The 118,370-nt window shown below is 50.6% G+C and overlaps 6 protein-coding genes and 1 pseudogene across 9 annotated transcripts; 2 read left to right on the top strand and 5 right to left on the bottom strand.

Annotated features, from left to right (window-relative positions):
* Nucleotides 1-4,219: 4,219 nt before the first annotated feature.
* On the top strand, nt 4,220-6,006 carry LOC101273149 (interferon alpha-inducible protein 27-like protein 2). The gene is made up of 4 exons (XM_004262364.4): nt 4,220-4,362; nt 4,498-4,527; nt 5,101-5,262; nt 5,786-6,006. The coding sequence occupies exons 1-4, from the start codon at nt 4,356-4,358 to the stop codon at nt 5,986-5,988; spliced, it is 402 nt and encodes a 133-aa protein (XP_004262412.3). The 5' UTR covers nt 4,220-4,355; the 3' UTR covers nt 5,989-6,006.
* A 9,437-nt stretch (nt 6,007-15,443) lies between these two features.
* On the bottom strand, nt 15,444-20,839 carry LOC105747811 (uncharacterized; the record flags this gene model as incomplete). Its single annotated transcript, XM_049705864.1, has 5 exons — nt 15,444-16,867; nt 17,666-17,695; nt 18,110-18,197; nt 19,390-19,574; nt 20,479-20,839. Coding segments are annotated over 5 exons (1,242 nt in total), but the record flags the coding sequence as incomplete, so codon positions are not given.
* Nucleotides 20,840-22,434: 1,595 nt separating this feature from the next.
* LOC101272891 (interferon alpha-inducible protein 27-like protein 2) lies at nt 22,435-37,734 on the bottom strand. 3 transcript variants are annotated; one of them, XM_049706998.1, is made up of 6 exons: nt 34,600-37,734; nt 34,053-34,202; nt 31,305-31,518; nt 24,428-24,457; nt 23,243-23,404; nt 22,435-22,692 (listed from the first exon to the last, which is right to left on the bottom strand). In XM_049706998.1, exons 1-6 carry the CDS (start codon nt 34,636-34,638, stop codon nt 22,484-22,486), a joined length of 804 nt encoding a protein of 267 aa, XP_049562955.1. In that variant the 5' UTR covers nt 34,639-37,734; the 3' UTR covers nt 22,435-22,483. The 3 variants fall into 3 exon arrangements, with proteins under 3 accessions (XP_049562955.1, XP_049562956.1, XP_049562957.1); XM_049706999.1 differs by lacking the exon at nt 31,305-31,518; XM_049707000.1 differs by lacking the exons at nt 24,428-24,457; nt 31,305-31,518.
* Nucleotides 37,735-39,667: 1,933 nt separating this feature from the next.
* DDX24 (DEAD-box helicase 24) lies at nt 39,668-59,335 on the top strand. Of its 2 annotated transcripts, none has more exons than XM_033419321.2 (10): nt 39,668-39,792; nt 40,397-40,494; nt 41,100-41,807; nt 48,998-49,504; nt 50,583-50,736; nt 50,997-51,512; nt 53,520-53,595; nt 55,573-55,761; nt 57,144-57,273; nt 58,775-59,335. In XM_033419321.2, the coding sequence occupies exons 3-10, from the start codon at nt 41,105-41,107 to the stop codon at nt 59,047-59,049; spliced, it is 2,550 nt and encodes an 849-aa protein (XP_033275212.1). In that variant the 5' UTR covers nt 39,668-39,792; nt 40,397-40,494; nt 41,100-41,104; the 3' UTR covers nt 59,050-59,335. The 2 variants fall into 2 exon arrangements, with proteins under 2 accessions (XP_033275212.1, XP_004262411.1); XM_004262363.4 differs by having other exon boundaries at nt 48,965-49,504.
* A 1,719-nt stretch (nt 59,336-61,054) lies between these two features.
* OTUB2 (OTU deubiquitinase, ubiquitin aldehyde binding 2) lies at nt 61,055-83,557 on the bottom strand. The gene is made up of 6 exons (XM_033419319.2): nt 83,204-83,557; nt 70,838-70,933; nt 69,354-69,472; nt 65,941-66,025; nt 65,165-65,359; nt 61,055-64,316 (listed from the first exon to the last, which is right to left on the bottom strand). Exons 1-6 carry the CDS (start codon nt 83,204-83,206, stop codon nt 64,110-64,112), a joined length of 705 nt encoding a protein of 234 aa, XP_033275210.1. The 5' UTR covers nt 83,207-83,557; the 3' UTR covers nt 61,055-64,109.
* On the bottom strand, nt 70,944-75,913 carry LOC101289995 (regulatory factor X-associated protein-like; annotated as a pseudogene).
* Nucleotides 83,558-98,853: 15,296 nt separating the features above from the next.
* On the bottom strand, nt 98,854-108,296 carry CCDC197 (coiled-coil domain containing 197). The gene is given in 9 exon segments (XM_033419317.2): nt 98,854-99,148; nt 102,303-102,419; nt 102,705-102,770; nt 103,496-103,606; nt 105,210-105,248; nt 105,250-105,392; nt 106,797-106,850; nt 106,853-106,872; nt 108,168-108,296. Coding segments are annotated over 9 exon segments (936 nt in total). The 5' UTR covers nt 108,275-108,296; the 3' UTR covers nt 98,854-98,869.
* Between the last annotated feature and the right edge of the window lie 10,074 nt (nt 108,297-118,370).

The following is a 118,370-nucleotide window of genomic DNA, read 5'->3' as shown; positions in this document are numbered from 1 at the left end:
TGGAAAGGAATGGGGGAAAGTAGCTTTGTGGCGGAGACACCTGACAAACACTACCTCAGCCTGGTGATCAAACTCAACATTGTCAGTGGAAATACTCAAGAAGCAGTCTATAATAGGAACAGAAAAGAGTTCTATTCAAGCCAAACGAAGGACTATAGTGCGGGAAATACAGATTCAAGAAGCACTTGAGTTGTGTTCTGCCGGACTACAAAATGGGGGAGGCCTATCTAGGCAAAAAGCACGACGTGACGTAAGCTGTTTGTCGAGAATTAGGATTGGGATGGACCTAGAGTCTGTCATACAGAGTGAAGTAAGTCCGAAAGAGAAAGACAAATACCGTATGCTAACACATATATATGGAATCTAAAAAAAAAAAATGGTCATGAAGAACCTAGGGGCCAGACAGGAATAAAGACACAGACCTACTAGAGAATGGACTTGAGGATATGGGGAGGAGGAAGGGTAAGTTGGGACAAAGTGAGAGAGTGACATGGACATATATACACTACCAAACATAAAATAGATAGCTAGTGGGAAGCAGCCGCATAGCACAGGGAGATCAGCTCAGTGCTTTGTGACCACCTAGAGGGGTGGGATAGGGAGGGTGGGAGGGAGGGGGACACAGGAGGGAGGAGATATGAGAACATATGTATATATATGGCTGATTCACTTTGTTATAAAGCAGAAACTAACACACCATTGTAAAGCAATTATACTCCAATAAAGATGTTAAAAAAAGAAAGAATTATGATTGGAACTGGCAAGAAGTAAGGGTGTTTCTTAAGCAAGAATTGGTTGGGGTCCAACCAATTGCATAGTTACCAGGAGAGACCTTGAGACCACAAGGTGGCAGCTGTTAGCTGTTAGCAGATACTGTTTTGAGAATGACTAGTGGTGTCCTTGAGTTGGATACACTTCAGAAAATTCAAGTTCTCAGTGATGCAGGAATGTGTCTGGAACCACATCCACAATGGCCAGCCGGATCCATGTTGGATGCCTGAACCACAGTTCAACATCTTGTCAGAACAAAGACCGAACATGAAACATGACAGGGGTGCATTCCTTCAAGGTTTCAAAAGAGACAGTCTAGCACGCGCACATGACCTTGGTGTCTAGTTGGGGGAATCTCATCTTCAAAGGAGTACTAGCATTGATGTCACGGGGAGGGGGTAGGCATCCATCCATATCTTCAAGGTGGACATTCTAAACAATCGGGTATAACTGCATTCTTTTTGTTGTTGTGGTTAAGGCAGATATACAATGGATATTTGACAGGCCGTCCTAGTTATCATCATAAAGTTCAAGCCAAATCACATATAAGCCAAAATGACTTCCCCATACCTCAATATGTGAAAATGTCTCCCATCGACATCAACAGTTATAAGTCAAGTTGATAGCATGTACCTTCGATATACTGTGATGAGAATCGCAATTTACCTCTGTGACCTTCCTCCCCAAAACTCATAACTCAACTAATCATGAGAGGGAAAATTCAGACAAATCCCAGTGAGGTAACATTCTCCAAGATACCTGACCAGTACTCCTCAAAATTATTAAGGTCATCAAAACAAAGGAAAGCATGAGAAATTGTTACAGTCAAGAAGAACCTAAGTAGACATGAAGACTAAATGTCATGTGTTATCCTTGATAGGATCCTGGAACAGAAGGACATTAGGTTAAAAATAAGGAAATCTGAATAAAGTATGACTTTGATAATAACATGCCAACATTGGTTCATTAATTGTAGCAAATGTACCCTATAATATAAGATGTTAATAATAGGGGAACTTGGGTGCAGGGTATATTTGAACTCTCTGTACTATCTTTGCAATTTTTCCTTAAATCTAAAATCTTCTTTAAAAATAAAGTTTATTTAAAAATATGTAGTCCTTGTACAAAGACAACTACAAAAGCTTACACAAGGATATGGAAAAAGAATAAGTAGAAAGACTTATCATATACCTCGATAAAAAATCGCTTTTGCAAAAATGTTTCTCCCGGAATATTTATTCAAAAATTTAGCTCAATTTCAATCAAAATAGCAAAAAAAAGTTTTTTGAAATTAAAAAAATTTCATCTGAAGAACTAATAGGAAGGAAGAGCCAGAAGATTTTTTTAAACCTAAATGAAAATGAGCACAGATATTAAATCAAATATTAAATTTATAAACATTAAAACAGTGTGATCTTGTTGCCAGAAAAGATAGCTCATTGGAACAGAATAGAATATTCCAAAACAGGTATACTGGCATATATACAAGTATATGAATATTGAATATAAGGTTGGAATTTCAAATCAAAGAGGAAATAGAAGATGATTTAATAAATAGTGTTGGAATTTAATAAATGGTGTTTATATCTGAGCTGGTTGTCTAAGACATACATAGATATGTAAAGTACCCTATATGTACCCAACTAGATTCCATATGGATTAAATAATTAATTTTAAAAAGTGAAAAAAAAAACCCAAAATACAGGTGATGATGTATCTGATAGCTAGCAGAAATAGCCTTTTTAGGCACACAAAGGAAAAAATAATAAAGTAAAATGTTGGCACATTTGCATAAATATTAAAAACTTTTCTGTGTTAAAAAAAGTCCCCCTACCCCCTCAAAAAAAAAAGTGATGAACTGGAAACAAAACTTTGCAACGTCTATGAGAAAGGATTAAAATAGTTAAATATAAATAAATTCCTATATATCTGTAAGGAAAAAAAGTAACACTTCAACGGAAGAAAGGTCCAAGAATACTAGAAGATAATTCACAAAATAAGACCGCATAAGCCTAAGTAACTTAAAAAGGGTTTAGCCTGATTAGAAGTAAAAAAGAAATGTAAATTAAAGTGTCATCATCTTTCACCTTTCATCAGCAAATGTCTTTTTTATTTTAATGACAAAGCTAACTGTTGGTTAGGAGTAGAGAAAAATAGATACTCTCTCATACTTTTGGGGGGAGTGTAAACTGATGCAATATTTTTGGAGGACAACCTAACAATGAAGTGTCAAGTGGCATAAGACATGTACAGTTTCTGACCCAGCAATTCTTCCTCTAGGACTATATTATCAGAAAATACTTGTGAACCGTGATGTAAGCACTTCAAGCCAGGATAACTTATAGAGGAAAAATAAGAATTTAAACCCTTAAAAAGGGGGTCCTCCCTGGTGGTCCAGTGGTTAAGACCTGGCACTTCCAATGCAGGGGGCACCAGCTGGATCCCTGGTAGGGGAACTAAGATCCCACATGCTGCGCTGCGAAGCCAAAACAAAAAGGCTGGGGGTGGGGGGAGGCGCGGACTGATACATTGAACTATAGTTTATCCCCAGGACAGAATGTTTGATGACAAGCAAAAATCGTGTTGAAATTATACAAAAAGGCAAATGTTTAGGGACGGAAAACTGATCATAGGCCGCTACGGCCGGAACTCAGGGAGGGGTTGATGAGGAAGGAGCATGAGAGAATTGGGGGATGGGGGAGATGGGTGATGAAAACGTTGTGTATCTGAGCCGGTGTTTCACGACTGTGAAAGTTTGTCCAAACGCATAGAAAAGTACACTCAAAAGTTGAGCTTTGGGACTTCCGTGGCGGTCCAATGGTTAAGACTCCACCCTTCCATTGCAGGGCGTATGGGCTCCATCCCTGGTCCAGCGAAAGCAGGGCGGCCAAAAAACAGTTGAGTTTTTCTCTGTGTAAATTATACCTCAATAAATTTTACTTAAAAAAATTCTGTTGAAGGATGTTAAACAGCCTGGGGAAACAAAAACGGCCGATTAAATAAAATGAGTAATTTACAAAGTAGTGTGCAAGCGTGATTGGAACTTGGAGGTGAGGTTACACATTCAGAGAGTGACGGAGATGGGGCGGTCCTAGCGAAATAGCCTGGAAATGCACCAAAATCTACGACTGTCTCCCTCCGGAAGTGAAATTAAATTTTCTTCTTACGTTCTGTTTTTTGTTTTGTTTTGTTTTGTGGCGAACAACTCTTCTGTCATCAGGGGGCAAAATGTTACAACTTGGAACCCCGGTCCGCTTGCAACGGCTTCCAGGTGCTTTAGGGCTCTTTTCCTTTCGGTGGAGCCACCAAACAAGAGAGAACCACCCGGGGGGAGCCAGCAGAGGCGGCGCCGGGAGGAGAAGGACTAGGGGATGAAGGCGGGAGGCGGGTAAGACCGGCGAGTAGCGGTGGGAAGCGGGATGGGGGGCGGGCGAGCAGGCGCGCAGAACGTGCGTTCTTACGTTTTGCTGGGGTCGAGATGCTGCGAGACGCCGGCCGCGTCCCTAGTGGTTCTCCAGGAAATAACAGCATCTCGTGCAGCTTAGTCATTTCCTGAGCTCAGCTGCTGCGAGGAGGGCGTCGCCATGATAAGTAAGTTTCTCTTCCCCATCAGGCTGGTGGCCTGGGCAGGGGGCGGGCCTCCCAGACCCCAACCCACGGAGCGCCAGAGGACTCGCTTCTTTCCCTCACTCCCTCAATCAACTCTCTCTCTCTCTCTCTCTCAAGAACGGGCAGCTGCTGCTGCGATAGGAGGAGGTGACTTTCCTGGATCCCCACGTCGCCAGGCCTTCAGCTGGCCTGGGTCCCAGCGTGGGAGGGAGGCCTTAGAGAGGTGGCGCTGCCGGGCGTGTGAGAGCTGGTCCGTCAGCCCCACTCCGCTCCGGGAGCCACGCGGGTGAATCTTAGGGGCCGAGAGCCGTACTCGCTCGGAAAAGGTCACCGCGATCCCCGACGTAGCTGCAACTCTAGTCCTTATATGTAATGAGCATGTAGAGAAGATTTCATTTGAAACGGGGTTTGCTGCTAAAAACAGCAGTGGTTTATTGGTTTATTTCACCTCTACATTTACACAGACACAAACCTGAAGCCCAGGGTGGGGTAGTGACTTCCCCGTAGTCACCCAGCAAGTTAGAGACCCAACCAGGGGCCTACTCTAACCTACTGTCCCAAGCTGGCTCCACAGCCCCATCTTCTTTACCTTGGGACCCCTCTCCAAGCGGCTGCCTCCCGTCTGCTCCCAGCAGACAGTCCCCAGAAACTGTCAAGGAATTCCTAAGGGAGTCCACTCCCCTGAGCCCACGCCCCGACCCAGCTCCTCTCCCCCTACAGCCCTGGCCGTGGGGGCTGTGCCCGTGGTGCTGGGCGCCGTGGGCTTCACTGGGGCAGGAATCGCAGCCTCCTCCTTAGCGGCCAAGATGATGTCAGCGGCCGCCATGGCCAATGGGGGTGGAGTTGCCGCCGGCAGCCTGGTGGCCACTCTCCAGTCCGTGGGTAAGTGTCCGGGCGGGAGGAAGCGGGGAGGGTGTGACACAGCAGCACAGGATTCAGCCCAGCGGCTAAGCCGGAGGGAGGGCCTGTCTGCTTCCTCCAGTTTCGTGGGCATCAATGTCCCTGGTCCTTTGCCTCTGCCGCAGTGTCCTCCCTGAGTCCTGGGTGAGGTTTGGGGTCAGGAGGGAAGCGGAGCGGTGAGGGTGTTCTGGAAAAGAGAAGGAGGGAAGGAGCCCAGGATATGTGATAGCTGGGCTCTGGGTCTAGCCCTACCCGAATCTGACACCTGGGTGGCCTAAGCAGGTCCCCTCCCCTCTCTAGGCCTCAGTGGGGCCTGTAGCTCTTGGGGTCTGTGGCTGACTCTCCCTCTGTCTCTCACTTCCCATGAATTCACCCCCTCCCTCTGTCCAAAGCAGAGCCCTGGGGCATTCAGGACCCAGGGGAGGCATCCAGGTGGGATCTCTGGGCCTCAGGCCTCCTGAGGGGCCCCAGCACCCTTCCTGTGCTCACCCTCTGTCTCCCACAGGGGCAGCTGGACTCTCCACATCATCCAACATCCTCCTGGGCTCCGTCGGATCAGCTTTTGGGGCTTTGCTTGGAGGTGCAAAAGCGGCACCTTCTTCCTCTCCTCCAGGTGGACCCAGAGCTGAAGGGGACCAGCCAGGAGAAAACGTACCCCAAGTCGAACCTCCAAAACTCCCACTGGGTTCCGAGAAGCATGAGAAATAAAGATCATCTGCAGATGCACCTGCCTGTCTTTGTTCCTTGCAGCCCTGGGGGGTTGTGAGTTGTGAATTGGAAGTTTGGAGTTCTCCCCATCCTCCCAACCTGCCTTGTGGTAGAGGGGCAGAGGGGGGTGGCAGGCTGATCGAACACAGACTCACTTGGCAAGAGGCTCTGGTTGGTCCCCATCCTACAGGGGATGGGCTGTATAACCCAGGGCCATTTGTGCACCATCGGTGGGTCTCAGTTTACCCCTCACTCAATGATGGGGTCGACAAAGCTTCCTAGGGAGGCAGAGGTGAGGGGTAGCCAGGATGCATATCGAGCCACTGACCCCAGAGCCCTCGGCCCTTGCTCATTAATGGGCACCAGACATCCAGAGGTGAGCAGGACCCTATACAAAGTGCTGTGGGGAGGCTGACATGCAGACCACCAGGGCAAGGACAGGACAGTGTGCCAGTGTTACAGTGGGGCTCTGGGCACCTCGAGAGGAGGAGATGGAATCAGGAATGGTCACTACGCTGTGTCTGGAAAATCGAAAGGCAACTGGCATTCACCAGTTCCTTTGCGGCCGACAGGCGTTCCTGGTGTCCCCTAAGACTCCATTCACCTTCAGAGTGAGGTCTCACTTCCTTCCAGAGTGGCCTCATTTTCTGGAGTCTTTCTAAAGGATGAGATATCAGTTCTAGCACTTCTGCTTACACCCCCAATAGATAGTCTTGAGGAGGCGTCCAGCGTGCAGGCGCTGCATTCTGTGGGCCACTCGCCGACCTATCAAGAAGGAAGAGCTGCTTAGGATACAGGAAGCTGGAGAGAGCATTACTCCCACCCGACAATAAGAAAAAACCGGAAAACCTACAAAAGCGTAACTTTCCTTGAACCCCTAAGAGAGCTGAAGAGGCAGGGCCACCAGATGGCCTGAATTCTCAGGGAAGTCAGGTGCCTCCAAGGAGAGCACTGAGCCACCTGGGGCAGAGCACAGGAGGGAGGTGCAGCCAGAGCAGGCAGTGCAAGTTCAGCTAAAAACCTTAACTGATCGCTCAAGGGCAAGGATGGGCTACCATGAGCGCAGGGAACTCTGGGAGCTACAGTCACAAGGATGGATGCTTCAGGCCAACCTTAAGGTTTTTCTCCAAGGACCCTCTGGGTGCTCCCGAGGAAGACTGGAGTCAGGAGAAACTTCCTTCACTGAGGCAAGACTGGCGGAGGGGAGCTGCAGCCCTACCCCCTAGGGAACAGAAGCCTCATGCTGCTGGGGGAAGGGCAGTAAACTCTGCAGCCTGCAGAGCACAGGTGAAGGTCAGTGTAGATGGGAAAGAAAAAGGGAAAAAAACCTCTACCTCTGAATTTGGGGTGTTAAACTTTCCGGGGCTCACACAGTAAGGATCAGTCCACTACTAGGGAAGCAGGGGGAGGGGAACGCTTCTGAGAAAATCCCGCCCCCAGGCCCAGGCCTACAGCGCCTGCGCAGACTGAGGCTGGGTGGGACCACAGAGAACCCTTTTGCCCTTGCCGCCAGGCTAGCTAGTGACAAGCAACAGATGTTTACACTGCGGGTGGAGCAGGCGTGCAGAGACCCTCTCCAAGATGCACAGACCAAACGGAAGCCTTTAGCCAAGGGTTGAGCAGACACTGAGAAAAATCAGCCTCCACCGCAACCAGGGAACCCTAATTGGAAGCTGGTGGATCACAGACAGCAGCCATAGCAACAGCAAAGTCCAAACCCAGATGAACTCCTGATAAGATCGACCTCCCATGTGCAGGTCCTGGATAAATACTGTTCACCTCTGTCTCTACTGAACTTGGGCAACAGACACTGTCGGAGCCTAGCCCGTGTCCCCCGGGCATGTGTCTCCCAGTGTCCGCCTGCTGTTCCCACTGCCAGGCCCCACCCCTGAGGCCTACAAGGCTGGCTGGAGGTGTCAGGTGTTGGTCCCCCCCAGAATAGCCCTCAGCCAGTGATGGATTTTAGTTGGGGGATAAACCACCCCAGAGGTCTGCAGCAGGAGTCAGCCTCAGTTGCCCCCAGTGCAAACTTACTAATGGGCCATTTCTCAGCTGCCTGTCTTTCCCTGTCACCCCCCATTTCCCTGTTGGTGCTCTCTGGGGTCACCTCCCAAATTAACTACTTGCACTCAAATCCTTGTCTTGGGGTCTCAGCCTAAGACAGCTTCCTGCCTTCTGCTCAGGCCCCACTCAGGAGCCCAGGGGTCTGACCCCAGACAGCCACAGTGCTCTCAGATTACTCCTGAAACCCGCCTATTTTCAGGCTTCACCCATCTCCTTCCATCAGGATGAGGCACACACAGGAGGCTCCACAGTCTGTCTCATGGTCACCCACCAGGTCAGGACCCCAGATGGGCCCAGATCTGTTGGAATCCCAGCAGAGAACACAGCTCAGCTTTGGGGCTGGTCCCCAGCTGGCCTACCCTGCACAAAGCCACAAGCCAAGGGCCTTGAGGGAGATCACTCAAACCAGTGGACAATCCCTAAGTCTCTGCAATTTGTCAGGGAAAGCCTGGCACAATTTCAGTTTGAAAAATGTTCCTTCTTAGTTTCCTTTTCTGCTGGAAAATCCCTGTTACCAAAGACACTGATGCCAAAAAATATTGACTCTCTGTGCAGGACGTTGAAAAGAAATACGGAGACACAGTTTTGGAGGAATGAGGAAAATGGCTTTAATCGTTGCCTGGCAAAGGGGGTAACATAACAGGCTAGCACCTCAAGAACTGTGCCCCGTTCCCTGGGGAATAGGGAAAGGTTATATAGCCCGGGGTTCGTGGTCTTGGGTAGGTGATAAGGCTCAAAGTAATGAAGGTCTTGCATTCCTTTTCTTCTGCAAATTCATGGCCAAAGCTGGTGTCAGCTCAGCAACCGGGTCTGGTGTCCCTGAAGTTATCGGCCCCGACCTTCTTTCTTTCTTTTTTCTTTAAATAAATTTATTTATTTATTTTTGGCTGTGCTGGGTCTTTGTTGCTGCATGTGGGCTTTCTTTAGTTGTGGCGAGCGGGGGCTACTCTTTGTTGCGGTGTGCTGGCTTCTCATTGCTGTGGCTTCTCTTGTTGCAGAGCACGGGCTCTAGGCACGCGGGCTTCAGTAGTTGTGGCACGTGGGCTCAGTCGTTGTGGCTCACTGGCTCTAGTGCGCAGGCTCAGTAGCCGCGGTGCACGGCCTTAGTTGCTCTGCAGCATGTGGGATCTTCCCGGACCAGGGCTCTAACCCATGTCCCCTGCATTGGCAGGGGAATTCTTAACCACTGCGCCACCAGGGAAGCCCCATGACCTTCTTTCTGATATGAAGAGTGCTTTGAGGGAGTGTAGGGGGAGAAGAAATGCCACGTGCAAAGCGTAATTCGTATGGAGTCAGAGAGTAATCAGCCTTGTGAAGGACACGTGTAGCTACAAGTGTGTGTTAGTAGTAACAGCTAAAGAATAACCAAGATTGCTTAACTCTTTCAGGCCTGTTTATGCTGTTTCCCAAGCCTGTTCACTGTTTCCTTATTTTCCTTGGCAGAAAAGCCTCTTTTCTATTTCTGCTGCAACAACATTCGAGAGAGTCTGTCCATGGCTGGCTGGACAAGAGTTGTAATTGTTGAACTACTCTATCCCCCACGCCAAATCTCATCAATTTGAAATTGATTCATTATGAAAATTATTTTATCTTCCTGAACACAGGCCGACTGCCTTGAGAAGGCAGCTGGGACAGAGCGGGTGGGCAGCAAGCCAGGTAAAGACTCCAAACCTCCTGGAAATAACCCGCAAAGTAAATGCGAGTTATGGAAAGATGCCCGTCTTCAATAGCAGCAGGAGTTAGGGGCTTTGGATCATCTCTTATAGGTGCTTTCAACAATGTCTATGAAAACAGGGGCAGCAGTGTTGCCTGTCTTGAAATAGTGTGTGGATTTTATGTGGTGAGTCACGGGCAGTGTCTTAACCAGAGTAAATATATTTTTAATGTTATTTACTTTGATCCTCTTGTCCCAGGGCGTTCAGAATTGCTCTGTGGGTATTTAGGTTGCCCCAAAGGTGTCCCGGAAGTTGCTGTGGGGACTCAGGAGGACAGACGGTGGGGCTCCTGGGAAACAGAAGCCCTTTCTTCCCTCCCCCGGCCCAGGTGCCATGGATGTCCTGACACCTTGGTCTGCATCCCTTCTGGGCCCGCTGCACTCCCCCCACCTCTGTTTTCCAGCCTCAGACCAGCCATGCGGCCCCCTTGGTCCCTCGAGTCTTTCAGGGGGTGGGTAAGCCAGTGGTGAAGCTGCACTTCTGTCAGAGGGTGAGTGCCCCAGGGCCGAGGGTGAAAGGTGGGAGAGGGCCAGAGACGCGGGGGGTTAGTCTGCTTCCCATTTATGTCTGAGGTCTTCACAGATGTCCTATGACAGGCTCTGCCGCAGGAGCGGCTCTTGTCAACTTCGGGACCGTGTGTGGTCTGGATGAAACTTTCATTGGGCCTCCCCTTGCCAGGTGTCAGAACATGAGCATTTCTTTTCTTGGGCTGGTAAGATTCCCAAGAAGAATCTTCCTCCTTCTGTTTTGGATGTTATAACCTGGCTGCAGCGTTCTGGTGCCTATCAGTGAAGAAGACTGAGGGTCTCAGCGCTTGTGTGGAGACTGTCATTCTTACTGTGCAGCTCCTGGTGCCTCCTGGCCCAGAGACCCAACCTCACCAAAAGTAAACCTCCAGGCGTCTGCTGGAGGGGGCTACCTGGGGGTCTGCCTGCTTCCTAAATAGACATCCAGCCAGCCCTCTTGCTGCCAGTCCACCTTAATGCCAACCTCCAGTAGCCACTCCAATGGCCGAGGTTCTGGTTGTCCTAAGGGCAAGGTTGCCTCTTTCTCCCCTTCCCCCCACTGACACCTTAAGATTCAGCTTTCTCGGGACTGCTAAGTGGAACCCCGTGTCCAGGTGATTTCTGGCTTCTAAATTGTGTTACTCTCATCTTCTCTTCCTGTCTCTTTGTTGTTGTGGATTTAAGCCTTTCTTTAGTCCTTTACTGTTATTTTAGTGGGATTTTGAGAAGGAACAGGTAAAAGCAACTCTCTTTGTTGGATTGATTCTTCTGCTGCTTGCAATCAAAAGATCCCCCCATGTTCATGAAAATCTACGTTTGCTTGTTGTAAAAGACGCCCTCTTGGCTTAAACAAGAGAAGTTTCTTCCTCTGTTACTTGGTTGTGTAAGTGTCTCAGCTGGAGGGGTGGTTCTGCTCAGGGAGGCCCAGGCTCCTGCAGTCTTGTTGCTCTGCTTCCTTAAGGTGCTGCTGTCATCTGCAGGGTGGAAGATGGTCACTCCCCCACCTGCAGCAGAGCCCATGGGAAAGGGCCAAGGGGCAAGGCGGACTCACCCACTCCCCTTACGTGCATACCCAGAGAGTTGCATACTTCAGTTCCACTCACATCCCACTGGCCAGAACCCAGTCTGGTGAGCACACCTTCCCACAAGAGGACTCGGAATGCAATCCTTGGCTGGGAATCATGCACCTGGCCAAAAATCAGGGCTCTCTTCATATGCACCAGAAGGAAAGGGTAGGCATCGGGTGACTGCTAGCAGCCTCTGCCACCCTGATGAAGACAGGAATCTATCCTAGGTTCCCCACAATGAGAATTTGCCTCTGCCTCCCCGTGTCCTACTGAAACTGCACAACTCAGATGGGACTCAAATCCAGCTGAAACTGAGATTGGGACTTGAACCCACGGGCTGGGACTCTAACCCACACGATCTTAATTAAGATCACACACCTGGTCTCAGGACTTAATGAAGCTGGGGTCCTTTATGTTTCAGCACAGAAGGAATTCAGCAAGAGGCAAAGTGATAGGCAAGAAGTGGATTTATTTAGAGAGAGACACATTCCATAGACAGAATGCGGTCTGTCTCAAAAGGCAAGAGCAGCCCTGGGAGAAGCACACTCCACAGACAGAGTGTGGGCCATCTCAGAAGGCGAGAGGCCCGGAAATACGGGGTGGTTAGTCTTTATGGGCTGGGTAATGTCATAGGCTGATGAGTGGGGGGATCGCTCCAACTGTATTCCAACTGTTTTGAGGATTATTCCACCTATTTTGGCCACTGCCCAGTATTTGCCCTTTAATGGCCTCAGAACTGTCATGGTGCCTGTATGTGTGTCACTTAGCATGCTGATGTATCACAGTGAGCCTATAATGAGGCTCCAGGTCTACTGGAAGTCGAATCTTCCACCCTTTTGGACCTAGTAGGTGTGGGGGAAGTTAACAGGCTTGTTCAGGCTTCAGAGGCCATAATAGGCCTTTGACTAAAAGAAGACCCTGAAAGGAACTACATGCCGAACTGCTGGACTACGTGCAGGTCAACAGAACAGCACTAACAAGTCTTCAGAACCAACAGATAAGGAAGGGAGTAAGTCACGAAGCTCCCTCGGCCTAGGGAATCTGGCCAGTTCCCAAGGATCAGTGAACATTCTGAGACTTACGACTAGAGAGCAAAACATTTCTGATAACAGCCAGAGCTGCATATTTGCACATAAGCTGGTGATTATCAGCTTGCGGCTTGGCATTAAAAGCAGGACTCCTGGGCGTCCCTGGTGGTGCAGTGGTTAAGAATCCACCTGCCAATGCAGGGGACACGGGTTCGAGCCCCGGTCCGGGAAGATCCCACGTGCCGCGGAGCAACTAAGCCCATGTGCCACAACTACTGAGCCTGAGCTCTAGAGCCCGCGAGCCACAACTACTGAGCCTGCATGCCACAATTACTGAAGCCTGCGTGCCTAGAGCCCATGCTCTGCAATAAGAGAAGCCACCACAATGGGAATCCCATGCACCGCAACGAAGTATAGCCCCTGCTCATTGCAACTAGAGAAAGCCTGTGCACAGCAACAAAGACCCAATGCAGCCAAAAATAAATAAATAAATTTATTAAAAAAAGAAAAAAAAAAGTACAGGATTCCTTTGAGCAGTACTCTGAAGCCTCACCCATGGGGTGGCTGCGCTGCTCGGGACCTTCCAGCTGGGACTCCAGATCGCTGTTCCAGGGACTTCCCAGTGTTGCTTGGAGCTGGATGTAGGCGTTTCCCCACTTTGGTGATGTCTATACATTTATTTCTTGCTATGTTGCTTGTCCTTATGCTGTAACTTACTACTTCCAATCGGGACTCCGGATCGTTATTCAAGGGACTTCCCAGCCTTGCTTGGATCTAGATGTAGCTGTTTTCCCAAGTTGGTGATTGTAAATTCATTTATTTCTTACTATTTTGCTTATCTTCGTGCTACGATTTATAACTAGCCTCATAGACTTTCTTATCTCTTACTTAATTAAGTGTAGAGTGGTTATTTTGCCAACAATCCTCCGAACCTGAAACCTGAGAGTAAGTCTCTCAGCAAAACAGTAGGTTCTAACCAGTTTGTGTTGTATCCTCCATGGCTGTGTCATTCTTTTAAACATTGTGCCCTGCCCCCTTCCCTCCTGTTTCACTGCCCTGCAGCACACTGGGCCCCCGTGTGCAGGAACATGGTGATCAGTGGATGTGCCTGGCTTCTGACACTGGGGACTCCTGAGAGCAGGCAGGGACCCCTGGATCCACAGGGGCAGGGTGGGAGCCAGCTGAAGCCAGAAGTTTCAGGAATCCTGGGGTGGCCAGAGTATGTTCAGCCAGCTCCTGAGTGAACAACCTCAGCTGGGTAGAGAGAGAGGGGGAATCAAAGCTGTATTAGTTTCGAGTCCTGTGTAATAAATTACCACACAATCAGCAGCTTAAAATAACACACTTTTATCATCTGATAGTTGTCAGTCAGAAGTTCAGATGGTCTTGACCTTCCAGGAAGGTGGTCTCCATCCTTCCAGATCCAAATCAGAGCAAGTGCCCTTCTCGTGGGAGACTCAGACTTGTAGCTAAGGCGGGGCTTTTGCCCTTAGCGCCAGGAGGACCCTCGGAGGCTCTAATGAAGGACTTGAAGTTAGAGCATTATTTTGGGAATGTGTGCATTTTGGGGGGAAACATTCACAGCTTTTCTTAGATTCTCCAAGACATCAAAAAAATGGGGGAAAGAAAAAGAATCAAGTGTTGAATTAATTACTCCCCTAAGGAGTTTACTCCTATGGTTGGGTACAACGATGCTTCACTGACCTCACTGGGAGCCACTTGAGCACACGGATGAGTTAACGTTTAAAAGGTCCATAAAACCAGACTCACAAGTTTGGTTCTTGTTGGAAACTGAGATCCTGCCAGGCTGCTCATGGCATCTAGGACAGGGTGTGCAGGGGTGTAGTGTTAGGGGAACCACGGACCAAAACTGCCCACCCTGGCCAGGCAAGATAGTAGCCACTTGCATGAGTTATCCTACAACAGGAGGTCCTGGCAAAGACACAGAACTAACAAGATATCACTAACCAGAAGAATTCAAGAAAGGTCAAAAGGAGAGAGGATTCGCCCGTCCATGTGTCCTGCCAACCTCCCAGAATCCTTCTCACTGGAATCCATCTTGGCTGAGCAATGCCCACGCCACCAGGAAGGACCCTGAGTCAGAATGATTGGCCAGAGACAATCCAGAAGCTAACCCCATTACCGTAAAACCTGAGACTGCGAGCCACGTGGCAGAGTAGTTCTCCTGGGTTCCCTTACCCTGTTGCTCTCCACCAGGGCGCCCCTTCCCAATCAAGTCTCTTGCTTTGTCAGCACGTGTGTCTCCTCGGACAATTCATTTCCAAGTGTTAGACAAGAGCCCACTCTCGGGACCTGGAAGGGGTCCCCCTTCATGCAAAATAGGATCTGTGGTAGGGTCACGGTCATGTTGAAAACCCTTCAGTGTTTCTCCAAAACCCTCAGATAGAATCCAAACTCTCCTTCCCCAATATACTTGCTATGGTCTGAATGTCTGTGTCCCCCCAGAATTCAGAAGTTGAAATATTAACCCCCAAGGTGATGGTATAAGGAGGAGGAAACACTGGGAGGTGCTTAGATCATGAGGGTGGAGCCCTCATGAATGGGATTAGTGTCCTTCTAATAGAGGCCACAAAGAGCTCTCTTTCCCCTTCCATCATGTGAGGACACAGTGAAAAGACAGCCACCTAGGAACCTAAATGTGCTGCAGCCTTGATCTCGTGACTTCTCAGCCTCCAATACTGTGAGGAATAAATTTCTGTTGTTTATAAGTCACCCATTTTATGGTATTTTTGTTATAGCAGCCTGAACGGACTAAGACACTGCTGTGACGTGCCTTCCCTCTGGGCACCCCCAAGGCCCTGGTCTGGTCTCTGGTGTCATCAGAGGGCAACATCAATGGCTGTCTGCCTGTTGGTCCACCCACGCAGCAGACCAAGAGTGCTACCTAGGAAAGGCCAAGTTTCCTAGCGCACAGCCCAGTGCCTGACCCACAGCTCACGCTCAAAGAGTTTGTGGAAAGGAGGAGTGAATCAACATGTAAGCGAATTTTCTGATGTTCTGGGATAGATCCCATCCTGGTGATGAGAAGTTTCTACAAGACCTTGTACTGGGGGGAGAAGGATATTTAGGGACCATGGTCCTGAAGCAGAAAGATCAGAGCCCTTGACAAACTAGATTTTCTTTCTAGCTGTTGGGGGAGAAAGGCCAGGGCGCTGGACTTTGACTTTGGGAGGAACCAGTGACGTCCTGGGGCCGTTGCTTTCTGAGCCTCAGCCAGGCCACTTAGGAAATAGCCATTGCATATGCAGAGGGTAGGAGTGGGGTGCGTGCAAATGAGGCTCCACACAGGATGCTCCCTCCCCTTCCATTCCTGACTCTGCACAGGAACTGAGCCAAAACACCCACCCTGGCTGGGACCTTTGAGGTCTTTCAGACCAACTCCCCATATAGAGAGGGCCGAATACAGGCCCAGAGCGGAGGTGACCCACTCAGGGTCACACACAGAGTCTGAAGCTGGGCAAGGACAGGTTCCAGGCTTCACCGTTTGACTCAGTCCATCTCTGGGCACCCCGACACCATGTCGCTCTAAGAGAAGTGAGCCTTCCCCCACCGCGACTTCAGGCAAACAAGAGGAAGGGATGCGGAGGGGTTGCAACAACTCATTTTTATTTCTTATTTTCCTCTGGGGGTGCAGCGTTTGGTCCCTTCCTTCATCAGGCTGGCGAGCAGGGCACTACCTGGTCCTCTTCTCTGCAAAGGGAGTGACAGGGAGCTGTCACAAGCCCACCACGAGGGACACAAGGGCAAACCCAGTGGATCCCAGGAGGACTTTGGGTGACAGAGAGAATCCACCTGATCCTGGGGGAGAAGCAGAGGGTGAGTAGAATGGGATGGGCAGGCTGGGGCAGCTTGTGGGGCAGAACCATAGGGTCCGAGACTCCAGGGCCTGTCAGGAGGACCTCAGGCCCAGAGATCCCACCCAGAACCCTTCTCTGTTTCCCCAACCCCCAAGGATCTCTGTTTGGGCAAGGCTGCTGCAAGCAGGTACCCAAAGGCATGAACTCCGGTGGTGAAACCGAGTGCTGGGAGCTGCCTCTCTCTCTGGGGAAGAAGGCCGAGCCCCAGGTGGGACAGAGACGCCCCAGCTAACTCAGAAAGTCTGCTTTGGGCAGAGTCAGCCTGAGCCGAGCACACCCTAGGCCAGAGCACCTTCCCCCAGCAACGCACCTGCTTCAGAGACCCAGAGAGAGTGACCACGGAGGGTGAGACAAAGGCACAGGCAGACTGGGGCTCACCAGGGCTAAGGTCAGGGCTGGATGCTCTGAGGCTCTTGTCCTCCCTCACCTTCCACAGCAAGCCCCATCGGGGACACTCACCCACGGACTGGAGAGTGGCCGCCGGGCTGCCGGCGGCAACTCCGCCCCCATCGGCCATGGCGGCCGCTGACATCATCTTGGCCGCTAAGGAGGAGGCTGTGCTTCCTGCCCCGGTGAAGCCCATGGCGCCCAGCACCACGGGCACAGCCCCCACGGCCACGGCTGTAGGGGGCGAGGAGATGGGTTGAGGGGGAGATGGACACGCTCCCACAGCACACACGCAGAGCACATCAAGCTTGGGGGACTTCAGGGAGCCCGGAGAAGGGGTAAAGCCTGAGCTTGGGAGAGATTCCAGGCCCGGCCCGCAGTCAGGAGGCGAGGGCAGCACAGCTGGTGGGGAAAGCGGAGGGGAGGGCCGCGGGGTCACCGGGGTCAGGCCTCTGATCCGCAGCAGGACCTTCCTCGGGAAAGGCTTGTTTCTGCCTTAGTAAAATCCTGGAACTAAGTTGGGGGCGGGGCGGAGGTTTGCAAGCTTCTTGTCTTCGCTGAGGACATCTTTAATACAAGCAAATCTTACCCAGGGCCCAGCATAAAGCAAGGAGCACGTTCTGAGCCCGGCTTGGATCCCAACTCTGGGTCTCCACGGCATCACCGCAGAGCAACTGGAAGCCAGAGTCGCTGAGCCAGTGGCTTCTCCTTAACACACCTCCTGGGTCCAGACTGTGCGCGTGTCTCATCCTACGTAACCCTCACAATAACCCTGAATGGGCAGCCTTGGCCTGATTTTCACGAGGAAAGCTGAACCCAGAGGAGTTCAAAGCCACGGGGCAGAGGCTCGGCAAGGAGGTTGGGCCCCTGCTGGGGCTGCCTCTGCGCCACACGGAAGCTCGCCATTTCCTCACTGTAGCGCCTCCTCCGCTACAACGCACAGGAAGCCTGGGGCAGGTGCAAGGCCAGCGGCTCCCCAAGTCCCAGGGCCTGGGGATGGACGAGGCGCAGGTTTCCGCGGCAGAGACTTACCTCCTCCCGCCACAGCTGCAGCAGCCTTGGCTGGAAACCGAAAGAACATTCTGTGAGTGGATCCACACTGGCTGCCCCTCCACTCCCTGAGCCCACAGCCCACCTATGGGGGGCCTTCCCCAGGCTGGGAGACACAGGAAGGAAGGACCCCTGCCTGCTTCTTCCTGAGAAGGTGAGCCACAGCCCTGAGCGTGGCAAGGGCTGCTGGGTAGGCGGATGACCTGTCCTGAGTGGACCTGCATGCGTTGGCCTAGAGTAATCTGGAGACGGGGTTTGAGGGCCTTGTTCCAGAAAAATCCAACCATCAGACAGGGGTTTTGTTGCGTGTTTTTTAATGTCTGCGGACTGGTTGCTTGGGGGTTGTTTGTGGGAAGCACAGAAGTTCTTTTTTCTCTCTGCCTTCCTAGCCAGGTTTGGTCAAAAAAAAAAAGCAAAAAACCTTACAGATTTGGGAAGGAAGGTGTGCCGCTGCAGCCCCCTTCACAGTGAATGCGGGACTCTTGGCAAAGTAATTTAGGGCGTGGTGGTTTGACTGGGGCAGGAAGAGGCGAAGTGAGTGTCACGCCCTCTGAGCCGGGATGTTAGTTCATCTGAAATAGGGTTGGTGTTTTCGGAGAGTGTGTTTGGGGGGCGCGTTATGTAACCTTCTCCTTTCATCCAGGGAAACCTCTTCGACAGCAGTAAATCCTTGTGGAGAGGTGTGTTCATTTTGCAGGACCCGGCTGAAATCAGGGCAAGCACTGCTGAAGGCCTGAAGGCTGCTTGAGAACACTGCTGGGACGCATTGAATGTTCCTGATTCTCCAAGGCCCCAGCTGTTGCCCCTTCCTCTGGAAAGCTGACCCTGACCCTCCCAATCAGAACCATCCTTGATCCCCTGTGGCTGGAGCCGCTCACAACACTGGACCATAGTTGCCTGGCTCCCCAATGCTGAGAGTCCCTGGAACTCCCTGGCAGAGGTCTTGGTCTGCAGCAGCCAGTGGGGACCAGTAGTTCTAAAACTAGCAGGGTGTGCAGGTGTGAGCTCAGCCAGCTCCCCAAGAAGAGAGCTTTGGGGTGGCAGGGAAGGAATTAAAGAGATTAAGGGGTATGAAAGCTAAACCCTAAGTGACCAGTGGGCCACCTGGTTGGGGTATAGAACCAGAGACTCAAGAATCAGGAGCCCAGTTAAAGGGTATTTGAGGCTCAGCATTATTGTTTGGGAGGAGAGACGATGCCAGGCTGGCCAGCAGCTTGGCGCACCTGGGCCCCAACACACAGATGGCCCAGGGGAAAGGGTGCTGTCTGATGGCCTGCCTGCAGGGTCCCCCAGTGGACATCTCCGGGTGGAGGAGCATGGCCCTTCTGGGCTGTTCAGAACCTGCCCTGCCCTGAGCCTTCCTCCCAGGCCCCGACGCCTGCATTTCTGTTCTACTTCCTGTCCCAGGCTCCGGAACAGCTACCCACCCCACCTCACCTCCCAGCCCAGGGCCCGTGGACAACGCTCCCTTCATTTGTAAATAAGGGGCAATATCATCTTTCTCTGGGGTTCTTATGAGAATTAAATGAATTGATAAATGTCAACTGCTAAGCTTAGTGACTAGGATATCACAGGGTTTGATCAAATTCAGCTGTTCTGATTCTTTTCATCTTATGAATCGTTTCTCGTAAGCTGAGGAGTCCCCATATTTCTGACCATGAGGAAGACTGCCAGTTGTGGCCCAGGTCTTAACTTTCTTGTCATACTCCCATGTGCTGGGTAGGCGTCCAAGGAGGGGTATCTATCACCCAGGGCCAGTTATCTCCTAGTGGGAAAGCGGTCAGGGCCGCAGCAGGGCATCCTAGCAGGTAGGAGCCATTCAGCGTCCCCAGCAAGGATCCCAGGGTAGATGTGGCCCCAGCCAGGGCAGCGTTGGATGACAGGGTGAGTCCTAAGAACAGAGGGTGATGCACAGGAGTCAGAGGTCAGAGATTGGGCAGTGGTTGGAGGCTGTGTCACCGCCCACAGCCCCCAGCCAATTCCATCCTGTACAGTTTCTGTTGGCAGAGGTGGGAGGACCCCGGGGGTCCACCCTAGGGGCAGAAAGTTGAACGGTGGCGGATGCACACTGGAGCACTTTGCAGCGATTGAAAGCAAGGATTAGAAGCTCACCTATCGACCCTGAGGGATCTCAAAAACATAGCTGTCAAGTGTGGAATAAAAGAAATAAAATGAGATATACAGTACACTCTTCTGTATGTAAATTAAAACACATCCAAACAAAAAGCGACACCCATTTTACAGAAATATATACGAAAAACAGATACACGTTCAACATGTTAGAAAGGCTGACGTTCTAATATGAGAGGGGGGAATTGCAGGTAAAAGGGAAGATAAACAGAGAGAATAAATAAATAAAGCCAGAAAGGGGGCTTTCAAGAACTAATTGAAGAAAATGGGCCTGAATTGAAGAATTTTGTTCAAATCAACGCTCTGGATCTGAGATCCATCAGGACAAACTTACGAAAGGCTGGTTGGACGCTTAGGTAAAAACCTAAAGGAGGAGAATTCTGGTGGTGAATCCTGGGGAAGTGAGAGCCAGAGAGTGGGCCTCAGCCGCAGGGTCCCCCCTCTCTAAGAAGGAGAGGGCAGGGGGCCCAGATCCCCTGTGCCCAGGGACCTGCCTCCCTCTGACCCCTCTCAGAGAGAAAGCCAGGGCGGACACCCAAGGGGAAGGACAGGGGAGGGAGAGAGACTGAAGGTGATGCTGTTGTCCCCTCCCATGGGTCCTTGGGCAGGACCCTGTGCCCTCCCTAGCCCCCAAGCCAGCTCCCACCAGTCCCTGCCAGGGACACTTAGCCAAGGAAGTCCTGCCAAGACACCTCCAGAGGCTGCCCCGCCCACTTTGACCAGGCTCCCTGCAGACAGTATCTCGGAAGCCAGGTTAGAGGCTAAGAGGACAGCACTGGTAAATTCTATGGCATAGAAATTGACCGGCACCCAAACTGCTGAAACAGTGGAGCTTTGATGGGGAGATGAGGACACCAGAACTGGGGTCACACCCACTGCCCTTAAAAATCTCAAGGGGCTCCAAGGGGTAGAGAGGCTGCTCTGAGCTTGTGGAAGATGCAGGCCTGGGAAGGGTCCAAGATATGGTACTGGGGTTACATAAGGACCTGTGTGAGGGGAAGGTGGGGAGGCGGCTGGAGGGAGATTTTACTTCCCGAGGTGGGCTGCTTCCCTCCTCCTGAAACATAGATTTCTAGAACTCCCTTAGATCTCCATGGAGTAATTTAAAATGTGCCAGAATTAGGAAATCAGAACGAATTACGTTTTTAAGGCCTATACCACGGTCAGGTTGTTCTGGGTTCCTGTTCTCATGCACTCTCCTCACTAACTCAGCGAGAAGGATGAGATTATTATCCCCATTTTACGATGAGGAAATACTGGCACAGAGAGGGTAAGAGATTCATCCGAGATCACAAAGCTTGGCTTGGCAAAGCGGGACTCGACCCAGGTCCAGCTGCGTCCAAAGCGTGGGCTTGAATGGCTCTGATTCGGTTCCTCCTAATGCTTGTCTCTTCCCCCTACCCAGGCTCACGGCTTGAGGGTCACCCGGGCACGGACTAGGCTCATAGCTTCCAGAGTCCCAGAGCCCAGTTGGGGGCTTAAGTCACTTCCCTCCCAAGACCCAGCTTCTCTGCCTGCAGCCACCCAGATGAGAAACATGAGACAGTTCTTCCAGTGGATGCAGACGGGTCTCCCCTCCACTCGCCGAGCCCCCCGCCCCCCGAAGGTAGGGGCGGCAGGAAGGAGCCGCCCCTGCCCACCCCTGCCTGTCTTACCCACAGGAGCAGACTTTCTGAAGATGTGGAACTGACCTGTGGGTCTTGAGCTTGTCTGTGTTCTGGGAGCCCTTGAGGCTAGCTGGGAGCTGTATGAGTGAACTGGGGCAGCATCTGAGGGAGAGAGCCTGGTGGAGGAGGGGCCGTGAAGGAAGACGGGGGTGAAGGCCAGAGTGGGGACCTGGGCCGGGGTCCTGGAGCCAACAGGACGAGATCTGAGACTCAAGTCTAAAGTGGAAGCAGGGCTGCCAGAAACTGGGTATGGGTTATCTGCATGGACAGACAGGCAGGTGGCAGAGGCCAGGTCAACACACATAGAGTGCCTGCCACCTGACCCAGGGCCAGGCAGCCAGTGGGCCTTAGGAGACAGCTGAGTGTTCTGCACTGACGAGCCTCTTGGGAGCCCCACCAGGGGAGGGAGGCCTGTCTGTCCTTGCAGGTTCTGGCCAGTCTCCCTTGGAGCCCAAGGACCCTGAGCTCTACACCAACCGGGACAGAGCTCTCTGGAGAAATGCAAATTCTCTACCTACCTGAAGAGCTCCAAAGGCCACCAGGCCAGGCAGACAAGTGTTGCTGAGTTCCTAGACTCATGATACAGTCAGACCCAGAGTCTTGGGTGGGGAGGGGAGGGGTCAATAATCCCTGAGGATAAAGTGTTTCAAAACTGAGGGTCAATGGCTCAAACTGACCCCAGGGCCAAGCCATCCTATATTGCTGCCTCTGGCTGACATCTTTGAAGACATGTGATCCACGATCCCATCCAAAGAGCAGCAAACTGAGGCTCAAAGGGGAGACATGACCTTCCCAGGATCACAGCTGGGTGGCAGGACTGCAACAGACCTGGCTTCCTGTCGCAGACATCAGTGCCCATTCTTACAGACTTCCTGCTGCCCCCAACCCTGAAGCCATGGCTCTGCAGATGCACTGCGCCCTGCCTGGTAGACAAGAATGCAGTGCAGACACTCGTGAAGGTCACAGCATCTCTTCTTTATTTCCTATGCTTCTTTGAAGGATTTTAGGAGGCAGAGGACTTGTCATGTGGGGGACTGACCTCCTGAGGCCCTGGAGGGTCATCTCCAGCCCGGGAGCCCCTCTCTGCTTCAGTACTGGATCCTGGTGGAGGAGAGGAAGGGGCTTTCTTTTTTCTACCCCACAGCCAGGCCCCAAGAGCTGACCCAGCCGAGCCCAGGATGATGTTGGATGACATGGAAAGTCCGGCTGCCCCTGGGAGAGAGGAGGGGGTTAGAGCACAAGGGGACAGGCAGCCCCGGCAGCTCCCAGCAAGACTGGGGAGGACAGAGAACCCAGGACCCACAGGAGGCCCAAGACCCAGACATCCCAGTCCTGTTCCCTCCTCTACTTCCTGAAACCCCAGGAGGTCTGCTTTGGGGAGGGGCTGCTGCCCATGGCTGCCCGAAGAGGAGACACGCACTCTGGTGGCGACTCCACCAGCGACAGGACAGACCCTCTGAGAAATGGCACAGGGTCTCTGCCTCTCCCTCCCCAGCACAAGGCTGGGCCCAGCGAGGGGAGGGCCCTACGCAGGTTTGCAGGGCTGATGGGGAACGCGCACCTGCTGCGCTGCACGCCCCCAGTGCCCCCAAACCCACCCCCAACCAGAAGAGGGGACAGTGAGGGAGAGTCAAAGGACCAGGGACACTGATGCCCACGAAGCTGGAGGAAGCAGACAGGCCCTCCCTCCGGCTTAGCCGCTGGGCTGAATCCTGTGCTGCTGTGTCACACCCTCCCCGCTTCCTCCCGCCCGGACACTTACCCACGGACTGGAGAGTGGCCACCAGGCTGCCGGCGGCAACTCCGCCCCCATTGGCCATGGCGGCCGCTGACATCATCTTGGCCGCTAAGGAGGAGGCTGCGATTCCTGCCCCGGTGAAGCCCATGGCGCCCAGCACCACGGGCACAGCCCCCACGGCCACGGCTGTAGGGGGAGAGGAGCTTTAGGGTTGGCCACAGGGGACAGACTCCCCAGTTCTCCCTGATACCTTCCTGAGGGGGATGAGGTGAGGGGTGCACGTCGCTCTCGTGAGAGCCACGGGGCCTGAGGCAAAGGAAGGCTGTAGAAGTGGACACGAGTGCACGGGGCCCTGCCGAGAAGCTGGAACCCAGGCCTGTGCATTTCTCTGTTTTGCTGTGGTGCTGGAAGGCTCACCTGTCCTCCCTGTGCCTCAACCGCCCTTGTGTGAAATAAGATGAAAGGAGCAGTGGTCTTCAAGCGCCCCCTTTTGGCAGGGAAAATAGCGTCTTTCCCCCTATCACAGGGCCCACAGAATAAGGACAGAGCTGCTCTTCTGAAGAGGTGCTGGGGTGGCGGCTTCTGCCCTCTGCCCTGCAGCTGCCTGTGGGCGTCCCCCCAGGGGTCCCCTACATCTCCAGAGAGTGCAGTCATAGAACTTTCTGCAACCAGGAAACGTTCCGTATCTGCACTGTCCAACACGCTGGCCGCCTGTAGCCAATGAGCACCTGAGACTGTGGCTGGTGTGACAGAAATGTTTTCATTTTCTCGAATTCTGGCCACCGTGTTAGAGGATGCTGGCCAGGGGCACAGCTGGAAGCCTCTGGGCTCACAGGATAAGCTAGAGGGTTTGTAAAGCAGTCCGAGGAATCCCTACAGCTCAGCTGACACATCCCCTACAACCCTCCGGAGGTACCACTGGCCCTGCTCTCTGGGGAGGAATCATGGGTTGAGACAGATTTAACAACCTGCCTGGATCACACAGTTTGCACTTGGGAGAAGCTGAGATCGGACCTGGGTGCTTTGAATGGCTTTGCTTCGGTTCCTTCTTGGCAAGGTTCTTGTCACCTCGAGTGTTCCAACTCTGTCCCCTGCCCACTGCACCCTTACCCACCTATGTCCTGGGGCTCAAGGCAATCTTGGGCTTGGTCAAGGCCAGGTGGCCCCAGGGTCAGATGAGGGCTTGAGTTTCTTCCCAAAGAGACTCACCTCCTGTAATCACGGCTACAGAGGCCATACCTGGAGACAAAAAGCACCCCCATGAGTGCATGGCACTGGCCTCCCCCTGCACCCCCGCTGCTGCCACAGTGGGAGGGGGTTCCCTGGAGTTGGGATCAGAGAAGAGAGCAGCCCCTGCCTGGCCTCTTGCTGCTTTTCCTGAGAAGTCTGATTTTCTGGGAATGCAGAGGGGGATGGACGAGAGTCTGGAGCTCTGTTATGCTCCAGATGGCGAGGGGCACCTGCCTTGAAAAAGTTTCATGCTGCTCTGTGACGTCAATACATTTGGTATCATTTTCTCAAAACAAAACAAAATCAAGAAAAGCATGCTATTTTCATTTGCGATGGAATAAATTTGACTTTTCTGGTCTTTCCCTCTTCCAGACACCCTATACCCTTCTCAGGCTACAGTTGGAGTGAAAGCCCCCCGTCCTCCAGGACTCAGCCTACTTGTCACTTTCTGTAGGAAGCATCTCTAATTCCCCCACCAGAAGGGACCCTGCTTCGGTTCCTTCTTGGCAAGGTTCTTGTCACCTTGAGTGACAAGAACCTTAAATAAGGTAAATAATTACCTTAAATGTAAATGGATTAAATGCTCCAACCAAAAGACACAGGCTCGCTGAATGGATACAAAAATAAGACCCACATATATCCTGTCTACAAGAGACCCACTTCAGACCTAGGGACACATACAGACTGAAAGTGAGGGGATGGAAAAAAATATTCCATGCAAATGAAAATGACTGCTTCCTGACAGTCATTGCCAGGAAGACACTGGAACTCACCAAAAAAGGTGCCCCACATCCAAAGACAAAGGAGAAGGTGCCCCACATCCAAAGACAAAGGAGAAGGTGCAACGAGACGGTAGGAGAGGCGCAATCACAATAAACTCAAATCCCATAACTGCTGGGTGGGTGACTCACAAACTGGAGAACAATTGTACCATAGAAGTCCGCCCTCTGGAGTGAAGGTTCTGAACCCCACGTCAGGCTTCCCAACCTGGGGGTCTGGCAACGGGAGGAGGAATTCCTAGAGAATCACTCTGAAGGCTGGCGGGATTTCATTGCAGGACTTTGACAGGACTGGGGGAAACAGAGACTTCGCTCTTTTTTCCTTTTTTATAAATTTATCTAGTTAGTTATTTTTGGCTGCGTTGGGTCTTCGTTGCTGCAGGCAGGCTTTCTCTAGTTGTGGCGAGCGGGGGCTACTCTTCGTTGCAGTGCGCAGGCTTCTCATTGCGGTGGCTTCTTTTGTTGTAGAGCGTGGGCTCTAGGCGCGGGCTTCAGTAGTTGTGGCACGCAGGCTCAGTAGTTGTGGCTCACAGGCTCCAGAGTGCAGGCTCAGTAGTTGTGGCACACGGGCTTGGGTGCTCCGCGGCATGTGGGATCTTCCCGGACCAGGGATGGAACCTGTTTCCCCTGCATTGGCAGGCGGATTCTTAACTGCTGCGCCACCAGGGAAGTCCCAGAGACTTCACTTTTGCAGGGCACACACAAAGTAGTGTGCATATCGGGACCCAGGGGACGGAGCAGTGACCCCAGGGGAGACTGAACCAGACCTACCTGCTACTGTTGGAGAGTCTCCTGCAGAGGCAAGCGGTGGCTTTGGCTCACTAAGGGACAAGGACACTGGCAGCAGAAGTTCTGGGAAGTACTCCTTGGCGTGAGCCCTCCCAGAGTCTACCATTAGGCCCACCAAAGAGCCTGGGCAGGCTCCAGTTTTGGGTCACCTCAGGCCAAACAACTAACAGGGAGGGAACCCAGCCCCACCCATCAGCAGACAAGCAGAATAAAGTTTTACTGAGCCCTGCCCACCAGAGCAACACCCAGCTCTACCCACCACCAGTCCCTCCCATCAGGAGCCACAATCACAGAAGCTAGACAAAATGAAAAGGCAGAAGACTTTGTACCAGATGAAGGAACAAGATAAAACCCCAGAAAAACAACTAAATGAAGTGCTTTCCAGAAAAAGAATTCAGAATAATGATAGTGAAGATATCCAGGACCTTGGAAAAAGAATGGAGGCAAAGATCAAGCAGATGCAAGAAATGTTTATCAAAGACTTAGAAGAATTAAAGAACAAACAAACAGAGATGAACAATACAGTAACTGAAATGAAAACTACACTAGAAGGAATCAATAGCAGAATAACTGAGGCAGAAGAACAGATAAGTGACCTGGAAGACAGAATGGTGGGATTCACTGCCGCGGAACAGAATAAAGAAAAAAGAATGAAAAGAAATGAAGACAGCCTAAGAGACCTCTGGGACAACATTAAACGTGACAACATTCGCATTATAGGGGTCCCAGAAGGAGAAGAGAGAGAGAAAGGACCCAAGAAAATATTCAAAGAGATTATAGTTGAAAACCTCCCTAAAATGGGAAAGGAAATAGCCATGCAAGTTCAGGAAGCACAGAGAGTCCAATACAGGATAAACCCAAGGAGAAACACGCCAAGACACATAGTAATCAAATTGGCAAAAATTAAAGACAAAGAAAAATTATTGAAAGCAGCAAGGGAAGAACAACAAATAACATACAAGGGAACTCCCATAAGGTTAGCAGCTGATTTCTCAGCAGAAACTCTACAAGCCAGAAGGGAGTGGCATGATATACTTAAAGTGATGAAAGGGAAGAACCTACAACCAAGATTACTCTACCTGGCAAAAATCTCATTCAGATTCGACGGAGAAATCAAAAGCTTTACAGACAAGCAAAAGCTAAGAGAATTCAGCACCACCAAACCAGCTATACAACAAATGCTAAAGGAACTTCTCTAAGTGGGAAACACAAGAGGAGGAAAAGACCTACAAAAACAAACCCAAAACAACTAAGAAAATGGTAATAGGAACATACATAGCGATAATTACCTTAAATGTAAATGGATTAAATGCTCCAACCAAAAGACACAGGCTTGCTGAATGGATACAAAAACAAGACCCATATATATGCTGTCTACAAGAGACCCACTTCAGACCTAGGGACACATACAGACTGAAAGTGAGGGGATGGAAAAAAATATTCCATGCAAATGAAAAGCAAAAGAAAGCTGGAGTAGCAATACTCATATCAGATAAAATAGACTTTAAAATAAAGAATGTTACAAGAGACAAGGAAGGACACTACATAATGATCAAGGGATCAATCCAAGAAGAAGATATAACAATTATAAATATACGTGCACCCAACATAGGAACACCTCAATTCATAAGGCAACTGCTAACAGCTATAAAACAGGAAATCGACAGTAACACAGTAATAGTGGGGGACTTTAACATCTCACTTACACCAATGGACAGATCATCCAGACAGAAAATTAATAAGGAAACACAAGCTTTAAATGATACAATAGACCAGATAGATTTAATTGATATTTATAGGACATTCCATCCAAAAACAGCAGATTACACTTTCTTCTCAAGTGCACATGGAACATTCTCCAGGATAGATCCCATCTTGGGTCACAAATCAAGCCTTGGTAAATTTAAGAAAACTGAAATCATATCAAGCATCTCTTCCGACCACAATGCTATAAGATTAGAAATCAATTACAGGGAAAGAAAACGTAAGAAACACAAACACATGGAGGCTAAACAATACATTACTAAATCTCTTCACCAAGAGATCAGTGAAGAAATCAAAGAGGAAATTAAAAAATACCTAGAGACAAATTACAATGAAAACACGTTGATCCAAAACCTATGGGATGTAGCAAAAGCAGTTCTAAGAGGGAAGTTAATAGAAATACAAGCCTACCTCAAGAAACAAGAAAAATATCAAATAAACAATCTAACCTTACACCTAAAGAAACTAGACAAAGAAGAACAAACAAAACCCAAAGTTAGTAGAAGTAAAGAAATCATAAAGATCAGAGCAGAAATAGATGAAATAGAAACAGAGAAAATAATAGCAAAGATCAATAAAACTAAAAGCTGGTTCTTTGAGAAGATAAACAAAATTGATTAACCTTTAGCCAGACTCATCAAGAAAAAGAGGGAGAGGACTCAAATCAATGAAATTAGAGATGAAAAAGGAGAAGTTACAACGGACACCACAGAAATACAAAGCATCATGAGAGACTACTATGAGCAACTCTATGCCAATAAAATGGACAACCTGGAAGAAATGGACAAATTCTTAGGTATAACCTTCCAAGAGTGAACCAGGAAGAAACAGAAAATATGGACAGACCAATCACAAGTAATGAAATTGAAACGATGATTAAAAATCTTCCAACAAACAAAAGTCCAGGACCAGACGGCTTCACAGATGAATTCTATTAAACATCTAGAGAAGAGCTAATACCCATCCTTCTCAAACTCTTCCAAAATATTGCAGAGGAAGGAACACTCCCAAATTCATTCTATGAGGCCACCATCACCCTGATACCAAAACCAGATAAAGATACTACAAAAAAAGAAAATTACAGACCAATATCACTGATGAATAGAGATGCAAAAATGCTCAACAAAATACTAGCAAACAGAATCCAAGAACACATTAAAAGGATCATACACCATGATCAAGTGGGATCTATCCCAGGGATGCAAGGATTCTTCAATATATCCAAATCAATCAATGTGATACACCATATTAACAAATTGAAGAAGAAAAACCATATGATCATCTCAATAGATGCAGAAAAAGCTTTTGACAAAATTCAACACCCATTTATGATAAAAACTCTCCAGAAAGTGGGCATAGAGGGAACCTACCTCAACATAATAAAGGCCATATACGACAAACCCACAGCAAACATCATTCTCAATGGTGAAAAACTGAAAGCATTTCCTCTAGGATCAGGAACAAGAAAAGGATGTCCACTCTCACCACTATTATTCAACACAGTTTTGGAAGTCCTAGCCATGGCAATCAGAGAAGAAAAAGAAATAAAAGCAATCCAAATTGGAAAAGAAGAAGTAAAACTGTTACTGTTTTCAGATGACATGACACTATACATAGAGAATCCTAAAGATGCCACCAGAAAACTACTACAGGTAATCAATGAATTTGGCAAAGTTGCAGGATACAAAATTAATGCACAGAAATCTCTTGCATTCCTATACACTAACAACAAAAGATCAGAAAGAGAAATTAAGGAAACAATCCCATTCACCATTTCAACAAAAAGAATAAAATACCTAGGAATAAACCTACCTAAGGAGGTAAAAGACCTGTACTCAGAAAACTATAAGACACTGATGAAAGAAATCAAAGATGACACAAACAGATGGAGAGATATACCATGCTCTTGGATTGGAAGAATCAATATTGTGAAAATGACTATACTACCCAAAGCAATCTACAGATTCAATGCAATCCCTGTCAAATTACCAGTGGCATTATTTACAGAACTAGAACAAAAAACCTTAAAATTTGTAGGAGACACAAAAGACCCCGAATAGCCAAAGCAGTCTTGAGGGAAAAAAAACAGAGCTGGAGGAATCAGACTCCCTGACTTCAGACTATACTACAAAGCTACAGTAATCAAGACAATATGGTACTGGCACAAAAACAGAAATATAGATCAGTGGAACAGGATAGAAAGCCCAGAGATAAACCCACACACCTATGGTCAACTAATCTATGACAAAGGAGGCAAGGATATAAAATGGAGAAAAGACAATCTCTTCAATAAGTGGTGCTGGGAAAACTGGACAGCTACATGTAAAAGAATGAAATTAGAACACTCCCTAATACCATACACAAAAATAAACTCAAAATGGATTAGAGACCTAAATGTAAGACCGGACACTATAAAACTCTTAGAGGAGACATAGGAAGAACACTCTTTGACATAAATCACAGCAAGATCTTTTTTGATCCACCTTCTAGAGTAATGGAAATAAAAACAAAAATAAACTAATAGGACCTAATGAAAATTAAAAGCTTTTGCACAGCAAAGGAAACTACAAACAAGACGAAAAGACAACCCTCAGAATGGGAGAAAATATTTGCAAACGAATCAATGGACAAAGGATTAATCTCCAAAATATATAAACAGCTCATGCAGCTCAATATTAAAAAAACAAACAACCCAATCCAAAAATGGGCAGAAGACCTAAATAGACATTTCTCCAAAGAAGACATACAGATGGCCAAGAAGCACATGAAAAGCTGCTCAGCATCACTAATTATTAGAGACATGCAATCAAAACTACAGTGAGGTATCATCTTACGCCGGTCAGAATGGGCATCATCAGAAAATCTACAAACAACAAATGCTGGAGAGGGTGTGGAGAAAAGAGAACTCTCTTGCACTGTTGGTGGGAATGTAAACTGATACAGCCATTATGGAGAACAGTATGGAGGTTCCTTAAAAAACTAAAAATGGAATTACCACACGACCCAGCAATCCCACTACTCGGCATATACCCACAGAAAACCATAATTCAAAAAGACACATGCACTCCAATGTTCACTGCAGCACTATTTACTATAGGCAGGATATGGAAGCAACCTAAATGCCCATTGACAGACAAATGGATAAAGAAGATGTGGTACATATATACAATGGAATATTACTCAGCCATAAAAAGGAATGAAATTGGGTCATTTGTAGTGATGTGGATCGATCTAGAGTCTATCATACAGAGTGAAGTCAGTCAGAAAGAGAAAAACAAATATCGTATATTCACGCATATATGTGGAACCTCGAAAAACCAGTTTACAGGGCAGAAATAGAGACACAGTTGTAGAGAACAAGGGGGGAAAGTGGTGGGGGGTGTGCTGGTGGGATGAATTGGGCGACTGGGATTGACATGTATACACTAATATGTATAAAATGGATGACTAATAAGAACCTGCTATATAAAAAAATAATAAAATAGAATTCAAAAATTCAAAAAAAAAAAAGAGAGAGAAGTCACCCTGCTTCCTCTGTGTGTCCTGCCTTGTGGCTGGAGCCCCTGGCACCACGGGGCAGAGCATGCCTGGACCATGTCGAATTGCTGAGAGCTCTTGGGGCTGGCAGGGACATCTGACAGGGGCAGGGACTGGGGTGCTGGGGCAGCTGGGACAAGGAGTTCCGGAGATTTCAGGAGTTGCAGGAGTGAGCTCAGCCAGCTCCGCACGAAGAGGAGCCTTGGTCCCAGGCGAGGGAGAGAAGGTACGAAATCAGCCTCAGACCTCGTCATTTCTTGAAGCCTGCAGCTCATGGCTCACCATCACCTCTCCCTCCATCAGTACCCCTGACCTGTCTTGAGGGTTTCCGTTTCTGCACAGATGATATTTCCAACAAACTGGCCTTGAAGTTCTCACGCCTCACTTCCAAGGATCTTGAACTCTATGCCACACACACCCAAGGTCATACACTAGGCCCATGCTGCCCACTATAGGAACCACTAGTCATGTGTGCTATTTAAATCTTAATTAAAATGAAATAAAATTTAAAACTCAGTTCCTCAGTCCCACGGCCCACATTTCAGGGACTCGATAGTCACATGTGGCTAGTGGCTACCATACTGGATCACGCAGAGAGCATGCTCATCACCGCAGAAAGCTGCCCTAGACCCTGTCACTAACAAAAACTGCCCCCTCTCTATTACCAATGTCCACACCCCCTTAGAGACTCCCACCTGCTCCTTGTACAGACTCTGACTCTAATACAGCCTTCAACCACAATGGGATTTTCAATCTCTGTCCAGGGACACCTTGGAGACACTGAGGGTTTGGTTCCAGACCACCGCAAGAAAGCGAATATCATGTGAAGTTTTTGGTTTCCACTGCATACAAAAGTTATGTCTGGGGGCTTCCCTGGTGGTGCAGTGGTTGAGAGTCCGCCTGCCAATGCAGGGGACACGGATTCATGCCCCGGTCCGGGAAGATAGCACATGCCGCGGAGCGGCTAGGCCCGTGAGCCAAGGCCGCTGAGCCTGCGCGTCCGGAGCCTGTGCTCCGCAACGGGAGAGGCCACAGCAGTGAGAGGCCTCACTGTTTTTGCGTACCGCAAAAAAAAAAAAAAAAAAAAGTTACGTTTATATTATACTGTAGTCTACTAAATGTGCAATAGCCTTTTGTTTAAAAAGACAAGGAGTATACCTTAATTTAAAAATACTTTATTGCTAAAAATGTGAACTAATATCTGCCAATGCTAGGTTGCCACAAACCTTCAACTTGTAAAAAACGCAGTATCTGCAAAGTACAATAAAATGAGGTCTGCCCATGTTAGTTCCCTGAGGCTGCTGTAACCAATTACTACAAACTGTGTTGATTCTCTCATGGTCCCTCACAGTTCTGGAGGTCAGAAGTCCAAAATCAAGGTGTAGGCAGGGCCAGGCTCTCTCTGAAAGCTCTAGGGGAGGATCCTTCCTTGCCTCTTTCTAGCATCATTGTCTAGGGGTTGCCAACAATCCTTGGCTTGTGGCTGCATGACTCCAATCTGTCTCTGGCTCCACCACTGCCACCCTAGTCACCATCACCTCTATGGAAAATGTATGGCAGTTCCTGAGAATATTAAAAATAGAAAACCATATGGTCCAGCAATCCCATTTCTGGATACATATTCAAAGAAATTGAAAGCGGGGTCTTGAAGAGATATTTGCACCCCCGTGTTCACAGCAGCATTGATCACAATTGCCAAGAGGCGGAAGCAACCCAAGTGTCCATCAACGGATGGATGATCACCATGTGATATATACACACAACAGAATATCATTCAGCCTTACAAAGCAAGTTCTGACATATAGGTGAACCTTGGGGACCTTATGCTAAGTACAATAGTCACCAAAAGGCAAACACTGTATGATACCACCTCCATGGATATTAGATTAGATTAGTCGAATTTATAGAGCCAGAAGGAACTGTGGTTGCCAGGAGCTGGGGGCAGGAGGATATGAGTAGTTAATGTTTAATGTGTACAGAGTTTCACTTTGGGCAGATGAAGACAGTTCCGGAGGTTGGTTGCACGGTAATGCGAATATAGTCAACACTACTGAACTGCACGCTGACAAATGGTTATGTTGGTACATTTAATGCTATGTGTATTCCACCGCCCCCCCCCCAACCAAAAAACCAAAAAGCTGGTGTCTTTTGCTGCCCTGGCCCGGGCTAGCCCCACCCTTACACGACACACTACTCTGCGAGGGTGTGTCCTGGGTGGACTTTAGCAACCAGGCCCTGGGGCGTCACGGGAGGGGTGGAAATGGAGAAATGGTACTCACCCACCTTGGGTGCTATGGGGCCAAAAGGTCGGGCACGGCCAGTGGACTTAACCGGCAAGGAGCCGTCCCTGAGCCTGCGCCTGCCGGCTGCCCAGGAGCCTGAGCGGCACCTCCGTCCCTCCTAACAGAATATGACCTGGCTCTGGGAAAGCCCTAAGAGGGACCTCATCCTACCCTGCTCTTAAAAGCAAACCATTCAAGGCCCAGAGAGGGCAAGTGACTGGTTCTAGGTCACTCAGCAAGTCAGAGGCAGAGCCAAGTCCTCAAGTGTGGTTCCTCTGATTCTAGAGCATCATTGATTTCATCTCTCATGTATACTGTGCCCTTTTTCTGACAATGTGAGTGTCAGAGAGATTCTATCAGGAACGTGGGCCTGACACTGACAACTCAGAAGGCTGAACTGAGCAGTGGGGAGTTCGGTGAGGGCCCGTGGATTGATGCTCAGGGATCAGTTACCTGTGTAATGGGAGAAATTGCTTCCTCCAGCCTTGGGTGGGTCTCTGGGGTCAGAGCCAGATCCATCTGGCCCTTGGGGTGGCCCCTGTGGTGGCTTCCCAGGAGAACCATCAGAGGCCTGGTCGGTTGACTGGGAAGGTTCATCCTCCTCTGGAAAAAAAAAAAAAAGAGGAGGGGAAGCTCCCAGCGGGGTGGGCAGCTGAGGGACCAGAGGCCCCACACGGCGCCCTCGACCATCTCCCGAAACTCCCAAGAACTCTGACGTTGGGAGGGGACCTCAACGGCAGCTGTGCTAAGAGGTGACAAAGATGCTTGGAGGTGAACCCAAGGAGAAGACAGAGAGAGGGAGACCCAGCACCAACGCGGAGCTGACAGATTCCAGACTTCACAGAGCAGGAATCTGAGGCCCACGAGGTTAGAGACCTGATGGGGCACAGTGCACCTGGTGGCAGGTCCAGGCCAGAACCTAGAAGACCCCCTCTTCCCTCGTTCAGGCACCCCAAGCCCTGCGCCACCCCACCCTCTGGAGCTTCCCTAGAGCACTCACCATCAGAGGGATATTCCAGCGGGCTGAGCTCAGTGGCATCTCCTTCCCCGCTCTCTATGGCTTTAGCTGACATCTTGGAGGCAGTGTGGGAACACCAGGTGCAGAGCCAGGGACACCACTATCTTTCTGAGAAACAGAGTATGAAAATTGGAAGTGCTCTGCCTGATTTATGATGGACTGGTGGGGGGAGGGCAGGGGCACCTCTCTGTTGCCCCAGCCTTGCCCTCTGTCCTATAGGAGCCTGTGGGCACTTCCATCTCTGCCCATACTGCCTCCTTGGTTATCCATGTCTGCCCCACCCACTGCCCGGCCAGCCTAAGTCCTAGGGCTTCAGAGTGACCTGGGTTGATACAAGACTGGAGGTACCCAAAGTCTCCTGGTAAAGGTGGGCTCAAGCCCCTTCCCAGCACACTCACCTCTGGTCACAGTGACAGCTGCCCTGGATGGAAGCAGAGAAGTAAATTTAATAATAGCATCTATTTTGTGAGTGCCTATGCGCGTCCAAACTAAAGCACGTCAAGGGTAATTCACTTGCCAAAGGTCACAACTAAGGATTCCAACCCACGCACTGGTCAGAGATCATGCTGTTAACCATCAACCCGTACTGCCTCCTTGGTTATTACAGATATGAGATTAGGGCTCTGTGGCATTTGTCAGCCAAGGTAAAATGTTTTGGGCTATAAATTTGTAAATCACGGCAGGCAGGGGAAGGATGATCTCATACAAAATAAAGTTCAGAAGAATTGCAGTCGAGTTTTATAAAAAGGAGGACTATGGATTTCTCACATATCCAAGAAGGGATTTTGAGAGGGAAAATAATGCTCCCGCAGAATGACTCACCCACGCAGGCCTCATCCTTGCATTAGCATGCCAAGGTGAGTTCTACCTGGCACCAAACCTGGGAAGAGATAGACTCACTTCCTCCTTGGGCTTTTGGGCTTAGACGTCATGCAGCATGGAGGGGATGGAAAAAGATATTCCATGAAAATGGAAATCAAAAGAAAGCTGGAGTAGCAATTTTCGTATCAGACAAAATAGACTTTAAAATAAAGACTCTTCCAAGAGACAAAGAAGAACACTACATAATGACCGAGGGATCAATCCAAGACGAAGATATAACAATTGTAAATATTTATGCACCCAACATAGGGACAACTCAATACATAAGGCAAATGCTAACAGCCATAAAAGGGGAAATTGACAGTTACACAATCATAGTAGGGGACTTTAACACCCAGCTGGTGTCCTCGGCAGCCTCACTACCTGCAGAACTTCTGACACTGCTCTTCCTTCCCAGTGACCTCCCAGGGTAGGCAGGGGCATAGGAGGTGGGGGAGGGGAGAGAGCGACAGGACTCTGCTTCCAGATTAGTTCCCTAATCTCATATCTGTAATAACCAAGGAGGCAGTATGGGTTTTATTTTTTATTTTTATTATTTTATTTTTTATTTATTTTATTTTTATTTTATTTATTTATTTATTTTATTTTATTTTTTATTTTTATTATTACATTTACTTCTTTCTGTTCCTTACCCCTAGTGGATTAAGTCTCATGAAAAGTGTAGATTTGTCTGTCTTATTCCCCTGGGTCAGGAGCTCAGTAAATATTTTTTTAAAGATTTTTTTTTATGTGGACCATTTTTAAAGTCTTTAATGAATTTATTACAATATTTCTTGTTTTATGATTTGGTTTTCTGACCGCAAGGCATGTGGGATCTTATCTCCCCGACCAGGGATCAAACCCGCACTCCCTGCATTGGAAGGCGAAGTCCTAACCAGTGGACCGCCAGGGAAGTCCCAGTAAATGTGTTTTGAATGAAAGAATGAATAAGGAGAAAAAAGGGGGAAGTGAGAATCTCAGTGTGAAGCTGGGGGGAAAAGGAGGAGCAGGAAATGAAAGAAGGGGCAGAATCAGGGCTGGAAGAGGGCTCTGCTTGGAATATGCTTGAATGTCCTGGGAAATGAGGCTTTGTCCCTCTTGCAAGACAAGGACATGAGGGACCAGACCTAGGACCTGTCTGTTCCCCACTCCCACCCCTGCTTAGCTTTAGGACAACAGCCCCAAACAGCTCAGCAAAAACGGCTCCAGTTTTCCCTGGGATACTGGGGGACACTGTCCGTGGGACACAGAGGGGAGAGGTTTTCAGAGCAAGGTTGCAGGAGCCCCTCTTCTGTAGTGGAACAACTGAGGACATGGAAAGGAGACGTGACCCATGAGCTGCCCCCCCCCCCAGCAAACTGGGGGCTGGCGAATAAGCCAGAACTGCAAACAGTCCTGATTGCTTTGAGCCCCCCCGGCAAACCGGGGGCCTGCGAAGAAGCATTGAGTGCTTTGGGCACTGATCCATGAGATGTCCTCAGTCTAATCAGAGTGGTGGGAGCGCAAGGGAATGTCCTTGTGCTACTTCAGTATAATCAGAATAATGGTGGGAACTCTGTGCTGCTTTGCGCTCAAGGACGAAGCATGGCAGGTTCTCACGAAAGCCAATTATTGCTTCTATAATTAATAAAAACATAGGTTGCTGCTTTGGCACTTCTGAAATGTTAAGAAAACAAGTCTTAAAGTGTAAACCTAGATAATGCTTTAATAAAAGCTACCACAGCAGGACAGACGGCGCTGTTTTTGCCTGAGCGAGCGGCAGCCCTCTACTGCTGTGCTTCGGTACAATTCATCTCGTGTGATGAGCTTACTTTCGGCCCTGTCCTAAGATAAACTGCAACATTCTTCCTCGTCACTTGGTATCCAATCTACTTTCCTGGCGGAATTCAAGGCATGAGAGGCAGCCCCCTCCTGGAGAAACAGGCCTGTTGGTTTCTGTGAATTTCCTGTCACTAGAAGACAGATAGAAAGACAACCTATGGAACAGAAGAGACTGGTACCATCAGACCACATGTGACATTAAAAACACCACAAACAAGGGTAAGGGACATGTAATCTACTGAGGGGGGAAAATAACCCACAATACCCTTTGCATCATTAGAATCCCCAATGTAAAGAAAGTTCTTATGAAACAATTTTTCAAAAGAACTGTCTTTAAAAAGGAACTCAGACTAGAAGAGGTGGTTCCTAAAAAAAGAATTATACATGGCCAATAAATATTTGAAAATGTGTTCAATCTGCTAATACTAAAAATAACTTTTATTTATTTATTTTATTTATTTATTTATTTTTTTTAAAAGGAGACGAGATGGATTTATAACTTTCTTTTCTTTTAGATGTTGGGGGGTAGGAGTTTATTAATTAATTTATTTATTTTTGCTGTGTTGGATCTTCATTTCTGTGCGTAGGGCTTTCTCTAGTTGTAGCAAGCGGGGGCCACTCTTCATCACGGTGCGCGGGCCTCTCACTATCGCGGCCTCTCTTGTTGCGGAGCACAGGCTCCAGACGCGCAGGCTCAGTAGTTGTGGCTCACGGGCCCAGTTGCTCCGCGGCATGTGGGACCCTCCCAGACCAGGGCTCGAACCCGTGTCCCCTGCATTAGCAGGCAGATTCTCAACCACTGCGCCACCAGGGAAGCCCTAAAAATAATTTTTAAAAGAGAAAACTCTGTGTGTATGTGTGTGTGTGTGTTCCATGCACCTGCTAGTCAGGGTTTGGCTGCAGATAACAGAAGTCACTCCAGGTAACTTAAGCAGAACAGGTTTTTTGGGTTGTTTTGGTCGAACTCTTGGGGTTCTGGGCGCCTGGGTCCCTCAGTGATGACGGCTGGGCAGGGTTTGGGGACCTGGCCCAGAGGGCGCCACCAGCTGAGATCTGCCTCCTTAGCAGGGCCTGGGCACTCGCGGGAGAACCCTGACTGGGTGCTGGACTAAGGGTCCCGGGCAGGGTAACCTGTCTGCACAGAGACCCCCTCCTCTTAAGCACTGCCTGGACCTCGGAAGGTGAAAGTTGTGCCTTGGGACCTTGCCCTTCCTTGTCAGAACAGAGAATAACATTTGTTTGGTGGAGGTTTACAGGAACATGGTGACCGTGACCTGACCTCAAGAACAAAGGATGTGACACCCAGAAGTTTGCAAACACTAACCACGCCCCTCCCTCACCCTTCCTATAAAAGGGCTTTGCTGAAAGCTTGGGGAGTTCTGGGTTTTTAAGGCATGAGTCACCCGTCTCCTTGCAGGGCCCTGCAATATACCTTTCTCTGCTCCAAAATGACGTTTTGGTATTGTTTGGCCTCACTGTTCGTCAGGCACACAGACTTGCGTTCAGTTACATGACCTCTTCCTTGGGTTTGATAATTTGCCAAAAGGCTCACAGATCTCACGAAAGCACTTTACTCACCATTACTGATTTATTACAAAGAATATTAAAGGATACAAATGAACAGCCAGATGGTAAAGTACCTATGAGGAAGTCCGGAGCACAGGAAGTGCAGTCCCCGTGGACTTCAGGCGCCAGGTGGGCGCAGACTATGCCACCCAGGCTCTTGGGGACACACTGGCAAGTTCCTCCAAGAAATGAGTTGAGCTGTGTCCCATGGTGGCTCCGGGGTGGTGGGGAGGCTCACTCGACCTAAGCTTGGTGAATTCCCCCGTTGTCCTTTAGGACTTCCCAAAGTCACCGGACATAGAGACAGTGTATGGGAAAGGTTTCCCAGATGGTCTGGTGATGCCCACCTCGAAAAACAGAGTAACTACCGTGAAGCTGATTTCTCTGCATATAACAAAGGACCCAGTTTAGCTTGATTATTGGAGGCAGCCCGACCTTCCCCAACCATCAGTGAGCAACAGGCGAGGCATGAAAACCTAGCGAAAACAACACCTCCAATACAGGCTGGTTGAGTTGTAAATTAAATGCTAAAACTTTTGCGAGGCTCCAGGCATACAGCCAGTACGTAAACAGCCACTGCACTAAAACCAAAGCAAGAATACAAGAATTTACGTTCCCATACCTGAGCTAGAACAGAGCCCCTTCAGAGGAAGTACGGCGGGCTCCACCTGTTGCTCCCGCTCCCTAAGCCCGAGAGGAGGACCTATCAGCGCGGCCCCTTGCACCCACCGTCTGCGCTCTTGGTACCCGCACTGCGGAAGCCCGCCGCGCGCAGCGAATTAAGTGCGGGGTCTAGAATGGGGGCGGGACTTCCTTCCCAATGCGCACGCGTGCGTGGGCGCAAGCCCCTCCCCGGAACTGCGGTGGACGCTGCCGAGGAGGGGTGGTGCGGCAGTGTCTGAGGCGGTTAGTCGGCGTCCCTACACGGTGAGTACCAAGGCCGGAGCCGGAGCGGGGCCGGGGCCGGACCCGGCACCCGAGAGGAGCTGGAGGCGGCCACCCAGCGCGGGTCTCTCCAGGCCGTTGGGTTCTCGGGACCAGAGAGGGCGGCCGCCGGCCTCGTCAAGCGGCCTGGCCGACCGTGCGCCGGGGTCCCCTCGGTTTCTCAGCTTCGTGAGCCGGTTCGTGCCTGACACGAGGCGCCAGCGCCGGGCGCCTGGCCGGGCGCCAGGAGGAGGGACCCCTCCTGCTTGCTCTGCGGGTCGCAGTCCGCGTCCTCGCCCCCATGTGCCTCCCTCCTCCCCCCCCGTCGTTGATCCGGGTTGCTTGTGATCGCGGCGTAGCCGATGCTGGGGGTGAACCTTCGTTGCGCTCTGGCTTGCTTTGCCGTCGGGGCGCCATGCTGAGCGGTTCTGGACCTGCGTCATCTTTTTGTCTTCGCGTGACGTTCCAAGGAGACACAGACCCTCATCATCCCCATTTTCCAGACGAGGAACTGAGGCTCACAGTGATTAATACGTGCACCCCAGACCCAGAGCTGGCCAGTGACGGGTTCAGATTTGAACCAAGATTTCCCTTTGTCTTTCCACAGGATCTCGTTTTCTCGGCCTTTCTGAAAAGGGAGAACGTGGCTCGAGTTCCAGTCTGACGACTTGTGCATAGATCACTTGTTTTTAAATCACTTAAAAGGTAATGAAAAAGCTGGTTGGGTTTTAAGCCATTTGGCAAAGGCCAGAGTCGTGGCAAAGGCATCTGCCCTCTTGGGGCAAGGCTTGAGAAGGAAGAAAGCTCTGTGCACTCTTAATAAAGCTGCCCTCCTCACCCACCCTCCAGCGACCCCCCGCAGATACTTACTCAGCCTTCAAGATGGCTTGGGTGTGGCAGGCTTCACCCTCCGTGCTTTACATAATGTTATTTATTGCAGAGAACATTTTGGGACTTAGCTAGTAAACCCCTCCCCCCTTTTTAAAATACGAGAACACTGAGGTTCAGAGAGGATTAAGCAGGACCTGCCAAGGGCACACGAGCAGTCAGTGTTGAATCTGGAATCCAAACCAGATCTAGCTCATATGTCTTTGCTACACCTCCTGTGTCCCCTCTGTTGCAGACCAAGCTGCCCACTGTGTGAGTGCATTTCTTTCCTTCTTTGATCTTCTCTAGCTGGCGGCATCACCATTAGAGCCATCTTTGTGTGCAGGGCCTGATACTCTATAGGCTGCTTAGAAACTATTTGTTGCCTCAGAGCCCTGTGCTGCTCAGTTGCCAATCTAGTGGAACATTCCTCTCCTTTTCAGCAACCATGAAGTTGAAAGAGAAAAAATCGAGGCCAAAGCCATCAAACTATGGCAGAAGTCAGAGGCAGGGCATCAGAGTTGTGGGAAAATGGAAGCAGGTGAAGATTGACCCAAATATGTTTGCAGACGGACAGATGGATGACTTGGTGTGCTTTGAGGAACTGACGGATTATCAGTTGGTCTCCTCTGCGGAGAGTTCCTCCAGTCTCTTCTCAAAGGAGGAGCCCAAGAAGAGAAAGGCACAGGCTGTTTCGGAAGGAGAGTCTACCTCCTCAAAGAAAAAGATGAAGTTGAAGAAGAGTAAAGATGTGGAAACTGAAGGAACCAGTGCCCAGAAAGTGTTTGAGGGCAAGGATACTGAGCCAGGGCCCCAGGGAGATGGCACAGTTTGTCCTGATCTAGAGGTAGGGGAGATGGCATCAGAAAGCCCGGCCCAGACGGTTCCAAAAAAGAAGAACAAGAAAGGGAAAAAAACCTCAGAGCCTTCCCAGGGTACTACTCCAAAGGCGCCCAAAAAAGCAAAGACCTGGATGCCTGAAATGCACGATCACAAGGCAGATGTATCAGCTTGGAAGGATCTCTTTGTACCCAAGCCAGTTCTCCGAGCGCTCAGCTTCCTAGGCTTCTCTGCCCCCACACCAGTCCAAGCTCTGACCTTGGCACCTGCCATTCGTGACAAACTGGACATCCTTGGGGCTGCTGAGACAGGTAAGGGCATCCTTACCTGGCGGCCAGGGCAAGATTGCTTCTGGATTGAGCTTGTGGCTGCTAACAGGCTGGTTGGTTGGGAGCATGACCACAAAAGCACTGTTGAGTGAAGGTTTTTAGAAGTCAGCTAGCTCTGGGTTGAAATAGGCCGTGTGCTGATTGGTGCCCTAGGCAGGTCACTTTATTTCTCTGAGCCCTGCAGACCCTATTATAAAATGGAGATAGACAACTGCAGTACCTCCTTCTTTTGCTATGTGGGTTAAATATAAATGCCTACTAAATTTCTACATTTACACAATAGTAAACTAGTAACAAAAAACAATAGTAAACTAAAATTTACACAGTACATTGTAAGTGATCTGCGAATGGTAGTTTTTTTCCAGGTCTTGAGCCTTTTCTGAATGGCTCAGAGGTAAAGTAGGGCTAATAAGATCAGCCCTCTGGAGAGGTCGATCTTCATTAGTATAAGGAAGAAGTGTCTCGTTCGCAAGAGTTGTCCAAAGATAAAAAGGGCTGCGTTGGGAGTTGGTGGGTTTATTGGCATTGGAAGGATTTGAGTTTGTGTAACCATTGGGTGGATTTTGTAGGCAGATTGGGGCAGGAGGTGACTATTGCGACTAGGCATTGCTTAAAGCTCCCTCATTCCTTGGGCCACCTGAGACTTTGTGAAGCAATGACAGGTACACTCACCCTGGGGAGACTAAACTACTGATGGGGGAAGGAGCAATACAAGCCTGGAGCTATTAGTCTAACTTGACCAGCAGTAGCCAATAGAAATATATACGTAATGTGAGCCACATATGTAACTTAAAATTTCCTAGGAGCCATATTAAAAAAGGTTTTTAAAAAGTGAAAATTAATTTTAACAATATATTTAACCAATTACATAACATATTTCAGTACGCAATGAACGTAAAATTATTGAGATATTTTACATTCTTATTTTTATACTGTTTTCAGACTCTGATGTGTATTTTCAAGTTGCCGCCCATCTCAGTTTAGAGTAACCACGTTTTAAGTGCTTGACAGTGGTATGTGGCTAGTAGCTACTATATTGTATGGCATAGAATTGTAACCAAAAGTGGGGTCCAGCTGCTCGCCGCTCAAAAGCCAGTAAAGAGGCCAGGTTGGTGAAAGGAAAGCTTGCTTTATTTTGGATGCCGGCAACGGAGGCGGGGGGTGGCGGGGCGGGGGGTGCTTCTGTCTGAAGGCCGACCCCCCCACCCCCCCAACCAGTGGGCAAGAGCTTTTATAGATGGAGGGGAGGGGGCCGCAACAGAAACAGCACAGTCGGCTGTTGACAGTCACCTTGAAATTGGTCATTGATGGTCTGACCAGCATCGTCTTCATTGTTTTAAGTACAGTTGATCTTCAGTTCCAGGGTCGGTTTGTTTCCATTTTCTTGAGGCCAGTTCTCGGAATGGCAGCTTATGTCATGGCTACAGTCTGGTCATCATGTAGTTAACTTTTTCCACCTGGTGGGCGTTTTATCTGTAGATACACAGAGAGTATCTACAAGACAGCTCACAGGATATGGCTCAGAATATTATCTATAGCCCTTGAGAAGGAACTGAAGGTCCTTAGCTATGCTTATTGACTAAACTATTATTATTTAGTCTTGTCGGACTGCTTTCCTTTGCTTCTGCATTTTCTCACTTCTCTGATTAAACTTATTCTTTGGCTGAAGTTTTTCCACAGACAAAATGCAGGCAGAGGACATGGGCGGGAAGGACCATAGAGTCCTGCTCCATTTCAGAGCTGGACCATGTAGACCAGCGGTCCCCAACCATTTTGGCACAAGGGACTGGTTTTGTGGAAGACAGGTTTTCCACGGAAGGGGGTAGGTGGTGGTTTCAGGATGATTCAAGTGCATTACACTTATTGTGCACTTTATTTCTACTATTGTTAGTTACATTGTAATATATAATGAAATAATCATACAGTTCACCATAATGTTGACAGGAGGCCGAGCTCAGGGAGTAATTTGAGCGATGGGGAGCGGCTGTAAATACAGATGAAGCTTTGCTAACTGGCCGGGCCGCTCACCTCCTGCTGTGCGGCCTGGTTCCTAAGAGGCCACAGACCGCTACTGGTCCATGGCCTGGGGGTTGGGGACCCCTGATCTAGACACTTTGTGCCTTGGATTTCTGGAAGAGTGGTCAGGAAACTTGAGGTGAGGTCCTGTATAAGAGTCATGAAGATGGAAGAGGGAGGAATCCCCAGGAAAGGGGATGGAGGTAACAGTAATAGCTTAGAACATTTATTTAACATTTAAAATACATCACGCCCTGTGTTACATGCATGAACTCAGTTTCTGAAAACCACCCTGAGGTAGATTCCTTTATTCCATCTTACTGAAGAGGAAACTCGGCCTCACAGAGGGTAGACAGTGTCCCTAAAACTGCCCCACTGAAAAGTGGTAGTGCTTGAATAGTTCTAGGCTAGGTCTATGTGCTGTTAAGCATTCTGCTACACTACTTTGGTAGGTGCAGAGAGGCCTGGAAGTCTGTTTCTGGAAGGCAGAGGAGAGACGTGAGCCACTTTGGCTAGAGATTGACATTTGGATTTATACCACAGCTCCTATCAGGCTATTTCTATGGAATGCTGTGAATCCACAGGTCCAAGTCTCAAAGAGTTTTGGGGCTGTGGGCAAACTGCTGCCAATGCAGATAATGAATATCCATCACCCCCAAAAGATGTTTGGGCCCCTTAATAAATCCCTCCTTCCCTAGGCGCCCCTCCTTGTTCATCCCCAGGTAACCTCTGATAGTCTTCCTATCGCTATGAATTAGTTTGCATTTTCCAGAATTTTAAAATGGAATCATACAATATGTACTTTGGGGAGGGAGAGTGTCTGCTCTAGCTCAGCATACTTTGAGATTCAGCCATGTTATTGCAAATACCAGTGGTTCATTTCTTTTTATTGATGAGTAGTATTCCACTGTATGGATATAGTGCAGTTTGTTTATCTTATCTATTGATGGATAGTTCTGTTCTTTTTCGTTTTTGGCATTTACAAGTAAAACTATCATAAATATTGGCGTAAAAGTCTTTGTATGGATATATGCTTTGATTTCTGTTGGGTAAATACCTAGGTGTGGAATGGCTAGGTCTTATGGTAAATGTAACTTTTTAGGAGTTTTCCAAAGTGATTGTACCATTTTACATAATCACCAGGTTATAAGAGTTCAGATTGGTCCATGTCCTTGCCAGTACTTGGTGTGGTCAGTCTTTAATTTGATTTAGACTTTAAAAATTTTAGTGATCTTTCCTTGTGGCTTTCATTGGTATTCCCCTAGTGACTCCTTGAGCAGCGTCTTTTTCAGTGCCTAATTGTATCCATATTATCTTCTTTGGTGGTGTCTGTTTAGTTCTTTTGCCCATGTTTTAATTGGGTTGTGGTTTTCCTATTATTGAATTCATAATATATTCTAGATATACCTCCTTTATCAGATATGTGATGTGCATTTTTTTCTCCCAGTCTGTGGCTTATTTCTTCATTCTCTTTACAGTGTCTTTCGAAGAGCAGGAGTTATTTATTTTGATGAAGTTTAAATGATCATGTTTTCTTTTACAGATGTGCTTACCTAAGAATCCTTTGCCTAACACAAGATCACAAAGATTTTCTCCTGTATTTTCTTCTAAAAGTGTTACTAGTTTTAGGTTCTGTGTTTCAGTCTGATCCTTCCTGTGTTAACTTTTATGGGGAGAAATACAGATCAAAGGTTTTGTTTTGTTTTGCACGTGGCTATGTAATTATTCCAGCACCGTTTGTTGAAAAACTACTTTCTCCACTGAATTGCCTTTGCATCTTTTTTGAAAATCAGTGACCATATAGGTGTGGGTCTATTTCTGGAGTCTTTTCTTTTCCATTGATTTATTTGTCTATCTTTACTGTTTTCCCAGTACCTCACTATGCTGGATACAGTAGCTTTAAAATCAGGTAGTATAAGTCCTCCAATTTTGTTCTTTTCAAAAGTTATTTTGGCTGTTCTAGGCCCTTGGCATTTCAAGGTGAATTTTAGAGTCAGTTTTTCAATTTCAACCAAAAAGTCAGCTGGTATTTGGATTGGGATTGCCTTGGTCATAGAGCCAACTGAGGACATGACATCTGGACAATATAGAATCTTCCAGTCCATGAATGTGGTATAGCTCTTCTTTTTTTTTTTTTTTTTTTGCGGTACACGGGCCTCTCACTGTTGTAGCCTCTCCGGTTGCGGAGCACAGGCTCCGGACGCGGCTCACGGACCCAGCTGCTCCGCGGCATGTGGGATCTTCGCGGACTGGGGCACGAACCCGTGTCCCCTGCATCGGCAGGCGGACTCTCAACCACCGCGCCACCAGGGAAGCCCTCCATTTTTTTTAGGTCTTCAGTTTTCCTTAGCAGCACTTTGTAGTTTTCAGTGTATGCACATGTATTAGATTTATCCTTAAGTATTTCATATTTTTGATGCTTTTGTAAATGGTAATTTAAGATTTCCTATTTCTGATGCTAATAAATAGAAATCTGCATATTTGTATGTTGATCTTGTATCCTGCAACTTGGTACCATCAACTGGTTTCTTGAAGATTACATAGGATTTTCTTCAAAGATGATTATTCATCCAGTCTGGATGCCTTTTGTTTACTTTTGTCTTATTTATTGCACTGGCTAAAACTCCAGTACAATTGGAATTGAAGTGGTATAGTGGACATCATTGCCTCGTTCCTGATCTTTGGGGAAAGATATTCAGTGTTTCATCATTAAGTATGATGTTAGCAGTAGGTTTTTTCCTATTTGTCCTCTATCAGGTTGAGAAAATTCTCTTCTGTTTCTAGTTTGCAGAAAGATTTGTATCAGGAATGGTTACTGTATTTTTTTAAACGCCTTTTCTGCATATATCGAGATATATGTTTTTTCCATTTTCAGTTTGTTGATAATGGTGATAAACTGAACTTAGTCGCAGTGTATTATTTGTACATTGTTGGATTTGATTTGCTAAAATTTTGTTGATGGTTTTTGAATTTCTGTTAATGGGATATTGGTTTGTAGTTTTGTCTTGTAATGTCTTTGACTGGTTTTGGAATCAGAGTAATGCAGGCCTCAGAGTGAGTTGAAGTATTCCCTTCAATTTTCTGAAAGAGTGTGTATAGAATTGGCATTTTTCTTCCTTAAGTATTTGGTAGAATTCATCTGTGCTTGCCCTTTTCTGTATAGGATGGTTTTTAATTATGAACTTAATTACTTTACCATATTAGAAATATTTTTATTTTTTCTTGAGTGATAGTTTTCTACTTGCAGTTCAGTTAGTTTTTGTTTTGTGAATGTTGAAACCCTGTTATTAGATGCATAAATGTTTAGGACTATTGTATCCTCTAAATGAGTTCACTTTTTCCATTAAGAAATGGCCCTCTTTTTCCCTGAAGTATTCTGTGTTCTAAAATCTCCTTTGTCAGGTTATTAATGTAGCTTTTCCAGCTTTATTTTGACTAATGATAGCATGGTGTGTCTTTTTCCATACTTTTTGTACTTTTGTCCTATTTATATCTTTATATTCAAAGTGAGTTTTTTATAGGCAGCATATAATTGGGTCTTGCTGTTTAATCCAACTATCTTGTCTTTTAATTGTGTTAAGGTCGTTTACATTTCATGTGATTATTGATAATGGTTGGGTTTTAATCTGTTTTGCTATTTGTTTTCTGTTTCTCCCAGCTATTCTTTATTCCTTTGTTCCTCTTCTACCTTCTTTTGGATTGAATATTTGTGATACCATTTTATCTTTTTTATAGTCTTATTAGCTATAACTCTTTGTTATGTCCTTTTGGAGGTTGCTTTTGGGTTCGCAGATGATGTCTTCAGTATATTATACTCTACCTTCAAATGATTATATACTACTTTATATATACTACAAGAATGTTAGAAGAGTATATTTCCATTTTGTCTTTGCTTTGTGCTTTTTGTTTTATACTTTATACGTGTTAGAAATCCCCAAACACATTTTCATTATTTTTCCTTTAAATAGTTATTTTTTAAAGAAGTTTTAATAAGAAAACGACTTTTTATATTTATCCATGTGACCGTTTCTGGTACTCTTCATTCCTTCGTGTTGATCCAGATTTTCAGCCAATATCATCTTTTCTTCTACACGAAAGACTTCCTTTAATATTTCTTGTATACCAGGTCTGCTGATGATAAATTCTTTCAGCTTTTGTATACCTACAAAAGTCTTTATTTTGCATTTTGTTTTGAAAGAGATTTTTGCTAAGTGTAGAGTTGTAGATTGTCAGATTTTTTTCCCCAGGTCTTCAGATAAAGATGTCATTGCACTATTTTATAGCATTTGTTGTTTCTGATGAAAAGTGCTGTTTTTCTTCTCTGAAGTTTTATGAGTTTGTTTTTGCTTTCTTTCTTTTTTTTTTTTTGGTTATAGTTCTTGCTTATAGTACCTCGTTCCTGAGAGATGCTCATTTTCCTCTGAAAATTATCTGTGAGAGTTCTTTGAGGTCTGTGATAAAAGTTTCTTTATACAGAGATCACTTATTTGCTTCTGCTTGGGGCATTTTAATTTTGGAACCACTTTAAATTCTCAGCTTGAAGTGGTTTGTTTTGTTTGTTTGTTTTTGTCCACACAGATGGTGTGAATACTTGGGCTCCATATACATTCAAAGGCTAGTTTGAAAATGTTCAAGCATAGACAAAAGTTTTAAAATTTTCTCGAAAACTACGAAAATTTTCTTTTACTCCCTCCTTCCCCACCAGAGAAAGGTTTTGGGAAAGTATTATACAGATTTCCATTCCTTACCCTTCAATTTTGTGTTCCTGTACAACAGCAACACACACACACACACACACACACACACACACACACACACACGCACAAAACTTGCCCATCTCTTTAGGGTTTCATTGTTTGGACATTTGTCTGTAGTTTATTGGTGACCTCAGCCCGCAATGCCAGTCTGTCAGACTTTTCCTCAGACTCCTAATTACAGGTGCCCTCTGGTTGCAGTGCTGTAGGGGTACCATACCTGTGTAGGGTAGAAGGAGCTTTGGATTGGTCAGGGTGGCACTTGGCTATTTCAGGGTCCCTTATTCGGTGTAAAGGATAGAATCAGGCAAAAGTATGTACATCTGTTGATTCACACTGTTTTTGTTTGTTTTTTGTTTTGCTTCTAAGGAAGTGGGAAAACTCTTGCCTTTGCCATTCCAGTGATTCATGCAGTGCTGCAGTGGCAGGTGAGGAAGAAGCCTATCCCAGCTCTAAGTAACACAGGAGCACCGCCTGGGGAGACCAGTAATGAGGCTGGAGTTGAGATGGGATCACCAGGCAGGGCTGGAACTGAGTCTGGAGCTCTGCCTGTTGAGATTGGAATTGAGGGTGAAGCACTGCCCAGTGAGGCTGGAGCGAAGGCTAGAGCACCACCCGGCCAGGCAAGAGCCAAGATTGGAGCCACAGTCTCAAACCAGGTGCTGCCCTCCTGTGATGATGATGATGCCGGTGAAGGACCTTCTTCCCTGATCAGGGAGACTCCCATTCCCAAACAGGATGAAAACAAGGAGGAGAAGCTTGATGAAGAGCAGACTAGAAAGTTAAAACAAGAATTGGGTGGCAGAATTGCACATCCAAGGCGTCCTCTGCTTGGACTGGTTCTGACTCCCACTCGAGAGCTAGCCGTTCAAGTCAAACAACACATTGATGCTGTGGCCAAGTTTACAAGTGAGGTTTAATTCCGTTTAATAAATGTTGCCTGAAAGGATTCCAGTAGCTGGGGTGGCAGAGGTGAATCAGCTGTGCCCGCCCTCTAGAGGGAACCTTTCTCTTCTGCCAGAGAATTAAGCCCGACAGAAAACTGTTTGAGTGACACATTCTTTATTCTCCCAAGGATAACACATAGCTAATGCTATTCTAGCTGCGTAGGAAATTAGTTAACTTATTGGATACAGTAGATACTTGGGGCAGCGTTTGGCAAACCACTGTTTGGGTTTTTGTGGGTTTTTTTTTTTTTTAAATAAAGTGCTGCCACACCCACTTACTTACATACGTCTATGGTCACTTTTGCATCACCAGTGCAGAGTGGAATAGAGGTAGTAATTGTACAGAGACCATTTAGCCCACAGAGCCAGAAATGTTTACTGTTGGAAAAGTTTGCTGACTCTTGCCTTCGGGCATTAGAACTTAACTTTTTCAGGGAATTCTTTGGGAAAGGCTGCAGAGTCGGGGTTTCAATTTTATAGTAAAAGGAGCAGTTACTTGTCAAGCTCTGACTGTATCTTACAAGGCACTTTACTAAGCACTTTGCTTGCCTGACCCTTTGTGTTCCTTCCATACTGGCTACCTTGCAAAGTCCTCCACTAGAGAGGAGAAGAGAACACTAACCATCAGAGGAGATTCAGTTTAATTTTAATTGAGGGGCATGGGCAGGAACTCCTAGGGGAGGTGTGTCACAGCTACAAGTTACATCTTTCCCAGCACTGTGGTGCACCACTGCTCATTTTTTCCAGAGCTTTGGATGTCACCATGCCTGGGTTCAAATCCAGCCCTACTGGTGTGGTTGGAGGGGAAAGAGTAGAAAAAAATGAGGTTGGGGAAATAGTCAGGGCCTAGATCATAGAAGACCTGGTAAGCCCTCTAGCAATGGCATCAACAGGGCAGGCGAGCTCTTAGCACTCCCCTGGAGAGGGGAGCTGTGCTGGTGACTCGCAGCCTTTACTAATCTGGGGGCACCTGTGTCAGCGTTGGAAGAAATAAGCAATCAGTCTGAATAACAGTGTCCCTTATGTTTTGTGTACCACAGGCATTAAAACTGCTATTTTGGTTGGTGGAATGTCCACACAGAAACAGCAGAGGATGCTGAACCGTCAGCCTGAGATTGTGATTGCCACTCCAGGCCGGCTGTGGGAGCTAGTTAAAGAAAAGCACCCTCATTTGAGCAACCTTCGGCAGCTCAGGTGAGAAACAGTGCCTCCCCTTTCCCGCAGCCCCCGTTCTGAAGTGGACCTGAGGTGACATGGCACAGTGTGCAATGCCTTCTCCCTGTTACAAAGTGCCCTGGTGTGGCACTAGCCAGACTTGGGCCTTTAGAAAGCTGAGCATGTGTGAGGGGGGTTAGCTGAGGGCCCTGGGGGTGGTGGGGCGGTAGAGTATATGCCGTGGGGGACTCCTCTTACCTGCTGCTGACCAGGTGATGTGGGTCTGTCTGGATCTGTAGGTGCCTGGTGGTCGATGAGGCTGACCGCATGGTTGAGAAAGGCCACTTTGCTGAGCTCTCCCAGCTGCTAGAGATGCTCAGTGATGCCCAGTACAACCCGAAGAGACAGACGCTTGTTTTCTCGGCCACGCTGACCCTGGTACATCAAGCTCCTGCTCGAGTCCTTCACAAGAAGCACGCCAAGAAAATCGACAGGTCTGCCAAACTTGACCTCCTCATGCAGAAGATTGGCATGCGGGGCAAGCCCAAGGTCATCGACCTTACAAGAAAGGAGGCCACGGCAGAGACACTGACAGAGACCAAGATCCACTGTGAGACTGATGAGAAAGACTTATATCTGTACTACTTCCTGATGCAGTATCCAGGCCGCACCTTAGTGTTTGCCAACAGTATCTCCTGCATCAAACGCCTCTCTGGGCTCCTCAAGGTCCTGGATGTCATGCCGCTGACCCTACATGCCTGCATGCACCAGAAGCAGAGGCTCAGAAACCTGGAGCAGTTTGCCCGTCTGGAGGAGTAAGTCAGGCCTGTCCACAGATTAGCCATTGGGTCTATGTCGCCAGGATGGTGGGAAGCTACCTTCTCTCATGGGAGCCTTATCGTAGAAGGTAGCCTTTTTTTTTTTTTTTGCACAGCATGAGGCAGGCTCACTCTCATCTAGTACATTTGGTTGCTGGTAATACCCAACAGAAACTTCTTTAATAATGAGTAATGGTGACAATAATACCTATTATTATTGAACACTTAACAATAGATTAAGTATTGTGCTTGCATTTTAGATACATTATTACATTCATTCACTTCTAACATCCTCGAGAAGAATAGAATCATGGTTAAGAGCACAGACTGGAAGCGGACTGCTTGAGATCACATCCTGGCTGTGTCACTTCTAGCTGGTCAGATTACTTCTTCGTGTTTCAGTTTTCTCATAATCAGTATAATAATAAAAGTTATGGCAGAGGGTTGCTCTGAGGAGTAAGTGAATTTATGCATTTGAAGTGTTCAGAACAGTGCTTGGCACATGGTATGAGCTTGCTAAATGTTAGCTTTAATACTTAACCACTTGTCATTATTCTTATTTTATAGATAAAAAAAGTAAGGTCTAGAAAAGCACATAAGCTTGCCCAAGGTTTCTCAGCTTGGAAGTGGTAGAGCTGGGCCTCAGACCAGCCTGTCAGACTGTGGAGCTCATGCTGTCATGTCCATCTGCTTTTGGGCCAGACTGATGGTCAGGCAGGCAGCACGGTGCAGACTGTCAAAATGAGGGCCTGGGAAGCTGGACATTAAACTGGTTTCTGCCCACATTGTTTTGTCAGGTTACCGGTTACAGATTAGTTTCAAGAACAAGTGGTTCACTTCCCTCTCAATGTTAGTAAGTAGAGTTAGTGGTTCATTGGATCAGGAGTTGGCAAACTATAGCCCATGGGCCAGATCTGGCTTGTTACCTGTTTTTATTGGTAAAGTTTTATCAGAACACAGCGAGGCCTATTTATGTATCGTCTGTAGCTGTTCTTGTGCTATAATGGCAGAGTTGAGTAGTTTCAACAGACATCACCCGTGAAGCAAAAAATAGTTTACTCTCTGGCCCTTTACAGAAGAAATTTGCTCACCTTGACTTAGAATGGTGGTTTAATATTTTACAAACTTTAGTTTGCATCATATTCCGCAGCCCTATCTCAGAGATGCAGGAAGTGGGGACCCTGAAGGGCCTAAAATCTTTAGTTTTTAAGACGTACCTCAGGTGCCTTTGACTCCCCTCAAACTACACATACATTAAGAAACATCACCCAGTACATATTATTAAATGCTTGAGGTGAACCTGGCACTGTTCTAGGGGCTGGTAATAGAATAGTGAGTAGTGCAAAGTCCCTGCTCTCGTGGAGTTTACATCCCAGGGGACAGAGGTAATAAACTGAAAAGTAAGTATACAGTTTGTCAAGTAGTGCTAAGTGCTAAGAAGTAAAGTTGTATAGGGAGTTGTGCAGACTGTGGGTGTGTGGTCTGGGAGGCTTTTCTCATAAGGTGAGATTTGAGCAGAGAGTGGAAGAAAGTAAGGAAATGTGAATATCTGAGGAAGACCTTTATGGCCTAAGGTGCACTAAGTGCACAGGCTGGGAGGTAAGAGCAGGTTTGGCATGTTTGAGGAAGAGCGAGGAGAGCAAGGACGCCTGTGTGACTGGAGGGAATTAAGTGGGAGGGTGATTGGAGATGAGGTCACCGACCTAGAGTATGGCCCCATTTAATGCACTTGAGGTAGTCTTTATTATTGCAGAGTGTGGCTTGTCGATTGCGGCCAGTGAAACCCAGGTTTGGATCCTGGCTCCGCTACTGAATAGCCATATATATACCTTGGGAAGTTAATCTCTGAGCCTCAGCTTCTTTGTCTGTCTAAGGGAGATGTGTAATAGTATCGTCTCGTAGAGTGTCCGTAAGCAGTCGTGTTTAGAGTACTCAGTTGGTGGTAAGAATTTGACTAATGACAGCCGTTAGTCGTTATTAATGAGCTTTCTCTCTCCGCCACAGTTGTGTTCTCCTGGCGACAGATGTGGCAGCTCGGGGCTTGGATATTCCTAAAGTCCAGCATGTCATCCATTACCAGGTAGGGACATTAGGGAATTTGTAAGCATCTCCCAACATTGAGTGGGGAATTTTTAAAGCAAGGGTTGAGGGAGGGAGGAGGAATTGTTGGTCCCAAGGCCTCATGCAACAGAGAATACCACGAGCGTCTGGTGACCAACTGGCTGCTGCCACTTTTAGAACACTGTGGTGAGAGTTATCCTCCAAAACCTCTCGACACTGTCTGATGTCAAATATCAGATAGCCCCTTTCTTTTTGACTTGGGCAGGCTACTTAATATGGGCAGGTTAGAGTCTTAGTTTCTTCCATGAAATGGACATAATAAGTTCAGCATGTAAAATGATTACCCTGCTTGTAGAGAATAGAAGAGTGTGGTAACTAAGTCCTGCCTGGGCTTAAATCCCAGCTGTGCAACCTTGAGCAAGTTACTTAGTCTCTTTGTGCCTCAGTTTCTTCATTTGTTAAACGGCGGTTATTACAGTATCGACTCCTCAAGTTCTTATTAAGGTGAAGTTATGCGTGAGGAGTTTCGAAAGCCAGGTGGCACTTCCTGAACGTTAGACGCTGTTGATACTGACATGAGGATCAGCGCGTGTGCCTGGTAAAGGTTAGCCTAGAGCAGCCGTCAGGCGTGCGGGCTGCAGAGCCGCGCTTCCAGCGCTCGAGTGCTTCTCGGCTGCTGCCTAGCGGGTTAGCTCTCGGCATGTTACTCCGTATCTCTGCTTTCAATGTCATCGTTTGTAAATTGGGAGTAATAATGCTACTTGCGCCATAGGGTTATCACAATTAAATGAGCTAACAAAATACCGTTCTAGCCCCTAAGAAGTATCACATCCACCAGAGGACGTGAGGTGACCTTGCCCAGAATTTAAGGCAGAAGATACTAGAAAGCTGCAGAATAAAATCGGAGAGAGAGATAACTGCTAGTTTGGGAGGTTAGGAGGTTGGAAAGTGCTTTCTAAAAGATGCTTGGCATTTACGGATGGAGAGGATTTGGGCATGTAGAGGTAGAGAAGGAAGGAGAAGGAGAAAACGTGGAAGGGGGCAGCTGACAGGGAGTGAGAAGAAGAGGATGTTATGTGTGTATGTATGTTAGAAGAGGAAAGTGAAGAAGGCATCATTTCCCACACCATTACGAACCACTGATAATCGTGCTTGGAGCACTGCATTGGAAAAGATACTGAGCCTTGTCGGGGCTCAGTGGAGGAGACTGCTCTTGGTTAGTGGTGTGTGCCGTGGGTGTGGGAAGGGAGGGGTTGTCGGCTGCCGTGCCACATTATCTGTGGATAATGTATCCAGATTTTATTGGAGTAGAGGCAGTAGAGCCCAGGCGTTAGCATGGTCTTTGGAGCTGGACTGCTTCATTTCGAATCCTGGCTCCACCATTTAGTTGGGTAACTTAGGGGAAATTGCTTAACATCTGTGTGTTTCAGTTTCCCGGTCTATAACATGGATAATCCTGAAAGCATCTATTTCACGTTATTGTTGTTGAGGGATAAATGGGGTAGTAATACATGCAGAGTGCTTAGAATTGCCTGGCACATTGTAATTATTTAATAAATGTTGCTTATGATTACCATCATCAACCATCCATGCAGAGTTAATGAAGAACCATTAGAGTTTCTTTAGGTAGAGGGGTTATGATGGTCAGAGCTTTGACTCAGGAAGATGACACTGGCAGCTTTGGGTTGGGTCAGGGGGGCAGTGGCAGGACTGGAGACCAAATAAGAAGTGACTGCCATTGTCCAGTTGAATGGTCATGACGACCTGAACCAGGGCAGGGGGCACGGGAGGGCAGAGCCTGCACAGTGAATGGGCTAAACCTGGGACAGTTTGGATGTGAGACTTAGGGACAAGGGCTGGATCTGCCCACAGTGCTGGAGAGGTTTCTAGCTGCCTGGCTGAGAGGGGGGAGGGTCCAGCCTTGGGTTGTTGGCCTTGAGGGGAAGAGCAGTGCTTGGTGACAGCCACGATGACCTCCCAGTTCCTCCTTTGGCAGGTCCCTCGTACCTCGGAGATTTATGTCCACCGAAGCGGTCGAACTGCTCGTGCCACCAGTGAAGGCCTCAGCCTGATGCTGGTTGGGCCTGAGGACGTGATCAACTTTAAGAAGATCTACAGAACCCTTAAGAAAGATGAGGACATCCCGCTGTTCCCTGTGCAGACAAAGTACATGGATGCAGTCAAGGTAAAAAGAAAAGTTCGAAGCCTAGTGCTAATGAGGGGAGGGATTCGGCTGCTCCCTCACTTTGCTGTGAGATTCTTGCAGTACCACCCTTGGAAACTAGTTAGTAGTTCTGCCAATAGCTAAGCAGGGAGATTTGTAAAAAAAAAAAGAAATGGGTGGGGGGCACTGTGTCTGGCAGAAGGGGGGATAGGGCGAGTGGCCAGAGTGGGAGGAGTTTTCTTCATGAACCCTTCCTTCCCTCCGCCCCTGAAACCTCCACCACCACCACCCCCCCCCCGCCCCCATGGACAAGGGCAGTGAGCATGGCTGTCTGGACATGCCTTTGGATGGAGGGTTATAGGGAAGTGAGGTCAGTGTGTCGTGCTGAGGCAGAAACTAAAGTTTTGTCAATCCCTGAAGCAGATGCCTGTAATTCCTACCTTCGGGGGTTTATTTTTAACTCAATAAACATTCCCTGAGTGGGTGCTGCTTATTATGGGCTGCAGCGTGTCAGGCACCAAAACAGGGTGGGTTCTCTTCCATAGAAATCCACTGGCTCGTGAGGCAGGTTGAGTCTGGCTGAAGTTCAGGTACAAATGGAGCACTGTGGACTGGTGGGTATATGGTAACATTGGTAGGAGATTCAGTTTCCTCCAAGCCTCCTGCAGGCAGAGATGTGAAGGGGTGAAGAAGGGATGGACTTCCAGGAATTGGGGGAGCAAAAGCAAGGAATGGTTCAAGCTCTGCTGGCTCCTCTGGCTCGAAAGCACTGTTAGCTGTGCAGGGAAATAGGGCGGGAGGTGAGATGGAGCGGTGGGGAAAGCAGAGGGGATTAGGAGCCACCCTGGCTTCCCGTGGCTCTTTTCCCTATATCACAAGATCCTTCCCATTTTCCTGCTGTATCCTGTCGCTGCGGTCTGAACCCAGAACCCAGGAGAAGGAGAACGGAAATGTTTTTGGCAGAGGACAGTGTGGAAGAGGGGATGGAAGTTCTGTGACAGTTGTGTTGTCCCTGTGAGTGAGAGCGGGGCCCTAACTGAGGGCCCTCGGGGTGTCTCCAGGTCTCAGCTCAGCTATGGAAGCCAGCTGCGGTGTCTGCGGAAACAGTTCCCTTTGGCACGTGTAGCTCGGGAGTCTGACGGATGTGGGCTGCCAAGAAGAGGGGCTGTTCGAGCAGGTTTGGAAAGCCAGCTCTTGTGGTTCGTGTGAACACGCTCACAAGGAGCAGTTGCCCTCTGTGCTTTCATCAGGAACCAAAGCAGATGCATTGTGATGGGAGCTGAGGTGCATCTCACTGAACACTGATCTCAAGAGCTTGTTTAAAAACACAACTTAAATGAGACTTTTCTTCCCAGAACCCTGAATCCTCTGTCAGATGAATACTTTCTGTTCCTTTCCTCTAGGAACGAATCCGTTTAGCTCGACAGATTGAAAAAGCTGAGTATCGCAACTTCCAGGCTTGTCTGCACAATTCTTGGATTGAGCAGGCGGCGGCTGCCCTTGAGATTGAGCTGGAAGAAGAAATGTATAAGGGTAAGGGGCGAGACGGACTTGAGGAAGGGTTCATTCAGCTTGTATCTTTCGTTTTTCCCTTCAGCTTCTGTCTGTTGGAACCTCCCCACCACCATGGGTCCTATCAAAATCGGCAGGGCGCCTTTTCCTTCTTCGTGACAGGCCCTAATCTCAGATGAGCCTAAAGCCCTCAGCCTTGGTCTGCTTCTGTCATCGTTTGTCCGGAGCCTATAGTTCCACCCCTCGTGTGGAGAGGCAGTGGAGTACAGTGATGTCAGGGCAGGCTCTGTGGCCAGGCTGCATGTGATTGACTGCTGCCTCATCCCTAACTAGCTGTGTGACCGGGTCAAGTTATTTAACCTCTCTGTCGTACCTAGGCTGTCCTCATTTATAAAACGCAGGTCATAAAGTACCTACCTACCTCATGGGGTTGCAAAGATGGCTTGAGTTAATGAGTATAAAGTGCTTATAACCGTGCCTGGCAAATAGAAAGTGTTGGGTACATTTTAAGTTATTTATTGTCACCTGTCTTCCAAGCTGACAAAGCACTTCTGTCATCATCTCATTTGATCTTCTCCAGCCTCATGATGTAAACAGAGCAGGAATTGTTATTACATTTGGGAACTAGAGGCTCACAGAAGCGATTTGTGCAGGGAAGCAGCTCCAGCACCGGGTGTTGACTGAGCCCCTGCTCCGAACCTAGGCCAGAGACTAAGGATTCAGGGATGAATCTGTGTGGTCCTTGCTCTGGGAAAGCTCCTGACTCTAAGAAGTGGTAGAACCACATCTAGAACTAACACCAGAATTAGGTCCAGTGCCCTTTCCACCCCACAAGTGGGCAGCTCAGCTGAGGTGTTGGCATCTCGGTGCCAAAGCCAACAAATTCAGAGGCAGGCTTAACTGCTCTCTGCTCAGCATGGAAGCCAGGAACCAAATCACTAGGCTCGATGACAGTCAGTGGTCCTCCTGGTAGCTCAGGCTTGGGGCTAGGGCTGTGATGTGAGGCCCTGGCTTCCCTTCCTGAGGCCAGGCTGGCGTGGAGCCCTCTGGCCATGTCCGCCTCTGCAGGTGCAGTTACAGCGCTGGCGGGGAGATGCAGGGGAGCTGGGCTGCATAGGTGGCTTTCACTGTCTCCTGAGGGGTTTGTAGCCGTCCAGTCACCAAATTCCAGGCAACCAGTGGGTGGGTCATAGGAAGAAAAGTGATCTTCAGGTCAGGAGACTGGGGGAGTAATCTCAATTTGGCGGCTAGCTCTGTGACCTTCGGCAAGTGACCTGGATTTCCTCAACTGTAAAATAAAGGTAATTCCTGTCTTAGAGGGGTTTTTGGAGGAGTAAAGGACAGAGTGGCCCTGAGTGGTTCTCCTAAACTGTGTTGGAAGTTAGCCAACACTAGTTTCTGCAGAGAGCTTTCCTCCCCAAGAGTCCCAGAACATTTCTTACCACAAGTGTTATCCATCAGGGGACACAGAATGCTCCTACAGGTCATAGTAAACATGATCTATTTTGAATTGTGTTTCAAGGAGGAAAAGTTGACCAGCAAGAAGAGCGTCGGCGACAAAAGCAGACAAAAGTCCTGAAGAAGGAGCTGCGCCATTTACTCTCCCAACCGTTGTTTAAGGATGACCTGAAAACCAGGTATCCCACTCAGTCTGGCAAGCTGCCCGAGCTCGTGTCCGCCCCAAGAAACGGCGAGTCCGCGCTGAGCTGCCTCTCCAAACAGAAGAAGAAGAAGAAGAAGAAGCAGCCGAAAGAGCAGCAGCAGGAACAGCCACGGCCAAGCACAAGTGCAGGCTAACTGCCCCCCAGGTCAGGGTCTGCTGGTGACCGCACGTTGTGTCTGTGTCCTCTGGTTGTACGGAAAACCTTCGCACCTTTGACTTCGCGCCACTGTCAGCCCCAGTTACAAAAATCTCTCTCTTGCACACGCCACCTCCGGTAGCAGGAGAGACCTCATGCAGATCTGTGTTGTTTCACAGTACGAATTCTATGTAAAGCATCTTATATATTTCTGCGTTCCAGTGTTTACAGGCTCCTTGTATGGTTAACTTGATTTCCTCAATTAAAAACAGTGGTCAGAACCAGCGCATTTTCTTGAGTTTTTAGCCAGGATATGGGGACACAGTCATAGTCCTCTGGCTGCAGGATGCATGCGGGGTGCGTCTCACTCTGCTGCACGGTGTGGATAGAGCGAGAGGCTGGTGAGCTTCGCAGATCACTGTAAAGTCATTTCTGCCTGGGTCCGCAACGTGTGTTCCCGTTTTTCTCCACAGAAGAATCCTAACAGCTCCTTAGCTCTACCTCACAGCTGCTGTCTTGTCTTAGCCTCGCTGGGAGGTGGGCAGGGAAGAGATTGCCGGCTTCCAAGAGAACACAGCTTCCGTGACATCACAGAGCCACGTGTGGGGAAGCCAGGAGCAGTCTGCTGAGTCTGGCTGTGAGGCACCTGGGATCTGGCCCTGGCCAGTCTCTCCAGCCTCGTCTCTCTGCTTCCTTCCTCTGTGTGACAGAACCGGTTGCTGCCCACGGTCTCACGCCCCCATTCTTTTGCCCTGAGCCTTTGTCCAAGCTTTTCCTTGGCCTGTTTGCCTTTTCCTGCCCCTGAGCACTGCTGGCCCCTGAGACCCAGGAGGTGATGTGTTCCTCTTGTGAGCTCCCACAGTACCCAGGCTCACCCTCTTCACGGCACTTGCCACACTGGTCTCCGGCACCTTGCTGAGCTCCCTGCGGGCAGAAGCTGCTTATTACTCCTTGCAGCCCTTGCACTTAGATCAGGGCCTGGTGTAAATATGTGCTGAGGGAACCCAAGACCTCCCGGCGCCACCGCAGCTTCCTCCGGGTCAGCCTGGGTGAGTAGCCACAGTCATGGGAGAAGCACTGATTTCTGCACAGCTAAGTCTGGGCTTCTAAACAGACGTTCCCTTGGCCTCATGGTTGGCAGCTGTGTTCCCTCGGTCCCTGTGGGCAACTGCAACAGGGTAGTTGGCCTAAACTCAGATTCAGGTATCACCGAGTGTTGGTTAGGTATTTTTATCTACTTCGATTGTCATCTGGTTTTCCGTCAAGGCCCTGGGACATGAGTCTTAGAGTACCCTCTTTTGCAGTTGAGAAAGCTCACTGTGAGTGGCTAAGACTTGCTCAGGGTCACACGGCAGTCAAGTGGCAGAGCTGGGATAAGAACCTTGGGTATTTCCTTGTAGGCCCAAGGGAAGTTCAGAAAACTGCTTTGGTTTTAAAAGTCAGCAGTGTTGCCAGAGCCTGTCTCCCCAGTGTCACCAGTGACTGGGAGAGGAGAATGCAGAAGAAAACAGCCCTAGTCTGTGAAGCTCCTGAGTGACAGCTATCAGAGGATGGCAGGGGGGCGCTCCATTTTCCAAATGATACAGTGGAAGTATATGCAGGGTCAGGGTCCCTTAGCAGCACCTGAGCCATGAGAGGCCTGAGGATACTTGGCACAGGCCAAACAGAGCCACTAACGTCCTGTGACAGCCTGTCCTTGCCCTCTAACAGCAAATTCCTTTTTGTGGGGTAACATGTTAAAGAGCTAGGTTTTAAAAGATAGGGCCAGCCTCCCTGACAGTTTCGCTGTCTGACCTGATGAGGTGAAGCTTTGGTGAGGCCTGTGGTTCCTTTGGCACCTCCAGCCCAGCCCAAGGACAGAGTTTCCTGAGTGTCTGGACCTTTCACTAAACAAGGACACTCCTACCCGTGCTAGTCCACTCACACGTACAAGCCCCATAGGATAGCAGTGTTGATTTTTGGTGCGTACCAGGTACCAACTATTAAGAAGCCAGGACGAACAGTTGTCATGGAAACCATTTTAATGCTAGGAAAATGTTTTTACCCATTGCCCGAGGAAGCTGTGGGCCTGGCCTACGTCCCACGGGACAAGGGGCCCCTGGGGAACCATTTACTGAGCCACAGCCCCTGCCCCTATTTCCGCTCAGCACGGGAATGCGTTTGGTCCTTAGACTTCTTCCCTGTTTGGGAAACCACAGTGCCACTGCCAAGGTGGCGTGTTTTCCCATCTTGCAGTGTTCTGCCGCAGCCCGCTGGGAAGGGTCCGTGGGGGGAAGCATCCCACTTGTAGGGCGCTCGCTAGGCGCCAGGTCTTGCGATTGTTTTCACATGTAATCTTATTCCACTTGAACCGATAATTCTGTGACGTGTTGTCTCCATTCCACTAATGTGGGAACTGGAACTTGGAGGTGAAGGGACTTGGCCAAGGTCATATAACTAGTCAGTGGCAAAGCTGAAGATCTGAACCCAGGCAGCCTGGCTCCAGAGCCACTCTGTGCTTAAAGTAGGAACCAAAAGCAAGGACAGTGGTTTTTGTTGCCAGATATTCGCACTGGTTTGTAAAGTTCCCTTTGGAAGGAAGGTAACACATGTGCAGTTGTAAAGACAAACTCTGAAAGCAACCTTCCTTCCAGCTTTTGGTCTGCAAAGAGAAGGCTTTGTGGGGTGGGTGAAGAATTACCCAGGAAGTGTGATTGCTGGCGTGACTGGCTGCGGTACATAAGCAGGGCAGTGTCCACGGGTGACTGGGTTTTACATTTGTTACTTAAAGCTTCTCTGAATTCTGCCGCTCCTTTCCTCCATAGTGCTTTCCCTTCAGAGGCAAGATCTGAGGGCAGATGTGAAGGGAAGAGAGCAGTGGTTTGGATTTGCCCAATGGTTTTATGAAAAACGGGAGAGCAGAGAGGAAGGTCATGAAAACAGCCTGCCTCTCTTGGGCATTCTGATTCTAAACTGATAGGATCTCTCTTGGGAAGAGGGTCCCACATGAGCACTGGCAGGCTCTCCGGCCTGGAAACACAGCACAGACACACCTCAGGGGGAATTTCTCCAGCCTGTCTGCCAAAGAGAAAGCTTTGCTTTTGTGAATGCTACACAAGCTACAAATGCAGTTAAGTGGCCGCCAGTGCTGATTATACTGTGCTCGAGAGCCCAGCTGGAGGCCCAGGACCCATCTCACAACTGCTCAGAGCAGCCAAGATTCAGCTCAGTGTCCTTCAGTTTGGAAACAGGGATCGTGATGCTCACAAAACATGTAACATGTTACCCCACTCTTACAGTGTACTTGTCACAGCACTCCTGTCCAGTGATCAGAGATCAGGGTCAGCTTTACATTCCTGTGAAAAAGTGACAGTCACTTAGCTTGAGCCCTTGGGGTCCAAGTTCCAGCCAAGGGCAGTATGGGAACCTGGGTCCCTGCCTGGCATTAAAAGCACCCTGACATCAGTTTTCACAAAGGCGGAAGACTGATACCAATCTGACATTTGTATACAAGGGTTGGGAGCAGTCTGTCACCCAGTCCTCCTGGTGCACAGTTTGCCTGTCGGCAGACACCACAGCCTGGCACTGCAGCACCAACAGGTTCTAACAAACCCCTGCAGAATGGAACCTGTGAGGCCTTCGATTAAGGAAGGCAGTTCCACACCCTTGCATTCTCCATTTCTTCCCAGAGAGGAAGAGAGCTTGCTGGCAGCGCCCCAGCCCAGCCGGGGCTCCTCGAGATCCTGAGGCAGCAAGGTGAGGAGGTTATTAAGGGGCATATGTCCAGGTGGATGAACAGGGAGACCGGCGAGCGCCAGGGCTCTTGGCTACCAGGCGGTTTCCCCAGAGGTGATCTCCCCACGGCCAGTCTCCTCGGCTTATCTCTGTCCTTTCCCACTAACCTCTAGCCAGCCCGTAAGCCAAACAGAAGCGGGGGAAGGGGAAAGGAAGCCAAAGACAGCCTCAGAACACCTTGTGTGTGCTGCTCAGCTGGTGTCTACGGCTGCACGTGCTGATCGATGTCTCCATCTGGCTGAGGATCCATGTTCTACTTCCAGGATGTGTTGGGGACGATGAGACACCTTCTTGGTCCCAGACCTTAGGCTTTCTCAGTGTCTGTCCAGGTGGGGCTGGCCGCAGAACCCTGCAGGGCTGCCCGCCAGAAAGCAGGCAGTCCTGGCCCTGAGGGAGATAGAGGGGCCCGACAACTCGGGCTTCACGCTGATGGCTACAGGCCTCTTTCTAGACTTTGGCATAAAAGTATCTTTTTCCTCAAGTTAGGGGTAAGAAAACAGTCATGAATGCTTGGAAGTACACTGAAGCCCTCGCATTCAAATTGGCCTCAATTCACCGTGTGCCCAAGTCCAGTCCAACAGCTGACTGGACTTGATTTTTTATAGAACTGGTAAGTCACTCAAGACAGCTGATCTTGGGCTTTTCTTCTCCTACAGAGAGGCACTGCCCCTGGTGAAAATAAACCAGAGGACCCCATTTTTATACCACAATGGAATGTCAACACTGGCAGGAACCTCCTCCAGATGAAGAATTGGGCCCAGAGAGAAGAGGTGTCCTATGCAAGGTCTCAGAACTGGGGTAGAGCCAGGGCATATGGCTTCCTAGCCCAGAGTTAGAAAACATTTGATCCTCCATGAAGATAAATATTAAAAATATCGCCAAGTTACCACCAGTCCATAGTGAGTAGACCTTATTCCCAGTGACTTTGCCCAAAAGGCTGCACATTTTCTAACTATAGTCTAAATCGCTTAGAAAAATTGAAAAGCTGCAATGTTCCATTCAGAATGCAGTCCCGTAGGGCTTCCCTGGTGGCGCAGTGGTTGAGAGTCCGTCTGCCGATGCAGGGGACGTGGGCTCGTGCCCCGGTCCGGGAAGATCCCACATGCTGCGGAGCGGCTGGGCCCGTGAGCCATGGCCGCTGAGCCTGCGCGTGCGGAGCCTGTACTCTGCAGCGGGAGAGGCCACAGCAGTGAGAGGCCCGCGTACCGCAAAAAAAAAAAAAAAGAAAAAAGAAAAAACGCAGTCCCATTAGGTGACAGGCTCCACTGCATGGTCTAAAATTAATCAACGTTTATCGGCTGTATAAAGGATGTTGTAGTGGGACGTTTTATAGAGCAGGTAAACGGAAGGGACGGCACACTCGGGGAACACGTGGTGGTTCAGGGCCGTGTCCATTTCGTCCACATACTCCACCTGCAGGGCAATGTTCAGTGCCTGGGACAGGGCCGTGATCTGGATGTGGTCACACTCCGTGGCCATGGGCTCTACTTCCTGCAAAGGTCACAATGAAAAAACAACCCAGTTGAGGATGGAGGCCTGGCAGAGGACAAGTGAGAGGTCCAACCCTGGCTTTCGTGGTCCTAGGTCAAAACCTCTGCGCTGGGAAATAATCTCCACAACAACCTGTGAGGCAGATGTTGCCATCTGCATTTTCCAGAGGAGGAAACGCAGGCTCACTGAGGAGGTGACAGATAGACATTGCCACAGTTGCAAGGCTTGAATCTAGATCTTTTTGATTCTGGACCCCCTAGTTGTGAGAAGAGGACACTACTTTGAAGACTCTGGAAAGGGGGGCAGGAGTTTTTCAGCTTGGGCTTCCTAATGCACAAAGGCAAAGAATCTCAGCAGAAAGGGACTTTATCATAAAGGGATTTCAAGCTTACGTGCTTACAGAGGGCTGGGTGAGCGAGTGGGTGAGTCAGTGGAGACACAAGCTGCCTACTGAGTCCCAATAACCAGGGCAGCTGCCACTTAGCTCCTGCTGATTACTGCCGGGCAAGAAGAAGGCCTGGGAAGGACTTCCCTGGTGGCGCAGTGCTTAAGCTCTGGGGTTGCTACTCTGTAATTTTGTGAACAGTCTAGTCCAAAGCCCTTATTCCTCAGATGAGAAATCTGAGGCCCAGAGAGGGAAAGTGACTTGCCCAAAGCCACACAGTTTGGGCAGAAGGAGGATGTGTTCCGGCTTGCTAACCTAGTGCTCTTTGAATTGCAATGTAGACATGACATCCAGGTCCCCTGGTTAGGGAATGCTGGTGCTAAAGTCTCCTAAGGAGAGAGGGATGAGAGCGGAGCCCAGGGCCAGAGGCCGAGTCCCCAAAGCCTGGGCCCCGAGGACCTACATGAGTGCAGAAGTCTTTGATGTCCATCTCCTCATCGATGAAATGTCGGAAGAAGTCTCCGCGGTTCCTGATGAAGGCTGACGTGAGCAGGCGCAGGAACTGCACGATTCGGTCCGAGGAGCTCTGGTCGTTGAACACCTTCAGCAGGCTGGACACGGAGCTGTCCTTCTCCACGAGCTCTACCACACTGTAAAACTGCAGCCCTTGGGCCCTCAGCCAGGGGACGGGCAAGCCCCGCCCCTCCCTCCACGGGCATTTCCATCTTCAAATCCTCAAGTTGAGGCGCCAAAATCAATCAATCAGATCCCGCCAAAGCTCGGTAACAGGGTTAGAGAGATTCTGTAGCGAGTCCCTCAGCCCGGAGTCACGTCTAAGGAGCAGCGGTTAGTCTCCCTCCTCATTGCCGTGGTTCCAGTTCTTATTTACAGATTCAGAACTGACAGTCTTCCAACCCCACCGCCTTCACTAGTGGGGTCCGGGGAATGGGGTGGAGAGGGGAGGGGCTGAAGGAGGCTGGGGGAAGTTTCCAGCCTGAGAGCTAGTGCCCCAAAGGAGGTACCTCCTCCCAGAGAGACGGCAGGGCCCTGGGCTCCCTGTTCCCTCGATGTCCCCACAAGCAGGAAGCAACCCTCAGCCCTTCCCCAGCTGGGAGGAGCCAGAGGGGCGCAACCACAGAGCCCTGGGCGGTGAGGGGACTCCGGCCAGTGCCCGCTCCTGTCTGCTCTGCCAGCGAGGGAGGACCTGGCCCCTCAGCTGTCGTGCCCAGGTTAACTCACAGCATTAAAGAAGTTTTGGAACTTGTGCTCCTCGAAGCCAGCAGCCAGAAGGTCGTTTGGGGTCTGCAGTACACGCTCTTTGAACCTGGAGGGGAAAGACTGGTACTTACAAGGAACTGCAGGGGGCGCTGCTGTGACATCAGCTGTCATCCCACTCACCCACCAACCCCATACACACCTGAGAGGGTACGTGTCATTTTTCTACTAGGACTTTTTTTCTAGTAGGACTTTTCTACTTTTCAAAGCACTTCCACGTGGACCACACACTGATTTGTTCCGTCCTCCCCTGTACGGTCATGGGAGGTGGGTAGTATACCCATTTCACAGAAGAGGAAATTGAGGTAATCACCACCCACTCCCAGATACATTGATTCTACCTTTCGAAGGTCTGTTGACTCTGTCCCTCCTTCCTGTCCCCATGGTTCCTGGTGTGTCAACACCATCTCTGGCCTGGGCCACACCCAGCCTTCCCTCACTCCTGGTCCCCTCTCCACAGGGACCTTAGAGTGACCTGCCACAGCCTTCTCCCTCAGGACGCAGCTCCTCAGCACAGGCGTCCTGGAAGGGCCCCTGCCGAGCTCAGCAGCCTCATCTCTAGTCAAGTCTCACAGCTTCCCTCACACCCCACAGTCACTACCCACTTGCGTTTTCACCCCTTAGCCTCCACTGTCCCCTTAGCCAGGGATGCTCTTCTCAGAGGTGTGCTAGCGCTGGTTTGTACCTGCTCACAAGAGCTAGTTGTTAAATTTACGCATTTTGCCATCCAGGTGTTAAACAGCCATTATTTAAGAATCAAGTTATGTAAACTTAAATAACTTTAAAACACAAATTATAATCTATGCTCTTGAGGTAATCTTTGTCTATTGGGCGTGGATGGTGGCAATATGATTTGGACTATAGCATGTGTTACGTATCTCTTCCCAACTCCCTGTTCAGTGACCCCATGATGGTAGCTTGGAAAAAAAAAATCATGACAAGAGTATTTATACTACAGAAATCAACTCGCACCACAAATCAGGCCTCCCGGCCAAACAGCCACTAAACTTCTGCCAGCACTGACCATCCCTCGAGACCTGGTCCAGGGACCCCTGCTTTGTTAGTGCTCCCACTGCAGGCCCCCCACTGGCACGGCCCCATCTGGGACCTGTCCTGGTCCCCTTGGGGATGGCGAGGAGCTGCCCCAGGACACAGAGTTCAGCAGCAGAGATGAGATACAGTCCAAGTGATTGGTCCACAGAAGGGGGTGCATCCCCCGCAGGAAGGACCAAGTGGAGAGGCTCTGGGGGACCAGCTGGCACGGGCGTAACCGCAGCCTGTCCCCTGGGAGGGGAGACCAGACTCTAGGGTTTTCACGAGGGACTAAAGGCACAATGAGAAAGGCCTGGGAGGCTTAGGTGACTTGTGGGACAGGGGAGGTGAGGGGAGGGTGGTGTGTGTGAAGTGGAACCATCTAACCTGGAAGGTGAAAGGCAAACCACCTTGCCGAAAGGCAAACCACCAAAGGCTGGGCCGGCCGGCGTATCTGAGCCCGGTTTGGCCAGGGCAGGTGTAGGAAGGAGTGCTGTGCTGGGAGCCGCAGCCCTGCTGCTAAGTCGCTCTCCGGCTTTGGGCCATAGGCTCCCCTTTCGCATGGCATGGGTGATGGTAACAGGCCTCCACGAGGGGTGCTGGGAGGGCCCCTCTGGCCACTGTTCTGTGAGGCTGTGAATGTGCACAGCTCTGTTCCCAGCTTTCCTACCTTCACACCCTTCCCCTCCCTGGCCACACACTCCTGAGCCCCCGCCGCATCCCCCCACTCATTCCTCACCAACGACTGCTGGCCCCGCCGTGCCAGCCCTGGGGACACAGAGACGGCGACACACAGACCCAGTCAAGCGAGGGACGAACACCCAGGGCAGGACTCCCGCCCCGACGAGGTGAGGGAGGAGAAGGACGGAGTCAGGACTTGGAGCACAGGCCCTCTCAGCCACACGCCAGCTTTAGTGGGACCTTGGGCAAGTCACTTAACCTTTCCAAAGCTCGGTTTACTCATCTGTAAAATGGGGTAACACCCTCCTGGTACTTCCCACTGGACCCCACTTGGATGGCTCACGGGGATTTCGGACTTAGCAACATGGAGCTCCCGCGTTTTTAACTCTCAGGCCAAACCCCAGGCACCCATCCTCGACTCCTCTCTCTGCTCACACACCCCACTCCAGCCACAAGTGAATCCTGTTGGCGCCCCCCTGCAGGGCTCTGCAATCGACCTCCACCTGCTCAGGCCACCGTCACCACCCCTCCTCTGGGCTCTCCTGGATCACGTCCCCTGCTGCTCCCTGGCTGCGCGCCGCTGCACTTATCCTGCACGCAGCAGGCCGCACATCAGGCCCCTTGCTCTCTTGAACCCTCTGTGGCTCCATCTCATTCAGGCCGACATTCAAGGTCCTTAAAAAGGCCCGTGAGGCCCTACACCACCTGCCCCCGCTACCTCTCCAACCCCTACTTAAAACTGCAGCCTCTACCCCTGGACAACCTGGCCTCCTTTCCTGCCTGATTTTTCTTCCCACAACGCTTATCACCGTCTGACACATCAAGTACGCTTCGTAGCCACTGTCCCTCTTTTCCGGTCAGGATGCCAGCTCCACAGGCAGGGTGTTTTGTCTCTCTCGTTTGCTGCTGCATCCCCAGGGCCCACAACACAGTCTGTGTGTGGCACCCAGTTGGGCGATGGCTGCAGGAGCAAGGGGGCCCCGGACGGAAGGCAGGGTAGAAACCTGCCTCGGCGAAGGAGTTCTGGTGCCGGAGTCCACGGTTCAACCACAGGGGCTCTGTGACCTGTGGCCACTCTGCACTCTTTCCCAGGGTATGTGGGGAAGGGTGTCTGACAAGGAAGCCCGGGGTCCTCATCCAATCCTGTAAGGGCTGTGAGACCTCCAAGGGCAAGAAGCAGCTCTCAGCTCCTTGCTCCCCAGCATGGTCTGAGGCCCAGCGGCAGGGGCGGCTTCTCCAGGAGCTTGTGAGAAATGCGGAATCCCCCGCCCTAGACCTACTGAACTGGAATCTGCATCTGAAGAAGATCCCAGGGGGGTTGCACAAATGATGAAGTATGAGAAGCCTCGAGCTAAGCCAAAACCCGAGGGTCTAAGGGAGGATCGCTACGGGCAGCAGCTGCGGGACAGAGGGACCTTGGACAGCATCAACTCTGGATCCAGGCTGACCAGGTGGACCCCTGGGTTACTCAAGGTCAGCGAGATCATCCAGAACAATGGGGCAACGCTTCTTTGTGTTCTCCTTGCAGTGAGTCTTCGAGAACGCACCCAACGCGACTTGCCTAAGCGCACTGAGACCGGAGGGCTGAGAGTGCCCGCTAGGTCACTGTCCCTCCCCAGCTGGCCCCTTGGCAGCCCACCCAGCATCCCCTGTGCCCCACTCACTTGAGTATCTCCCTGCTCTTCCCCAGCAGAGATTCCAGGTAGGAGTAGCCCAAGGCCCGGTAGAAGCAGTTCCCATCCCCCTTGGTCTTGCGGATCGCAGTGAACCTTTTGCTGAGTTCCTGCGGGGGGCAGAGGAAATGTGGGTGTCTGCACCAACAGCACCCCCGTCGTGTCCCGTCAGGGCCGGGGCCCCTGCCTCCCCCACGTAACACCTGCTCCCTCCTCTCAGACTGGCTGCCCTTCACGGTGTCCCAACTCTCATCCCACAAAAATAAAACTACTCAGAGTGTGTCCTGTGTCAGACACTGAGCACGAACGGGGTTGGGGGGGGGTCCCACAGCCCTGCCCTCGGGAGCCTACAGTCTGAGGTGAGATGGACAGTCAGATGATCGTGACAGGAGGACAGGGGAAGCGCCGGGGTGCCACGGAGCAGTGGCATCTACATCAGACTTCAGCAGTCCAGGAAGACTTCCTGGAGGAATGGCACTGAGAGGAGGTGCAGCGGCGTGCATGGTGGGGCAGTGAGGGTGGGCATGCCTGTGAGGTGGGCCAGGAGGCTGCAGAGTCGGTAGGAAGGGCCTCCCCAGCCTTCTCCAAGCAGTCTGGCCAGTCCTTCAAAGGGTTTCTTGGGAGGTGTGGCCTCCCCATGCCACCCGCTCCGGCTCTGCTCCTGGCTGTCAGCTTCCCTCTGAAACGGCCCGGAGTCCCCATGGCTGCCTCCCGGGCCTGCCTACCATCAGGGTTCTGACAGCAGAGCTGGTTTTCAAGGGGTCCCACCAGAGTGGAGCTGACACCAGAGGCAGGCCGTAGGGAAGGATGCGCTCCTTGAAAACTCCATCTCAGCTCCCGAGGGGGTTCCAGGGGACACGAGAGTCAGTGTGCTGCCCAGCCTTTGCTCCTGTCCCGGCGGGAAGCCGAGAGGTGAAAAGGGGGCACCAGGGGAGCGCCCAGGCTGCTTCTTGTTCTGTGACTGTCCATGCATCCTTCCAGCAACCCTACCCCTACTTTTTCATAGCCCGGCTGGAGTGGGCTTTCCCTCCTGAGAGATGCCCTTGCAGGGCGGTTACAAAGACGACTTTTATGAGGTTGGCCTGCTGGTCTAAATGCCAGCTCCTCCACGCACTAGCAGTAGGGCCGTGTGCTTGCCATTTAACTTCTGTGCCTCGTTTCCCTCAGCTGTAAAATGTGGGTAATAGAAGTTCTGACCTTGCAATGTTGTACTGAGGTCTCAGGGAGAAAGGAAACACTTAGGAGAGTGCCTAGCTTTTTAAAAACAAAAGTGCTATTTTTTTTTCTCTTTGCAGCGAAAGGATTTCTCATTAAGGCAAATGCCCAACATCACAATATTCTGGGAGCCCTTTAATTTGCCCAGGAACCTGGTCCAAATGCGAAGCCTTTTTTACCTTCAAAGTGTCACCTCTTTCTCTGCTCCCAACTCCAGCCCATTTCATCTAGGCTCCCCTTCTTCTGACCCTCTGCCTTACCTGGATTTTCCTCTGGTAAATTCTGTTTTCAGGATGATCCCGAAGAATTGATAGAGTGTCACATTTTTCTGATATTAGGTTGAAAGATGCTTCACTCTGAAAGACAGAAAAAGGAGCGAAGCTGTAACAATTTTCAAAAGCAGCTGTTGGGCTTTCACCAACAGAAAGCCTCTGAACTGCTGGCTGCAGGACACAGTGAATGTTACCTCCCCCTGACAGAAGCACCTCCGGGTGTGTGACTAGTATCCCAGACGCCATGGCCCCCGGCGGGCAGGGAGCCAGGGTCAGGCCCACCATACAGGGGTATCAACTTGTAACTTCCAAACTGATTCGTTTTATAGAACATAATACCTCAGTGCACAAAAATAAATTCAAAATGGTTTAAAGATTTAAATGTAAGGCCTGAAACCATTAAACTTCTCTAGAAGAAAACATAGGCAGTAGGCTGTTTGACATTGGTCTTAGTAACATTTTTTGGATATGTCTCCTCAGGCAAGGAAAACAAAAGCAGAAACAAACAAATGAGACTGCATCAAACTAAAAAGCTTTTGCACAGCAAGGGAAACTTTCAACAAAAGGAAAAGGCCATCTACTGAATGGGAGAAGATATTTGCAAATAATATATCTGAACAAGGGGTTAATATCCAAAATATATAAAGAAGATATACAACTCAACATCAAAAACACAAACAACCCAATTAAAAAACGGGCAGAGGATCTGAATAGACATTTTTCCAAAGAAGACATACAGATGACCAACAGGCCCATGAAAAGATTTTCAGCATCACTAATCATCAGGGAAGTGCTAATCAAAACCACAGTGAGGGGCTTCCCTGGTGGCGCAGTGGTTGAGAGTCCGCCTGCCGATGCAGGGGACACGGGTTCGTGCCCCGGTCCGGGAAAGATCCCACATGCCGCAGAGCGGCTGGGCCCGTGAGCCATGGCCGCTGAGCCTGTGCGTCCGGAGCCTGTGCTCCGCCATGGGAGAGGCCACAACAGTGAGAGGCCTGTGTACCGCAAAAAACAAAACAAAAAAACCACAGTGAGGTATCACCTCACATCTGTCAGAAAGGCCATTATCAAAAAGACAACAAATAACAAGTATTGGTGAGGGAAAGTGAACACTTGTGCACCATTGGTGGGAATGTAAATTGGTGTAGCCATTATGGAAAACAGTATGGAGATTCCTCAGAAAAATTAAAAATAGAACTACCATATGACCCAGCAATTCCACTTCTGGGTATTTATCCAAAGAAAACAAAAGCACTAATTAGAAAAGATATATGCACCCCTATGTTCCCTGCAGCATTATTTACAATAACCAAGATATGGAAGCAACCCAAGTGCCCATCAGCAGATCAATGGATAAAGAAGATGTGGTATATATATGCAAAAGAAGATGTGGTATATATATGCAGTGGAAAATTATTCGGCCATAGAAAAAGAATGAAATACTGCCGTTTGCAGCAACATGGATGGACCTAGAGATTATCAAGCTAAGTGAAGTGAAAACAGAGAAAGACAAATATTACATGATATCACTTATGTGTGGAATCTAAAAAAACAAATGAACAAATATAGCAGAACAGAAACAGGGTCATAGATGCACAATGTGCAATACGTATTTGTCCCCAAATGCACACACATTCATAGGAAAATGACTGTTTACCTTCTACCGGCATTTATCTTTAGTATAAAAATATGTCCATCCACTACAATAAGATAAAAAACGTATAGAACTTCTTGATAAATTCCCTCACACTGATGTTCCTGGAAACCGCTGTTGTCTTTGCTCCAAAACTTGCTGAATTAGGAGTTGCTGCCGTTTCTGTGAAAACTGCACCACTTCTGGACTTCTTAGTAATGACCGTCTTTTCTGATTTAACACTTGTTCTAAAAGAGTAGGTCTTGCAGGTCGATCCCCCAAAGATCCTGTTCTCTGTTTAACAGTGGAGAGTGTATTACCTGCACTTTCCTCGAGTTTGACGTTTCCTGCGCCACCAGGCTGGGCGGCCCCACCGCAGTTCAGGGCCTGGTGGCTTTTCTGCTTCTCGTACTTATCCTCGTCCATCTGGTTGCGGTGCTTCTTGCACATCCACGGCTTGTGCTGCTTGGCCACCTGGCTCGGCGTCTGGCTGCAGCCCTCATAGGTGCAGGTCTTGCTCACGCTGCCCCGTCTCCGGGCTCCACCGCTGCCGCCCTCTCCCCCAGAGTGGGTCCCCTCGTCCTCCAGATCCTCCAGACTAGCCGTGCTCTCGCCTCCCCCCGGGGGGGTCCGAAGTGTCCAGCAGGTCTGCCTCATCTTCTCCCGCCTCCCCCTCGCCATCCCCCCCGCCACTTGGCACAGGTACCGATCGGGCAGCCCGGCGCTGCCCCCCAGGGCCGGAGCCTGCCGCAGGGCGCCCTCGGCCACAGCCTCGTCCTGCCCTCCACGGGGGCGCGTCACCAACAGGGTGAACTGCGAGGCCGCGGCCGGGCCGGGGACAGGGGCGGGGGCCCCGGGGCGGAGCGCGGCCCTCGGCAACAGCCTGCACCTCCGCGCTGCTGAGACCTGGCGGGGGTCCACAACCCCGACCCTTCAGCACCTGCCGGGCCCAGCTGCACTTAGCAAACCAACGGCCGGGAACCCACTAGAGGAAAAGTCTCCGGCCATCATTTTTGACAGCTGTCACCGGGCGGCCTCTCAGCCTCCTCACTGACTAGACAGTGGCCTCCACCTAATACCGCAGTGCTTGAAAAGGAGCCTTCGGTGTTACAAACCCCTCCCCATCTGGAGAAATGGGTTGGATTTTGATGATGAGATTCTCCAGAGCTCACCACCGGAAGCAGAGAGCTGGCCCCCAGAATCGTACAATGAGGCGTAAGGGACTTCTAGGCTTACCTGGTCTCCACCCTGGACAGACTCTAAACTTCTGTCTGACAATGAGCTTCTTTGGCTCTGATTCCTGTACTCGGCATCCAGGCTCTGTGACTGGGAAGCGGCATTTCTGGGGGGCCTGGAAGCTCTCAGCCCTCAAAGGCTCCAAAGTCACGCGGGCCTCCCTTGCCAGCGGGCAGCTGTCAAACCATCTGAGACCTTCCATTCACTTGATTCCCCAGGGCCCCTCACAGGGCCCGAAGCAGAGCAGGGGATGAGATGTTTGTTAAATGAATGAATAAAAGCCATCTCCCCGGTGAAGCCTCCCTGGTTGCCCCACCCCATCTGAATCAGGCTTGGGCCCTCCCTTGAACTCATGCTTTGTTCCTTTTTCTCCCTTTCTGGTGGCCCCAAACATGCCCTCCCGAGATGTGGGACGCCCGGGCATCTTCCCAGACGAAAGCCAAACAGTGAGAAGATGAATGTTGTCCCTAAAAACAGCAGGAAAAGTATTTCTAAAAGAAGGAAGAGAGCGCGCAAATGCTTGTGGGTGGGCGAAGGGATTCTAGGTGTTGTTTCCGGAAGCTTCTCTTCTGTACCCAATCTTTGTTGCAAAATTCAGTCAGTCTCAGGCTCCTTCCTCACTTCTGCTCTGACACCACAGTGGCAAGCTGGCAGGGCAGGGGAGAGCCATCAGGAGGAATCAAATAACCATCCTGGGGCAGATGCTACAGGCTGCTTTCCCATCAGCCATTACCCACTTCTTCCCTACAGACAGGATTCCTGTTTTACTCTGGGCAATGTGATGGAAAATGCCTGGGCTAAGTCATGACAACCCTAACCTCCTCCTTACTGATTTTCCTAGCCTCCCTTGCAGCTGTGGGCAGCCAAGTGACCGGGGCTGGCCAACTGGACTCACAAAAAATCTGCCGGGGGCTTTGGGGAAGGCTTTTGGTTTGGGATGTAAAGAACAGAGACAGCATGTCCGCCTCCTCCTTCTTCCTGACTTAATACTGATGCAACGTCTGCATTCCAGTAGCCATCCTGTGACCATGAGGTTGAAAGCCAACGCGTGGAGGATGGTTTGATGATCTGCTGCTACCCTAAGCCCAAGGTGTATGAAATAATAATGGATGCCATTACTGTACACCAGCTGTGTGGCCAAGCTCTGGGACCGAGGCTTACATATTCCCGTTATTTCATTTAATCCCGACTGACAGTTACTAAACCCACTCTACTGACAAGGTTGGGTCCCTTGTGCCAGGAAGAGGTGTGCTGCAGATCTGCCTGACTCTGAAGCCCATGGAAATTCTACCAAGCCAAACTGCTGAGCAGACAGAGCTCAGAGTCCAGGAGCTCTAGAGGGACCAAGGCTGCTAGGCCTCAAAGGAACACTGTGTGCAGGGCAGTCTGGGGCCTTCTCACCTTCAGGCTGGGCCCCTGCAGTTCCCCCTCCATCCATTACAGGCAGAGTGCTCAGCCCCGGACCTCGGTGCCTACAGCAGGGTCCCCCAGTCTGAGGGCTGCTCATCACAGGTGGAGTGAGAGATCATTTATAGGTGATGTCTGGACATGGGGGTTAGAAGACATTGGCGACATTGGGAGCAAAACTTAATCTCTTTTCAACTTTCTTCAAACCTTCTAATTGCACCAAGGAGAAAGCAGGCTTCCAGTGTACCTTTAACTCCTTTCCACTGTGCTAGCCTCTTTTGAAGGGTGAGAAGGCCTCTGACTTGGAGCATAAAATGTTCCATTTTCATTTGCAATTTTTTTAACTTAAAACAAAACTTGTTAACTTTTTAAAAACTTTTTGGCCATGCCTCGCAGCATGCAGGATCTTCCCCGACCAGGGATCGAACCCGCGCCCCCTGCAGTAGAAAGCAGAGTCTTAACCACTGTACCGCCAGGGAAGTCCAAAACTTATTAACTTACTAACTTCATTGGCATAGTTATAAAAAGTGAACATGTTTGGACCTATTCTAAGTCATGGAAGACTTACATTATTGGCATAATAAATACCAATGGCTGGTGTACAGTTAATTTTGCACTCATACGGTGTGCTCATAAAGCGAAGAGCCACGGGATCCCATGAGTTTCAGAATTTACAAATCCACCTCTGCTGACCCGAGGGTAAGGCAGGATGACAAACAGGTACTATTCAGAAACAGCACGTGTCCCCACTCGACAATGCCCATCTCACGCACTCACCCACCCGCCATCTCCTTTCATTCCACAGTCCCATTATTTACCTATCTCACCAACAAAAAGTCTTGTTTTCACCCACAGCAGACTTAAAATTATGGTTTGGGTCTTTTTAAACAATGGGTGATTAAAAAGCAGCGCAGCTGTATTGAACGCTGCTCGCGCTTAGAGTGCCCCCCAAAAAAGACGGCAAATGGTGTGGGAGGATGCATAAAATCAGTTCTATTTGATGGGCAGTTTCTGAGAAGGTATCGCTGGGAGAGTGGAAAGGAGTATAAGGAATTAATCTTACATATGTAGAGATAAGTATTTAAGATGTTAGAAAGCCCGCCATCACCAGGCAAAATGAGAATGTTAAAGGTGGGTCAGGAAGGGGAAATGGGCCTCACTCAGGGAAGCCTCCCTAGCTTTTCCCCTTGCCATAGTCATATCTTAGGCTATTTAAAAGTCAACTTAAAAGAAAAATATTAAACAGCAGTTTGGGGGCGGGGGTGGGGGGCTCTGGGTCGCTGAGAGCCAAGCTCGTCACACGCAGGGTTCAAGAGACCCACTGTGAGCACCGGCCTCTGCAAGGCATTCTGTCACCTTTTCCCCCTTCATCCCTGATCGCTGTGCCCATCCCGCCCTCCCCCCACCCTCTATAGGTATTCCCTATGGTACGTCTTTCCATACGTATCTGCCTTTTTAGAATTGTGCTAAAACATACATAGCACAAAATATACCATCGTAACCATTTTGAAGCGTGCAGTTCCGTGGCATTAAGTACATTCACATCGTTGTGCAACCACTACCGTCCTTTCCAGAACGTTTTCATCATCCCCAGCTGAAACTCTACCCGTGAAACCCTAACTCCCCATTCCCTACCCCTCATCTCCACACGGCCCGGCCCCTGGCAACCACCACTCTGCTTTCTGTCTCCATGAATGTGCCTATCCTAGGGACCTCATGTAAGTGGAATGTATGTCCTTTTTAAAATACAGAGTTGTTTTATGTATGCACGTGTTTTAAATATGCATACAAATTATTCTATAGATATCGTGGCTTTTTTTTTCCTTCACTCAATACTATTTAAGATCCACCCCTCCTGACAAATGGCTCCCAGGTTGGTAGCCCTGCCCTGTGATGGAGCTGTGAGTTAGCTCCAGCGCCCCCTCGTGGTCCCAGGTGTGTTTACTGGCGCCACTGGGAGGGGTGAGTGGAGTGGGTTTCTGCTTTGGCGCCTTTAAGTCCCTGCCTGGCAGCCCAGAGTGACCCAAGTCAGCCCGGGTGGTCCCCGGCCCCCTCCCCATCGGCACGACCCTGGCCACACCCCCGGAAGAACAGCCTCAGTATACGGGCCCATAAAGCAGGTACAATACTCTGGGTTTGACCTTGGCTGACTCTAAGTGGTGGTTTGTTTTTTTAAATCATGGCCCCAAATTTCCAGGATGTTATGGAAAAAGGACAGGCCTCGCCTGACAACGTCCTGTCAGACCTAATCAGGTTACCTAATCCTAAAGGATTTTAGCCTTAAACTGCTGGTTTGCAAATAGATGCTAATTAAGCCAGGCAGAGAGCACCTCTGCTTGGAAACAGCTTTGAGCTATTGAGTCGAGGAAGATATTTCAAAGTGAGAGAAGAATGTTTCTCCGATCATCAGAGCCAGCACGAAACCACCTACAATAGTGCTGCTGACCCCGCACTCGATCCCCATCTCTCATCCATATACCCCGCCCCCCCCATCCATATACCCCAATCCATGGATCCTGCCCCACTGGTGTGGCATCTGAAGCCCTGAAAGCTTCCGGTAAGGAAGTGACCAAGCAGAGCCAGAGTGAGGTCCCATTGCCAGGGCAATGCAGGAGCTCCTATCCCACAAGCTGCTGTGCGCCCTGCCCACAGGAACCCCACGTGCCCAGCACTGTGCGAGCATCTCCAGGGGCCCCCAGCAGACGGTGGGGTGGCAGGGAGCTGCAGGGTGGGGAGGGCCACACTGCAAGGACTGGGCCCTGGCAGCTTAGTCCTGCAGGCCGTAAAGGTCTGACCCATGACATGACCTGTGACCCAAACCAAACCCCTGCCCCTCCTGTGAGTTCTCCGTGGGCCCCTCTTGGAACAGATATGGTTCACTTCAGAGTTTGAATCCAGCTTCTCTGAGCTTTCACGAGAGGCGAAACAACAGGAGAATGAAGTACCACAAGGACAGGGTCCTTTGTCACTTTTATCACAGTACTCCGAGTGCCTGGAACAGCAGCGGGCCCCCGGAAGGCACTAAGGAACCACTTGTTGAATGACTTAAGTTACCTTTGCCGGGAGGTCACCGTATGCCAGGCGCTGGGGATGATCTCACTTAGGCCTCGCAGTAGCTCTGTTTTACAAATGGAAACTGAAGCCCAGAAAGGTCAAGCTCTTTGCCCGAGGTCACACAGTGAGGCAATCCAGGGAGAAACTTCGATGCTGGTCACCCAGCACATCAAAGGCATTCAACAGACCTGGGTGCCTTTCTGCCCCAACTCTCCACAAAGAGAACCCACCTGGCCCTCGTGGGCCCTATCATCACTTCCTGATGGCTCCTTAGCAGCCCGGCCTTGGGCTCATGCGTCTGCCTACAAACCCCCCATGACGTACCCTTGGGTGCCTCTGTGTACACCCCCAACCAAGGCTCTGAGGTGCTGGTGGGCCTCTCCTGGGCCCACCCTGGGCCCCGGCGGGCAAGGCCAGCCGTTAGCCTGCCGGACCTCCCTCTGAGGCTGCTCTGCTGGTGTGCTGACCCCGGGCCATGAGTCAGCCTCGTGAACCAGGCCCAGCCCCGAGAAGCCACAACGCACCGCGTGGCCTGACCTCAAGCTACCAACTGCTCCATGGCAGAGGCCAGAGCTGCAGCCTCACCACCAGAGAGCCAGGGCCTAGAACGCAGCCAACCACCTCCCCTCAGAAGGTCCCTGCCACTTCTAGAGGCGCCCCGTGGCTCCAAACCTGGCCTTGCCTGCCTGGGGCTGGGGTCTCCACAGGGGGCTGTTTGCAGGGGCTGGAAGGAAATGGCTTTTTAAATGTCTCCTTCAGGGTATGATGTATAATATACCGACATACGGGATAGTCAAACATTTTTATTGATGAGTGATCAAAAACATTTGGAGGCCCAAGATTCAGGGGAGACCTAGTGTCCTGAATTGCTTCCTATTGCTGCTGTACAAACAGCAACTAGTACAAACTCAGTGATTTAAAACAAGGTTTATTATCTTACATTTCACGGGGAGAAGCCACTCCCTTACCTTTTTCGGTTTCTAGAAGCTGCCTGAATTTCTTCATGATCCCTCCCTCCCACTGTCACGTCTCCTCACTCCCAGCCTCCTGCCTCTTCCTTATAAGGACCCTTGTGGTTACATCATTGGGCCCACCTGGGTACCCCAGGGTACTCTGTCCATTTCAGAACCCTTAATTCATCACAACTGCAAAGCCCCTGTTGCCACGTGAGGTACCCTAGTCACAGGTTCTGGGGATTAGGATGTGGGTGTCTTCGGGGCACTGTTACTCAGCCTACCACCCACATTCCCCCATCTCTGCAGTTCAGTTCAGGAAACAGAGAAGACTCTGCATCTGGACCCCTACCCGCCTTGGGTCACAGTTATTGGCTGGCCTTGCAGAGACCCCGAAGTCAGATGCTGGCCCTCTCTCATTTGACCCTGGACTCATACATCCTCCTAAGGGACCCTCAGATCTCCCGCCCTGACTTCTCCCTAGAGCTCCGGCCTCAAACACCACCAGCCACCGGGATGTCTGACCAAGATCCCAGAATTACTGTGCCCCTAACTGCTTTCTCTCTCCACCCCTGCATCCCCTCCAGGTGTCACCAGATCCTCAAAAGCTCCTCCATCCAGACAGAGCTCATGCCAAAGACCGGGGAGGCCTCTTCTACTCCTCCCCCTTCTTCCGTCAGCTCAGCTCCTGTGTCCGTCCAGAGCTGCCACCATCTGCCCTCAGGGAGGCTGCACCACGTGTCTGCCCAACTGACCTCCTGGCTCCCACTCCCAGCCCCCAGCCCCACCATCCTCCACAGCAGCCAGCACAGGCTCCTACCATGTGAAGCAGATGAGGACATGCCCTTTCCCAGTTCCCTCCAGTGGCTTCCTTCACATGGGAGAAGACTCAACCTCTGGATGACAACCACCCAGGTCCTACCCCATCCGGCCTTGCTCCCCTCACTCTCGTGAGCTCCAGTCACAGTGACCCTCCTTGTGTTCCCCCAAGACACCTCAGGGCCTTTGCACATGCTGTGCCTCTGCACGGAATGACTCTCGCCTCTTTACGTGACTCAGATGGCGCAACCTCCTTCCCTGACCACCCTGTGAAAGTTGCCCCTTCCCCACCCCTACTGCCTTGACTTGTTTTATGTCTTTAGAGCTCTCTGACATGTAGGTTCACTCATTTACTTGCATGCTGTCTGTCACCTTCCACGAGAATGTCAACTCCATGAGGGCAGGGACTTTGCCTGCCTGTCATGACTAGATTCCCCAGTGCCTGCCACACAATAATGCCCCCAAAATGGATAACGAGCAGATGAGTGAACAGATGTATGCGCTGGTCTCCGACTCCAGCCTGGCCACTTCCAACCCTCTGTCCACTCCATTGCCAGACGGCATCCAAAGCAACCATCTCTTATTTGTCAAAAATATGTTACGGTCCTCGCCCCTCCCCAGCCACACCTGCAGAATAAAGTCCAAAGCCCACGGTGCAGCATGCGAAGCCCTTCATGGCACATTCTGACCCCACCTGCTTTTCTAAACTCATCTCTCCTCCCTCCCCCAAGCTCCCTGCATCCATACAGACCGCTCACCTTTCCCAGCATATCCCACTCTTAACCATGCTTACAGGCCTGTAAGCACACTGTCCCACCCTGACCGGAATACACTCTTCCCCAAATCCTTCCTGAAAACTCCTATACATCCTTCAATACCCCATTCAAAAGACTCCTTTGTGAAGACTTCCTCAACACTCCCCACTCCCTCAGAGTGCATGGCTCCCTGCTGTGCTCCCCAAGCCCATGGTCAGGCCTCTTAGGTCATGACCAGTAGCTCAAGAATTTCTTGTGTCCAGCTCTGCCTTGTCCAACAGGCAGTGAGCTCCTAAGAGTGGGCAAGCCCCTTGTCTTTCTCATCAGTGCCCAGCATGGGGCTGGACTAGGGTACCTACTGGGGCTTGTTTGACAAACCAAAGAACAAAGCACAGAAGGGCCCTGTGGTTTTGCTATTCACATCCGACCCTCATTCTTCACTGAATGTTAAATGCCCTTTGAGTGAGCATGAGACCCCTCACTACCTACAACCTCTGCCAGTGGCAGCCCCAGGCTTTGTCCTCGCCCTGGCCCCTGCATTCCGAAGGGGTTCTGTGTCTTCTACCGGGGACCCTTCATCAAGCTTAGCCCCGTGACTTTGAAACGAACACAGAAAGAAAACACCGTATTCTCCAAAGACATTCTCCTCTGCCCACCACACACACACTCACCTCCATCTACACCACACAGACTCAGAAAACCACCAAAGGGCCCAGCACGGTACCTGCCAAACAGTAGGTGCTCAATAAGTGCTGGGTGAACAGAAGAGAACACAGCCTGCACTGCCTCTGCCGCCCCCACCCTCCCAGGATTCCCCGGCAGGCGTCCTATTTTGTGAGTTAACAACTTCATCCCTCTCCAAGGCAGGCTGAGGGCTGACGCTCTGACTCCATCTGCCCTCTGACTTCCGGTCTTGTGAGTCCAGGGCAGACGTGAGGATGGAGTCAGAGGCCTTACTGTGCAGCACGAAGGCCAGAAGTTCAGGTCCCAGCCCTCACCACCCCTGCCATGCTCTCAGCTACCCAGTGGTGGCTGGAAGCCCCACCAGCCTCGGCTCCAGGGTGGCTAAACCCATTATTACCTCAGCTCTGGCCACTCCCTAGCGGGCGATGCAGAAACACCTGGGTCCCCTTCCAGGAGCAGCAGAGCCAGGTAAACCCTTAGGTACTGGGTAGAAGCAGGAAGCTGGTGCTTCCAGATGCCCCAGAAGCCCTCAGCCACACCCAGCAGCAGGCTGGTTTGTCTAGGACAGGCCAGCACAGATGACCTGGCTGCCCACACCACAGTCAGAATGTGTCAGACCGTGAACAGTTTCTGACCTGTGCCCCAAGCCAGCGGCAGCCTGCAGTGGTGACCCATTCCTCTGCCCAGACATGGGAGGGAGGAGGCCGAGCACGAAAAACCAGGCACCTGTGCATGCGCATTTGCAGGACGCTGTTTTCACAGGGAAAGCCGTGCCCAATTATCTGAGCCAACTGATCCACTCGCATCACCTCACGTGGTGCTCACAGCAGCCCAGTATACAGACGTGAAAAATAGTGCCGGGGATGGGAAGTGACCAACCAAAGCCTCTTGGCCTTCCAAGGGATGGAGGTGAGATTTGAACTCAGGGCTGTGTGACCACAAGCCAGACCACCAGTCCTTATACTCTACAAGCTCCCTGGAGCAGGGGGGCTCAGAGTTGAAGAGTCTTAAGCACTCATCACACCCAGTCCTCTGCAGAGTGCCTGTCCCCCGCCTCCCCTTGCCCCCAAGATGGACTGATGTAGTAATACAAAGAGCACTGGACTGGGAGTCCAGAGGCTTGGGTTCAGTTCCAAGTCTACCACGATCAGTCCCGGCCCCCTCCCTGTCTGGGCCTCAGTGGCCCCAGCTGACCAAGACCCGGTTGGCCTGGCTCAGAGGGTCTCTAGGGCCCTTTCTGCCTTCTGAATCAGGGGTTCCTCTAGTCTTTGCTTTGCCGGGACCCCTAATTCACGTGTCTCACAACCTGAGACAGCCTCTCCACGTGGGTCCTAACTCCAAAGACCTTCTGTTGACGTGTAGGCCGGAGAGGATGTCGGACACCCTTGCACTCCCCAGGTCCACTCTTGGGGCTTGGGAGTGGGAGGTCTCTCATGGCTGAGCCCTCGGATGGCTGGGGCCGTGAGCTGCCGACTGGAGGTCTACTTAACAAAAGGGAAGCGACCCTTAGCCCTGGAGCCTCCGGGTGCCCACCGTCGAGCGGCACTCGGGGACAACCGGGACGAACGCGCCGGGGCGGGAGGCCTGGGAGCCGGGCTGGGTCTCCGTCGCTGGCCGTCCATGGGGGCCTTCCAAGGAAGGACTGGGCCCCCCGTATTCCCGGGGTGTCCGAACGCGTCAGGTCTGACGGCGGCGGCCGAGCCTCGCGCCCGACCCCCAGTCCCGCGAGTGCACATGCGCCCCGGCGGCGACCCCGCCTACCGAGCCCCCCTTCCCACTCCTCCTTCCCCGCCTCCCCGTTACGACCACTGACCATAGTGACCGGAGCCGTCGGGCCAGGTCCCGCCCCAGAGAGGAGGGATCGGTGCGGGAGGGCGCCCCGGGAACCACTGGCTGGCTCCGCCGTTGGGTCGGGCGGCGGGGTCCTCGAAGGCGTGGGGGCGAGCGGAGAATACACCCGACCGCTCCGCAAACCAGAGGTTAGACCACCACTGTGTCCCAGCAAGACACACGCCCCTCGATTGACGTCTGAGGCGGACAATCAGAAGCCAGGTCACAGGACGTCACAGAAAGCGGGTGGAACTTCACGAGCCTCCAGCCTATCCTTTGGGGCACACTTGACAGGGTACCGCCTCCTTTTAAAGACACAGAAACCTTTTAACTGGCAAAGGAGTTAGCCCAACCCAGGAAGACAGGTTGTAAAGGCTGAAGGGCTTTTGACCAAAACCGCAAATTGAATTCTGAAAGATTAGCTGGCCCTCATTAATTCATAAACCAGGTCATATAAGTATAGTTTGCTCAAGACCAGAGGACAGGCGCTTAGGGAACACGTGTCCAATAACATGAAGTTACCTGCCTGCATGTGTAGCTTCAAAATAATATTTTACACCCTTCCAACTCCTGAATCAGTAGGTTGCCATGCACCCAATTAATGTTTGTGGAATGAATGAATTTCCAGGATCTTTGATTCTGTGCCTGTGGAATTGTACGGCTATATACAAGGCACAGACCGTGAACCACGCTTGGTGACTCACCCTGCGTACGAGCTCATTATTGCTGAACGTCAAACAGAGGAATATGTATCGTTCAGAGATTCATTCATTCACCAGCCCTTGACCGCTGGAAGACGGTGCTCTGGGTGAATTGTATGCGGCCCTTTTATAAGTATTAATACTTCCTGGAGCATGTATTTAGTAATTCCACACCACACTCTCACCCCCCTGCCCCAGGCACCAGGCTAGGCTCTTGAATAGACAAACATCTGTATCTTTCAAGTGCATATCATTTACTAGTTGGGGAGTTTGGGGTCAATCAAGACTCAAAGAGCCATAAAAATAAAAGCTAATTTTTACTGAGTACTTACTGTGTATCCAGCATCATCCAAAACTCTCAAACTGGGCTTCCCTGGTGGCGCAGTGGTTGAGAGTCCGCCTGCCAATGCAGGGGACACGGGTTCGTGCCCCGGTCCGGGAAGATCCCACATGCCGCGGAGCGGCTGGGCCTGTGAGCCATGGCCGCTGAGCCTGTGCTTCTGGAGCCTGTGCTCTGCAACGGGAGAGGCCACAGCAGTGAGAGGCCCGCGTACCGCAAAAAAAAACAAAACAAACTCTCAAACTATATTATCTTAATTTTCTCGCAACTAGTTTATGGCGGTAGGTCCTATTATCCTTGTTTTACAGACAAGGAAACTGGGACACAGGGAAATTAAGCTACTTGCCCACATTGACCCAGCACACAGTGGGATTCAATCCCAGGTGGCCTGACTCCAGAGCTGGGTTTGAATTTGCTCTGCTGAGGAACAATGCCCGTGTTTGCAGGGGTTGTGTACTCCCAGTGCCTCTTTTTGCACTTGGAGAGTTTCTGCTCTGTGTTTTTACAGCCAAGGAAGCTAGAGAGGTGACAGGCACAGCGCAGTGCTACTCAGCTAGGAAGAGGCTCAGCTGGGGTGGATCCCAGACTTCTGACTCCTCATCCAGTGCTTGGTCCAGACTGTGTTAGGTAGGCTTCACTCGCTGGAGGAATGACTGAGCCAGGTGTGGCCCCTGCAGGTGTGGGCGAGGTGTCTTTGCTGAGGAGAGCCGGGAAGGGCCTGCGAGGGCATTGCCTGGGGCCTGGTCTCAGGCTTAACCCTGGTCAAGCCCACATCTGAGGCATCTGGGGCTTCCAGAAGGAGGGCTTCTAGGAACCCTCATGCTGGGCCATACTAAGCCCTGGGCCTTTGGCCCATCTCCTTCTCTCCCCAGGCCACAGCAGCTCCAACCCAAGCCAGCGCTGGCATGTGCAAGGAGCGCTGAGCTGGAGTTCACAGGCAACCCTGAGCCCCAGGCTGGCTCTAGACTCTGCCGCTCCCTGCTGTGTGGCCTCAGGTGACATCCAGGCCCTCTCTAGGCCACTGATTCCTCACTCAATGAAGAGATTGGACAATGTAGGCCATTAAAAGAAGATTTTAAAATATATTTTTACTATTGAAACTTTTAAACAAAAACACAATCTTACCCAGAATCTCAGTATATGGAAACTTTCCTCAACTGGGGCTCAAATGAGCAGGGAAAATGTGATCTCTTTAGTCTGTAACTAATCAGACATCTTCCTGAGCTCCCTAAAGTCTGGTTAGAAGAGAAAGAAAGCTTCCAAAGAGTTCAGCCAGTTTTCAAGCTGAGATGGAGCTGCAAATGTGAACAGTCTCTGTAGGGGCCGCGCCCTGGCTGGGTGTAAGCGTGTTCTTTCTGGAATGAATCTGCTCTCCTCTGCCTGCTCCGCCTCTGCCTGGCCTCCAGGTGTCTGGGTTGGGGGGGGGGGGTGGGTCGGGGGATGGCTGTTATGACTTCACAGGTTTGGAGAGGGGTGTCTTGTCCTCCAGGAAAGGACCTGGGCACCTGGGTGCTGGACACCCCCAGACTTTGGGGCTGGGCTCTGTGGCCCCTGTGACTCATGGCCTGGCCTTTCTCAGGCTGGTCAGACCCAGAGAGCTCTCGCAGGTTGACCCCATTTTACTCTCTACAATGTGCCCACCTTTCTCATCCCCTCTCTCCCTCACTTCCCCACTTCCCCAGTACATGAGCATAAGAGGCTGGCTCCAAGGGCCCAGAACCTTCCCCATTTTTCCCACCTCTAAGCCTCTGCTCCTCCTGGAATGTCCTTTTCACGGGCTTCACTTGTCAAAGTCCCCCATCCTTCAAATTCTGGCTCCTCCTCCATGAAGCCATCCCAGATTGCCAGGCTGGTCATGAATTCCTCTGAATTTCCACTACATCATCTCCGGCCTTCTGTGGTGCTGATCCTTTGCAGCTGTGATTTGGAGGGGGCAGTAGGACCTGGTAATTACAAGTAGGAGCAATGGCATGAGGTATTTATTTGTGTTGTGATTGCCATGGCAATGCTCCTTGAGAAAGGCATACCTCTGTTTCCTCATCTGTAAAGTGAAGGTATTCATACCCACCTCAAAGGGCATTCGGGAGGACTCAATGAGACGATCATGAAAAGCACCTGACACTGTACTTGGTATCCAGTAAGTGCCCAATACAGGTGGGCTTTGCCTGGTACTTACTGGGGCCAGAGTCTTGTTCATCTTGTGTGGCGAAGCCTAAAGAGGACAGGCAGGGATTTGCATGTGGCAGGAAGGAGCGCCAAGGAGGTTTGTGTCTTTGCCGGAAAGGAGGGTCATCTGTCCTCTCCCAAATCTATGTCCGGAGACTATGATGGGAGGATCTCATGCAGCTGTACCCCTGTTGGCAGGAGCAGTTTTAGTGCAGACCCACCTTCTAGTGTTCTTTACGTCGTGCTATTTCACGCACTTGACCTTCTCTGCTCTGCGAGCTTCAGGGCGGGGTGCTCTGCAGGACCCCCGGGTTGTAAGTTGGTTCACCTCCTCACAGGGTGTCAATGCCGTCCTCCTGGCTGCCCCCTGCCCCTACCCTTCGCATCAGAGCCTGCACCTTTGAGCTGAAAACTTTGTTGAGATACAACGTGTGTGCTGTTTCACTGCTGGGAAGAATGAGATAGAATCAGATTCCCCCTCCCCCTCCCTCACTCCGGGTCGCAGAGCTGTGGGCCAGCCCTGGAGTCAGTGGTCTACCCTGGCTCCCACTCCTAGGGGCATTGTTGAGAAAGAGGCTTTTATTTTTAAGAAAAGTTCTTTCCGGAAAGAACAATGGAACTTGGGGGATTAGGGAATTGGGAGTTGGGGCTGACTGAATAGGGAGAACTTTCTGGAATTAGGGAAGGGGTGGAAGCAGGTGTCCCAGAACAAGAGGAAAGGCCTGTGTTCCCTGGGGGAACGCTGGACGCTGGCCTCGCTGGCCAAGACCCCTTTTGTCCCTCCATCCAAGGCGCGTGTATGTTTGGGCAAAGACTGTGGCCACGGAACAAAAGACCCCTCACTCAACATTCAGCAAAGACTTGTTGCACATCCACTGTGTGCCGGGCACCGACTGTGCACATCTGTGCACAAAACTGACAGAAGTCGCTGGCCTCGCTCAGCTCCTGTTCTGGTGGGGTGGCGCCCTCCGGCTCTCTGCACTGAATCTGTGGTCCAGACCACACAACCCCTATAGGGTGCGGGCAGGACAGGAGGGAGCCCCTTGGGTGACTGACATTTAATTTTCCACCAGGAGACACAGTGAGAGTTAATTTGTGGGGGGCGGGGGGGTGGGTAGAAACAAAAGGAATGTACCTGCCAGGCTGCTGTGGCTTTTCAAATGAGGCAAGAAAATCTGGAAGAGAAATAACCTTACAAGGCCCAGTTATACCACATCACAGCTCACTTTTCAGTTTAAACATAACCCACAGCCCTAGGAAGCTAATAGATAGGCCAGTTTTCCAGCCAACTGCCCATTTGTGGGTTCCTCCCAGGCCTGGGTTTTGAAAGCTAACGTTTCTCCAGTCTGGGTAGCAAATGCTCATAGCCCACACAGCCTCCTGGGCTGGGCAGGGAATACTCCCGGCTTCCATGGGAGGAGAAAGCTTTGGGTATGGTTGACAGAAAGCCAAGGCCACTGGGGGGTCCTGGGCTTGGCAAAAGGCTCCTGTCCCCGCCTCATCCTCACCTCCTTGAGGCGGGACAGAGAGCCTTGCCCCTGAAGGAGGCTGGAACATGTCCTAGCTAAAAGATCTGGGACAGGTACATGACCTCTGTGATGGGCAGCCTCTAATGGCCTCCAACAACCCCGCCTCCTGTGTTCATGCCCTCGTGTAATTCCCTCCCCTGGAGCGTGGGCTGGACCTAATGACTTGCTTGTGACAAACAGAGTACAAGAGTGATGGAGTGTCATTTCTGAGACTAGGTTACCCAAAGACAGTGGCTTCTGTCTGGCTCACTGTCTCTTCTCTCTTACTTGCCATGCTGTAAACTGCCCTATGGGGAGGTCCGCAGGACAAGGAGCTGAAGGAGGCCTTCAGCCAACAGCCAATGAAAAGTTGAGGGCCTTAGTCCAACAGGCTATGGGAACTTCATCTGCCAACAGCCACCTGAGTGAGCTTGGAAACCAATTCTCCCCCGGTTGAGCCTTCAGATGAAACCACAGCCCTGGCTGACAGCTTGATTGAAGCCTTGTGGAGAGATGCTGAACCAGAGGACCCAGCTAAGCCATGCCCAGATTCCTGACCCACAAGAATAAGGAGGTAGTTAATGTTCATTGTTTTAAGCTAAGTTTTGGGGTGATTTGTTACGCAGCATTAGATGACTGATACAGCCTCTCTTGCTCTCAACCTCCGTCTGCTCCTCTAGGAAGTGGTGTTAATGATACTCACATCTCTGGGTAATGGTGTGGGTGAAGCCAGCTCTGGGGTTACTTCCTCAAGCCCCCACTGGAAGCTCCACAGCACATTCCTCACTACTGCTTTAGTCACAGGAATCGACGTCTAACTGCAAACTCTGCAAGTGCCGGGAAGGAAGAGAACAGGGTGCTGTGGGACCAGTAACCCAGGGCTCTGGCCTTGTTCACGGGGAGAGAGACGTCTTCTCAGAGGAGGTGAATTTTGACTGAGGTCTGAAGGCTGAGTTGGAGGAGGGTTCATTTGTCCTTCTTTTCCCTGTCCCCAGCCTGTTAGTCTCATTTTTAGCACTTTGTGATCTCCTGTCCTAGTATTTATCACAGTTCATCACCGTTAATGTGTGTCTGCCTTGGGGAAGCTCCAGGAGGGTGGGGACCAGGTCACCACAGCACACCAAGTACGTGACAGAGTGCCTGGCACGTAGTAGGTGCTCCAGAAAACTGAACTGAATGAACGAGTAGGCACAAGCAGAGACCAAGGGACAAAGCACTAGAGACAGAGGGAATGGCATAGGTGAGGATCCAGGGAGAGGAGCTGGTGAATTCTAGGAACTGGGAGAGGCCCGTCAGGCTGGTGCCAGTCAAGAAGGGGAGAGTGGTTCACATCAGCCTGGAGAGGGGGTCAGGACCAGGTCATGCAGGCCTTGAGGCCTCAGGTAGGGGTTTGTCTTGAGGGCAATAGGGAGCCTTGGAAGGGGCAGGAGGGAGGGTGGACACAATCAGATGTGCTCTTTTGAGAGATCGTTGTGGCTGCTATGAGGAGAATGGGTTTCGAGAGGGTGGGGGTGGAAGCAGAAGACCTGAAGGCCAGAGATGAGAGGGCTAGGGCCTAGGGTGGGGCACAGAGATGGGGGAAGTGGACAGTACCCAGGGGCAGACGGTAACATGGACAGGACCTGCAGTGGCTGGATGTGGGGCAACAGGAGAGAGAGGGTCTGGGGTGATGCCACAAGAGCACAGCCTCCGTTAGATTCAGCAGATCTCAGAGCCTGAGTGAATCCCCAAACTGCCATCCCCCAGGATGTGAAAAATGGAGAAGTTCAGGGCTGTGATCCCTGGAAACTCTCTAGACCCCTGGAGAGCAAAGCTCAGAAAAGCTTCGCCTTGGAGGTGTTGGTAAAAGCTTCTTGAAACTTGAGCTTTTGTTTACAGATGATGGAGGTTGTGTGGGGTAAGTGCTGGCTCCCCAGCCCAGGTCCCTGGGGCCCCCAGCTCTGCCAGGCAGAGCTTGAAGTGCTGCATAAACACTGAGCAGCTTCCTGGATCATCTGTTTTCCTCAAAGATTTTTACAGGGAAGAAAACATGAATTTTTTTGTATAAGAACAAAGTATTATGAAATAGAAGGCAAATTGACTAACATGAAATTTTCAGATGAAAATGCAAAAGTGCAAAAATATTTGGTCTCCCTCAGGTCTGAGTACCAGGCCCCTGAAAGTCTGAGTAAACTCTTCTCTGCCACTGGACATATTTGGCGGGAGAGGGGTGGGGGAAGTTCTAGGCTTTGATCAGGACAAGTGCTCTAACTTTGAGGTCAGCCAGACTTGGGCTCTGCCACCTGATTGCTGTGTGACCTTGAGTGAGTTACTGCACCTCTCTGAGCCCAGGTATCAGTTTCAGTTGCCCACGAAAGACCCTGCCACTCCCATACTTCAAGCAGTTGTTCCTCGCAGACTAGCTTTCCAACTCTCACAATTCTCACCTTTTTGCCAGTTGCTGAAGGAGAATTAAAATTTGTTCATCTTCTAAGTGGCAGCATTTTGCCTAGAATAATTTCTTATATGAGATCACAGGAAATAGACAAATGAAATCAATCATTGCAGGAATAAAAAACTGTAGGTATTCCCACTCCCCCGACTATATCTTATGCAAAACTTTATGGTAAAATCCAAACTGTATAAAGGTCTTAGATCAACTTTTTGAAATCTTTTAAAATGATGTGCTACACTATTCGGTATGAAAGAAAAAAAAGAAACTTTGAAAGTTCCCAACCTTTGGATCAGCCATCTTTATAGATACCATGTGATCTTATTTTTAGTCAGAACTTCCCAAGTCCATCCTCCAGAGTTGGTGATAATCTATCCAGCCATTATGTATAAACTAGTAATAGACAGAAATACACACACACACACACACACACACACACACAGGGGTCAATCATGTTTTTCTCTTCTCTTCCATTTCATCCATCCCAACTCCACATGTTAAAGGCCAGTGAGGACTGAAAAAGCCCTGTGGGCCTGTGTGGCTTCACTCACCCCAGAGCAAGTCTCTGCTGGCTCCAAAGAGGTGGACACTGTCTGTCACAGGCTCCAATGTGGGCACTGGCTGTCCTGAGGCCCCCTCCTTCCTCATTCCTTGGAACAGCCCAGGTGACTGGCTACAGCATTCCTATGATTTATGATGTTATGGAGAGGGGAGAGAGGGAGCTCTTCCCCTAATAATTCCCTTGGAGGACTCATTAAACCCTTGCCTGGCTTAGCAAGGCTCACCCTACGTGACTGCTGGGGAGACAGCTCATCCTGGAAAGTGGCATGGCCCCAGGTATCCATCGGTATCGATGCATGGGACGTGGATGACCCTGAGGGCCAAGTGGTAGCCAAGATTCCTCTGTCCCCCCAAATATCCCTCACTTTGGACTCCTACATGGTCCTTAAAATTTTTCACTTAGAGATTCACTCCTTTGCTTAAGACTTTTGTTCGTTCGTTCCTTCCTTCCTTCCTTCATTCTTCATTTACTCAGAGGATATAAGGATACAATCATTCAACACATATTTCTTGAGGGCCTATTCCACAATGGGTACTGGAATATGTGGCTAAGACATAGCTTTTCTTCTTGAGAACTTCTCCTTCCAGTGGGGGAGATACAAATGTAAACAATTAAGTGACACCTATAGGGAGGCAATTACTCTTGAGAGCCTTTTACAAGGGGGTGGCAGCCAGAGGCGGGCTCTGCTCACTCTGCCTGGGGCAGAGGCAGCTGGGGAGGCTTCATGAAGGAGGTGAGGCTGGAAGTGGATAGGGAAGGGACGGGCAGGGAAAGAAAGTCAGGGCAGAAGGAACCTCCCTCGAAGCACATATGGACCGTGTGCAGCTCTCAGTGGGAGCCCAGGTGGCTGATTGGCGGGCTAGAGACATCGCCCCTCCCAGTTCACAGACAGACACCCCTCCCGGACCCCAGCAGAACCCTGATGATGAGAGCTGGTGCTGTCCTCGGGAGTTCCACCTTCACCTGAGGGTAATGCCAGGCTTGCCTCAGAGCAAATCAGACCAGCGCTTTACTGTGCACATGGATCCCCAGAAGATCTTGTTAAAATGCAGGTTCTGCCTTTCTCACAAACTCCCAGGTGATGCCCATGACGCAGGTCCCCGGACCACACTTTGAGCAGCAGGGATCTATAGTCGCACACTCTCCCTTGATCCCACCTGGATTTGGACTTAAGCCATTGACTCCTGACTCTAGTTCATGATTCATACCCATGTCCCCTTCAGCCCACAACATCAGCTCTGAAAGGAGACAGATGTGGGGCCTGCCCCCTGGGCTGTGTGACCTCATGCAAGCCTTCAACCTCTCTGAGCCGCCATTTCCTCATCTGCAAAATGGGATAGTCATTCTCACAGGGTGGGCATGAAGGCTGCAGGAACAATGACGAGCTTAGCAGCGTACATGGCGCACAGCAAGCGTCCAGTGCATGTCAGTGCTTGTTCTTAGAGTTCTTTTTGCTACCAAACTGTTTCCAGTTACATTGTTCCATCTGGAGCCCGATGGACTTGAGATAAATGTCCCGGCTCAATCACTGAGCGGCTGTGTGACCCCAAGGTCACAGAACTGCACTGAGCTGCAGCTGCCCCTTCTGTAGAATGGAACTGGGAAACTGCCACTTTCTAGATCACGGGTTGTGGGGAGGACCCAGTGAGGTACAGTGGCCCCAAAGCAGCATCCTAGTACCACATCAGGAAGTTCTCACTATGGGGAGAGTCATCGGGAGCCTAGCTCTCTTGACTCACACATCCCCCCTTGTCCAACACTGAACACCTGCTCTGTGCCAGGTCCTGACTAGGCTTGGAGATTTAGGGGTGAGGGAGGTGCAGGTCCGGGCCTCACATCTCCCCTTGCGCAGTGCTGGAGAGCAGCTTGGAGACCCAGGGCTGGGCATCCTGGTAGCTGGCAGCCAGGATGAGCGAGCTGCAGCATCAAAGGGCAGGGAAACAGTGCAGCATCTTCTGAAGGTGCCTAGTAAGAAACAGGGACATACTGGTGCCAGGTGGGCTCGGGTTTGAAGACGTTTGAGATGTTCCCATGGGCTGGCCAGCACTTACAGTCTTGGGCACAAGCCTTGAAGTAGCCAGGCCGTTCCTGGGCCAAGAAGAGGGATGGGCAGAGCCTGATGCCCCAGGGTGATGGGCTGGGATGTGAAGGCAGGAATGCCCAGTGCCTTTGCAGGTGGAGCCATGGCAAGGAAGCCTCTTCCAGACGTATCCTGTTATCCCTGTCTGGCCAACTTCCTTACCTGGAGAATGGAACTCAGATTGGGACACCACATTTTAAGGCTAGAAACCAGTGGCGTCCATTCAGAGAGTGGAGACACATTCAAGAAATCAGAATTGCTGAACTTGGAGAAAAGACAGCGTGCAGGGGCCAAGAACCCTGTCTTCAGAGACTTGAAGAGAGTCCTGTGGGTGAAGGACTTGACGGTTAGCTTTGTTCTTGGAGACGCCAAAGGTTAGGATCAGTGAGATGCAAAGAAGAGTTGGTTTCCAATTAATTTTTCCAATTTTTGAATAAAGTTGTTTTTCCCCTCTGGTTATAAAAGTTAACCACGCTTATTGCAGAAACTTTGGAAAATATGCAAAAGTAAAAAGAAGAAAATTAAAAATTAGAATCCTCCAATCCAGAGGATGGGTTGATGAACATGGCAGAACAGAGTTCCTAATCCTTTTTCGACAGCTCAGCATTCCTCAGGAACCCAATTCCCGCCCAGCAGGTGGATTGGCTCCCCACACGCTGGTGATTCTTGGGTTGGAGAGAGCATGGAATCTGAAGAAGTGTGAGGGTGTATCTGACAGCTCTGGCTGTAATACTGTGTAACAAACAACCTCCAACTTCACTGGCTTACAATTATAAGCATTTATTTCTCACTCCGTGGTCCGTGGATTTAGTGAGGATTGAATGGTGTCGGTGGATCTGAGCTGCAGGTTGGTCTATGTCAGCTCCCTGTGGCTCTCATCCCCCTGCAACCAGGAGGCTCCCAGAGGCACACAAGCCCCACTGCACGATAAGTCTTAAGCCTTTGCTTGTGTCATAATCCACTGACATCCCATTGGCCAAAGCAAGTCACAGGGCCGACCCAAAGCCAAGAAGTGAATACTGAGCCTGTGGCAGGAGCGCAGATGTAGACGCCACCACAGGGGGTGGAGACGAGGGACCACTTACTCAATCTACCGCACCCGGTGGGTATAATACTTCCCACTCCACCCCAGGGTCAGCATCCTCCCACTTAGAAGCACTGCTTTAGTCTATTTCCTTCTTTTACATATATAATTTTTACTAAATTGAGTTTATATTCAACTTAAAAAAATGCTTCCTTTTTTCACTTAACGTTACACCCTCTAGATAATTTTCCTTACATTATTTTTGAAAACATGGAATTTAATGGCTGCAGAATTATAAAATCATGAAGTTTTGCATCATTGACTGAACTCTTCCTCTGAGATACTGAGTTAGTATCCAGTTTGGCTACTGTAAGTAACAATGTGGTGGACGTTTTGGTACAGACACCGTTTCTGTATGGTAATGGGCATTTCTGGCTTGTGCCTGCCCAGCGCCAGGCCTCACCTCCCTGTGATAACAACTGCCTGATTTCCCTTTGGGGAACCCTTCTTTCAGTTCATATGGTTGGTCTCCAGCCATGAAAGATACTCCACCTCACAAAAACTCAAACAAAAATTTGATCAAGTCCTGGAAATCAGAGCATGGAATCTCCCCTAGTTACAGAGATTCATTCAGGACGCACAGGGAGCCTAGGCCTAGCCAATCAGAGATTTGTTTAGAGCAACACCTGGCTCGAGGTGATCCAATTAGAGTAAATCCTGGGACTTGCCAGGGTTTACTGGGAAGAGACATTCTCTCTTTTCCTCTGACTTCCACTTTAAAGGGTGCGGGGCTGAGGTTGTTGCCAGCCATCTTGTTTATGCTGAGCCTGGAAATGAAGCCAAGCTGCGGCAGAGCAGAGCCCACAGACAGACTGGATTCCGTTGCCACTGAGTTCCTGATCGAGCTGTTCCTGAAGCCCTACAATCCCTGGTCTTCTCGTTTCATAAGCCAATACCTTCTCTTTTTTGGCTTAAGCCAAGTTGAGTTGGGCTTTCTGTCATTTTGAAACAAATAGCTCTGGTTTTATTAACTTAAATTTCTTGACCTAGAATTGCTGAGACAAAGGACATAAACATTTTGTAAGCCTCTTAAGATCTCTTCTCAAATTGCTTTCCAGAGAGTTTATGCAAACAGCCTCGCGGTGTTGGAGAGCCTATCTTATATGCATTAGTGTATTAACTAAAAACTTTTTGATGGGCAGAAGTTATGAGGTGTAATTTTATTTTTAGTGAAGTGAAATACCTTCCATGTTTATAGGCCATTTTTATTTATTTTGTGATTTGCTGAAATGAACAATTGATGTCATTTTTTTTTTTTTTTTTTTTTTTACTGTGTAAGCGTTCTTTAAATATCAAAAACATTGATTCTTTTTCAAATTTCTCACCATTTCCCCCCAGTTTATTGTCTTTAGATATTTGGCTGTGTTCTGAGGTGGATGCATTTTTCATTTTTACATGGTCAGATTATTTTCAGGTGTCACTTCTGTTGCTTTCATGCTTCCAAAGTTCTTCCTGACTAAAGACCAGGTAAATGTGGAGCAGATTTTCTTCTTTTTGACATTGAGATATTCAGTGTTTCTCACCCTGTGACTAGAGACCAGTCTGCACTGGAACCATCTGGGATGCTTGTTCAAAATCCAGACTTTGGGGGCCTCGTGCCAGAATCAGAATTTCTGAGAATGAACCCTGTTGAGCAAGTGTCATAGGTGGTTTTTTTTGTTTGTTTGTTTCTTGTTTTTTTTTTTTTGTTTTTTTTTTTTTTGCAGTACGCAGGCCTCTCACTGTTGTGGCCTCTCCCGTTGCGGAGCACAGGCTCCGGACGCGCAGGCTTAGCGGTCATGGCTCACGGGCCCAGCCGCTCCACAGCATGTGGGATCCTCCCGGATCGGGGCACGAACCCGTGTCCCCTGCATCGGCAGGCGGACTCTCAACCACTGGGCCACCAGGGAAGCCCCACAGGTGGTTTTAATGAACATTAAAGTTGGAAAACCATCATTCAAAGGAACTGGAATATACTACAGTATGTGGTGTGGAAAAAGGACATAATTTGATTTTCCTGCCAAATAGCCAATTTTCTCAGCACCAGCCAGTAGCTAATAGTCCAACTCTTCCTGGATGGTCTGTAGAGAGAATGTCCTCACACTTGAAGAAAATTAAAGCTGGAATTCGATGTCAGGTAATGAGCTCTCAGTCTCAGAAAATGTCCAAGCCCTGGGCCTCCTAGTGTCTTGGGGTCTCAGGATCTGGATGGGCAGTCAGATGAAATGATATTTCATAAGGCACCTGAACCACCGTGGATTTCTCCAAATGCCCTTGAAGGCCTTTCCCCAGCTAATATGGAACCCAGGAGGAAAGTGCTTTAAAGGTACAGGGTCAGGGCTGAGAGAGCTTTCTGTCTGACAAGAAAGCCCAGCAAGGATAAACCCCAGCGTTCTAGTACATGCCAGCAGCCTGAGAGATCAGGGCCCCTAAGCGCAGTGCCCAGTCGTCAATTTCATGACCCAAGCTCTGCCCAGAGGAGGCTGGGAGCTCCTAAAAGACTCAGGTGCCCACTGCAAACTTAGACTAATGGCCAGGTCACTGCCACCCCAGGTATCTGTTCTGATGGCCCTCCTCCCCAGGGAGCGTGCCAAACATCTGAACTAGACCTGCAAACATACACACAACATGTGCACAGCAGGGAGATGGCAGAGGACAGAAAGACAACAGCTCTTCACAGAGCCTCTGTGGGCAAAGTGAGAGGACTGTTCCCTGGGCCCCTAACAGGGTGTCATGTTCAGCACCTCCCAGGAGGTCAGACGGGGTGGGGATGGCCCTCCCAGGATGCCAGGTCCCCATGACGCTAGCCCCATTGTGCAGATGGGGACTGCAGGCCAGGCAGGGGGAGTTGGTACTCCAGGAGAAGCAGAGCCCAGCTTAGGCGTTTGGGATTTGCCGTTACTCCCAAGCAGCAGTTCTCAAAGTGTGGGCCTGAGACCAGCAGCAGCAGCATCACCTGGGAACTTGTCAGAAATGCAGATTCTAAGGCCTGGCCACCCTAGGCCTGCTGGGTCAGAAGCTCTGGGGGTAGACCCACACTCTGCTGTGACAAGCCCTCCTGAGGAACGTTCAAATCTAAGGATTGTTGGCCTAACATGTGCCCACATTACAGGGAGGCTAATGAGATACTTCCGATCTCTTTGGAAAGTGGATGTTGGGTGGAGAGCAAGTAAGCAGTGAGGTATGGATGTGAGATGCTCCCTGCAATGGACTGAATGTACCTGCTCCCTAAATGCCTATGTTGAAATCCTAACCCCTGTGTGATGGTGTTAGGAGGTGGGGCCTTTGGGAGGCGATTAGGTCATGAGGGTGGGGCCCTCATGAATGGGATTTGTGTCCTTAAGAAAGGGACCCCGGGAGCTCCATCACCCCTTCCACCACCTGAACCAGGAAGTGGGCCCTCACCAGACACCAAACCTGCCGATGCCGTCATCTTCGACTTCCAGTCTCCAGAACTGTGAGAAATAAACGTCTGTTGTTTAAGCCACCTGGTGTATGGTATTTTGCTATGGCAGCCAGAATGGACTAAGACACCCCCAGGTATGGCCTCCAAACCTCGTAGCCTGGCCTCTGGGACCCCACGGTGGCTCCCCAGCCCACCATCTCAGACTGCCCGTCAGGTTCTTTGTGCTCCAGCCAAACTGGAAGCCCTACCCTGTGTTCCCTTCAGTTTCTTCAGCCCTCCCCCAACCTCTCCCTTCTGAAATCTGACTCAAGCCCTATCTGGGATGCTCTCTTTGCCCCAAAGCCCTGAGAGTCAGAAACTCAAAATGATGCTTTCTCTGCAGCTCCCCCCGGCCTTTAAAAAAAAACTGCTCTTAAGACCTGACCCTACATAACCTTCTTTCTTATATTTAGCTCCCCTAAATATTTCAGTGCCCAAGTCCTACCCAGCCTCCCACCCCCTCCCTCTGAGCCTCCCGTCCCCTCTCCCAACAGCACCTGGAAAACAGCAGACCCTCGGTGCTTGTTGAAGGAATAGCAGCATCTTTTCTGAAACTCCCCTTTGAAAGGTAATTTGCTGATGCCCCATTTGCTGCAAATCGGTTGCTCTGAACCTTCAAAGTTAACCTAAATCAGTTACCATCAGCAGACCCGCAGGAGTGAATCCTTTTCGGGGCTGTGGTGGCTGCCAGGGTGATTTCACCTCCGTGGCTCAATAACACCAAGCCAGTGCCATCCACGCAGAGGCCTTTCCAACCTTGACCTAAGAACGTCAGACTGGAGAGAGGATTCCCTTAGACATCCTCGCACCCAATTTCACACGTGGGAAAACCAGCCCAGAGAGGGGCTTTGCCCTGCCCCCAGTCCCCCTGAGAGTAGCACTCATTCCAGGCAGCTCAGGGACCCTCAGGTGGGCAGAAGGCACCAAACTGGTATCCAGTTTCTGGGAACCAGTGATGAGATGTTCTCCTACAAGCTGAGCACCCCCGGTCTGCTGTGGCCCAGGCCAGCTCCCACGCATCCTATAGCTCAGGGTGGCTCTCTGTGAGAGTTCCTATGACTGCAGCGTTCCTAATAGTCGGGCGTCCATTCAAGCTCCTTGGCCCCAGACAGACCCACCAATGACGGCGAGAAATGCATCCCCGGCTTCCGGGTGCAGGTCTCCAACCTGGGACTTCCCACCTGGCTGCTGCCTCTGACTCGGGAACCTCCCTCTGTCTCGCCCACGGTCCCAGGCAGGCCTCACCTCCATCCCTGCCAATCCCCCAATGCAGGGAACAGTGCCCCCTCAACCCCACCTGGCCCTAGCTGCCCCACCTCTCACTGACCTCCGCCTCCCCTGGCTCCCACCCACTCAGGAGTGAAAAAAGGAGGCCAAGCAGGTAAAGAGATGGTCGTGATGCTGGCAGGGCTGGTGGCCCTGGGTTGTGTCAGTACAGGCTGGGGACTCTGAAGTCTGGGTGCTAGGAAAGGGGGTCCTGGGGATCGAATTTTGACTCTCTGAATGTTTCCTGAATGGTCTGGGGTACCTTCTGAGGCCCCGGTCCTTGGGGTTGTCTGCTGTCCAGCACACTCTGGGTCCCCTGAGCAGTGAGATGAATCTCACAGTCTCCATTGTGTCCAACATAAATTCCTAAGAGAAAAAGAAATCTCTCTCACTTGACTGTACTCTGGCCCCTGGACACCACCTCCCAGGGACCAAAGCAACATCAAGGTTGACCTGCGTCTCCTTTAGTCTTCACAAGGGCGCTGCCAAAGATGTGGTATCAATGCCAATTGGCAAATGAGCAAACTGCGGCTCAGAGAGGTTAAGTGACTTGTCTGAAGCGACACAGCCCAGCAGTGGCAGAGCTGGATGGCTCCAAGCCCAGGTCCTTGTGCAGCTTCCTGAATGTGGTTGCCTGCCTCTTTTCACTGCTTCCTCCGAGAAGCCCACCCTGACTGCCCCCAGCCTCCCTCTCTGAGCGGCACTCACTTCTTAAGGGCCAGGTGACCTTTATCTCCCTCCACCTCTCTTTCCCTAGTACCATGCCGAGCGCATGTGGGTGACTCTGAGACTTGACTGATTGCTGAGGGAGATCTTTGGGACACCCTGACATCACTGGGTAATTTCTTCCTTTTTGTGGGGGAAGAAGATGAAATTAATACACTGTGACTGTAGGGCAAATGTGCCCTTACTTAAATGCTCATTCATATATCATGATGTGAAGGATCTATGCCTCAGGGGATGCCAGTTATGCAGCCTTCACTGTGAATGGTGCCCCAAGAGCTGTGCCATGGAGCAGAGAGGCCCTGATAACTGCCTGTGAAATTCTCCTGAGCTCTTCTCAACTAAGACGCAGGCTCGCTCACTGTGGACTCTTGCTGCTAGAAAACATTGGCATGGGACTCGCCCCCCGTGTCCCAGAGGCGCTTAAGAATCCCGAGTTCAAACAACTCCACTGAACTTGCCTCGAAAGAGAAAAGCAAGTTATGACTTAGGATGAAACCAATGCTGAAGCTGGCAGACAAAGGAGGGTGGAAAGGATGGGTCCTCGTGGTGCCACTGAGCCTTGGGTCACACCAGACCTGAAACCCACCCAGACACGGAACTTCCACGCACGATGCAAGACATGCAGTTACAAGAGTAAAACAACCTCAAAAAGGAAAAGTGAGGCTGGAGGACTCACTTCCCAATTACAAAACTTACTACAAAGCTGCAGTGATCCAGACAGTGCTAAGGACAGACGTAAGGACCAATGGAATAGGATTCAGAGTCCAGAAATAAACCTTCACATTTACAGCCGATTGATTTTTGACAAGAATGAGGAGACAATTCAATGAGGAAAGAGCAGGTTTTTAGCAAATGGTATCGGGACAACTGAATATCCTTACGCAAAATAATGAAAGCGAACCCCTATCTCATACCATATACAAAAATTAACTAAAAACACATCATAAACCTAAATATTGGAGCTAAAACTATAAACTTCTTACAAGAAAACTTAGGTGTAAATCTTCCTGACCCTGGATTAGGCAATAGTTACTTAGATATGATGCTTAAAGCACAAGTAACTAAAATGAAAATATATAAATTGGGTTTCATCAAAACTGAAATCTTTGCGCTTTAAAGGACACCATCAAAGTGAAAAGACAACCCACAGGATGAGAGAAAATATTTTCAAATCGTATATTTGATAAGGAACTTTTATCCAGAATATACAAAGAATATTTACAACTCAATAAAAAGACAAAGAATCCAGTTAAAAAGTGGTCAAAGGATCTAATAGACATTTCTCCGAAGAAGATATACAAACGGCCAATAAACACGTGAAAGAATGTTCAACATTATTAATCATCAGGGAAATGCAAATCGAAACCACAATGAGATACCACTTCACACCCATTAGGGTGGCTAAATTATAAAAGAGAGACCACCAAGTGTTAACAAGGATATGGAGAAACTGGCATCCTCATATTTTGATCATAGGATTGTAAAATTTCACAGCCACTTTGGAAAACAGTTCAGCAGTTCCTCGCTGAGTTACCTCGTGAGTTACCACAAGACTCAGAAATTCTACTCCTAAGTATATACCCAAGATAACTGAAAAGACATGTCTATGCAAGAACATGGGCATGAATGTTCATAGCAGCATTATTCATAATAGCCCCCAAATGAAAACAACCCAAATGTCCATCAACTAATGGATAGATAAACAAAGTGTGGTCTATCCATGCAGCAAAATATTTTTCAGCCATAAAAAGGAATGATTTGGGCTTCCCTGGCGGCGCAGTGGTTGAGAGTCCGCCTGCCGATGCAGGGGACACGGGTTCGTGACCTGGTCCGGGAAGATCCCACATGCTGTGGAGCGGCTGTGCCTGTGAGCCATGGCCACTGAGCCTGCGCGTCTGGAGCCTGTGCTCCGCAACGGGAGAGGCCACAGCAGTGAGAGGCCCGCGTACCGCAAAAAAAAAAAAAAAAAAAGGAATGATTTGTGCTGCCATGTGGATGAAACTTGAAGACATCATGCAAAGTGGAAGAAGCCAGATACAAAATGTATTTTGGGGAGGTGATGACAAGATTCAGGAATTAGATACTAATGATAGTTGCGCAATTCTGCAACTATACTGAAAACACTGAAGTGTGCACTTTAGAAGGGTAAATCTTAGGGTACTAGAATTATATCTCAATAAAGCTATTATTAAAAAGAAAACAAGATATGTTGCTGTGGGTGGAAGCCAACCTGATCACATGACCTCCATTACTGCAGCATCAGCATTATGACTGGCGGGAGTTTGGTCCTGGTGGGGACCCTCCGACTGAGAAGGGAAATCTCAGTGGACTTGACGAGAGTCTGAAGTTTAAAATGAGGACCCTGCACAGAGGCTCCGTCGGTCACTGAAATGTGCCTCCCCGTGTAAACGTGACTACATCTGTTTGCACCTTGGTGTGTTTGTTTGCAGGTGTGTCAGCGTATGTTTTGTGTATATTGCAGGGTGTGTGGAGAGCCCATAGGAGTGTCTGTATGAGTTTGTACCCCGTGTGTGTGTATGTGTGTGATGTGCCGGGGTGGGGCTACACATTAAGACCAGGCAGGGCAGGAGTTCCTTTACAACCCTCTGACCCTGCACCAATGAGCGTTCATTACAAGTTTGTTGAGAGCCTAAAAGAGACCCTGAGACCCTACCGCACCTGTGCAGGAGCCATGCAGCCGTGGAGGAATAGGGCAGCTCACCACCCATGCCCCATGAGCCGAGGCCGAGGACAGGCTCAGGCCGGAGGCCAGCCCGGGCACGAGAGTCCTCACCCGGATGAGGTCGAGCTTGGAGAAGAGACCCGTGCCCTTGGGCATGCCGTGGGCAGAGGCGCAGCACTGCTGGGCCGCGCTGTTGATGACCATTTGCATGCAGTTTAGCAGCCGGCTCTGCAGACTCGGGCCCCTCCCAGAATTCCCTGCCCCCTGCCTCCAGCTCACTCAGGCCAGAGACGTGTCCTGAAGCCAAGAGCCGCCTCCTCCTGCTGGTCTGGGCTCTACAACCAAAGGGGCTTGGACGAGTCCCTCCCCACCTCGGGGTCAGAGCATCCGCCTCTGCAAAGAGGGACACCGGACCGACTAACTTCCAAGAGGGTCCTCCCGGCTGGGCACATCCGTGGTCCACACCCAGGGGAGGGGCCAGGAGGGGACATGGGGGAACCCAGGGCTCCTCACTCTGGGAAGCTCCAGAGGTGTGGACTTCAGGCTTTCAGGGTTGTGATCAGCAACCTTACTTCTCACCTTCAAGAGGAAGACCCATAACAGACTCTATAAACTGTGGCCAATCCAGTTCTCCGTCAAAGCTCCTTGGTTGGAAGTCAGCAGCCCACAGACCCCAACCCTCATGTCTTCCAAACTAGGATCCCGCAAGAGCCTGAGAAGGTCCCACATTTGCTGACTGCGCCCTGCCCAGGTGGAGTATGCCTGGCACAGCGCTGTGCCCCAGCCTTTGCTCCCCTGTGTCCTCCAGGCAGCCCCCAAGGCCAGAAGGGCACAGGCTCTGCTATGGGGAGGACCCGGGGGTCTGGAGAATAACTAGTCCACATTCTCCAGGCCAGGAAGGAGTAGCTCAAGGGATTAAACCCAGAAATCCTGGCCTGGACTTTAGCCCTGACTTCCTCTTTCCAAGCTTCGTTCTTCTCATCTGTGAATAGATATGAGGAAGAATCAACCAATATTTAGGAGTGCAGATGCTAGGCCCTGGGACTGTACGGGGGCATCCCAGCTGGTCCTTAACTGTCTGTGGCTTCAGTTCTCCCACCTGTCACATGACATCTGGCTCGTCTTAGAGAAGCCCTTTGAAAGCTAACAGTCACCAAGGAGAGGTAAGTGGGTAAGTGGTGTGCGTGTGCGTGCGCATGTGTGTGCGTGTGTGTGTGTGTTGGGGGCCAATCATTATCCAGGAGACAGCAGCCCCCGGCCCCTGTGCTGCCCGCCCCCCACCCCAGCCAGTGGACTGGACTCACATCACAGCTGCCTGTGTCTTTCTGGTAGGTGACACCGTGTTCCAGCTGCCGCCACTGCTCCTGCTTGCGGTGACACTTCTTCTGCAGCTGGAAGAGCCGGATCTTGAGGCTCTGTGGTAGGGTGGCTGGTCAATTCGGTGCAGCTGACCTCCCGGGGCACCTGCCCTGGGCCTGGTCCCGAGGAGCTCACAGCTCAGGGGTCTGAGTGATGATGGGGGTGGAGGAGGGGAAAGTTCTGGGTGGTCAGGGCCCTTTAAGGCACCAGGAGATGCAGGAAAATGGACGTGTAGGATGACTAGCTCCAGCTCAGCTCCTGGAGCCCGTTTTTCTCACCATAAGCAGAACCACCTGTCTGGGCCCTTCCGGCTGCAGGAATGGCTGGGAGGACACCAGGGGGCAAGGCTGTGACAGCCTCTGCGGCCCAGGCCTGCGGGGCACAGGATGTGCTGGGTGCACTCCCACGCCAGGCCCCGCGGAGATGTGTTTGGAGGACACAGGATATACATGTGTCCACACTTTTCTGAGGCCTAGTTTTCTTACTTTGAAAATGAGAAAAATGGCATGCCTGGGACTAGGGTGAAACATTTAACTCAGAATTAATATAAATAATATTTGAATGCAATTTTTTGGTTTGGTTTTGGTTTTGGCCGTACTGCACAGCTTGCGGGATCTTAGTTCCCCAACCAGGGATCGAACCTGTGCCCCTGCAGTAGAAGCGCGGAGTCCTAACCACTAGACCACCAGGGAATTCCCAAATGCAGTGTTTTTTAAAAATCAAAGTTAATGCAAAAAAAAAAATCCATGATGAACAAAGTATTAAAATTCTCAATAAAGTTGGGATCCAACCTTCTACTTTCATGCTCACCTCACTCCTCTCCTCTAGTCTCAGCTCTAGGAATAGAAGCACCTGCCTCCGGGTGCTGGGGTGAGGTTTAAGTGAGATAAAGCTTGTTAAGTGCTTCTCACAGTGCCCCGCCCACGAAGGAAAAAAACCGTACAAAATGGTGTAGGTTTTCAGTGCTACCACTAGGGGGCAGAGACTGGCTGCAAATGCCACGCCACTGTCCTTTGCAAGAATCAGCCCACTCACCAGCCTCCCTTTCCCTGTTCCCTTCCTCTCCATGTCCCCATCCTCTGTCTTCTCCGTGTCCCCAGGCCCCAGCTGCAGCACAAAAATTCATCATACCATGCCTTTGCCAGGGCAGTTTCTTCTGGATGGAATGCCCATCCCTTGGGGTGAAAGTTCAATTTATTAGAAGATGAACCAACTATGAGGGAGATGGCCTCTTGGGGCACTTAACTCTGAGACAGTTTGTGTTCAGTGTCTCACAACAGCCTACCAACTAGGTTGAATTGCCCCCACGTCACAGATGAGGAAACTGAGGCTCAGAGGGGGTCTAAACGTGCCCAGGGCCATGCAGCTAGTCAGAGGCTGAATTGGAATTTGAACCCCAGTCTGTCTGAATCTAGAACTCCTGAGTTTTCTACCACGAAGAATACCTTTTAAGGATAAGCTGAGTCTTCCTCAGGAGAAACCCGGCAGAAAGGGAGGGAAAGGGGTACAGAACAAGGCTCTGGAGTGAGCGCCCCAGTCAGACCCTCTCAGGAGCCCGCCCCTGCCTCAGGCCTTCTCTGGGGGTGCAGAGGGAAGGGGGTCCCTACATCCCAGTTCTCTGGGCCAAGGAGGATGAGCCGGGCTTCAGGCAGCTGTTACCGGGATAAGAGCCCTATGGCCTCCCTCTAGAGACTCCCTCCAGGCTTTGGTGGACGGCCTGGCTCATCTTGAAGAAGGCCTCCAGAAGCTTCTGGATGTCCTGGCTGACTGAGAAGAGCTTCCCATAGTGCCCCACCATGGCCTCCACCGGGGCCTCCTCTGGCTCCTCCCCTTGGTTGTAGCCTATAGAGACAGTGCATGGGAGGATGGGTGGGCATAGAATGCCCAGCCCTCACCTGCCCCCTGCAGTGATACTAATAATGTAGGTGGGACTTCTGCTGTCCACTGGAGCCCCGAAGTTGAGAGCGCCCCATCACTGACCTCCCACCTCTTCAAGAGAAGAATCTGCATTTGAAAGGCCACCGGGGCTGAGAGCAAGCATTCTGGATCAAGTCTGCCCAGTGAGGCAGGAGAACCCCCCACCGCCACCCCGGGAGGGGTTGCTGACTGGGGGAGCCTGCAGGAAGAGGACAGGGATTGTTGCTGTCCCGCGTGACGGGGTCCCCAGCTTTGCTCATTCTGGATGGGTTGAACAGGGTTGAACTGCTGAATTAGGAAGGTCCCAAACTAGGAGGCTTCTAGAAGCAGCGCTGGGTGCTGGGTCTGCTTCACAGCCCGTGACTGACCTGGAGGCCTGCGCCCCTCCTTGGCTTGGTGCTCAAGGCTCTTTGGTGCTGCTCAACCTTCCAATCACATCTCCCAGCGACCCCTGGCGGATAATGGCGCTCCAGCACACTGGAACTCAACCCCAAATCCACTGCACAGGGCCTGGCTCCAGTCTGCATCTGTGCTGTTCTTCTGCCTGCAGTGCTGTTCCCCTCTGCTGAACGCATGTGAGCCCCATGAATGGCCCCCTCCTCCATGAAGCCTTCCCTGACCTCCAGGGCAGAGTCCTTGGGGCTCCTGCAGCTCCAGAGCACTTAGCACAGTGACTCTGAAATCAGGTAGACCAGAGTCTGAGACCCAGCCCCACCACTTCCTGTCTGGGAGACCTTGGTCAAGTCCCTTAACCTCACTGAGCCTGGGTAACACAGTTCTCAGCAGCTCCTCAAGAGGGGTAAAAAAGATTTACTAAAGAGCTTAGCGCAGAGTAAATATTTCATAAACAGTAATAGTTATTTTTATTATTGGTGATGTAAAGACAATGACGATAATAAAATTATGTATGTTTGTCTCCCCTTCTCTTTCCTATCAAGTTTTCAGCACTGATAACAGTGGATTCTGGTGCAAATCATGGTAAAACAGAACACAAAACTCATTTCAGATGCCTGTGTAATTTTAGTTCCTAAGAGCAAAATCAAAGACAGATGAGGTAATAATAACAGCTGACACTTACTGGGTGCTATAGCTAGACATCGGGCTCCAGGCTACGTGCTCATAAAGGATCCAGCCCACGGAACTGTTGCTGTTCCCACTGAAGAGAGACGTTGAGAACTTGCTGCAGGCCACATGGCTGGTGCCCTGGCTGGCTCGACCACAGTGGCACCGGCCTGTGGATTCCCACTCTGCAGGGGAGCTCAGTGCTCAGCGAGCTCACACGCGCCCAGGTTCCCAGGCTGGGAGGTGCCTGCTGAGGAAGCTACGTACCCTTGGGGACTTTCTCAAGGACCTTGATCAGATAGTCTTCAAAAACCTTATGACCTCTCTCCTCAGCTTCCTCTGTCTGTAGAGACATTTCAGTGCCGGCGAGAGAGCAGACGTGAGAACACAGTTTGGGGACTTCCAGGTTGTGACCCCTGGCAAGGGCCAGCCTCTGTGGATCTGCACGGATCCGGGCTGGGCTGGTCACTGACCCATCAATGGGCCGCTGACTTGAGTCTCTCCACCCCCATTTCACTGCTGAGTAAACTGAGCCACAAAGAGGTCAAAGAGATGCCTGTGGTCAGGCCATGAGGAAGGGGCCTGGGGGCCAACGAGGCCGGGCCTTTGTGGCATGGGGTCTATGGAGCCCCTCCTGCAGGCTGAGCTGGTGGCAGATGGTCTGAGCCCCCAGTGGCCAGTGATCCGGCCACAGGCTTTGCCTCTCTGTGCCTGGCTGGCCCGTCCGTAACAGGGGTAACCAGACCCCTCCCTCATAGGCCGGTGGGGACCGGGTCTGGGGCTCCCAGCACATCATAAGCACTCAGTCTGTGGTCGGGGCCCCGGCAGCCCCCAGAGGGGCGACAGCCACGTGCTGCTGCCCAGCCATCAGGGGGCATCACCAAGCAAGATGAGTCTCCAATAGCTTGCCCACCCTGGTCGCCTTCAAGGTCAGTGGTCAAGGGCAGAGGGCAGAGCAGGAAAGGCTGTGGTGGGTATCTCTGAGTGACTGCTGACTTCCCCAGGGCAAGCCACTCTGCCCTCAGGCCCGATTTTCTCATCCATACAGTCCTGAAAAATGCAGGAAAAAATTGTCTTCCCCCTGCAAATACCACGTGGGGCCCTGTGAGCTATAGTGCTAAACCTTTCGGTGGGGAGGTTGGGAAGCCCTATGAGAATCCGATGGACCGGTTGGGACTTTTCTCCATAAAATCACTCACAGATATCAATCCATCCATTTGCATATAACTCAGGCTTTCGTGGGCAGCCTGAAATTGAGAGTCACCAAGGGGCAAGGATTCAGGGTGTCTGCTTGGAGACACAGCAGCAACCTTGCAGGCTGATTTTAGAGGGGCCGAGCTGACAGAGGCGTAGGGATGGTCACGCACAGCCCTGCCTTCGTGGAGGGAGACTAAGCTTGCACAGGGCCTGGGACTGGCCCAAGGTCTGAGTTCAAAGGGCGGGAGCCAAGCCCCCCACCTCCCCACCACTCGCCAATCAGCTGCCCCTGCTGACTTACTCCGGGGCCTCAGTCCCCTCCGCGTTCATTTCCTGGCCTGGCCTCCTTAGGCATTTTTGCTCAGTCCCAGCTGCTTAGCCCACCGCAGGTGGCCCTGGGGCTGAGGCAGGGGGCACGGCGGGGCTTGGGACAGCTCGTACTTTGCCTGGAGTTGGCAAAGTTCCTGGAACAGCACCTGCAGGTCCCGGTCCTTGTCACCGGTATTGCTCAGGCCAGCCTCCTGGCCTGTGTCCACGGTCGCCGACATTGCCCCTCACCACCGCAGGCTACACTGGAGGATGAGGGCCACGTGGGCCAGGCAGGAAGAAGATGGATGGCCACAGCAACAGTCAAGGCAGCAGCTTTCTCTTCTGATTCTCCTGATGGTCCTCAGAAGCCAGTTCACATTCCCACTTCATAGAAAAGGAAACAGAGGTTCAGAGAGGCCCCTCTGTGACCAGCTTGAGGATGTACAACAGGGCTGGATTTGGACTCGGCTTTCATTAAGTTCAAAGTCTGAGGTCTTTGAGCTGTGCCCCCCAGCTCTGGAGGGACCAAATGTGCCATTCTGCAGTGGCATTATTGCCTTTGTCACCCCATAACTGGGACAGCTCCATCACCGTCAAGTCCCATGGGTGCCAAGATGCCTGGGGCTTCCAACAGGTGCTAGCTTCCAAGAGCATTCAGGAAAGACTCCGAGGGTCAGAGCTGGGGACGGGTGAGAGAGTAGCCCACATAGGAAGGAGATACCTTTGTCATCTATCTCTACCCACCCATCCCTCCAGCCATTTATGCATTTAACTGACATCATATACTCTGAGCTTCTACAGAGCTAGACTGGGGACCGGGATAGACCCTTTGAATGAGCTCACGGTCAAGCTGGGAAGGTGGCCTAGTTGACAGGTGGTTTCAACACAGCCTTGCAAAGAGTTCCTGGGCCGCTCACCTAAGACTGGTCGCTAGTTATGGCCAAAAGAAGACAGTCTCCCTAAGCGTGCTGTTCATTGGCCATCTGCTGGGCCCGCCCCAGCACGTGGGAGGAGCAGGGGGAGAAGGGGTGGGGCTACACAATCAACCTGTCCAGCCCTGAGCATCGGACACAGGTACATGAGCACGGGAAGGAGGAAGGGGCCCAGCTGACTCACTCGACAGCTCCAGGAGCACAAAGCCGCAGCTGAGCTGTGACATCACAGTGCTGGCTTCTGTCCTCATGATGTGTCCATTGCAAGATCGACCTGTGGGTGGAGTGGACGGCCTGATTCCCCGAGGTCCTGTGGCCCTCCCCACTCCTGCTGCCCTGGTTCAGTTCCCAAGGAGAAGGGGTGGAGAGGCGTTGGTGACCTCAGGGGAGACTTGGGCTGTTTTTGCCTTTCTTTCAAGGATGGTCATCTGTGGTGGTCTTTACTGATACCCCAACCTTGCAAGCTTCCCCAGTCCTACCGGCTTGTCCTGGGACTCCCCCTTTTGCCTCCTTTTACCTGATTTTGGGTGGCTATAGCTCGGGCACTTCCCCAGCTGGGGCACTCAGCAACCATGGAGGGTTCAGCCCTGTCCACGGCTCAGGACAAAGTCTGGCCCAGGGCAGGGGAGGTGAGGAACAGAAGGAACCTTCAGGACCTAAACCTGGTCCTGCCCCTGCCCCTGCCTAAGGCTCGGCTCTGTCACCGCCTGTTGGAGCTGCAGGTCTTGTGCCACTGAGGGGAGTTGGGCGCGGCACCTACCTCTGATATACCTGCTCTATTCACCGCCCAATTAACTGGCCAGTCCTTCCCCACCAAAAGCCCCATTCGATCAGAGGCAGGGCCTCTACGGAGGGCAGCCTGGGTGGGTCTCACTGGGAAGGATGCTGGGGGTCTGCAGTGAGGGCAGAGGTGGGGGGAAGGGCCTATGCAGGGGCAGAGACAGGGCTGGGGCCGAGGGTGGGGTGTGAGGTCAGGTCTGTGGCTTGAGCTGGGGCAGCGGCTGGGGCTATGACAAAGGCTGGCACAGGCTCTGGATCAAAGGCTAGGGCTGGAGCAATGGCCAACCCGGAGGAGTCAGGCTCATTGTTATTCTGGGACGATTCCCAAGCTCGCAGTCCTCAGCAATTCCCCTCGTGACCCCTCAGCAGCAGGCAATGGATTTGGTCCTAATTGGCTGAGGAATCCCTGAGCAGGTCCCAAGGGAGCTGCCTGTATGACCCTCCATGGTTCTGGAGCCCAAAAAACATTTGTTGTGGCCAACTGAGAAATGGAGGTGGGTGGGCCTGGATCTGGTCTTGGGTTCAGACGAGGAAATGCTGCTGCTGAGGGAGAGAAGCCCAGGGCCTAGGGCTGCCCAGAGGGCCAGAGCCAGCCTGGAGGCGGGGGTGTGGTATAGAGGAGGATTGGAGGAAGTCCCCCCAGAGTTGACAGTGTCTGAGGTGGTTCTTGGGATAAGAATGAATGAGGAGAATAAGGTGGGAAAGACATTCCCGGCAGAAGGAACAGCAGGGACAAAGGTTCAGAGGCACAAAGTAGCATGCATGGACTGAGAAATGCAGGCAGATACTTAAAAGCAGAAGGTGAAGGTCAAAGTTGGGATGTGTCTGGAGCCAGAGTGTATCCACCAGGATCTCTGAATGCCTGCAACAGAAACTGACAGGGCTACTCTGGACAAAGAGAGCATCAACGGAAGGCTGTGAGACATTGCACAGAATCGGAAGAAAGGCTAAAAACCCAGGCCCAGAGGGGACTGGGGCCTAGGGCAGCCCTGGAGATCCAGGCAGCAGGAACTCAGGGGGATAACCTCCCAAATGAACCCTCCCAACCCCTTTCCATAAGCTTCTCCATCCTTAAGAATCAGAGTCCTGGGACTTCCCTGGTGGCGCAGTGGTTAAAAATCCTCCTGCCAATGCAGGGGACACAGGTTCGAACCCTGGCCCAGGAAAATCCCACATGCCAGGGAGCAACTAAGCCTGTGCGCCACAACTACCGAAGCCTGCATACCTAGAGCCCGTGCTCCGAAACAAGAGAAGCCACCGCGATGAGAAGCCCGCGCACCTCAACGAAGACCCAATGCAGCCAAAAATAAATTTATTTAAAATAATAATAATAATCAAAGTCCTTACAGGAGGTGCCCAGCTGGCTGAGCCTGGGTCATGTGCCAGCCCCGTGGCTTGACTGACAGCCACATCATAGGCTCTGCCTTGGGGGCCGGAGGTTTCCCTGAGCAGATCCTGAGGCTGTGGACTCTAAAAGGGGAAATGGCCCCTGAACTGGGCCTCACCACATGGAGGCTCAGAGGAGCCGGAACAAGGAGTCTGGGCTTCATCCTGAAGGCAACGAGTGGCTGAAGGAGAGGCATGGTCAGACTGGCATTTCGGAGCCCGCTGTCGGGCTCAGCGCGGAGTGGAAGCAGGCAGGCCAGCCGTTGCAGCGGCTGACGTTGTCTGCATGCTTGTAAGCACTTTTCATGCGGGCGTTGATTTACTACGACACGTCCACGAGGTCAAACCTGTTAGTGTTTCGCAGATGGGGAAACTGAGGCCTAGAGAGGTTGAGTAACTTGCTCCAGGTCTCACCGTTGGGAAATTGCTGAGCTATGAATCCAGGAAGTCGGGACTCTGGAAACATCTGGGGGGTTGAGGTGCTGGGACAACACCTTGGGGGTCCTACAAGCCAAGACATAGAGTGAAGGAGGCGGCCCTTGGGGAGATTCCATCAGCACCTCTAGGCGTCAGGCCTTCATTTATGAAGGTCACGTGACTGACCCTCTTCTGGCTGAAAGCAGGTGCCGGAGCAGCCTCACCAGACCCTCATCTCTCCCCAGGCTCAAACCCCACAGCACCTGAGCTCCCAGGAACTTAGGGCCCTAAACCACTTGACCCAGTATAGCCACAGGCAGGGGTTGCTGTGCGCACGGTGGCACCATTCGCTTCCCAGTGAGGATTTTATTTTATTTTATTTTTTGTTGTTGTTTTTGTGTTTTTTTGCGGTACGCGGGCCTCTCACTGTTGTGGCCTCTCCCGTTGCGGAGCACAGGCTCCGGACGCGCAGGCTCAGCGGCCATGGCTCACGGGCCCAGCCGCTCCGCGGCATGTGGGATCTTCCCGGACCGGGGCACGAACCCGTGTCCTCTGCATCAGCAGGCGGACTCTCAACCACTGCGCCACCAGGGAAGCCCGAGGATTTTATTTTTGGCCTGAAATGTGCCCCCCCGCCTGCCCCCGTGGACAAGGCTGGGAGAGAGACTGCGGATCCGGAGATATTTCTCCCTGTCAGGCCCTACAGAGCCCTACAGAAAGATGGCCACAATTACCAGGGCTTGACACCGGTTATGGACTTACTGCTGCCTGTCTCTTTACCAGGCATCTCTCTTTGAATTCTCAGAACAATCCTCCCAGGGGGTGTAAGCATCACTCCGTTTTGCAGATAAGAAAACTCAGGATCGATGAGGTGAAATCACTTGCCAAGGGCACACGGCTCATACACGGTAGCAGGGCTGGCTGTGCAATCTGTGGGACCCAGCGTAACAGGAAAATGCTGGGCTCCTTACTCAGAAAGTTAAGAATTTCAAGACAGCAATGACAGAACGTAAAACCAAGTAGGGAATCTTTTTTTTTTTTTTTTGTGGTACGCGGGCCTCTCACTGTTGTGACCTCTCCCGTTGCGGAGCACAGGCTCCGGACGCGCAGGCTCAGCGGCCATGGCTCACGGGCCCAGCCGCTCCACGGCATGTGGGATCTTCCTGGACCGGGGGCTCTCAACCACTGCGCCACCAGGGAAGCCCCGGGAATCTTTTGAGCCTGGGCCTTGTACAACTGCATAGGTCCTGCCCTGGGACTTGGACCCAGGTCTAGGGATTCCAGAACCTGTTCTTAAACTCCCACTCCCTTCCAAACCCACTAAGCTGCCCCCGAGCCCTCCTCTCTGCTCTGGTTCGTCCTTTTCCTCCCCCTCCGCTCTCCAGCAAGCTGCAGTGACTAGGGGTGGAGTCATGGGCTTACCTTGGGGCTGAAAGGAACTTTGAAAAGAGGACATCAAGGCGAGAGAGGCAGGAACTGCCAAGGTTCCACAGCTGGTGAGTGGCCCAGGTCGCAGACCTCCCAGTGCAGCCTCTATCCCCTGGGCTTTGGGAGAGAGAAATCCAAGGCCAAGCTGTCTGTTACAGACAGCTGGGAGTCTGCTTCAAGGGCAGAGCCGCAATTAAATGGCAATAGAATCCCCTTTTAAAAAGCATTAACAAGGACTCAGTGGGGCTGGAATTTGACCCCAGGGCTTGAGTCTCACAGCACAGCAGAAGGGAAGGCCTGATCAGGCCTCTGCCCAGAATTCCAGCCCCACCTGCTCTGCAGCCCCAAATGCCCCCCAACAGGAACAAGGCTGGCCTTCTGCACCCATAGGTGATGCCCAAGATGCAGAGAGTGAGGCTGTGGGGCCAGGCAGTTCTACCAGCTGTGTGACCTTAGAAGAAGTACATAACCTCTCTGAGCGTCAGTTTCCTGAAATGCAAAGTAGAGATCATAACAACCTAGGATTAAATGAAATAATCCACATAGAACACGTAACATTATCTCAGTTTTTAAAAAAATAGCCTGTGTGTGTGTGTGTACAAAGAAGAAAGTCTAGAAGGATAAGAGTAAACTTTTTAGAGCCTTATTTTAGGGGCTGAGTATGAGGGGAAACCTTCCTGTAATTTTAACTCTTTGAGGAAAGCAAGCAGCTCTGCCTGACACCTGGTAGGTATTTGATTAGTTTTGTTTTCTGTTCCTCTCTTCTCGCTTCTTGCAGAAGGTCACAGTGACAGTGATCCCCCAGTACAGGACCCTTTTCTGAGAGTGAGTTTTGACACAGGGAGGGGCTGGAGCAGATGAGCCCTGTTGCTGGGATTGGTGCCAAAGGCGGCTTCAGGGAAGGGACTGGGAGTGTGTGAAGCCTGTGGGGGGTGAGGGGGCGGGGGGCAGGTGCAGGCAGACAAGCGGGGCCTAGTGATTCTGCCGGCATCTCGCTAAGACCGGGCGCTGCTTAGATCCCCCGCTCCCACTGAGCTAGACTCTCAGATCTATCCCTATCCCCTCCCTCCCACCCCAGCAAAAACCAGAGCAGCCCCGGCCCCCGGGAAGCCGTGCTGTGGCAGCTCCTCCTCTGAGGTCCTAGACTGGTTCCAGCCCTGGTCCTTGCCCTGCCCCAGGGGAGGTCCCGCATCCCAGAGCTGGGAATCTCCCAAGCAGGTCGTAGGACCCTCCAAGACCATCTCTGGGGCAGCCCTCCTGGGGCCCTCCTGGGAGGGAGGACAGACGCCATGGCCCCAGTGTCCACCAGTGGCAGCTGGGCCTCCCAGTGTCTATGACGGTGACATCTTGGCTCCTTCCACGCCCCACCCCCAACCGCAGCTCAGAGGACCCACCCTCCTGGGAAGAGGTGTGGGAAAGGGGTGCTCTGACCACAGGCAGCCAGGGACATCATTAATTATTTCCTCTTCATCCTAGACCATAAGCTTCCCAGGAAGAATCTTCATGGCAACTTAGGGAAACACTGAAGTATAGGAAACAGAAAGGGTTTAGGGGCCTGGTAGGCCTGGGCTCAATCATACCTCTTCCATATTCCAGACGTGTAACGTTGGGCAGGTAACCACCCTGCTCTGAGCTTCAGTAATGGGGTCATCTCAGCAAGGCCCACTGGTTCTGCCTTCAAAATCACTCAGATCAATCCACTGGCCCATCCTGGTCCAAACCCCCATCTCTCCAACATGGACCAAGGCAATGGCCTTCCCTGCGGGGCATCCCTGCAATGACATTCCCTGCAGGGCATCCCTGCTTCTCTGTCCCCTGCAGGCCATTCTTCCCCCTGCAGCCAGAGGGCGCTCCTTCAGGCGCAGATCCACTCTCCCCACTTCCCTGTCTAAAACCAGTGTGAGGCAGATAAATGTTTACCCACCTGCTGCCCACTTCCATGGTGTAAATACTCCCACCATGGCTGATTTCAAGCTACTAATAGTTTAACAACAGCAAAAATCCTGAAGATTTAACAGGTGGTTCTCATGTGCGGGCATGAGTGGGCTGCAGCACACCACTGCTTAAAAACCCTCTAATAACTACAAATGAAGCTTAAACCCTGGATGACCAGGCCCCCAGTGATCTGGCCCCCAGCTTGGCCATGCTTCCCACATTGTTCTTCTCCTGCCCCACTCAGAGCCTTTGCACCCGTGGTTGCCTCTGCCCAGAGCACCGTTCTCCCAGTTCTTCATAATACTTTTTCTTCTTTCCTTTCCGATCTCAGCTCAGATGCACCACTCAGAGTGGCCTCCCCTGACCATCTTGAACCCCCCTGACTCCTGCTTACCTTTGGTCTCGCCTCATTCTCTTTGAGGTCTATTTTGGTCTCATTACTCTGGGCTGTCTCTCTCCCTACTGGAATCTGATCTCCATCAGGGCAAGGATTGGGACTAAATTGTCCCTGCTGGGTCTTAGCGTCTAGAAGGATAGTACCAGACACACAGCAGGCGTTCGATAGTTGTATGGGTACAAGCACAGCTTTGGAGATACACAGCTTTGGGTTTGAGTCACGGCTCCCCCACCAACCATCTACATAACCATCACTGAGTCACTTAATCTCATTGGGCTTCAGTTTCCTCATCTGTAAATCGGGGACAGCAGCGCCTATGTGATGGAGCAGTGAGAACCTAAAGATGACATGTGTAGGATGTTCAGTACAGTATCGGTTGTTACCAGGGCCCCAGAAAATGGAAACAGCCTCTTCACTTGCATATATCCAGCAACAGGGACCTCATTCCCTCCCAAAGTAGCCGTGTCCACCTCTGGGCCACTCTGACCGCCAGAACATCTGCCCTTCCTTACACTGAAGCCAAATATGTTTTCTCATCATGTCCCTCATTAAGTCCCAGTTCAACTGCTTCCCCGCAGAAAGTCTTGTGTCGCTATAACCACGTTGTTAATGTTGAGCACAGATTTATGTCACATTTCGGCATGGCAGTGAAGGCAGATGTGACAGCCCTCAGCAGCTCTTCTCTAGTCATGAGCTGTGCGGTCTTGGCAAGTCTCCTGACCTGGCTGAGCCTCAGTTTCTTCCTCTGGGAAATGGGGGTTAACATAGTACCTACCTCATACGTAGCCGTGGGGATTAAATTAGCTGATATACACATACACTTAGCAGCTGGCACGTAGTAAGTGCCCCCTGACACAAAAAAAGCTGATATTATCGCTATTACCCTGCCTGATGTTAGTCCAGCATTTGTGCCATTTTCGGGTCCACAGCCATTTCTGGTTAAGGCCAGACCCTCTCTTGAAGCTCTGTAGCCAAGCTGGAAAAAGAGCCAGTTCTGTCTGGGTCACCCACCCCACGTGCACCCCCAGCTGCCAGAGCTGCCCCCTCACCGTGGACCCCTCACAGGGGAGTCTCAGCACTTCCCAAACTCTCCTGGGGTATTACCTGACCCTGGGACGTCACTCCACCACTGAGCTTGGAGGCAAGGCCCCCAAACCCCAGGCCACGAGCTTCGCCGAGCAGGGGCTGAATCCCCAGCTGGGGTGGCTTCTGCCAGCTCCCTAGATGCTCTGGGCATCCCGATGTTCCTAAAAATGCTGGTGCTGGTGGGTGAACGGGGCAAAGGAGACCAAGCAGGAGCCGTAGTGAGGAAGGAGGACCAGGGCGGTGTGGAGTTCGGAAGGCCAGGAGGAAGGGGACAGAGGTGAACCAAGTTCTCACCTGGCTCCAGGGTTCCCCAGGCCCCGGCACTGTGAATACGACGAGCCATCACACTCGTGATTACATCACCTGTGCAGGTGTAATTAAGGTTCTGCATCAGTGGACTGAGAAGTGGGAGATCGCCAGGTGGGTCTGATGTAATCACAGGAGCCCTGAAAAGGCAGCGCGTCTTCTCCCGCTGGTGGCAGAGGGGCGAGTCTAAGACTCCAAGTCCATCTGACACCCTGCCCTCTCTCTCCAAACGTCCTTGTCCTGGATGCCACCCCCCTCGGGGCTCTGCTGTGAGCTCAAAGCTGAGGCTGAGAATTCGGCCACGTCTCTGCTGATGGCCAGGACCTGCTCATGGGAACAGGGACTGGGGCCGTTTCTGCCCATGGCCCTGGGGGCATTTTAGGGGATGATGCCACACAACTGCAGAGATGTCTGGGCCAGTCTCCTCATCTTTAGACTATGTTCCTGCCCCCAGGGAAGCCTCCCACTGCCCCAATAGGAGAAAGAAGCAGCCTGTATGTAGCTCCGTCTCGGCAGGGCAGAGTATAAGAGCTTGAAACCCACCTATTCCTCTAGTCAGGGGTGGCTGGAAATGCCCATGACCTGAGGGATGTGTTAGTGTATCAGTCAGGGACCCTGCAGGTGGAATCGCCAGGTTTAGAAAGAAAAATACAGGACACCCAGTTAAATTTGAATTTCAGATAAACAGCAAGGAATTGTTTAGCATAAGTATACCCCACACAATTTGGGGGACATACTTAGACTGAAGGACAATTTATTGTGTCTGAAAGTCAAGTTTAACTGGATATCTTATATTTTATCTAATACAAGACACAGCAGGCACATGCAAAAGGTTAAATGAAGAGTTGATGAAGTTGATGAGGGGACAGAGGGGTGGGCAGGGTCAAGGGCATTAAGGCAGACTGAGGCACCTGATCCAGGAGCCATGGGAAGCTGTTACCATCCCAGGGAGGAAATGATGCTCTGGAGCCTGGTGAGAAGCCGCCTGAAGAGCTGCAGCCATGGAGGATGGAGCCCCTGGGAACCCAGGCCCAAAGCAGAGGGGGAGCTGGAGAAATGAACACCCCCGACGGCTCTCTTGTCCCGCCCACCTGGCTTCCCATTGGCTGGACCCAGTCAAAAGCCAGAGGGCAGGGACCTTGGTGATGCTCTGGTCAGCCTGCGGGGCACAGAAGGGCAGAGCAGGGATCTGACAGCAAAGGGGCAGCCAGCACAGTGTGGAGAAGGAAACCAGGGCTTCTTAATCCCCCTTAGGCTCTGTCCCCTTGACGAGACTACAGAGGACTTTCCCAGAAGGCTGGGCGGGGATGGGGCAGAGTCACAGATGCTACACATAGGCCCTCAGTCCTCCAGGAAGAGGCTCCGGGTGCAGGCCAAGCAGATGTGGCCAGATGTCCGCAGGGGCCTTTCACCCCTCAAAGCATGGCTCCAACTGGCTCCAAGCTCATTAGGGTCTCTGGCCCTTTGAATCCAAAACCTCTCCCAAGACTTCTACCAGTTCCAGGGCTTCTGTTCTCCTGCCCCACAAGGCCCCTGCTCCAGGCTGGCCATCTCCACCCAGACTGGACCCCTCCCCCTGTAGGCTCACTGTCTACAGCACCCACCCTTCAGGAGCCTGACTGACCTTCCTGGGAAATTCAGGCAGGTGGGAGGGTGCTACCCCTCCCC

The sequence above is a fragment of the Orcinus orca genome, chromosome 2 (genome assembly GCF_937001465.1).
Source record: "Orcinus orca chromosome 2, mOrcOrc1.1, whole genome shotgun sequence".
NCBI classification, from domain to species: Eukaryota; Metazoa; Chordata; class Mammalia; order Artiodactyla; family Delphinidae; genus Orcinus; species Orcinus orca.
This window is presented reverse-complemented; position numbering and strand designations above follow the sequence as displayed.

Excerpts from the sequence above, each read along its gene's own strand:
- LOC101273149 (XM_004262364.4), top strand. Across the intron at positions 4,528-5,100 it reads TGCTGCTGCGATAGGAGGAG|CCCTGGCCGTGGGGGCTGTG; the intron begins GTGACTTTCCTG and ends CTCCCCCTACAG. Across the intron at positions 5,263-5,785 it reads GGCCACTCTCCAGTCCGTGG|GGGCAGCTGGACTCTCCACA; the intron begins GTAAGTGTCCGG and ends TGTCTCCCACAG.
- LOC101272891 (XM_049706998.1), bottom strand. The coding sequence starts at position 34,638 with ATGCCACTGAGCTCAGCCCGCTGGAATATCCCTCTGATG. Across the intron at positions 31,519-34,052 it reads CAATTTCTCCCATTACACAG|GCTCCTCTTCGTGCGGAGCT; the intron begins GTAACTGATCCC and ends CCTGGGACCAAG. Across the intron at positions 23,405-24,427 it reads TGTAGCCGTGATTACAGGAG|CCGTGGCCGTGGGGGCTGTG; the intron begins GTGAGTCTCTTT and ends CTCCCCCTACAG.
- OTUB2 (XM_033419319.2), bottom strand. Across the intron at positions 69,473-70,837 it reads TTTACCAGAGGAAAATCCAG|GAACTCAGCAAAAGGTTCAC; the intron begins GTAAGGCAGAGG and ends TGCCCCCCGCAG. Across the intron at positions 65,360-65,940 it reads TCCAAAACTTCTTTAATGCT|TTTTACAGTGTGGTAGAGCT; the intron begins GTGAGTTAACCT and ends CAAGGGCTGCAG.
- DDX24 (XM_004262363.4), top strand. The coding sequence starts at position 41,105 with ATGAAGTTGAAAGAGAAAAAATCGAGGCCAAAGCCATCAAACTATGGC. Across the intron at positions 50,737-50,996 it reads AGCAACCTTCGGCAGCTCAG|GTGCCTGGTGGTCGATGAGG; the intron begins GTGAGAAACAGT and ends CTGGATCTGTAG. Across the intron at positions 55,762-57,143 it reads AGTACATGGATGCAGTCAAG|GAACGAATCCGTTTAGCTCG; the intron begins GTAAAAAGAAAA and ends CCTTTCCTCTAG.